Consider the following 125,834-nt stretch of genomic DNA (forward strand, 5'->3'; position numbering starts at 1 on the left):
AACCTGATTCCTTTTTAATCGTACCTTCTCGCTAAAATCCTTAATTGCCTTTTCACGAGTATACTTGTTAAAAATTTCTTCATCCATGGCTTATTGTTGCCCATTTCTTTTGACTCATCATGAAGTCATTAGTTCCCAATATAATCATGACCACCCAAGGGTCGTACCTTGTCCTAGAAACAAGACAGGATCAATTCACTCGATCCACCACTATAATTTTCCTTATAATTAATGCTTAACTCAAGCGTTCATAGTAGCAACCACTTGATTTCTCAATCGAGAATGCAACATCAACCTTCTGACCCGATTAGGTGAAACAACTGACAACTCAGATTTCTCCGCTTCCATATATCACTAGTACCACATCATGAACAACCGCTAAATCTACCACTAAAAGACATTAGATCTATTGAGAAGGTCGTACTCAAACAACCTGTTCATTTACACTCATTAAATAGTTGCAAAACATTACCAAAGCACTTCAGTCTTCGGCCGAAAATGATATGCACAATTTCATAAGCCCGATCGATGGCAGAAGCAACATAGCCCATAACCCTAACCAAGATAACACGAGTACCGTTGTAGTCGCCGTACAATGACCTTGTAATGATATACACCCACACTATAAAATCACCGTAGAACTTCTAATTTTGGTTGGTGCAACTTCATTATCATAACATACTACGCAATCCATTCCCTTATGACGAACTTCACAAACTGTAGTTTCCAAAGTCGCAGCACTCTCAACATAGTCATTCTCTTACTTACACCATTTTTCATTGTCTAGCCACTTTCGTCGTATAAGTCACATAAGCACTATTCTCGTTGTTGAATAAATGACCGGAGAAATAAGAAGTTTCTGAAGTCTCTTAATAAATGTTCATCTTTCAATACCATAAACTCAAAACACATCCCTTGGACACAACCTTACTCACTCGTATCGAAGAGAATTCCATGTCTGATCACACTTCCTTTCCACAAGCCTATCACATCCGCATCAAAACCAGATCTAACACTAAAATCACGCGATGACACCTAAACTCGCACCCATGCAGGACCAACCACGAGTCATTACAATGAGAGAGAGAACAGAGTGAAGTGATAAGAATTAGATCGGACCAAGGACGCACGATAGAGAATCAAGTAATAAAGATCTTTCCTAAAAGTCACCATAGCCTCTCGAAGATAAGTACAGACGTCTCCGCACCGATCCTCGAGACGCTACTTAGACTTGGCTTGTACACGTGAGACCTATGAACCTGGGGCTCTGATACCATTTTGTCACACCCCAAACCGGATGTGATGGCACGTGTCCAAACCCCACCGGACACGTCAGCCTAACACCCAAAAACCCGACGATACAGAATTAATAAAACAAGAATAAGATAGAAAGATAAGCGGAAGTCTTTAAATAAACTCAACATAACCCCAGAATTGGTTGTCACATGTACAAACCTCTAATACGGAATCTGAATAAGATATACAAGTCTCATAGTAAAGTTCTTGAATAGAACAAAACAATAAATATAGATAACTTGAGGGCACGTCTGGAATGAACCGCTACCTCTCAAGTAAGTCTGGAAGCTCTAATCTGAAGATGAGTAATAAGTCGGATCTGATAGAGCTGTCAACCTACACAACTGTGTAGAAACAATGGTGAGTACCAAAAGCAACAGGTACTCGCAAGTAACACTAAACTAAGCTAAACTAGCAGCTACAAACAACTCCTTTCAATCCCAACCGAACCACCGAAACTTCATTCTAACAGCGAACCAACAACCTATACTACACAATTCATAATCAACAGATATATCCAACAGTGTCTCAACATCAACCTCATATCCTTATGTAAGAGCAAATAGATCATATATCACATGAAGAGGGGCAAATAGGTAAAATCCACACACCACAGACAAAGATGAAGTCAAATGCAATGCAAATGCAATAATGATGTCATGTAGTCGTGATGCATGTCTGTCCTAAGATACACATCTGTTGACGTAATCAGACCGCGCTAAATACTCAAATCAGAACCCATGAGGGCCACACATGGACCATGTATCACCGCCGGAACCAGATCCCATCGGCATCCAAATCGCTAGCCGGAGCTAGTCTCAACTGTGTCTCATATCCATCCATCCTCATATCAGTGTCTCAGAACTCATGCAACAGATAGTTCACACATGGGATGAATAATGAATATGCATATGTCATCAATCACAATCATATCACGATCACATCATAGTATTACACATCATCTGTCTCAATCACAACCATATCACGATCACATCATAGTAAAACACATCATCTGTCTCAATCACAACCATATCACGACCACATCATAGTATTACACATCGTCTGTCTCAATCACAATGTATGTATCAATCATAGCCTACTCATGCTCTTCTATCCCCTCAATATCGGTTATCACATGACTTCTTCAACAAATTCAAGTCACATATAACATATTTAGCTCGTTTTATTCCCCATCTTTCAATTACAACAATTTCAATCAACAAATAAATCCCATCCTCAATCCCCATTACTCCCCAACACAATTAGGAAAGTAGTCATGTGTAGTCTAAGAGTTTAACAAAGTTTAGAAGTCACTTGCCTCAAAACACTTCAACTAGTAACTCAAATTTGAGTTTTACCCTTTCGAGCACGCTCCAAATTACCACAATCTATTCATAAATGGAATCTCACAATCAATACGAATCTAACAACACCAATATCGTGAAATTTGGAGAAAAGGGTAAAATGGTCAAAAAAATCTCGTTCCGAAAAATATTCTCAAAATCTGGAAATTTTTAGTGAAAAATGTTCCCCAAGAAATTTAGAATCCAATAGTGAAAACCGTTTCGAAAAAAGAGTTGAAATGAGTTCACAAACTCAAATTTTCTATTAAATTCGGATTAGGCAAAAACCCCCAAATTTTACAGTTGAGATCTCAAATTTTGATGTTAAAATCCATAAATAATCGATGGAAATCAAAGATATAAGTTGGAAATAACTTACCCAATGAATTCCTTGCGAAAAAACCACTTGAAATCGCCTATTTTCGAGCTCTCAAAGTGCACAAATGGAGAAATGGGTATTTTCAAGTTGGGGGAATTTAGCTACTGATTTTGGCTTTTAAAAAAAAGAAAAGAAACTGTTGTTGCAGCTAAAAAAACAGCAGCTGAAACACAATTATAACACCAAAGTTTAAGTCCTCGTTGGACCCTCGGGATTCGTTCGGAATCTCGTGCACACAAACTAAATATGTACCCCCACTAAATTCAACGTTCCGGACTCAATGGAACCGTTGGAATTTGAATTCGAGGACTCCTTGACCCGAAATTCAATAAGATGCCAAGAAACTAGTTTAACGCCAAAAAAATTCGAAACTCAAACGGAGCGTCTAAAAATTCAACCAAGACTCATTCTAGACTTAGAATCGCCCCCCGAAACCAACGGTACTCTCGGAATTTCAATCTGAGCCTCGGAACCTCATATGTTGACCAAAGTCAACTCTTTATCAAAATTTCACAACTTTAGCAACTTAGGACCTCAATTCTTCGTTTCAACTCCAAATTCGACTCCGTAACTTCACACAGACCCGTTTCGACATTCTAAAACTGCCGGAATCGACGGAAATCCGATCCGAGTCCCGAAACTCCAAATGACTCGAAAAAGCACTTTTTAACCATCTTTAACTCATAAAAACTCAACTTCTCAAAAACTCAACTTTTTACCAACTTTTCCTCAAACCAACTTTACAACCACAAAACATGGGACTCGGGGCAACTACCGAAAGGGCAAAATAGTCATTTCCACAAAAAATTACCAAAATGACCTTTCGGGTCATTACAGTGTTGTAGTAAAATAAATACCCAATCCCTCGCTCCACTGGCTGCATCAAGCAATCACTGACTTTCCCCACCAAAATAGATAACAATTCCATATTTCTTAGTTACAAGGAAGCAAAGGTATAATGAAAATAGGTTGAGAGTGAATGAGTACAAAAGAGGAAATTCAAAACTGATAATAGCACGACTTTCAGGTAGGTACACTATTAATTGTTACGACTCATTTGGTCATGCGATATGAAATCATGATTTGAAATTATGATATGATATCATAATATGAAATCATGAGATTAAATTGAAGTTTTGTTTGGACATGCGATATGAAATTTTAGTGTTGTATGTTTTCTCATTAAAATAAGTATGTCATAAGTTGTAAAACTATTAAAATAGCCTCAATTATTTATTCAAAAAATTATAAAATCACATAATAAATTATAACAAAGCTCTATTTAAGTAACTGTTTGATCTAACTTTAATTCAATAAAAAGAATTAAACATAAATTATAGTGTATTTAACTACCGGATATCAGGTGTCCAAAAAGAAAAAAAAAAGGCCTTTCAAAATGAGAGAATTATTAAAGTGGGAGTGTTTGATTAGATAACATTTCAAAAATCTCATTCCATATGGCAGACAAAGAAATGTTAAAAAGTAAAAGTATATGTTTGCTTTTGGAATTTTCTCTCCAATTGATTAAGTGAGTCATGATGAAGTCCTTGTTCTCTTCTATTGAAGTGAAAACAACTTTTTGTTATTTTTCAAATTCTTGGAAATTTAGGTATGTCTTGTAAGAAGTTAAATATTCATATACTGTAATCATAATATGTAAACGTTACATTTGGATTGTGAAACTACACGATTTTCACTGTTTGTGTACATAATCAAGAAAACATACATGACTCCATTAGGTTCCTTGGAGCTTTGATGATCCTAGAAGCCTTTGTTCTTTAAGTAGTGACAATTGGACAGAACAGAGACAAATGTTCTGAATTCTTGGCTGGTTTGTGTGGCCTTTGTTAACATGATGGACAGCTAAATAATTGTATATATTAATGTAATATTATAGTGTTATAAATTAGTATTATCATATAGATTTGTTGTAGAATTAAAGGAATAAATATTGTGATGGCTAAATTACTACCATTGTCAATCTGTATTTGTGATAGACCTCGATACTTGCGAACATTTACAAGTTTGTTGTTTACCTAACTTGTAAATTTTATATTCTCAACTACCTCTCTTGCTTGCTTTTATGCCACTAAAGCACTTTCCTTTTAAATTTACTTAATTTTCTCCACCAATGAGCACAAACCATGCGACTGCTTCAATAGATTGGCAATATATAAAGACTAAAGAGAGATTAAGGACCAGCTAAAAGTAATTAAAAAGTCTTAAAGTAGTGGTAATGGCAGACATAGAAAGAAGAAAAAAGGGGAAAGTAATGGTTAGCTTTTGGTATTTTCCATCCCAATGAATAACGCTCTCAAATTTATTGAAGTGAATTATCACTTGTTGGATTAGTTACAGTAATTTGATCCCCAAATCTCGCGAGATCCCTGTCCCTTTGAGGACATCCAATAAATTTGGAACGATTCAGAAATATATAGTTTATCATTTTTAGACATATATACTAGGACACTGCTTATATGCAAAAAATTGAATGTAAACACAAGGCAGACAGAAATATCATTAGATACACGATCAATTTAACAGAAAAGTGTATGGGAAAAGCAGTTAACCATTTATCGAACTGCTAGAAATTAATGTTATCCATTAAAACTTCAGCAGAGAATATTAGTAAGTCTACTACTATTGCGGAGTGAAGGAATGTTGTGAATCAAGTCGACTTTGTACGGGACGATGTGTTAGGAATTATGATTGAGACTGACTTATATGGAATTATTGGGCCGAGTAAAATATTAGAGAGTTTTATTTGCGATCCAGACCTAATTATCAATTGTGCTGATGTGACACTTTCAACTACCCAAGTTGGCTGTGTTTGTACACACTCGCCCGCCACGTGTATAAATGTTATTTTTTAATTAAAATTTATTTTTTTTAAAAAAATAATATTTTTTTCTTAATTTTTTTTGAATTAAATATTTCAATTTTTTTTAAAAATTATCTTATTTTTTTTAATCTTGTATTTAAATTAATTAATACACATTGTTTTTTACCTTGTATTGAAACTTTTTTTTTTACCTACATTCATTGTTTTTTCTCTTTTATTTTTCTATTGATTTTATTTTCTTTGTCTTTTGTTTTGATTTGATTTCAAATGTCTTATATTTAAAATAAGTTAATTTTGAACGGATATAAAAAAAAAGTGAAGAAAATCAAATAAACATAAAAAAATTTACACGCTAAAATTAAAGGACACTTTTAAATTATTTTTTTTTAAAAAATACACATAATTTTGTAAAAATAATTAAAAGTGAAAAGATAATAAATTAATTAGAAAAAAAGTTTAAAGTGAAAAGAAATTAAAATAAATATTTTACAAAGAAAGAAATAAAAATAATTAAATATATATAAGTTTTATTGTCAATGAATATGTGTACTATTTTTTTATTTTTTTTACCGTGGTTTCCGGGCGTCGCTTTGCGAACCCGACTAGCTATACCCACCGGGTCCCGCTGTTTCAAGGCGGGTCCACCACGGTTAGTTCCACGGGGCCCTGGAGACACGGCCGGTTTGTAATGCCTCCAGTGGCCCTGCTGGGGCTCGAACCAGCGACCTGAAGGACTTTGTCCCAGGCCTTTACCAGCTGAGCTACCCCTCAGGGTTAATATGTGTACTAACTAATTATAAAGTTCTCCAATTCCTTTAAAACTAGAAAAAAAAAATATTAATGAAATAGAGTGTGTGATTCTGTGACAACAGACTCTCTTTTATCCTTTTTTAACCAAATATAGTACAGTAGAATTTTAGTTTGTCTAAATAAAGCTATTTACTTCTAGTGAAAGAGACTAATTAAGTCTTTAGTGGCTTACATTTTCGAAAGAGTCTAAATTATGCACACTGATCATCGAGATATTACTATAATATGTAACTTTTCATTCAAAACAAAATAGAATTGAGAAAATACATCAACATATTACAATGAACTCAAGTTAATATACAAAGTCTCTGGGTAAAAACTATTGTGCTCATATAAACTCATAGGTTACAACATCATAGATCCGCCTCTGCCTGTTAACTCCATCAGAATAGGTATCAGGTGATGTTCAAGCAAACTTACACATTTGAACTATTTCATCGAGTACTTATTTATTACCTTCCTAGCTTCGGAGTCAGAGACATTAGCTTCTGCACTCACTAGATTCGGCTTCATTGCCATCACTAGTTTTTTGTTCCTGCAGGAAACAGAGAATGCAAAAGAACAAACATGATCACTAGCTTAGTAAGTACAATATTTACTTGAAAGAAAATGAGGAGTATCTCAGAAGTGAAGTACCATAAAAATATGCTTGCACTCAGAAGCAATATATATAGCCACGTCACAGATCACATCAGGCATTTTGACATAATTTCTGTTTGAACCTTGGGATAGCAAGAAACGATCTTTCAAAGTTTCTAACAGAAGACACATCCTATTTCTAACAGATGCCAAGCCCCATTCCTTTTCTTAGTAATTGTTCAGGCAAGATATCACTATCTTCCTTGAAGAAGGAACAAAGCAAAAAGAGGTACTTGGCTTCATCACTTTCTAAGTGATTATAGCATACCTTCAGAGGTTGATACACATTTTCAATCACTCCCGGAATATTTCTTGGTGCAGTTCTTTGTAATTCATCGATGGTACTTCAAGTTTGGACAAGCAACAATAGAAACAGCCTTTTTCAACCTCAACTCTACGTCGCAATGTAGTAGCCACATCTGCAGTAGTGGTATCAACGCTAGTTAACCAAGCCTCAACACTGGGAGAAATGACTTGTAGTAAATGAGATAGGAGCCTCTGCTTCTTGCTGCACCTCATTTCTGATTATCTCCAGCTTATCAGATTCTTTATCCAGAAATTTGATGTTTCTATTGTAGTAAATGAGATACCCAACATTATTGATCATGAAATTTGAGAATTTTTTCACAATTTTAGATAGGAAATCCATAGCTATGATCTCCTTTGTTACCTGTTGAGCACCTTTTTTCTACTCTGAACTCTGCTACTTGTTTTTATTAGTAACTGGGAAGTAAAGTGAAGGTTTAAAAAGGATATGTGTTGGTGAATTTGGTGTGAAAATGAAAGCTGAAAGAGCAGCAATGTAGATATTGATATGTATATTCACTTAGATTTATAAGCTGTGCATTTAGGGTTAAGAATGAGAAGAGTGGGGTCAAAATGATAGCATTTTAAAGTCTTAAAGTAGTGAAGCTCTCATAATTATATATACTACTATTCTTCTTTGACAGTGTAAAAAGGGAAAAGTAATTGTTGTTTTTTTTTCTTCCAATTTTTCATCTTTCCTATGAATGTATGAAGCAAATTCTAAATTCCACACATAATTTCAAATTTATGAGATATTGAACTTGCACATTTCCATATTTACTGGGGATCTTGATTTATTTGTATCTTTTCCGATACAAATTTCGATCAACACATATCTAATTCTCAATCATATGCTAAAATCCGGAGATTTGGAAGATACATTCCTACAAATTTTGGGTTGAAGGGGAATTTTTTCAGGTTATAATGTCTTCGACCTGGTTAGTGAAGATTTAGTTAGCCGACCCTAACTTGCTTGGGATTGAGGCGTTGTGGGAGTTAGTACGTTTACTATTTCTTGGAATTGTCTAGTTTTGTCAAAGGTATAAGAAAAATTATAGAGAAATCCTAGTGCTTTTTATATTTTATTTCGTGTAGTATTGGTCCGAGATGAACCTAAATGGAACGACATGGTTATTAGTTAGAATTCATATTGCTGATCCCAACTTGTTTGAGATATTTCAGACGACGTTCTTGTTTTTGTGATAAATCTTCTTAAAGAGTGGTTTATATCGCGATTTAGAATTCAATATGTATGTTTCTTCTTGACTTACAATTCATCTCTTTTGAATCGAGGGTCCGTTGGAAACAACCTCTCTACCCAGCAAAGGTAGGGGTATGGTCTGCATACATCTTATCCTCCCTATATCCCATTTTTATATGTAAACATTTACCTTCTGTTAAGCTATGTTGCTCGGACTCTTGGGAAAAATGTTGTTGGGATCCTCCAAAATGCTCTACTTTTGAAGGATCTGCTTTTGGAGAGTTACAGCAACATAGCCAATTTGATAATTGTTGTAACTCAATGAATCATCTCTCATTTCTCTCTCAGGTATAGAGCAGTAACAAGTGCATAATATCGAGGTGCAGTTGGCGCGATGCTAGTCTATGACTTAACAAAACGCCAATCATTCTATCATATGGCTACATGGCTGGAGGAACTAAGAGGTCACGCGGACAAGAACATAGTTATAATGCTCATCGCGAACTAATGTGATCTAGGAAGTCTTCGAGCTGTACCAGTTGAAGATGCTCAAGAATTTGCAGAAAGGGAAAATCTCTTATTTATGGAAACATCAGCTCTTCAATCCACAAACGTCGAGGGTGCATTCATGACAGTTTTAACAGAAATTTATAAAAGCATTAGCAAGAATACGCTTATTGCAGCTCCGGGAGCTGATTATGGGATGCCACAATCTTTAAAGGGAACCAGGATAATTGCTCCTGGATAGGACACAGATTCTGGTGGGAATAGTGGTGGCTGCTGCATATCGTCATGATTTTTTTATTGAATTCTGGAGGTCTTTTTATTTATCCGAAATCATAATATAACTGGGAATGAATTATGTTTTATGTAGAATGGGGAATTGTTGTTGATGATGAAGGCGATTTAGATAGTTTGTTTAGCTATTTGTGTATATAGTTCATTAAGTTGTTCACTGGGGCATCAGGGGCGGAGCTACAACCCTGTCTACGGGTTTTGTCATGTATTTGTATTTAAAAATTCACTTAATATGTATAAACAATTTATCCAGAAGCTACGCTTACTTTTCTAGAATTCAACACTGATAAACTTAAATCCTAACTCCGTTAAAGTTACAAACCCACTAGTATGGTGAACGGGAATAATTAAAAGAGCTTGCAACAGACTATTCGCCAGGGTCAAGGTCTTGGAAACTTGAGCACATTGATGGTTGATAATAAAATTAGATGGGGTGCGATTGTATGCCCTGGAAGTGAACAACATTGAAGGTAATTAGTTACTACGTTATATAATTCGAATACAGAAATTTATACAAGGTAAAAATCTATAAAATTATGCCTAACCAACAGAAGAAAGGCAACAAAGTTTTCATTTCAAGATTACTACACACACTGAACACCTTTTACAAACTACAATGTCAGTGCAGTTGACACGATAAGGATTTCAGATCCCTCGATGTGGAGTAACTACAATGTTCTACTCCCATGATATGTAGTTCCTCCAATCGAACTAATCTTGATAAGACCACTGGTGAAATCCTTTTAAGTACTCGATGCTTATTCAAAAACTCTTAGCAAAATTAGATTGGATCAATTTTCCTTTCTCCACTGGAACTTCCTCTAGGTTCATCTTCGTCACCATGACTAGCTTCTTGTTCCTGCAGGAAACAGAGAATGCAAAAGAAGAGAGAGAGATGACTAGCTTATTAAGTAAAAGAAAGTTGATGAAGTATCTAAAACGGAAAGAGAGCAGTAATAGAACCTTAGAATATCATGTAGCAATAAGTTATATAGCTAGCGGAACAAGACATACCTTGTTATTGAACCTCTGCTGTATCCATTTATTGAGATCATCTAGTTTCACCTCATCATCACATTTGAGAATCGGTGTACTCACAGATATTCCGTGTTGGACAAACGTCTTCATTTCAGGGCAGTCATTAATAATCACTATCTTGAGAAATGGAAATTCAAGAGCGTGCTCTGTCATAAAGAAATGCCCCAGCTTAGGCAGATTGGTAAGATTCAAATGTTCCAATCGGGGAAATAAGGTCATGATTCCTTCTCCTTTAGTTATCACTTCTTCCATTGATTGACAGTGTTGTATCCATAACAGTTGGAGATTCAGAAGACCTTTGGCCACTGATGGAGACATCAAGTTTCTCAATTTTCCACAATGCGATACATCCAATGATTGAAGTTTGGTGAAGTAGTCAGTTGGAAGTTGGTGAGAGCATAGAGCACTTATGCAGTTAGCCCCAATGCTATATAGCACTTTCAGATTGGGACAAGAAACCTGCAAATGTTCAAGTATCAAACTTTGTTGTAGATACATTGGAACAAAACACTAGGTCATAAGGTAAAATAGACTTTACGTAAGTAAATAGTAAAAGGTAAAATAGACTTTATGTAGGTCATAGGTCATAGAGCACTTATGCTGTCAGCCTCACTGATGTGTATCTCTTCTAGGTTGGGACAAGAAACCTACGAGCTTTGAAGTATCAAACATTGTTGCAGATAGAGCTATTTTTTTGAAAGCCGCATGACATTTTTGAATTTAAAGAAAGGAAACTTACATACATATACTATAAATAAAAAATATTTATCATTTATAGCAATAACATTTTTTTTCACTTGATCATTTTTAATACATTTATAATAAAGTTTTAATATATATTACAAAGAACAATTTATTATTCACATATAATACAAGTTTTATTGATGGACAATACATTTGTCACACATTTTAATACATAATACAATGTGTCAACTTCTTACCAAACAAACATAATATATTTTTAAAATCAATTATAATACACATATATTACATACTTAATTCACTTTTAATACATATTGCAGATTTAACATAGTATTTCTATAAATGGTAATAAATAAAAAGTATCGCTAAAATCAGTACTTATTATTAAAAAGGCACTCATTCAAGTAATTTTTCTATTAAATCACTATTATAATATATTTTAATTAAATAAATATAAATTTATTAACGAAAAAGAAAATTATGCACCATATATTAGACTCAGTTAGTAACAATAGGAACATTTCCAGAAGAAACTACCAACAAAAAGAACATTTTTAGACCAAAGTATTGAGGACAAGAATATTTTTGGACTAAACTATAAATTGAGGTCATTTTTTATCATTTCACGTAATTTAAGGCATTATCGACCTTTTGTCAAAAAATAAATAATATCTTTTAATTAGAATAAGATTTGTTAAAAAAGAAAAGAAATAATATATTTATGCGGAAGAAGTATTTTTGTTTCAAGTAGTAACAATAGGAACATTTTCAGAGCAAACTATCAACGGCAAGAACATTTTCTGACCAAAGTATTGAGGGGAAGAATATTTTTGGACTAAACTATAAATTAAGGGGATTTTTTTTATCATTTCATGTAACTTAAGGCATTATTGACCTATTTTCAAAAAATAAATTGCAATATAGCTACAAAAGAAATAGTCTAAAAATTTGTTCTTACTTTTTTCTTCTTCTCCATATCTATTTATTTTCACACTAAGAAAATGAAATAAGAATAATGATAAGTCAATAGATCTATAAGGGATATATTTAAAATTTAAATTAACAGTTGATTAAAAGAAGTCACAAATATTCACATCAAATATAGCCCTATATGGATTTTAAAAAAACAAATTAAAAAATTAATTTAAAATTATTTTTTCACTTGTTAGACAAAAAGGATATATCTAAGCAATAGACTTTGTTTAGGTAAACATCTTTAATGCTCAAGTAAAAGGTAACATTTTGGTGATAAGAAGCAAACCTTTTCATCAAAAAGAGGATTTGACCTCTGTTGTATCCATTTATTGAGATCATCTACTTTCACCTCATCATCACATTTGAGAATCGGTGTACTCACATATATTCCGTGTTGGACAAACGTCTTCATTTCAGGGCAGTCAGTAATAATCACTTCCTTGAGAAATGGAAATTCAAGAGCGTGCTCTGTCATAAAGAAATGCCCCAGCTTAGGCAGATTGGTAAGAGTCAAATGTTCCAATCGGGGAAATAAGGTCATGATTCCTTCTCCTTTAGTGATCACTTCTTCCATTGATTGACAGTATTGTATCCATAACAGTTGAAGATTCAGAAGACCTTTGGCCACTGATGGAGACATCAAGTTTCTCAATTTTCCACAATATGATACTTGCAATGCTTGAAGTTTGGTGAAGTAGTCAGTTGGAAGTTGGTGAGAGCATAGAACACTTATGTTGTTAAGCCCGCTGATGGATAGCTCTTCCAGGTTGGGACAAGAAACCTGCGAGCTTTGAAGTATCAAACTTTGTTGCAGATACAGTTGGAGCTATTGAGTGGAGAAGCCAAAAGTGCTTACACACATTTATTTATATATTTTTAGAAAGCCAAATAAATATAGATAGCACTTCCAGGTTGGGACAAGAAACTTGCAAACGTTGAAGACTTCAAACTTTGTTGCAGATATATTGGAAGAAAACACTAGGTCATAAGTTGATTAATATTTAACATGACCGTTTGATTAATAGTACATTATAAAGCAATTATTATAGTTTTAACACTTCATTTTTGAGAAACAACACCATCATTTTTCAAAATATGGAAGAAATTATTTAAGGTCAAATTACTCAAAAAAAAATGCATCTCCAAAATAGCATTCTTTAAAATGACATACTAAAATACAAGATGACCGGAGAAAATAAATCCACATAAATATTAGCTGTTAAATATAATGAAAGAAAGTTTTTTGGGCTAGTTTTTTTATATACATAATAAAAACGAAACTCAAAAGAAAAAGTACAAGAAAGGGGACTATTTCTTACCTTATTAATAGTGCCCTTGATTGTATATGATCTCGTTTCATATTTAAAAAAAGATTTTTAGTATCTCAAATAAATTAGTATTTTTTTTCCATTTGGGCCGAGTCTATAGCGGTAGAGATAATTTTTGAAAGGCATATGACATTTTTTAAATTAAAAAATTACAATTATATTTTATAAATAAATATAAATTTATTAACGAAAATTATAAATATGCCCATATATTAGACGGTAGATGTATATATGCACCAATTTTATTAACAAGAGGTATATTTGCTCAAAATTGCAAAGTTGAGCAGTAAGGCTAATATTGTTGCTGATTCTTTGAGCAGGTTGTCTATGGGTAGCACCGCCCATATTGAAGAAGGAAGGAGAGAGTTAGCAAAAGATGTGCACAGACTGGCATGCCTGGGAGTCAGATTTACAGATTCCGCAGAAGGAGGAATAGCGGTGACGAGCAGGGCCGAGTCATCATTAATGTCAGAAGTGAAAGAGAAGCAAGATCAAGATCCCATTTTGCTTGAGTTGAAGGCAAATGTTCAGAAGCAAAGAGTATTAGCTTTTGAACAAAGGGGAGATGGTGTATTGTGATATCAAGGTAGAATGTGTGTACCTATGGTAGATGGACTTCAAGAGAAGATTATGGAGGAAGCTCATAGCTCCAGATATTCCGTTCATCCAGGTTCCACCAAGATGTATCGTGATTTGCGTGAAGTTTATTGGTGGAATGGCATGAAGAAGGGCATTGCTGAGTTTGTTGCTAAGTGTCCAAATTGCCAACAAATGAAAGTTGAACACCAAAGGCCCGGTGGTTTGGCTCAGAGGATAGAACTTCCAGAGTGGAAGTGGGAGATGATCAATATGGATTTTATCACAGGATTGCCAAGATCTCCCAGACAACATGATTCTATTTGGGTAATTGTCGACCGAATGACAAAGTCAGCTCATTTTCTACCGGTAAAGACTACCAATACAACAGAAGATTATGCCAAGTTTTATGTTCAAGAGATAGTGAGACTTCATGGAGTCCCAATCTCCATTATTTCAAATAGAAGTGCACAGTTTACTGCACAGTTCTGGAAATCTTTTCAGAAAGGCTTGGGTTCAAAGGTGAACTTAAGTACTGCCTTTCACCCTCAAACTGATAGGCAAGCAGAGCGCACTATTCAGACCTTAGAGGATATGTTGAGGGCTTGTGTAATCGATTTCAAAGGGAGTTGGGATGATCACCTACCTCTCATTGAGTTTGCCTACAACAACAGTTATCACTCTAGCATCCAGATGGCTCCATATGAAGCTCTTTATGGGAGAAGATGTAGATCTCCTATTGGATGGTTTGAAGTTGGTGAAGCACAGTTGATAGGACCAGATTTAGTTCACCAAGCTATGGAGAAAGTGAAAGTGATTCAAGAGAGGTTGAAAACGGCATAGAGTCGTCAGAAATCCTACACTGATGTTAGAAGAAGGGCGTTAGGGTTTGAAGTAGATGATTGGGTATATTTGAAGGTTTCACCCATGAAAGGCGTTATGAGGTTTGGTAAGAAGGGGAAACTTAGTCGCCGGTATATTGGACCTTACCGCATAGCCAAGAGGATTGACAATGTTGCTTATGAGTTGGAGTTACCACAGGAACTAGCAGCGGTTCATCCGGTATTTCACATCTCCATGTTGAAGAAGTGCATAGGCGATCCTTCATTGATCCTACCGACTGAAAGTATAAGGATCAAGGATAACTTATCTTATGAGGAGATTCCTGTTCAAATTTTAGATCGGCAAGTTCGTAGGTTGAGAACGAAAGATGTAGCCTCAGTTAAGGTCCTTTGGAGGAACCAATTTGTTGAGGAAGCTACTTGGGAAGCCGAAGAAGACATGAAGAAGAGATATCCATATCTCTTTGAATCCGCAGATCAAGGTATTAATTTCCTTCTTAGTGCTATTTTAATTATAATGAGCATGTTGTTGTTGTTGTTGTTGTGTTTGCATAGTTGCTTGTTGGGTGGTTGAGTTGTTGTTGCACCCTTAGCCTTATAAGAATTACTGCATTCGAGGACGAATGTTCCCAAGGGGGAGATATTGTAACATCCGACAATTTGAAGTGGCTTTGAAGAAGCTTGAAATTTGGAAATAGTCATTTTTGGAAAAAAATGATGACAAAAGGAAATGATTTAAAAATCTAGAAATTTGGCTAAGTGTGGAAATCAGTGAGTTTTTGGCCAACTTTGAGCAGTCATAACTCCTAGCTCAGGATGATCCAGGAGTAGTTCCAATTATGTTTAGAAAGCCCTTGGAACGATCTTTCCAACGCCACCGAGTTTGCTCGATTCCGAGTTCGTATGAGGGAGTTATGCCCTTTAGAAGTTGGGCAGTTGGAAGGGAAATCCGTCCGGAAAATTAAGGGCATTTTGGTCTTTTCACAAATCATTTCTTTTGAGCTCATAATGTTGTATTAGGCTGATCTTTGGACCTTTTTTTCCCATTTTGAAAGAGAAAGAGTTAGGGTTCTTGAGATTGAAGAAGAGAAGAAGGAGAAGAAGGAGAAGAAGAAGAAGAGAAGAAAGAGGAGATCAACAAGATCATTGTGGATTTTCGTCGGGGGTGATCCCTATCAAGGTATGTGAGTTTTTGTGTGGGTTGATCCTTTCCCTCACACACACCAAGCTCATTCTATGATTTGAGAAAAGATTGGAATTTGTTGTTGAAGTTGTTAGTTGTTGTTGATGTTGTTGGTGGTGTTGTTGAAGTTATTGTTCATTGTGAGACATGATTGGGTTGTGTATTTAAGTTGAGACCTATTGTATGTTGAGGGAATTATGATTTTAAGAGTTATGACCCTTTTGAAGTTGATTCACCATCAATCTTCAGCAAATTTTGGCTATCGATTCCCATCTACGGACGTGACTTATGGACCGTAGATCGATTGACGGTCCGTACTGGTCAACTGTCAATCGGGACAGAAGTTGGGTTTTTGGGGCATCGATCTACGGGCATGACCTACGGTCCGTAACCTGACCTACGGACCGTAAGTCCGGACCGTAGGTCAACACTTAGTCATTCTTTTTAACTGAATTCCGGGGAAGTCTCTGACGCGATCTACGGACCTGCAGGACGGACCGTAAGTCCATCTACGGTTCGTCGATGGCGCCCGTAAGTGCCATCTGTGTCACTAGAAATCTGAAGTCTCAGCCAAGTTTCCCCATTTCTTTTCTCCCTTTCTCATGCATGTTCCAAAGTATTATACCTATGTTTTACAGTTGTTTCCGACACTCCAAAGTACGTCTAAGTGTTCAAGAATCCCTCCATAACATGTGATCGAACACATTGAATTCATAATTCCGATTCAAGGAAAGATAGTTCCAAGTCAAGTAAAGTTAGGAGTCAAGTAAAGGAGTAACGAGTTTCAAGCTAAGTAAGAGTCTCAAGTTTCAAGTCGAGTAAGAGTCTCAAGTTCAAGTTAAGTCATGAGTTTAAAGTTGAGTTCGTTTCTCAAAGTTATTAGGGAACTATGTATTCCCAAAGAAGTTTTAAAGAAATGTCTTTACATTTAAATAAGGTTGGAAATTGAGATTTCCAAAGGGGCCTTCGGGCTAGTTTTTGAGTAATTATCTCATATCAGCAGAAATAAATATGTTTTAAAAACATAAGAGCCAGTACATTTTTGGGAGTAGTATCGAGCACCGAATTGGGGGAGCGTTCAAAGAACCCACAGCCCCCATAGAACCATGTTAGCCACCATGGGTAGAAAAGGATCATGCTTTTTAGATGAATCCTTTTCAGATTAGACTAGTGGATCCATTAGGCAGTTCAGGTCTTATACCTTTGGCCGGGTATAAGATGCTCTGGCAGCGTGAGGTCGATCGCTGTATCATCACTATAGCTCTTATGTGATGGTTGTCGGTTAGAGAAACTCCCACAGCAGTTATTGTATTTTCATACACAGAGATTATTGTACTTTTATATATATCAGTTCATTGTATTTCTATATACATTTCAGCTTATTGTATCCTTGTATACACACAGAGTTTATAGCATGTTTTAAACAGTCTTTCTTTATATCGCACTTGTTTTAAATTGCCTTATATTGAAAGAAGTCAGTCAGGTTGAGTTGAGTTGAGCTAGGTAAGCTATTCAGTTTCTTCCAGATTTTACTTCTAGCCGTTGTTGCTTAGTTATTTCTAGCTCGCATACTCGTACATTCCACGTACTGATGCCAGTTGGCCTGCATCGTTTGATGATGCAGATTCAGGTACCCCAGATCAGCATCCGGCACGTCGTTGATCCAGCTGAGTACTCCAGAGTCAGTGGTGAGCCTCCTTGCATTCCGGAGGACTCAATTATTTCGTGTTCTTAGTTTTTTTTGGTTTTATTAGGATGTTGCGGGGTCTGTCCCAACATCCATCTCAGTATTTTAGAGGTTTCATAGACAGACAGTCAGTCAGCTAGTTTGAGTCTCTTATATATATATGTAAATATTCTATTTTGAGATTCGGGTTGCCTTTACGGCCATATTTTATAAGTTAAGTTGTTTTGTAATATTGCATTGCTTTGAGTTATTCTGTTGAGTTAGGTTTCCGCTGAGTTAAGAAAGCCAGGTCAAGGGTTCGCTTAGGGCCAGAAATGGTCTCCGGGTGCCGGTCCCGCCCAGGGTGTAGGCTCGGGGCGTGACAAAAATCACATAATAAATTATAACAAAGCTCCATTTAAGTAACTGTTTGATCTAACTTTAATTCAATAAAAAGAATTAAACATAAATTATAGTGTATTTAAATACCGGATATCAGATGTCCAAAAAGAAAAGAAAAAAAAGGCCTTTCAAAATGAGAGCATTATTAAAGTGGGAGTGTTTGATTAGATAACATTTCAAAAAATCTGATTCCATATGGCAGACAAAGAAATGTTAAAAAGTAAAAGTATATGTTTGCTTTTGGAATTTTCTCTCCAATTGATTAAGTGAGTCATGATGAAGTCCTTCTTCTCTTCTATTGAAGTGAAAATAACTTTTTGTTATTTTTCAAATTCTTGGAAATTTAGGCATGTCTTGTAAGAAGTTAAATATTCATATACTGTAATCATAATATGTAAACGTTACATTTGGATTGTGAAACTACACGATTTTCACTGTTTGTGTACATAATCAAGAAAACATACATGTTCGAGGTTTTACTTGCATTATTTCATTGAGTTTTTCCTACCAGCTTCCTAACTTCTGGCATGACTAGGTTCAGCTTCGTCGTCATCACTAGCTTCATAGTCATCACTAGCTTCGTCGTCATCACTAGCTTCTTGTTTCTGCGGGAAACAGAGAATGCAAAGAAGAGAGAGATGACTAGATTATTAAGTAAAAGAAAGTTGATGAACTATCTAAAACGGAAAGAGAGCAGTAGAGCCTAATTAGAATATCATGTAGCAATTACTTGTATAGCTAGCGGAATAAGACATACCTTGTTATTGAACTTCTGCTGTATCCATTTATTGAGATCATCTACTTTCACCTCATCACGACTTTTGAGAATCGGTGTACTCACAGATATTCCCTGTTGAACAAACGTCTTCATTTCAGGGCAGTCTTCAATTCCCACATATCTTAGAAATGGAAATTCAAGGGCATGGTTTGTCAGAAAGAAATGCCCCAGCCTAGGCAGATCGGCGAGACTCAGGTATTCCAAACGGGGAAATAAGATCATGATTCCTTCTCCTTGTTCTTCCTCTTCTGTGATCACTTCTTCAATTGATTCACAACGAAGTATATGTAGCTTTTGGAGATTCAAAAGACCTCTGGCCACTGATGGAGAAATCAAGTTTCTCAATTTTCCACAATCTAATACTTCCAATGTTTGAAGTTTGGTGAAGTAGTCAGTTGGAAGTTGGTGATAGCATAGAGCACTTATGTTAGCCCAATGCACGTATAGGTATTTCAGGTTGGGACAAGAAACCTGCAAATATTCAAGTATCAAACTTTGTTGCAGATACAGTTGGAGCTATTGAGTGGAGAAGCCAAAAGTGATTACACACATTTATTTATATATTTTTAAAAAGCCACACACACACACACACATATATATATATATATATATATATATATATATATATATATAAATTGTATATGATCTTGTTTCATATTTAAAAAAGTTTTTTTGTATATCAAATACATTAATATTTTTTTCCATTTGGGCTGAGTCTAGAGCGGTAGAGATAACTTTGAAAATCACGCGACATTTTTTAAATTAAAAAATTACTATTATATACTTTTTAATTAAATAAATATAAATGTTTTAACGAAAATGATAAATATGCACCATAAATTAGACGGTAGATGTATATATGCACCAATTTGATTAACAAATAAATATATTATTTATTTTCTTTTTGAACATACACATTCTTTTCCTAATGATATTTTTTTTATTAGCAAATGTTAATTCTACTTCAATTGGAAAAAAATAATACTAAAAGGATTTCTTATTTTATTATAAATATCAAAATAAAAATTAAAGGTTGATTTACTATGATCTTATATATAAGATATATATTATCAGTATAAAGGGTACATTTTTAATAGTTAAAGTAATTTTAAAATAAAGAAAACAATAATAGAGTACTTTAAAAGTAATATCTTTTAATAGGAATAAGATTTGTTCAAAAAGAAAAGAAATAATATATTTATGCGGAAAGAAATATTTTTGACTCAAGTAGTAACAATAGGAACATTTCCAGAACAAACTATCAATGGCAAGAACATTTTCTTACTAAAGTAGTGAGGGCAAGAACATTTTTGGACTAAACTATAAATTGAGGGCATTTTTTATCATTTTAGGTCAGTAAGGTATTATTGACCTTTTTTCAAAAAATAAATTACAATATAGCTGCAAAAAAAAAAAAAATAGTCTTAAAATTTGTTCTTCCTTTTTTCTCCTTTTCCATATCTATTTATTTTCACACTAAAAAGATGAAATGAGAATATGAAACTCAAATAATGATAAGTTAATATATTTATAAGGGAGATATTTAAAACTTAAATTAACCGTTGAATAAAAAAAGTCACAAAAATCATATCAAATATAGCCTTACATGGATTTTTTAAATAACAAATTAAAAAAATTAATTTAAAATTATTTTTTTACTAGTTAGACAAAAAGGATATATCTGAGCAATAGACTTTGTTTAAGTAAATATCTTTAATGCTCAAATAAAAGATAACATTTTGGTCATAAGAAGCAAACCTTTTCATCAAAAAGAGGATTTGAGTTGTTGGCTGTAGGCCTGAAATTCTGGAACGCAGGTAACTTCGATAAGTACATTTTCCGTAACTGAGGGAACTCAATGCGCTCAACATTGTCACTGCAAAAGTGAGTCAGGCAATGCATAAGCAGAATGCTCAACTCATATAAATTGGGGAACTTGATTACTTCATGTGTTGTCTTCAATAAATGTGTCATTGAATCACAATCATTGAGGCCGAGACATTTCACATTCTGAAATTCATTCAGCTGCAACTCCGTCAACACATTATTAGAGCCCTCTCCGTATGAATATACAAATTCGCTCTCCTTCAACAGTTGGCAGATCCAATCACCCAATGGGGCAGTCTCCGTGACATCTAAACGAATACTCTTGTCGTAGTCATAAATGCTTGAAATCCCAGGGTAAGCTACAACCATAACAAAAGTGTACCGTGTCAACTTGGAGGGAAGGCCAAGGTTACTGTAGATCACATCACTCAAATCTTTTACTCCCAGCATATGTAATTCCTCCAATTGAGCTATTTTTGATAAGACCCCTGCTGAAATCCTTTTAAGTGTTATACACTCATTCCAAAACTCTAACCTAATTAGCTTGGTCAATTTTCCTATCTCCTCTGGCAGCTCATCTAACTCACAATTTCTTATGCTGAGAATTTTTAATTCGACAAGTTCCCCAATGAAGGATATGTCATGCAACCTTAAATTACTCAGACACAGAGTCCTCAAACTTGACAAACTCCGAATGGATGCTGGAAAACGTATAATGGACTGCTCATAGCTGTGTCCCCTCAGGCTCAAGACATTGAGGTTACTCATTTCATCAAAAAATTTGTCCTGTAGTTTGAATGGATCTTTAAAACGGAGTTTCAACATTAAAAGCTTCAGTTTTGTGCAAATTATTGGTCTAGGATGCTCATCAAATTTATTTGCAACAATTGACATGTGACTGAAATGCTCATAAGAAGTTCTACTTGGGAACTGTTCCGAGTTAACATTGTGACTTACCATAAAGTTATGCTCTCCTTCAGACGCAATACTTATAGCCACATCACGGACCACATCATGCATTTTCACATGATTTTTGTCTGAACCTTGGGATAACAAGAAACCATCTTTCAATATTTCTAACAGAAGACACAACCTATTTCTTGCATCTTCTAAATTTTCAATTCCCGAAAAGATGCCAAGCCCCATTCCAAATAAATGCAATTCTTCGGTCCAAATATTACTATCTTCCTCGAATAAAGAACAAAGCAAAAAGAGGTACTTTGCTTCATTTTCTCCCAAGTGATCATAGCTTAGCCTCAGAGATTCATACACCTTTTCATGCACTCCAGGGATATTTCTTGCTTCTGCACGACGTAATTGTCTAAGGGCATCCTCCCACGAAGGCTTGGTTTTACGCTTAAGTGCTCCTGCAACTATAATAATTGCAAGCGGCAGCCCCTTGCATTCTTTGGCGACCTCTTTTGCTGTGCCATGAATAGAAGGAACGTCAACTGAATCACCAGCTTTCTCCTTGAAAAGGCACCATGCTTCCTCTTCAGATAATGTTCCAACTTCAATGATCTTCTTAGCTTCCATTACTTCACAAACATTTCGGGATCGCGTCGTCAATATCACTTTGCACCGATGGTTGTGGTTGCTACCGCTGGGAATTCCAAGTTTGTCTAGATCATGAAGGGCCTCCCAAACATCATCCAAGATTACAAGGGTGTGGCTGTTCTGATCCATTAACCTTGTACGCAGCCGATCTCCACGACTCCACAAATTATCCCCTTCTAATTTCAGCCCGAGTCCTTCTGCAATCTCACCCTGAACTTTTTTCAAATCTGGTTGTTGACTGACAGTTACCATGACGACATCTTTGAACAACCTTTCTTGTTTCACCTTTTGTCTGATTTTGTCAGCCAGTGTTGTCTTACCAACACCTCCCAAACCACATATCCCAATCATAGTGACCCCGTCATCTCTCAAAACTGCCATGACCTCTTCCTCTTTCAATTTTCTGGAGTCAAACACCTCACCATAGTTACTAGGTATAGCCTCACTTTGAACTGGGTGATCAAAGGAGATTACATCAGGCCTGTTGCTTTCATTTTGAAGTTGAATCAACTCCAGTGTAATTTTTTTAGCTTTCCTGCTCATCGAGTAACGTGACTTCAGGTTTGGACACCAACCATAAAAGCAACCCCTTTCAACCTCAGCTGTACCTTGCCTTACAGCTTCCACATGTTCAGTAGTGGTATCAACACTAGTTAACCAAGTCTCGCCATTGCGTGAAATGCGTTTTAAGTTTCTCCGGGCAACTTCCACTCTTTCCTCCACCTCACTTTTGATGTTCTTCAGCTTCTCAGATTCTTTATCCATACATCTGATGTTGCTCTTGTAGTAATATAAATACCCAATCCCTCGCACGACTGGCTGCATCAAGCAATCTGTGCCTTTTTCCACAAAAATAGATAAGAATTCCATCGCCAGTATAGTTTAGTAATAAGCCTTTTTTCAACACTCAAGTCTGAACTCTGCTATTGGTTTTTTTTTTTTGCTTTCAAATTCCCTCTTTTTGACTGGTTTTCTTAGTTACTGGAAGGTGTGAAAATGAAAGTTAAAAGAGCAACGATGTAGAATTTGGTATGAAAACGAAATATCAGAGAGCGGAAATGAAGAATTTGGAATGAAAATGAAATATGAGAGGAGAGGTAATGGAGAATTTGATTGTTCTATTCCAAGCAACAAATTCACAGAGATTTATAAGCTGTGCATTCATGTTGAGAGTGCGGTCAAACTAATATCTTTAGAGTGAGAGTGTTGATTAGCTAACATATTAAAGTAGTGAACATATCTGATTCTATATATTCCTTCACTCAAACTCATGTTACGACTTTCCCAAAATATATGCTTTCTTGTAATGGCAGACAATAAAGAAGAAAAAAAGGAAAAGTAATTGTTGCTTTTCGGAATTTTCCACTTGCTTGCCAGGTACTTAAAGATCAGTCCAGACATTCTCTCTAACTTTTAACAAAGTATTTCCCTTCCAGTTTCACACAAATGACTACTTGATGTTTTTTTAGAACTAGTCCTGGACACGTACGTTGCACGTGTGTCCCATGCTAAATTATGTGGAGTTGTTATGACGATATATATATATGCTTGAACATGTATGTTGCCCATGTATCTCATGCTTAATTAGTACAAGAACTTTGAAAACATTATAATTAGTGTGATAAGCTGCACAAAAATTAAAGATTTGCATGTATTTATAAGAAGTTTTTGTCAAATGAGAGTAGTGTTTTGCAAAAGTTATATAGAAATTAGATCAATCTATGTCTTCCTTAAGATGGTTAGAAGATGAACATTGTGCGATAACTTGCATAGTAATTGAAGAGAAAATCTACAAGCTCAAACCAATGAATGGTGAGCCTATTCAATCAATATTATTATCAATAGAAGGTACATAATGCTGAAATATTTCTATCAAGTGAATTTCAAAAGTAATATTCGAACACTTTTAATTATGTATTTTTTAATATATCAAGTATTCAACTTGATAAAAGTTTTGTTAATATGTCACAACACATAATTTAAGTATCTCTTATTGGTTCAAAATATTTCATGTTCTAAAAATTTTGCCTTCTTTCTAAGAAATTGTAGCCTCCACCTTATTACAATCACATACAGGTCAAGAAGTTGTTATCGAATGTGATTTGTGTTTTGTAAAAAGTGCACATAAATTCGATCAACACATACATTTCTTATGATAGCTAGTGGATCATTGTCAATTTTTTGGTGTACACCCACAAAAAAAAAATAGTTATTATTAGTGATAAAAATAATAATTGCTCAAATATCTAATCGATGTATATAAATCATAATTAGTATAGGTACGTGTACCCTTGCCTAATTCAAAATTATTAGTTCTATTTTCTATGAATTTAACAAAAAAAAATAGAATTTAAATTATGTAAATTGATTCCTAACCAAAATTACACAAATAAGAATATATAGTTTCATGATACTCCAAGGAGATAATTAAAAAAAAAGTAATCTTATCTGATTTGATATTACTATGATAAATTTCTATGTTGCAAGAGGTGAAATAACTATGATACAAACGTTTGCATACCCAAGTAAAATGAACTTTCAACTAATCAGAAAACATCTATGAATAAGTCGAATTAAAGACAATAACTTATAATATGAATAGAAAAAATAGAGCACATAAGCAGAAGTAGAAAAGAGAGACACAAACACAAAATGAATATGAAAAAATGTCGCTACACAAAGTAGGATTGATAATCTAATAATTTGATGAATTGAAATAATTGTCTTGTGTTTTTTCACTATATATACACAATATATAACATTTAGTCCATGAATATATTGTATTGAATTGATCAAATGAATTACTCCACATTGAATATACCAAGCAACTTTTTCAATTCTCCATATGTTTATTACTACAAAGAGATGTTTTACTTTTTGCATTAAGAATCGGAAGATAAAGCATTTACAGAAATTGAATACACATAACTCTATGTCTTTAATTTATCTAGGTCATTCATTTGCTATATTATTATTTATTTATATTTATTAGAAGATAGACTTACCTTCAAGAAAGAAAAAAACATAAATAGGAGTTAAATAAATGACAAAACATTAATGGGTTTTTTCGGGTATATATATTCAATAGCCTAATGCATTGAACTAAGTGTATATTTAAATTCATGTACAATATTATTATAGGAATAATATTTGATTGAAGGATATTGATGTCATTCAACATTTTATGGACATTTTGATAATTCAGTTTTTAAAATATTTTGGTTCCACTTATATATATACTTACTATATTTACTAATTTAATAAAAGTTTTATTTCTCTTTTTTTATGTGAAGGAAAAATGACAAATTAATTTATGATTATTATTTAATATTTAATTATTAAAATATTTTATAACTTTTTTATTTAGTATAAGAGTGAAATGGTAATCCAACTTTAAATTTTTGAGTTTTCTACTTTTAATAAATTTTTATTTTTATTCTTATTATTTATTATTTATTGTTTATTTATGATCATAAGATGATAAGTTAGGAAAATGAAGAGGTGTAGTTATGAAGTTGATTTTAAATGGAAAAATATTTTTTTAAAATGATCTTAGGAAAATAAATTAATAGTCAAAGGGTATTTTTGTAATTCAACTTCTGACTTAGATTGTTCCCACTTTTAGAAAATTACAAGTTCATTTTGTAGAATAGTCTAGGTGCTCTTATGATGCAAATGTGCTATATCTATATATAATATAATAGTGTTGTTCTGCCACAAAATCAAGGGAAAATGCTTAAATTACATCCCATCAGAGAGTTACTATTAATAAAGCACTAATCAACTGATTGCTATAGAAAGGTCAAATTTAAGTTCAATAGATAAAGATGTAGATGTAATAAAATTCAGAGTAATTTGCTTCAATCTAACGGATAAGTATTCAATACTCTTAAGATCTATATAATAACTTGGGAAATAGATCAAGAAAACACCAAGCTTTTCAAGAATAAATTTCATGGGTCATTAATATTTTACCTGGAAAAAAAAATTGATAACTAAATTGGCACATAAGATATAGTAGCATGGTGAAGAGTAGTAAACAAAAGAAAAAAAATAATAGCATATATATCTGATAACAATGTTTTGAGGCAAAGGAAGATAAATAGATTATGAGAAAAATTAATACATAGGAAGATGGAAAATAAAAATAATTAATAATAACCAAGGTAATTTACATTGTATTACAATAAATTTAAAGCGTATGTAATTAATTTATAATGGTAAAAATAAATTGCACACTCTAAAAATTAACCAAACATTATCACTAAAACTACAAATTAAATTACTATTTGTAGTTATTTTTATAAAATCATGAATTGACTATCACTTTTAAAAGAAGGCAAAGGAATAGTGATTACATTAGGAAAAAAAAAATCATTGTTATCTTTTTAAGAGTGAAAACGGAAATAAAAAAATGAGAAAGGAGGACTACAACAATCATATGCAACATTCAAATGTGCTTACAATATAAATCAACTCTAAATATGTCTTTTTCACGATATTTGGAATGTCTTTTACTAATATTTCTTTGAAGGAACTACCACTCCAATTATGAAACCCCATAAACAGTAAAACAAAATAATTCACCAAGAATGCATCTACATTATTAAAAAACAGGAATGAATGAGAATATAAACGCACATACCTTATATTTTACAAATAAGAATAATATGGAAGAAAAAGTATTCACCTAAATGACCTGTTATAAGCAAAGAAATACACTACATCAGACACGAAACAGAAAAAAATAAATTAAAGCAATGAAAAGAAAATGAGGCAAAAGAATATATCATAATATTATGTTGCAACTGAAGTGAAGCAACCCTATTATCTTATATGATAATATGCATTTATGTAAATTATATAAGTGCACAAAAAAGGAATATGAAACGGTATATTCAGGAAGTTCTTTCATCTTTCATTCAACATATATAATTATATAGAGTATTAACTTAAGATTTAATTGAGTAATAAATTGGGGAAGAGGAAAGATTTGATAATTTAGAGAGTTATTGGTCTATTTTTAAAAAAAATGTAAATGAAGAAAGGAAAGGGTTCTTTTCTCTAACATAAAAAAACCAAAAGTTTTAAAGTATCAAAAATTATTATCTGATCATCGTCTCTTTGGTTTTTTCATTTTCCATTTATTATTTTATTATATAATAAAACAATTAAAGCGTAATAAGTATAGAATTATATTACAACAATTTATTAAAAAATCTCTTTTTTTAGTTGAAGGGTATTTTTGTAATTCAACTTTTAACTTGGGTGCTTAATACATACAGAAATATATATATATCCAATAGTGAAAGTTATGCATATGCTAAATGTCCATTTATATAAGATAAATTTAACTAATTTACCAAGTATATAATTCATCATTAGTTTGTGCTAATTATAATAGAAGAAAATCAAAAGTTCAACGATTGCAAGTTTTCATAGTAAGTATTTATTGAAGCAATTACTTAGCATTTAATATAATTTTTTGAATATAACTCATCTGAAAATTTTTATACCTTTGCACGGTAGGAGTAACTGAGGTACACTTAAGGGTCATTTTAACTGTTCCTAAACTTTTGATTTTCTTTTGTCATTTAATAGGATATCATCCAATTGTACAAATATTCATTGTATCTATATTAATTCATGCCAAAGATTGTGAGTTCTCCATTTTTAGAATATAATATTATTATTATAAATATTTTATGATATTTATTATAATTAATGTGTATTTATATTTTTGTTCATAAATATGTAATAATAGTGTTTAAAAGAATACAATAGTTTTTATTTATATTTAATATATATTTACATTTTTGTCCATAAATATTATGATATTACAAGGACATTTTTGTAATTCAACTTTTGACATAGAGGCTTCCCACTTATAATATAATATGATGTTTTTAAAAATATATTATCAGTGTATTTTACTAGCAAGTATAAATCAATGCTACTAGATTTAGTTACAAGTTATTTTAAGGTGTAAAAGTTTTTTTTACATTGTCAATATAGAAAAGTTTATGGTTATTGAAGTGAGTTGAAAATACTGAAGTATTAGGTTAAAATTTCTTTGAACAAAAGAAATTAATTAGGTGATTTCTTTTCATATATTCAAACATTGATAGCCAAAGTTATCTGATACCTATGCTTGTGGAAGATAAAAAGTACCGTGTAGAATTAGTTGATCAAGTGTTGACTCACGGGGCAATACTATGACTTGGTTCCATCAACATAATTATTGTACTACTCTCCAGAACAAATGAAAGAAGAAGATGAAGGTACTAGTAGAAGGGGCCACTAGGCCTTATCACCAAAGGTAGTAGTTGAATGTTGAGTTCTCATTCTTTAACCAGATGTCTCGTGTTCGAGTAAGTTGTCTTTGGCAAAGAAGGGTAGATCTTATTCTTATCATCAAAGATTTTGATGAAATGATAAGTAGAAGTTCTCGCTTTCTTTAATCAGATGTGTCGAGTTCAAGTAAGTTCCCTTTAGTAGGAAGTATTTTACGCGCTCCAAATTGGAAGGCGCAAATTCAAATACATATTCTGGTGCACACATACATATATTGCTGCTACCAGCAATTAAAGGAATTAACAAAAACTTTAAACCTTAATGTTATCAAGTTTCTGCTATTCAACAGAGAAAACTGTAGAGCACATGATGTTCACAACTCCACAATAACCTAAACAAAGTTTAAGTCCTTGTTTTGATCAACAACTTGTTGTTTTATGGTGATTTAGTATCTACTATTGGTACTTGTGTTTATCCATCTTCTGCGTAGTAATCAAACTCACAAAAGCCAACAAATTCCAGAGTAAGAGAAGTCGTAAATTGAAGGAAATGATAGAATCTCACTGTAATGACCCTAAAGGTCATTTTTGGAAATTTTCATAAAATGACCGTTTTACCCCTCCTGATAGTTGCCCCGAGTCCTAATTGTTGTATTTTCGAAGTTGGTTTGAAGGAAAATTGATGAAAAGTTGAGTTTTTGGAAAGTTGAGTTTTTAAGAGTTAAAGTTTGGTTAAAAGTGCTATTTCGAGTCATTTGGAGTTTCGAGACTCGAATTGGATTTCCGTCGATTCCAACAGTTTTAGAATGTCGAAACGGGTCTATGAGAATTTACGGAGTCGAATTTGGAGTTAAAACAAAGATTTGAGGTTCTAAGTTGCTAAAATTGTGAAATTTTGATCAAGAGTTGACTTTGGTCAACAAACGAGGTTTCGGTGCTCGAAATGGAATTCCGAGGGCACCGTTGGATTCAGGGGGTGATTCTAAGTCTAGAATGAGTCATGGTTGAATTTTTAGAGGCCCCGAGTGCGTTTCGAGTTTTTGAGCCTAAAGTTAGTTTCTTGACGCCTTATCGGATACCGGGTCAAGGAGACCTCGAATTCAAATTCCGACGATTTCATTGAGTCCGAAATGTCATTTTCAAGCTAGTAGCATATTTGGTTTGTGTTCGGGAAGTACCAAATGAGTTTTGGGTGAGCTTTTAAGCTTCTTGGATGCTTTGACACTATTTCAGCAAATTGTGGCAACTAAAGGGTTCATTATTAGTTTTAAAGGTCGAAAAACTATTCCGAAGGTTCTGAAATTTTGATCATGAATTATAGGACTTATCTGCAAATTTTGGTGCATTTTCACTAACCCGAGATTGGACTTTTATCGCAAATAAGAAATAATTGTTTACCGAGTAGAAATGATATTTGACTGGGCAAACGAGCATGAAATTGAGCTCCGATTGAACAAGCAGGTCCGTATCATTATTTAAGACATTTACAAAAAAGAATCGGGTCATTTCACTATCGTATGAGGAAATTACGACCTTTTTAGTGAAAGATTAATTGTTGTTTTTCTGGTGCATAACAGCCATATACTGTTATAAAAATATCAGACTGTGTTCATTTAGTATTTTGAGCATATCGGGAGTTCTAGAGATCGGAATGGAGTGATTCTTACGGGTTTCTTATTGAATTAATATGAGGGTTAGTATTCAATCTTCAATTCGACATTTTCTCATAATTTCTTTATCTGGTTTTTTTCTTTTCCCTATCCGTAAATCTCTTGGGAAAAATTGGGATTTTATCGATTTGGACTCCCTTTTTGATGAAAAAGGTATATTTATGATCCTTATGTTATGGGTAAACTGATTTTAACATAAAATTATTGATTCATCAATTATTTTCATCATATTAACCGCGTACAATTTGGACTTTCCCGGTAAAGTTAAAGTTTGATAAATTGAGAATTTCAAGGTCGATCTTAACTCCGTTTTTGATGAAATTTCATATTTGAACTTATCTAAGCATGGGTAAGATGTTTTTCAAGAGATATTTCATTTTCGAGTCGGGGTATCGGATCCGAATATTTTAGGCTTCTTCAAGAACGTGGATTTTCCTTCAAATTGAGTTTGTGAATTGATTTCAACTCTGTTTTCAAATTGGTTTTCACCATTAGCTTCCAAATACTTTAAGGAGCATTTTACATCAAAAATTTCCAGATTTGGGTATCGTTTTCCGGTATGAGACTTTTGGACCGTTTTGCCCTTTTTCCCTAAATTTCTTGATTTTAGTGTCATTGGACTCAAATTGTGATTGTGAATAATTATTTGAATAGATTATCGTGATCCGGATTATACTCGGAAAGGAAAGGGCTCAAGTCAAGTAACTTTTGGAGTTCGTTTTAAGGCAAGTGGCTTCCAAACTTTGTAAAACTCTTAGACTACGCATGACTACTTTCCTAATTGTGTTGGGGAGTAATGGGGATTGAGGATGGGTTTTATTTGTTGATTGAAATTGTTGTAAATGAAAGATGGGCAATAAAACGAGCTAAATGTGTTATATGTGACTTGAATTTGTTGAATAAGTCATGTGATAACTAATATTGCGGGGATAGAAGAGCATGAGTAGGCTATGATTGATACAGACATTGATGTTGAGACAGATGATGTGTAATACTATGATGTGGTCGTGATATGGTTGTGATGTTGAGACAGATGATGTGTAATACTATGATGTGTAATACTATGATGTGGTCGTGATACGGTTGTGATTGAGACAGGTGATGTGTAATACTATGATGTGGCCGTGATATGGTTGTGATTGAGACAGGTGATGTGTAATACTATGATGTGGTTGTGATTGAGACATGTGATGTGTAATACTATGATGTGGTCGTGATATGGTCGTGATTGAGACAGATGATGTGTAATACTATTATGTGATCGTGATATGATTGTGATTGATGACATGTGCATATTCATTATTCATCCTATGTGTGAACTATCTGTTGCATGAGTTCTGAGACACTGATATGAGGATGGATGGATATGAGACACAGTTGAGACTAGCTCCGGCTAGAGATATATGAGATGGACTAGCTCCAGCTAGCGATTTGGATGCCGATAGGATCTGGTTCCAGCGGTGATACATGGTCCATGTGTGGCCCCCATGGGTTCTGATTTGAGTATTCAGCGCGGACTGATTACGTCAACAGATGTGTATCGTAGGACAGACATGCATCACGACTACATGACATCATTATTGCATTTTATATCGCATTTGCCTTATCTTTGTCTGTGATGTGTGGATTGTATCGATTTACCCTTCTTATGTGGAATTTGATCTACTTGCTCTTATTTGTTGATCTGAGGTTGATGAGGATATATTGTTGGTTCTGGCTGTTGAATATGATCTGTTTAGTATAGGTTGGTTGGTTTGCTGCTAGATTGAAGTTTCGGTGGTTCGGTTGGGATTGAAAGGAGTTGTTTGTAGCTGCTAGTTTTGCTTAGTTTAGAGTTACTTGCGAGTACCTGTGATTTTCGGTACTCACCCTTGCTTCTACACAATTGTGTAGGTTGACAGCTCTCTCAGATTCGGCTTAGTATTTTCTTTAGCAGATTGAGCTTCGGGACATACTCGAGAGGTAGCGGTTCATTCTAGACGTGCCCTTGAGTTATCTTTACTTTCAGTTTTGTTCTATTCGAGAACTATACTCTGAGACTTGTATATTTTTATTCGAATTCTGTATTTAGAGGTTTGTACATGTGAAACCAAATTTTGGGTAGTGTTGAGTCTTAATTAAAGTCTTCCGCTTATTTATTATCTTTTATTCTCGTATTTCTACTTCTCTATCGTTGTGGTTGGGTTAGGCTGACGTGTCCGGTGGGAAATGGACACGTGCCATCACATCCGGATTTGGGGTGTGACACTCACACATCTGTGTGGCATTTCAAATAAGAATTTAACTTGTATATACCGACAATGTAAACAACTCCTACATTATCAGTGTCTTTTATTGTCAAGTACAAATCAATGCTACTGATATAGTAATGTGGATGCTTAACACTCTCCGCACGCCAAAAGTTTGGTTTCTCAAGCATTGGTAACACAACATCGTATCCCTATTATGTTTTTATCTCAATAATATTAAAGAGCTTTCGGATCCAATACTGAGCCAAAATACAATATAACATTCGCATAACAAGCAATAAGATAACTTTTATAGGCTTTCTTCTGACGCTATGTATATGCTTCGATTAAATATGGATGAACAAGCTTCTCCAAAAAAGTGTTCATTAAAATCTTTCAGAATGACAAAGAATGCAAGACGTCATGAGAAAATAAAGCTACATATTAGCTATTAAATTTAATGAAAGAAGAATTCAGAACCACTTGTGGATTCAAAAAATTTAATGTTTATAGAATCCTACAGTGGCCGTAAGTCTATGTATAATTATCATAAGTGTGTTCAACTATTTTCTAGAAATTACTAATACATATACAAAGTCTCTTGGAAAAAATGTTATTACCTCCATCGCGAGCATCTTACTCTAAAGTGGCACTAGCGCTTGACTAATAAGATATTAAGAGGGGCCTGACAACATGAAGTCTATACTAATTAGAGTTAGTTAATATAGTGGGCAATGGATGCATTGTTTTGGCTCTTCTTGTAATAGAGTTATTACTTGTAGTGAAATTAAGAGGTTAAAATCCTGTGGGTGTAGTTGAAGTCTGTATTCACTCATTGCTTGATATTAGTGAAAACAATTGAAAATCTCATGTGACAGTTCGTGGTTTTATTCCCTTGAGCAATGAGGTTTCCACGTAAAAACTCCTTGTCGTTACTGTTCAAGTGAGTCTTATTTGCATTCTAGTTTATTGTTAACCTGGTACTATAGCACAGTGGACTAGCACATCTCAACAGAAAGAAATGCCCCAGCTTGGGCAGCTTGCGAATTAAGCTCCAGCTTTTCCAACAGAGGAAATACGGTCATGATTCCTTCTCCTTTTCTGATCACTTCTTCCATTGATTGGCAATCTGTTATCCATAGTCTCTCGAGATTCAGAGCACCTCTGGCCACTGATGGCCAAATCAAGATAGGCTAAGCAAATTGAAAAAAAAAAAAAACTAAATGTTTGATCACTAATTGATGCGTTCTAGGAGTTAAAATGTTTAGTTTAGGTCCTATGTGTTCTTTTGTTAAGCTATGTTGCTTGGACTCTCGAATATGGGTCCAAATATTTTAGGGGATAATTGATCCCTTTCCATTTTCATAAAAAATGTCACGTGGTAATTTAAAGTGACGTGACAATTCCATTTGGCATTTAAATAAAGGGAAAATGAGCTGGATATTTCCAACGTATCAACTAACGCCCATAAGGGCATATTTATGCAAAAAGTTGGACGGCGAAGGCACGAGTGAGACAAACTTTAAACTGGGGGTATATCTAGACCTTTTCGAATAGTTTAGGGGTATATTTGACCCTTTTTCCTTTAATATAAATGACACGTGATAATTAAAAATGACGTGGCAATTCCAACTGGCCAACTAACGCCCATAAGGGCATATCTAGACGAAAAGCTGGATGGGGAGGGCATGAGTGAGCCAAACTTTAAACTGGGGTTATATTTAGACCTTTTCGAATAGTTTAGGGGCATATTTGACCCTTTTAAAAAAGCCACTAGTCTCTGGGCACGTGTTTTGCACCTGAATCCCATATTATTCAATATAAACTTTTAAAAATAACATAAATAATAACAAAATGTGTGATGAATAACACAATTTTTTTAACAAAAAAAAACACAAGCTTGAAATAAATAAGAATTGATCTATTTATTGTATACTCACGTCCACAAACAACTAACAAACACAAATATAATGAGCGCATGAAATAAACGAAAAACTAAAATATAATATGGTGATGAAAACATTATGCATGGTGAGAGGAAGCAGAAACGAATACAAATTAAACTTGCTCAAAATAACTTGTTTCTCTACATTTATAAATAACTATTACAAATATTTATTCAACAAAAGTAAGGAAGGTAGTGATAAGAAAATGAGTACCGTCTATAAATATTTATATTTCTCTCTTCAATTAATTCATCACCTAAACAGTTTATGCCCCTTGCAAGATAAATTATTTGACAAATCAAACAAAATTTTAGTTTTAAAAGTCTGAAATTAAATGGACATATACCCAACCGATATCCAAAGAGAACTACTTAAGAGCTATATGTTTCCCGATATCCAAAGAGAACTACTTAAGAGCTATGAGTGAAGTACAAAGAAAGTCTTGCGTGAGGCAAACATCCACAAAATATGTTGATGACATTCTCATAATATAGTCTTTAATTTTATAATGAAGATAATTTTTATAAATTGTACTATCAAGATTTTTAAATAAATGCATAGTAGAGTTATGCTCAGACATGCATAAAACTCCTCTCTTATTGTGTATTATCGTTGATCAATTTAAACGATGTTGGCCTACATCCAATACAATGCTTTGATTTTTCCTTCAATACTACAAAATGATATAATATGATCACTATAAAGAGGACCAAAATAGTCTCACATTAAAAAAAATACGACTTATTAATAATCTTAGCTCAAATTAGTAGTTAAATTAAAAAGTCTCGATTAAGACGTGAGACTTGCAAGTTATAGCATATTGTGAATGCTAATTATGATTAAACTCATATGTACTTCAATTGTAATTTATGTGATATCGATTTGATTAAGGTTAAATTTTTTTCTAATTATAGACATATAAATCAACTTAAAAATAAAATGTCACATAAGTAGAATAAAGAAAATATTAAAATTACACATTTATTCCATAAATTCAACCCTTAAATAATAAACCGTCCGCAAGCAAAGTCTAAACTTATCCAAAAGAAAAAAAAGGAATAGTATTACTTTTGCCTGAGAAGATACGCCAAACAAGAAATAAATAGTAGTAGGTTCTTATGGAGTCAAAATGAAAAGAATAAAAAAGAATAAAATGATAAAATTTCTGATGGTGTGGTTTGGGCTTTTATAAAGAACTAGTTTTGACGCACGTGCGTGGCACGTGAAAATCAAACCATGTACCACACTATTTTTAAAAATAATATGAATATTGCTAAATAAAAAATTAGTCATTCTTTAAATCTCTTAGTTACACCTCTTAAATAAACTTTCTACTCCCTTCCCCATAGTGCATTACTTTTTTATTATTGTTTTGTAGGTGTTCTTACTTTTAATATAATATAATATTGATATCAAATATAGAAGATATACTAAATTGGATGTTTTAGTTGGAGTATTAGATTAATTTAACACTCATGTTATGGAGTGTTTTAATTTCACTGAACTTTGAGATTGTCAACATTTGTAAATCAAACATGAGGTTTTAAGAAGAGAAGAATAGAAAACATAAAAAACTGTAGTTTAAAAATGTGAGGAAACCCCTCCATTTATAGTTTAAAATGTGTAGTATTAGTATGTGCATATTGTTTCTTATCATAAAAATATAGAAGATATACTAAATTGTGTGTTTTAAGAATAATAATAATAATAAAAAATTTAAATGTAGTTTAAAAATTTGATGAAGGCCCTCTTTTTACAGCCAACAAAGGGTAGTGTATGAAAAATTGCTCGTGGTGCCTTATAAAAAAGAAGTCACAACCCTTCAGAAAGGTCAGAACTCATCGGAAAAGTCATAACTCTTTGTAAAAGTCGCAATCCTTCGAAAATGTCACAACTCTTCGGAAAAGTCGCAACCCTATAGAAAAGTCACAACTCATCAGAAAAGTTATAACTCTTCAAAAATGTCACAACCCTTCAATGTGAAAAGTTGTATGCCTTTAATATAATATAATACACATAAATAAATATAATACAATATAAAATATAGAAGATATACTTCATTTGGTGTTTTAAGTTGGGGGTATTATAATAATTTAACATATTAATTCATTCTTTTAAGGTAGTATAGATTAAAAAAAAAAGATAGATATAGATTGGTCTAATTTTAATTTTATATGAAAATTTTAAAAATAAAGAAGACTTTTAATTTAAGGATCATATGTAGAATATATAAAAATGTCTTTTAACTTTGTAGTCTTAAAGATGCGTCCTCACCCCCAAAGGATAAAAGAACATTCTATATAAAACTGAATAAAATAAAAGTACAACAAATAAATTGAAAATGAAAGAGTGCTTATTAAATGTAGTTTGGATTCTTCAAAAAAGTTATTGATCAAATACTCTTTCTCCAACAGTTCGAGACTTTTCAGATTCTGAACACCAAGTTGTAGTTTGTGCAACGAACAAGCATTGAACTTCTTGTCAAGGAAGAGTTGCTGCAAAAGTATATTTTATGGCTATGAAAATGAGTGTGTATATTAATTATCATGATACTCTTCTCGTTTGAAGTTGGGTTATTTCATTCTCCTTTTTTCATCATTTTTTATTGATCTATCTAATTTACCCACAAAAATATATATTGTAATTGCATAATCGAACAACTCTCACAATCTTTCTTGTTTAAGTAGAAGAATAGAAAACTTACAAAATTCGTAGTTTAAAAGTGTGAGAAACCTTCTCTATTTATAGACAACAAAGGATAGTATGAAAAAGGTGCTTATCACGTCTTTTCAAATAAGTCACAATCCTTCAGAAAAATCACAACTTTTCGAAAATGTCATAACTCATCAAAAAAGTCACAACTCTATAAAAAAAAAGACACAACCTTTCGGAAAAGTCATTACCCATCAATGTGAAAATGTGTCTGCATTTAATATAATATAGTGTATATAAATATAATATTAAATATAGAATATATAATGAGTTGGGTGTCTTAAGTTGGGGCTATTATAGTAATTTAACATTAAAGTTAGGGAGTTCGTGCTTTTAAGGTAGTATAGATATAGATTAGAATAGAATATGAAAAGGCTATACAAAATATATCTTATGGAACCTCAAAAGACTAAACAAATAAATATTGAAATAAGAAGAGGTACTAAATTAAAGAGGTGGCATCTGAATAGCTTACAATAACTACTGCAAATAAATAATTGTTACTATTTTTGTATAGATGAATTTGGTCTAAAATGCAGTATAATTAATTGTTACTCCTTAAATTCTACCTATTTTGATTAGAGTTAGGAAGAGATAATTCTTGTAATTGGTTAATAAAAAACTCTTATTACTAATGGTAATATTTAATAGAGCATATGTTAACAATTTTGTACAGAATATTGTATTAGTAGAGTTTTAGTGAAAGGGTAAAATAGTCAATTTAATATAATTAATAGGATATTGATTTGATGTAGGGGTAAAATGGTAATTCAACTAAGATTGATTTGATGTAGGGGTAAAATTGATGATTGATGTGTATTCCTTCATTTAATATTAAGAAAATATCATAAACCCAATAAATCATTACAGAAAAAATTATAAAAAAATTATTATTTATTTAACTATATATTTTATTAATGATATTATTGTAGTAACTCAACTTTATAGGGTTATTTTGGTATTTCAACTTTTAACTTTTTTTTGTTCCCACTTATATTAATACTAGTTCTGAGAACGTGCCTTGCACGTTTGACCTTTATTATTATATAAAATTTATATAGGCCTAACTTATGTATAGAAACGTGTGTAATATCAACCCAATTAACTTAAATAAAGTAATAATAATTTATACATGTCATCATATGCATACAAAATGAAAAAGGTTAAACAAAGCAATTTATTAATCTGAATAAGAAAGACTATCCGATAAATTAAAAATATCATAAGAAAGTCTAGTGGACTAATATTTTATGTCCAATTTATAAAGGAAGAAACTATGTATGCCGTGATAGAATTATTAGCATCCCAAGAATAATTCATAATCAAGCATAATAATAAGTTAATAGATGGTTAAGAGAGGCGACATATGAGAAATATCATTGGAATCCTTACAAGTCACATTGAAGATGAGTTTAGAAGTAGAAGAGGAGGGGGAGAACATCAATGGATCTAGTCTTGCATGATACACTGATCTGGCTATTTATAAAATTCTAAAATCTTATTGTTGGAAGTTAAAAAGAACTTTAAAACATTGAATTGGTATAGAAAAATGACAAGTCATTCTAGAATATTGAAATAAGTGGCAGTACCAAGGAAATTAATTCATCCGTATGTATACTCAAATACATATTAATTATATTACTGCAAAACTTAATATGATAATCTTAATTAATGATAGAGTATTTAATAAATTAGATATTTTATAACATTTTAATTTAATGTAGGGGAAAAATAACAATTTAACTTTTTCCTAAATTTCTTCCCACTTTTAATAATATATATGATGATATTATTATTATTATTAATGAAAAATTGGCTTTTCAAATTCCTCAGGCATTTTACTATTTCATTAAAAAAAAAGTAGATTTCTAGCATCCCATAATATTTATATTTAATGTATAAACTAATTTTTCAAATTCTTCAGGCATTTTACTATTTCATTAAAAAAGAAAGTAGATGTTTAGCATCCATAATATTTATATTTAATATATAATAAACTAATAATATATGATTAAAAAAGAAAGTAGATTTTTAGCATCCCATAATATTTATATTAAATATATAATAACTAATAATAAATGATTTAAAAAAAAAGTTTTAATATAGAAATAAAATGGTATTTCAACTTTACACTTTGGAGCTTCCACTTTTAGTAATATATGAATATGAATGAATATATGAATGATGATGATATGATATTTTTAATTAGCCAAACATATATAAAAAAAATGTATATGATCTCGTTTCATATCTAAAATAAGTTTTTTAGTATCTCAAATACATTAGTATTATTTTTCCATTTGGACTGAGTCTAGAGCAGTAGAGATAATTTTTGAAAGGCACATCACATTTTTTAAATTAAAAAATTACAATTATATATTTTTTTAATAAAATAGATATAAATTTATTAATGAAAATGATAAATATGCACCATATAGTAGACGGTAAATGTATATATGCACCAATATTATTAACAAGAGGTATATTTGCTCAAAATCGTAAAGTTGAGCAGTATATTTGTCTATTTTCCCTTAATTCAATGAATAATTTGGGTTTCACTCGTCTGCTTGTAAAATTCATCATAGATGTCCCATTTTTCTGCAAATATAAAAAATAAACGAAAATGGTCTAAAATGCCGTTATTGTTACTTAATAAGTCAAAAATGTCATTTTTCAAATAAATATATCATTTATATTCTTTTTGAACACATTATTTTCTGAATGATATTTTTTTATTAGCAAATGTTTATCCTACTTCAATTCGAAAAAAATAATATTAAAAATATTTCTTATTTTATTATAAATATCAAAATAAAAATCAATGGTTGATTTACTATGATCTTATATATAAGACATATAAGAAATAAAGAAATAATAAAATACTTTAAAAATGGTGACTGGTTTTCTTAGTTACTGGGAAGTAGAAGTGTAAAAATGGTGGAAATGGAGAGTTTGGTATGAATGAAATATCAGAGAGTGGAAATGGAGAATTTGGTATGTAAATGAAATATGAGAGAGCGGAAATGGAGAATTTGGTATGAAGATGAAATATGAGAGTGGAAAGGGGGAATTTGGTATGTAAATGAAATATGAGAGCGGAAGTGGAGAATTGGTATGTAAATGAAATATGAGAGCGGAAGTGGAGAATTGGTATGAAAATCAAAGAGTAGCAATGTTGGAGAATTTGGTTGGTTTCTTCCAAGTAATATATTCACTGAAATTTAGGTTTTCAGAATAAGCAGAGTGGGGTCAAAATGATAACATTACTTACATTTTAAAGTCTAATAATTCCATATAGTATACTTGTTCAGATAAATTAAGAACAAGTTTGTTGTTCACCTAACTTGTAAATTTTATATTCTCAACTACCTCTCTTGCTTGCTTTTATGACCATTAAAGCACTTTCCTTTTAAATTAACTTAATTTTCTCCTCCAATGAAATCGTTGCAGTTTGAACACTACCCATGTGACTGCTTCAATAGATTGGCAATATATAAAGACTAAAGTGAGATTAGGGACCAGCTAAAAGTAATTAACAAGTCTTAAAGTAGTAGTAATGGCAGACATAGAAAGAAGAAAAAAGGGGAAAGTAATGGTTAGCATTTGGTATTTTCCATCCCAATGAATAACGCTCTCAAATTTATTGAAGTGAATTATCACTTGCTGGATTAGTACAGTAATTTGATCCCCAAATCTCGCGAGATCCCTGTCCCTTTGAGGACATCCAATAAATTTGGAACGATTCAGAAATATAGTTTATCATTTTTAGACATATATACTAGGACACTGCTTATATGCAAAACAATTGAATGAAAACACAGAGGCAGACAAAAAGATACACAATCAATTTAACAGAAAGCGTATGGGAAAAATAGTTAACCATTTATCGAACTGCTAGAAATTAATATTATCCATTAAAACTTCAGCACAGAATATTAGTAAGTCTACTACTATTGCGGAGTGAAGGAATGTTGTGAATCAAGTCGACTTTGTACGGGACGATGTGTTAGGAATTATGATTGAGACTGACTTATATGGAATTATTGGGCCGAGTAAAATATTAGAGAGTTTTATTTGCGATCCAGGCCTAATTATCAATTGTGCTGATGTGACACTTCAACTACCCAAGTTGGTTGTGTTTGTACACACTCGCCCACCACGTGTATAAACGTTATTTTTTAATTAAAATTTATTTTTTTTTTTAAAATAATATTTTTTTCTTAATTTTTTTAAAAAATTAAATAATTCAATTTTTTTTTAAATTATCTTATTTTTTTTTAATCTTGTATTTAAATTAATTAATACACATTGTTTTTTACCTTGTATCGAAACTTTTTTTTTACCTACATTCATTGTTTTTTCTCTTTTATTTTTCTATTGATTTTATTTTCTTTGTCTTTTGTTTTGATTTGATTTCAAATGTCTTATATTTAAAATAAGTTAATTTTGAACGGATATAAAAAAAAAGTGAAGAAAATCAAATAAACATAAAAAAATTTAAACGCTAAAATTAAAGGACACTTTTAAATTATTTTTTTTAAAAAAAAAATACACATAATTTTTTAAAAATAATTAAAAGAAAAAAGATAATAAATTAATTAGAAAAAAAGTTTAATGTGAAAAGAAATTAAAATAAATATTTTATAAAGAAAGAAATAAAAATAATTAAATATATATAAGTTTTATTGTCAATGAATATGTGTACTAACTAATTATAAAGTTCTCCAATTCCTTTAAAACTAGAAAAAAAAATATTAATGAAATAGAGTGTGTGATTCTGTGACAACACTCTCTTTTATCCTTTTTTAACCAAATATAGTACAGTAGAATTTTAGTTTGGCTAAATAAAGCTATTTACTTCTAGTGAAAAGACTAATTAAGTCTTTAGTGGCTTACATTTTCGAATGAGTCTAAATTATGCACACTGATCATCGAGATATTACTATAATATGTAACTTTTCATTCAAAACAAAATAGAATTGAGAAAATACATCAACATATTGCAATGAACTCAAGTTAATATACAAAGTCTCTGGGTAAAAACTATTGCGCTCACATAAACTCATAGGTTACAATATCATAGATCCGCCTCTGTCTGTTACCTCCATCAGAATAGGTATCAGATGATGTTCAAGCAAACTTACACATTTGAACTATTTCATCGAGTACTTATTTATTACCTTCCTAGGTTTGGAGTCACAGACATTAGCTTCTGTACTCACTAGATTCGGCTTCATTGCCATCACTAGTTTTTTGTTCCTACAGGAAACAGAGAATGCAAAAGAACAAACATGACTAGCTTAGTAAGTACAATATTTACTTGAAAGAAAATGAGGAGTATCTCAGAAGTGAATTACCATAAAAATATGCTTGCACTCAGAAGCAATATATAAATAGCCACATCACGGACCACATCAGGCATTTTAACATAATTTCTGTTTGAACCTTGGGATAACAAGAAACGATCTTTCAAAGTTTCTAACAGAAGACACATCCTATTTCTTGCATGTTCAAAATTTTCAATTTCTGAAAAGATGCCAAGCCCCATTCCTTTTCTTAGTAATTGTTCAGGCAAGATATCACTATCTTCCTCGAAGAAGGAACAAAGCAAAAAGAGGTACTTGGCTTCATCACTTTCTAAGTGATTATAGCATACCTTCAGAGGTTGATGCACATTTTCAATCACTCCCGGAATATTTCTTGGTGCAGATCTTTGTAATTCTACAAGGGTTCCCTCCCATGAAGGCCTGTTGTTAAACTTTAGTGCTCTTGCAACTGTAACAATTGCAATCGGCAGCCCTTTGCATTCTTTCGCAACCTCTTTTGTTATGTCATGAAGAGAAGGATCATCAACTGAATTACCGACTTTCTGCCTGAAAAGGATCCATGCTTCCTCTTTAGATAAGTTTCCAGCTTCCATGATCTTATGAGCCTCCATAGCCTGACAAACATCTCGGCGACGCGTTGTGAATGTCACTTTCATCGATGGTACTTCAAGTTTGGACTTGCAACGATAGAAACAGCCTCTTTCAACCTCAGCTCTACGTCGCAATGTAGTAAATGAGATGCCCAACATTATTGATCATGAAATTTGAGCATTTTTCCACAACTTTAGATAGGAAATCCATAGCTATGATCTCCTTTGTTACCAGTTGAGTACCTTTTCTCTACTCTGAATTCTAAACTCTGCTACTTGTTTTTATTAGTAACTGGGAAGTATAATCCTTTTTTTTATTGACAAAAATTCCTTATAGCTAGTTGATCTCAACTACCAATTCAGATATTGAATCAAAAGATTATACACTTTTTCATCAATACTGATGGAAAAAAAGAAGGTAAGAGAATTCTGAGTAGCACAAATTCGAGGTGTAGTTGTTGCAAAAATAATAGGAAGTATAAATTGAAGAAGAAGATGACTTTGAGGCGTGTAATCACTTTGTTTAAAGAGATATTGCGCATATACATATTGGGATAAATACAAACAATTCTCTTCAAGGATACAACAAAGCCCTTGGATATACTTGTAGAATTTTCTTAGGCTACTTCTAGAGAGTCTTTATATTTATAGAACTTAAAAGAGAGTCATGTTCTTTCATGAACATATGACTTTTCATAACAGTCATGTATTTTTATGAACAAATGTGTTTGTTAAATATAAGACCTTTATATATTACAAAGTATCCAACAGTAGTCTCCCATTAGTATTCGCACTTTAGACTTCTACCTTATAAAAGGCCATTTTTCTGTCTGTGTGATGAGTATGATGATGAGAAATCTGAAACTGCGAAACATGTACAAATATAAGAAGAGAGATGGCGCTTAGTTCATGCGCTCATGCAAGTGTGTTTAGCATTTAAATGGCGAATTCTACATAGGACATTTACGACTATGTAATGATTATGTCAAACGGAATATCTCATCTATCTTATGATGTATCTTGAAACTCGCCTCTTACTTTTGGAGACAATACACATGTGATCGATTATATGCAACTCTTGCTGAATTTCAGTTTCAAGTATGCAAAGATGCACACTTTCAACCGGACATTTACCTTCTGTTAAGCTATGTTGCTCGGATTCTTGAGAAAAATGTTGCCAGTATCCTCCAAAATGCTCTACTTTCAAAGGATCCTCTTTTGAAGAGTCAGAGCAACAGAGCCAATTTGGTAATTGTTGTAACTCAATGAATCATCTCTCATTTCTCTCTCAGGTATAGAGCAGTAACAAGTGCATATTATCGAGCTGCAGTTGGCGCAATGCTAGTCTACGACTTAACAAAACGCCAATCATTCGATCATATGGCTAGATGGCTGGAGGAACTAAGAGGTCACGCGGACAAGAACATAGTTATAATGCTCATCGCGAACAAATGTGATCTAGGAAGCCTTCGATCTGTACCAGTTGAAGATGCTCAAGAATTCGCAGAAAGGGAGAATCTTTTCTTTATGGAAACATCAGCTCTTCAATCCACAAACATCTAGGTGCATTCATGACAGTTTTAACAGAAATTTATAAAATCATTAACAAGAATACGCTCATTGCAGCTCCGGGAGTTGATTATGGGAAGTCGCAATCTTTGAAGGGAACCAGGATTATTGTTCCTGGCCAGGATTCGGATTCTGGTGGGAATAGTGGTGGTTGCTGCATGTCGTCATGATTTTTTATTGAATTCTGGAGGTCTTTTTATTTATCCGAAATCATAATATTACTGGGAATGTTTATGTTTTATGTAGAATAGGGAATTATTGTTGATGATGAAGTTGATTTAGATAGTTTGATTAGCTATTTGTGTATACAGTTCATTAAGTTGTTCACTGGGGCATCAGGGGCGGAGCTACAACCCTGTCTATGGGTTCTGACATGTATTTGTGTTCAAGAATTCACTTAATACGTATAAACAATTTATCCATAATCTACTATGCTTGCTTTACTAGAATACATCACTGATAGACTCAAAATCCTAGCTTCGTTAAAGTTACAAACACACTAGTCTGGTGAACGAGAATGATAAAAAGAGCTTGTAAGCAGAGGCGGAGCCAGAATTTGATGTTTGTGGGTTCGAAATTTTAAAACAGAACAACGTATTAATCTAACAGAACAACCATTAAATTACAAACATATAACCACTATCATTATAATTGCACTCGACAAGTTGTTATGTTTTGAAAACGGTAAATGATGTATCATTAGCTGCATTTTCAAATACTTCATTTGTTAATATAAAAATTTAAGTTATTTAATTCAAAGCACTAAAATATTATTCCGTAAAAGGTAGATAAGTGTTATTTTGAACATTTTTTTCAATAATCTCAATATTATTTTAAGTTAAATTAAAACTATTAAATTCACCATTAATATTTTTGGGACCTAAAGCAAAGGTATGTATTACCTGCTTCCGTTTGAGCCTCTCTTGCGTTGAAAGTTGAAGTTTTGGGAAGCAAACAATAATTTAATTATTATAATCAATTATTAATATGTGAAACAACCCTAAAGTCAAAGATTAAAAATAAAATTTTTGAATAAATTGTTATACAATGTAAAGACAAATAAAAAATAAAAGAGAAAAGGGAGAGCCGAGGAGGAACTAAGAAGAGTACATAGTACTTACCAGGCAGAGGTCCGAATTCCGACAACAAGTAGTAGCAATGAAATTGACAATAAAAGTTAGAGACCTAACATTTTTGCAAATTAGGGTTTAAGGATCTATTGAATGTTTGAAAAGAAATTAATAGTGAGATGTTTTAGAGTATGACACTACTTTTTTACAATTATTTTCAATCATCAATTTTCTATTTTATTGAATCAAAGAATTTAGAAGAAAAAAAAAGAATTTAACCAGGAGCATATTCTTAAGCAAATTAAAAAAATCAGGAAAAATTGAATTAAAGGAAGGTAAAAATAGGCATAAGACATATTATTAAGCCAAAATAGAATAATTTGTTTTTCATTTAATTGAAAAAAAGCCAAAATAGAAAAAATTCAGTTGTTCAAGTGGGGCTCGAACCCAGAATCAAAGCCTTTGCTGACTATGTGTCTACCACTGCGTCATTCACGTTTCTTTGATATGGGTTATCACGCAGCATCAAATTATATTTGTACTTGATTTTTTAGTATGAATATAGGGTCTACGCAAAAGCTAGTGGGTTCGTCCGAACCCCCCCAATAACACTGTAGCTCTGCCCCTGCTTGTAAGAGACATTATCCGCAAGGATCTAGGTCTAGGGAGCTCAAGCACATCTAGGGTTGATAATAAAATTAGATGGGCCACGATTGTACGCCTGGAAGAAAGCAACATTGAAGGTTACAAGGTAAAATCGATACAATTATGCCTAACCAACAGAAATGAAAGGCAACAGAGTTTTCATTTCAAGATTAAACACAGTGAACACCTTTTACAAACTTCAATCTTGTTGAACAGTTAATGTTAGTGTAGTCAACCACGATAAGGATTCCAGATCCCTCGAGGTGGAGTAACTACAATGTTCTACTCTCACGATATGTAGTTCCTCCAATCGAACTAGTCTTGATAAGACCACTGGTGAAATAGTACTCAATGCTTATTCAAAAACTCGAACATAATTAGATTGGTTCAATTTTCCTTTCTCCACTAGCACCTCCTTTAACTGAGAATCTCTGATGCTGAAAATTACCAAATTGAGAAGTTTGCCAATAATAGATATGTCATCCAACCATAAATTACTTAGACATAGCGTCCTCAGATTTGTCAACCTCTGAATGAATGCTGGAAAAGGCGGAATGGTTTATTCATTCCAACAAAAAAATCATCCTGTAATGTGATCAATCTTACAAAACAACGTAGAATGCAAGATGACATGAGAAAATAAATCTACATATTAGCTGGTAAATATAATGAAAGAAGAATATAGAACCACAGGCGTATTCCAAATTTAAAGTTTACAGAATCCTACGGCGACCTCAAGTTTAAATCACAATCAACTATTTTGTAGATATTACTAATACATATACAAGATCTATGGGCAATAGTTAGTGGGTTGACATGAACCGATAGGTTACAATAATGTAGATCCGCCTCTGCTTGTTACCTCCATCACAAGCATATGTAATAGGTGATTCGAGGTTTTACTTGCATTATTTCATTGAGTACTCACTACCTTCCTAGTTTTGGCCATGACTAGGTTCAGCTTTGTTGCCATCACTATCTTTTTGTTTCTGCAGGAAACAGAGAATGCAAAAGAAGAGAGAGATGACTAGCTTATTAAGTAAAAGAAAGTTGATGAACTATGTAAAATGGAAAGAGAGAAGTAGAACCTAATTAGAATATCATGTAGCAATTACTTATATAGCTAGCGGAATAACACATACCTTGTTATTAAACCTCTGCTGAATCGATTTATTCAAATCAACTACTTTCACCTCCTCAAAATCAATTTTCACCCTTATGAGAATCGGTGTACTCACAGATATTCCCTGTTGGATAAACGTCTTCATTTCAGGGCAGTGCCTAATCCTCACTACTCTGAGCGTTGGAAATTCAAGAGCATGTTCTGTCAGAAAGAAATGCCCCAGCTTAGGCAGATCGGTAAGATCCAGCTGTTCCAATCGGGGAAATAAGGTCATGATTCTCTCTCCTTGTTGTTCCTCTTTTGTGATCACTTCCTCCATTGATTCACAAGAAATTATATCTAGTTTTTTGAGATTCAGAAGACCTTTGGCCACTGATGGAAACATCAAGTTTCTCAATTTTCCACAATTCTGTACAATCAATGTTTTAAGTTTGGTGAAGTAGTCAGTTGGAAGTTGGTGAGAGCATAGAGCACTTATGCTGTTAACCCCCCGATGTGTAGCCTTTCCAAGTTGGGACAAGAAACCTGCGAGCTTTGAAGTATCAAACTTTGTTGCAGATACAGTTGGAGCTATTGGAACAAAACACTAGGCTAAAAGTGCTTACACACATTTTCAAATAAATATATTATTTATTTTCTTTTTGAACACATTCTTTTCCTAATGATATTTTTTTATTAGCAAATGTTTATCGTACTTCAATTGAAAAAAAATAACACTAAAAATATTTCTTATTTTATTATAAATATCAAAATAAAAATTAATGGTTGATTTACTAGTTCTGCAAAATGTTCATTGCACGTTTATTCTTTACTGTCATACAAATTTGTAGAGGTCTAATTTAACGTTGATTGATCAATTACATTATTCTTTTGTATATGTTGTTATGTGCAAATATAACAATGTCAATTAATTCTTTTTCATTTAATTTTGGTTATTTGTCGGCAAAATAAAAAATGTTAAAAAATATAAAACTAATTAAGATAATATAGCATATAGTATGTGATATAGTGATGAACTCTTGCTCTAAATTTAAGAAATGGACGAGACATATATAACAAAATTAATAAAGACAAAGAATAGATATATATTTACCATGTTAATTAGGGAAAAAATGACCAATAAATTGATTTTACATAAATGTATAAGAATTATAAGATGATGAAACACAAAAGTGAAGTGGACTAATATTTTCTGTTCACTTTATATAAGAGATCATCACCAAAAATCTATTAAAAGACGAAAATAATTACAACCCAAAAAACTTATCATAAAATACAAAACCAGTAAATAAAGTGCAAATATATACACATAAAAAGAAGGATATTTTAAGGAACATTAGTAAAAAAAACACAAATAATGATACAATCCACCTTGAAAGAAGTTTCATCATATAAATCAAAAAATAATTAACAATAGTTAAACATAAATTATGTAATTGTTTTCGGCATGTTCCTCATACTCAAATAAAGGTATTTTCAAAATCGAAAGAAGGACCATAATATGTTTTGCCTCCAACATTCTCACGATGAAGCAATATAATTCTTAAACCCAAAATTCAATATTGTTTTGTAAATGAAATCCAAAAGTAGGAAATGGGGCATGATTACATGATGATGAAAAGCTTGTAGAAGTTGCATAAGTTGTGAATACAAAACTAATAGGATGATTGTTACTTTGAGTTTTATAGATCATTTGACTATGTGATTGAATGGTATAAATTTTTCTGTCCAAATTATAGAATCCTATAAAGTATATGAGAAGGCATGATATTAATTCCATGGAAGATGAGAGGAATTAAACATTTTAATTGAACTAATTGTAGGTAGTAATTAAGAAATTGAAATTTTCAATAAAAGTGGGAATATGGAATAACTTTCTACAATCAGATTCAATGTATATTGTTTAGAAGTCTATTAATTTAATTTTAAAAGTTAATGAATTAAATTATATGCTCTATCTTTTTTATATTTATTTTAATAGTAATTGACCTTTCAAATTTCCATGTGACTTTTCATATATATATAAACTTTTGAACTTTTAAATTAAGAGTAATTAAGACTATATAATAAATTAGAAATTTATTTACTAATATTTAATTAATTAGATTATGATTTAGTGCAGGGGCAAAATAGTAATCTAACTTTTGCCTAAAATTCTTCCCACTTATAGTATAATATATATGATGATACTATCCATTTAAAGGGTGCATTTTTAATAGTTAAAGTAATTTTAAAATAAAGAAAACATGAATAGAGTACTTAAAAGTAATATCTTTTAATAGGAATAAGATTTGTTTAAAAAGAAAAGAAATAATATGTTTATACTGAAAAAAATATTTTTGACTCAGTTAGTAACAAGAGAAACATTTCCAGAACAAACTACCAACAGAAAGAACATTTTTGGACCAAAGTATTGAGGACAAAATCATTTTGGACTAAACTATAAATTGAGGTCATTTTTTTTATCATTTCACGTAATTTAAGGCATTATCGACCTTTTTTCAAAAAATAAATTACAATATAGCTGCCAAAAAAAAAAAAAGGTCTTAAAACTTGTTCTTACTTTTTTCTTCTTTTCCATATCTATTTATTTTCACACTAAAAAAATGAAATAAGAATATGAAACTCAAATAATGATAAGTTAATAGATCTATAAGGGAGATATTTAAAACTTAAATTAACCGTTGAATTAAAAAAGTCGCAAAAATTCACATCAAATATAGCCTTATATGGATTTTTTAAATAACAAATTAAAAAATTAAGTTTTCACTTGTTAGACAAAAAGGATAGATCTAAGCAATAGAGTTTGTTTAAGTAAATATCTTTAATGCTCAAGTAAAAGATAGTAACATTTTGGTGATAAGAAGCAAACCTTTTCATCAAAAAGAGGATTTGAGTCATTGATGGTAGTAGGCCTGAAATTCTGGAACTCAGGTAGTACATTCAAGATCATTCTTTGTAACAGAGGGAACTCAATGCGCTCAACATTGTCACTGCAAATGTGAGTCAGGCAATCCAGAGATTGAAGGCTGAACTTATATAAATTGGGGAACTTGATTACTTCATGTGTTGTCTTCAATAAATGTGTCACTAAATCACAATCAAAGAGGCGGAGAAATTTAACGTTCTGAAATTCATTCAGCTGCAACTCAATCAGCACATTATTAGAGCCATTTCCCCTTGAATAAACGAATTCGCTCTCCTTCACTAGGTGGCAGATCCAATCACCCAATGGGGCAGTCTCCGTGACCTCTAAAGCAATAATCTTGTCGTAATCATCAATGGTTGAAATTCCCAAGTAAGGTCCACCCATTTTAAGAGTGAACCGTGTCAACTTGGAGGGAAGGCCAAGGTTACTATAGATCACATCACTCAAATCTTTTACTTCCGCAATATGTAGTTCCTCCAATTGAGCTAGTTTTGATAAGACCCCTGCTGAAATCCTTTTAAGTGCTCTTTTCTCATTCCAAAACTCTAACCTAATTAGCTTGGTCAACTTTCCTATCTCCTTTGGTAGCTCATCTAACTCACAATCTCTTATGCTCAGAATTTCTAATTCGACAAGTTCCCCAATAAAGGATATGTCATCCAACCTTAAATCACTCAGACACAGAGTCCTCAGACTTGACAACCTCTTAATGGATGTTGGAAAACGCAGAATGGACTCCACAAATCTGTATCCCCTCAGGCTCAAGACATTGAGGTTACTCATTTCATCAAAAAAATCGTCCTGTAGTTTGAATGGATCTTCAAAACAGAGTTGCAACATTAAAAGCTTCAAGTTTGGGCAAATTATTGGGCTAGGAAGCTCCTCAAATTTATTTGCAACAATTGACATGTGACTGTATTGCTTGTAAGAGTCTTTTCTTGGGAATTCTTCTGAGTTCACATCATGACTTACCATAAATATATGCTCTCTCTCGGACGCAATATATTTAGCCACATCACGGACCACATCATGCATTTTGACATGGTTTTTTTTTAAACCTTGGGACAACAAAAAACCATCTTCCAATGTTTCTAACAGAGAATACACCTTATCTCTTGCTTGTTGTAAATTTTTGATTCCTGGAAAGATGTGAAGCCCCATTCCATATTTAACCAATACTTCAATCCAAATATCACTATCTTCCTCGAACAAGGAACAAAGCAAAAAGAGGTATTTGACTTCATTACTTCCCAAGTAATCATAGCTTAGCCTCAGAGGTTTATACAACTCTTTGGGCACTTCAGGGATACTTACTGTTATTGCACCACGTAATTCTTCAAGGGCACAGTCCCACGAACGCTTATTTTTATGCTTTTTTAGTGCTCCTGCAACTGTAATAATTGCAAGCGGCAGCCCCTTGCATTCATTGGCAACCTCTTTTGCTATGCCTTGAAGAGATGAATCATCGACAAAATCACCGACTTTCTGCCTGAAAAGGAACCATGCTTCCTCTTCAGATAACATTCCAACTTCCATGATCTTCTGAGCTCCCATTGCTTCACAAACAGATCGGAAACGCGTTGTGAATGTCACTTTGCACTGATGGTTGGGGTTGCTACCGCTGGGAATTCCAAGTTTCTCTATACCCCGAAGAGCCTCCCAAACATCATCCAAGATTATAAGGGTGTGGCTGTTCTGATCCATTAACCTTGTACGCAGCCGATCTCCATGACTCCACAAATCATCCCCTTCTAATGTCAGCCCGAGTCCTCCTGCAATTTGATCCTGAAGTGTTTTCAAGTCTGGTTGTTGACTGACAGTTACCATGACGACATCTTTGAACAACCCTTGTTGTTTCGCCTTTTGTCTGATTTTCTCAGCGAGTGTTGTTTTACCAACACCACCCAGACCACATATCCCAATCATAGTGACCTCTTCATCTCTCAAAGCTGCCATGACCTCTTCCTCTTTCAATTTTCTGGAGGCCAACTCCTCACTATTGTTACTATATATAGCCTCACTTTGAACTGGACGATCAAAGGAGATTACATCGCCTTCAGTTTGAAGTTTAGTCAACTCCAGTGTAATTTTCTTAGCTCTCCTGCTGAGGGAGTAACGTGACTTCAAGTTTGGACACCAACCATAAAAGCAACCCCTTTCAACCTCAGCTGTACGTCCCATTACACCTTCCACTCGTGCAATAGTGTTATCAACACTTGTAGTTAACCAAACCTCGCCATTGAGTGAAATGCGTTGTAAGTTTCTCCGGGCAATTTCCTCTTTTTTCTGCACCTCAATTTTGATGTTCTTCAGGTTCTCAGATTCTTTTCCCATAGATGTGATGTTAGTGTTGTAGTAATATAAATACCCAATCCCTTGCTCCATTGGCTGCATCAACCAACCAGTGACATTCCCCACCAAAGTAGATAACAATTCCATATTTTTTTGTTTACAAGGAAGCAAAGGTAGAATGAAAATGGGTTGAGAGTGAATGAATGCAAGAGAGGAAATTCAAAACTTATAATAGCACCATTTTCAAGTAGGTACACTATTAACTCTACTATTTTGGAAGTGACTAATAATTGTACTATTCCATTATAGCTCTCACCCACCCCAAAAACTTATATATATATTGGGTCTTTAATTTCTATTATTAATAAAAAAATAAAAAAAATTTGACATTCTTCTAATCATAAAATGATATATATATTTTTAATATTTTAAGTATTTTTCTCATTACTATTTAATTTATTTATGCACAAAGAATAATTACTCATCACTTACACCTCTTTAATTTTTACTTTTAATAATATTCATAACATATTTTAATTTCATGAAGATTCACATTCAAAAATATTCTTTCTCTTATTCATCATGTTAGTTTGTAAATTAACTCACATGTAACAAATTGAAAAAGAAGCACACGGGGTAAGAAACATTTCATTCTTAAGTCTTTATTTTCATTTCCTCTATTTTACCTATATAAATTCATATTTAGTTTCATGAAGATTCTCATTCAAGATTATATTCTCTTCTTTATTACATTGATTTGTGAATTAACTAACCTGCAACAAAAAAGAAGTATATGAAAGTAAGAAGTATTTCATTCTCAAGTTTCTTTTCATTTTTATGTATTTTAGACGTGCTTTTTCAATATTTTATTTATGTATGTATTGCCATTCTCCAAGCAAATATGATAAATAATATTTTTATAATAATGATTAATCTGTCATCAGTATGTGATTGTTCTCTCAAACAGTCAGTTTGTGATTGACACTAACTTTATAATTATATAATATAGTTTGATTACAATATTTGAATAGATTTAAAGAGATGATTATTATTATTATTATTATTATTATTATTATTATTATTATTATTATTATTATTATTATTATTATTATTATTACTATTATTATTATTATTATTATTATTATTATTATTATTTATTTGTATAATTGAAAAATGATTTGCGCGCACACACACACATATTATAGTTTTAGATTTCTTTTTTTTAAAATCACAATTTTTTAATTGGTAGGATATTTAGTATATTCATAATTATTCAATTGGTAGCGCATATGATGAAGAGTTTGACATATGGAGCAAAATATGGTGGTGGATCTACTTGCAAAAAAAGATAGTAGAAGAAAATCTTTCGAAGCATAATTATTAATTAGGAATTACTTTTGCTAGATTTTTTTTTTTTACTTTGACTTATATTAGTAACTTAGCTATTTTTGCTAGAGTTTTTTTAATTATATGAAGTCATTCTTTTTCCCTGATGCATGTATAACAATCTATTTTCGTCACTAATTTTTTTGTTTGAAATATATTTATATTTTTATGCGGTCACCTATCATTTGTTTTTTCGTTCATTTTTTTTATTTCTCCTCCCCATTATTTTCACATTTATTTATTTATTTTTACAAATAAAATCAACGCATATTTATTAATGTCTAATAACATTACATATTCAAATTATTTATTACTCATATCTTTGGTAGGAAATAGTTTACTCACTAAAAGTTGTGGTAGAATGGTAATTATTATTTCTTCTTTAAATAAATGTTTCGAGTTTGAGTAACATGTCTTTGATAGAAAATATTTTACCCCTAAAGTGAAACGTGTGAATTCAAATATCAAATCTCAGGCGTAAAACCCAAATATATTTGCACATCTTTGAGGTACTACTATTAACTCTCGTCACATGGACATGTACTATTTTGAAAGCGACTAAATAACAAACACATGTTTGCCTTTTAAGACCAACGGCTAATTTACATGTTAAAAATTGAAGCACTTGAATTTGTAGTTTCTACATAAAATAAGCAATTTTTTGGAAACATTTTCACTAGAATTTTTAGTTACAAGGAAGCAAATATAGAATGAAAATAGGTTGAGAGTAAATGAATACAAGAGAGAAAGTTGAAAGTTGATAATTGCACGGCTTTGAGGTAGGTACTACTAGTAATTCTACCTCACATGGACTAAACAATTTACACATAATAGTACTATTCCATAATAACTCTCACCCACCCCAAATATTTTTTTCGATGAAAAAATAAAGGTATAATATATAAATATATTATTTTATTTGATTTCAGTAGATATTTATGCCATTTAATTTTGGATGTGCATAAGTAGATATTTAAATTTGTATAAAACTGAACAAATAGACGTACACGTTCTACTTGGCATAATGTGTTTATTTGTTCAGTTATATAAATTTAAATGTCTACTTGTACATACTAAAAATTGGACAATATATATGTTAGTTGAAATCAAGTTGAAATTAAAGACATGTTTAGGTATTAAAAGGTACTAGTAAACTGGGAGGCACTAAAGGTTGTGGTAGAATGGTAATTAGTCTTCTTCTTTAACCAAATATTTCGAGTTCAAGTAACATGCCTTTGGTAGGATATATTTTACCCGTGTGAATTCAGATACCGAATATCAGGTGTGAAATCCAAAAGATATTTGCACAGCTTTAAGGTACTACTATTAACTTTCCCTCACATGGACATGTACTATTTTGAAAACGACTAAACACGAAACCCATGTTTGCCTTTTAACACCAACGGCTAAATTAGTTACATGTTAAAAATTGAGGCATTTGTAATTTTGTCTTAAAAGTATGTGATTTCTGTAATTTGCTTTTTTTTAAAAATAAACTTCAAACTTAATAAATTGTGAAATAGCTAATTAAAAAGTTGATACAACGCTACATAAGTTTAGTTTTTAAAATTTTGCAAACTTGCATGGGTTAAAAATAAGTTGGCAAAGGCTAGTGTGGAAACCTGGGAGATAAAATTAAGTTGACAATAGTTAGTTTTAAAATTATAATTTTTAGCTAACAACTCACGTCTCTAAAGAAGAACACCTAATTTATATAGCCACCAACTTGTGATAAGAAATATTTTACCTCCAAAGTGAAACGTGTGAATTCAAATATTGAATATCAGGTGTGAAACCTAAAAAATAATTGCACAACAACTAATATTTCGAGTTCAAATAACATGTCTTTGATAAGAAATATTTTACCTCCAAAGTGAAACCTGTGAATTCAAATATCGAATATTAGGTTTGAAACCTAAAAAATAATTGCAGAACAACTTTGAGGTACTACTATTTTGACATGTACTATTTTGAAAGACTAAACAACAAATACATGTTTGCCTTTTAACAACCATGGTGAATTTACATGTTAAAAATTGAGGCACTTGAATTTTTGATCTCTTCATAAAATTAATTATTTATTGGATATATTTTTAAAAAAAATTAGAAGACTAAATGATGTATTTGATTGGATGTTGAATTATTTAACTAGAAGACTAGGGATTAATTTCCACTCAGTATACTTTTTGTTTATTTTTATTTTAGTGGTGTACTCATGTTTTAAAATGAAACGTCTGGAACATGTCTGTCATCAATATTGATTGTTATTACAATCATCCACCTCCACAAATAACAATTGATTGTTGACTTGATTCCATCCACCCAATACTACTCCATTATTACAATCATCCACCTCCACAAATAACAATTAATTGTTGACTTGATTCCATCCACCTAATACTACATTATTACAATCATCCACCTCCACAAATAACAATTAGTTGTTGACTTGATTCCATCCACCAAATACTACTCCATTATTACAATCATCCACCTCCAAAAATTTTTTAAAACATTTGAAAAAAAAAATTAAAAAAATGTACTAGTAGAAGAGGAGGCCTTATCACTAAAAGTTGTGGTCGAATGACAATTACTTTGTTTTTTAATCAAATGTCTCGAGTTCAAATAAGTTACAATTTAAATATTGGACATCATGTGTGAAAACCAAAACAAAATGATGGAGCTAAACTGGTTGCTGTATCAATCTCTAAGTTGTTGCAACAATCTTTGAACAAAATTATAACTATGTAAATTAACACCAGTTAGTTTTTAAATTATAATTTTTTACCTAACAACGTATAGTTCTTGTTAAAGTAAGATAATTTTAATAATTAAGTTGGCAACTATGTAAGACAAATCTCTAAAGATGAATACCTAATATATACAACGACAAAATTATATAATATATGTTTTTAAAAATATATTATCAGTGTATTTTACTAGCAAGTATAAATCAATGCTACTAGATTTAGTTACAAGTTATTTTAAGGTGCAAAAGTTTTTCTTACAGTGTCAATGTAGAAAAGTTTATGGTTATTTTTAATATTTTATTTATATATGTATTATCATTCTCCAAGAAAATAAATAATATTTTTGTAATAATGAATAATTTGTCGACAGTATGTGATTGTGCTCTCAACAGTCAGTTTGTGATTGACACTAACTTTATAATTATATAATATAGTTTGATTACAATATTTGAATAAATTTCAAGAGATGATGATTATTTATTATTATTATTATTGTTATTATTATTATTATTATTATTATTATTATTTATTTTGTATAATTGAAAAACGATTTGCACATATATATTTTATAGTTTTAGATTATTTTTTTTAAATCACAAATTTATAATTGGTAGGATATTTACTTTATTCGTAATTATTCAATTGGTAGCGCATATGATGAAGAGTTTGACATATGGAGTAAAATATGGTGGTGGATCTACTTGCAAAGAAAGATAGTTGAAGAAATTTTTTGTGAAGCATAATTATTAATTAGGAATTATTTTTGCTAGATTTATTTTTTTTTACTTTGACTTATATTAGTAACTTAGCTATTTTTGCTAGAGTTTTTTAAATTTATATGAAGTCATTCTTTTTTCCTGATGCATGTATAACAATTTATTTTCGTCACTAATTTTTTTTGTTTGAAATATATTTATATTTTTATGTGGTCACCGGTCATTTGGTTTTTTGTTCATTTTTTTTATTTCCCTTCCCCCTTATTTTCACATTTATTTATTTATTTATTTTTACAAATAAAATCAACGCATAATTATTAATGTCTAATAACATTTTATATTCAAATTATTTATAATAACTAATATCTTTGGTAGGAAATAGTTTACTCACTAAAAGTTGTGGTAGTATGGTAATTACTGTTTCTTCTTTAACCAACTATTTCGAGAGTTCGTGTAACATGCCTTTGGTAAGAAATATTTTACCCTCAAAATAAAACGTGTGAATTCAAATATCGAATAACAAGCGTGAAACCCAAAATATATTTGCACATCTATGAGGTACTACTATTAACTCTCGTCACATGGACATGTACTATTTTGAAAGCCACTAAGCAACAAACACATGTTTGCCTTTTAACACCAACAACTAATTTACATGTTAAAAAATGAGGCACTTGAATTTATAGTTTCCACATAAAATAAGTTATTTTTTGGAAACATTTTTAAAAAAAATTAGTATAATATTATAATATACTAACACTTATACTATAAGAAGACTAAATGATACATTTAATTTGATTGGATGTTGAGTTATTTAATTAGAACACTAAATGATACATTTAATTGGATGTTGAGTTATTTAACTAGAAAACTATTTCCTTATTCTTTTTAATAGTGTACTCGTGTTTTAAAAATCATATGGTGCTTAGTGCAATATTAACCGTAACTTCCTTGAGTTCTTAGAACAGATGTCTTTACAAAAATTATTAAGCAATCTTTGACTTTTTCTACAAAAATAGATAAGAATTCCATATCTGAATTTATTAATTTTTGACTAGATTTTTCCACAAAAATAGGTAAGAAACATTTCATTCTCAAGTCTTTATTTTCATTTCCTCTATCTTACCTATATAAATTCATATTTGGTTTCATGAGATTCTTATTCAACATTATATTCATAAATATACTGTTTGAATAAAATCTATTGAGCTTGGCCAAACCCGTATGCAAACTTCTAACTCCTCCCTTAGTTGGATATACAATATATCGTCTACCTTTTCCACAAAAATAGATAAGAATACCATATCTGATTAATTAATTAATTTTTAACTAGATTTTTTCAGTTACAAGGAAGCAAAGGTAGAATGAAAATAGGTTGAGAGTAAATGAATAGAAGAGAGGAAGTTGAAAGTTGATAATTGCAGTACGGCTTTGAGCTAGGTACTACTGTTTACCTCACATGGACCTCTACTATTTTGGAAGTGACTAAACTACTTACACATAATAGTACTATTCCGTAATAACTCTCACCCATGACCCCCCCCAAATATTTTTTTCAATGAAAAAATAAAGGTATAATACATAAATATATCATTTAATTTGATTTCAGTAGATATTTATGTCTTTTAATTTTGGATTTGCATGAGTAGATACTTAAATTTGTATAAAATTGAACATATAGACACACATGTTCTACTTGCCATAATATACGTAGGACGACACATTAGACACAAAATTGTCATGTAGGATGTCACATAAGAGGAATGTGTTTATTTGTTCAATTTTATACAAATTTAAATGTTCTCTTGTATACACTCAAAGTTGGACGACATATATATTAACTGAAACCAAGTTGAAAGACATGTTTGGGTATTAAAAGATACTAGTAAACGGGGAGACATTATCACTAAAAGTTGTGGTAGAATGGTAAGTAGTCTTCTTCTTTAACCAAATATTTTGAGTTCAAGTAACATGCCTTTGGTAGGATATATTTTACCCGTGTGAATTCCGATACCGAATATCGGTTGTGAAACCCAAAAGATATTTCCACAGCTTTGAGGTACTACTATTAACTCTCCCTCACATGGACCTCTACTATTTTGAAAACGACTAAACAACAAACCCATGTTTGCCTTTTAACACAAACAACTAATTTAATTGCATGTTAAAAATTGAGGCACTTGAATTTATAGTTTCTACATAAAATTACTTATTTTTTTGATACATTTTTTTAAAAATTGGTATAATATTATATACTAACGATATTGTTATAAGAAGACTAAATAATATATTTGGTTGGATGTTGAATTATTTTACTAAAAGATTAGGGATTAATTTCCACTTACTATACTTTTTTTCCTTATTTTTTATTTTAGTGGTGTACTCGTGTTTTAAAATGAAACATCCATCAATTGTTGACTTGATTTTTTTCAGAATAGATGATAAAAATGTAAGTTGTAATAAAACGATGTTACTTTTTTTCTTTAATAAAATGTCTCGAGTTCAAGTAAATTACCTTTGATAGGAAGTGTTTTACCCCTTAAGTGGGACACACTATTTGAATATCGAACATCATGTGTGAAAACCCAAAAAAATATGATGGAGCTTATAAACTGGTTGATGTATCAATCTCTAAGTTGTTGCTACAATCTTTGAACAAAATTATGACTATGTAAATTAACAACAGTTAGTTTTTAAATTATAATTTTTTAGCTAACAACGTATAGTTCTTTTAAAGTAAGATAATTTTAATAATTAAGTTGGCAACTATGTAAGACAAATCTCTAAAGATGAATACCTAATATATACAACCACAAACTTATATAATATATGTTTTTAAAAATATATTATTAGTGTATTTTATGAAATATTTTATTATGATAGAGGCCCAACCAACCATGTGTGAGGCTCCACCCATTTTTTGACATGTGGATCGTGGAATCCAAGCTATCAGTTAAGACTGTAAAATGAAATCAAAAGGAGAGAGAATGTAAAGTTTAAGTGGGAATTGCAAGACAATTGTGGGATCCACATCAATTTCAATTAAATAAATTAAAATATTATATTGAAAATGGAAAAGTGCACAGAAAAAAAGGTAAGGAAGGTAATAAAAAGTCATATTATTAGCTGATCAATATTTTTATTTTCTATTTTATATCCATATTTATTTAATGTGTTGAATTGAATATCTATTAAAAAATATTATTCTTATATTGAAATTTGTTTACACTCTATTTTCTTTAAACTCGCGTTACTTTTAAAAATAATTTTATATTACAAGATTTGTGTATATTTTATAGTCTTCAATATTTTATTGTCTTCATATAAGATAAGAGTGTATATATATGGTTGGACATTAGTAAAAGCATGTTATGTATACGTTGTTGTTCTCGAAAACCTAAGCGGAATCTTTTTTGTGTTTTCAAAAACTCAAAAAGAGAGACTTCTCCTTAAAATATACATCATCTTCAATGCTTCCAAATCCAACAACCATATTTAGCCATTAAACACCCCACCCCCACCACAACACACACACACAAAAAAATAAAAAAATTAAGTTTTTTAAAAAAAAATTAAAGAGAAAAAAAAAACTCTAATAATTTCATTCATTCAGACAGAGACACAGTAGTACTTGATCCTCGTAACATGGCAAAAGGTTATAATATTAAAAATAGTGATGCAATAAATAAGTTAAAAGCATTAAAGCTGATCACGCATTTGGATCAACTTCTATCCATTTATTACCAACGCAACGCTCTCCATTTCTTCAGTCAATTCACAAACGCTCCTTTTCCCAACAATATTCAATACTCTCTCCTATTCGTTCCAAAATAAGTGTCAGTTTATCAAAGGAAATACTACTCTAGTCTCTATACGAGTACAAAAATCCAACTAAAGTTAGACTACAAATTTATTCAACTTATTATACAATTCATGTTGACGTATACTACATCCATCCACTTTAATTGTCCTAGTCTCTTTTTTAGAGTCAAACTATAAAAACTTTGATTAACATTTTATAGTTTTACTATAAAAACTTTGACTAACAATAAAATAAGATAAGATTTGTGTATATTGAAGACAATAAAATATACACAAATCTTATCTTATCTTGTAATATAGAACTATTTTTAAAAGTAACGCGAGTTTAAAGAAAATAGAGTGTAAACAAATTTCAATATAAGAATAATATTTTTTAATAGATATTCAATTGAACACGTTAAATAAATGTGGTTATAAAATAGAAAATAAAAATATTGATCAGCTAATAATATGACTTTTTATTACCTTCTTTACATTTTTTACTGTGCACTTTTCCACTTTCAATATAATATTTTAATTTATTTAATTGAAGGTGACATGAACCCCACAATTGTCTAGCAATTCCCACTTAAACTTTACATTCTCTCTCCATTTGGTTTCGTTTTCCAACCTTAACCGATAGTTTGGACCCCATGATCCACATGTCAAAAAATGGGTGAAGTCTCACACAACTTTAGTTGATTGGGCCTCTACCATAATAAATTTTTTCGTATTTTACTAGCAAGTATAAATCAATGCTACTAGATTTAGTTACAAGTTATTTTAAGGTGTAAAAGTTTTTTTTTACATTGTCAATGTAGAAAAGTTTATGGTTATTGAAGTGCGTTGAAAATACTGAAGTATTAGGTTTAAATTTTTTTGAACAAAAGAAATTAATTAGGTGATTTCTTTTCATATATTCAAACATTGATAGTCAAAGTTATTTGATACCTATGCTTGTGGAAGATAAAAAGTACCGTGTAGAATTAGTTGATCAAGTGTTGACTCACGGGGCAATACTATGACTAGGTTCCATCAACATAATTATTGTACTTCCATTTATTACTCTCAACCACACCCACAACTGTTTTTCAGAACAAATGAAAGAAGAAGATGAAGGTACTAGTAGAAGGGGCCAGTAGGCCTTATCACCGAAGGTAGTAGTTGAATGTTAAGTTCTCGCTCTTTAACCAGATGTCTCGTGTTCGAGTAAGTTGTCTTTGGCAAAGAAGGGGAGATCCTATCACCAAAGATTTTGATGAAATGATAAGTAGAAGTTCTCGCTTTATTTAATCAGATGTTTCGAGTTCAATTAAATTCCCTTTAGTAGGAAGTGTTTTACGCGCCCCAAATTGGAAGGCACAAATTCAAATACATATTCTGGTGCACACATACATATATTGCTACCAGCAATTAAAGGAATTAATAAAAACTTTAAACCTTAATGTTATCAAGTTTCTGCTATTAAACAGAGAAAACTGTAGAGCACATGATGTTCACAACAACCTAAACAAAGTTTATGTCCTTGTTTTGATCAATTACTATGTTGTTTTATGGTGATTTAGTATCTACTATTGGCACTTGTGTTTATGCATCTTCTGCATATTAATCAAACACACAAAAGCCAACAAATTCCAGAGTAAGTGAAGTCGTAAATTGAAGGAAATGATAGAATATCACACGTCTGTGTGGCATTTCAAATAAGAATTTAACTTGTATATATCGACAGTGTAAACAACTCCTACATTATCAGTGTCTTTTATTGTGAAGTTCAAACAATGCTATTGATATAGTAATGTGGATGCTTAACACTCTCCACACGCCAAAAGTTTGTGTCACGACCCAAATTCACAAGTCGTGATGACACTTATGTTCCCAACCAATAGGTAAGCCAACCGAACATATTTACCAATTATGATTAACTAACTAAGAGGTAAAAGGTAAACACTAAGTAAAAATCTCCAACATTGAGTTCTTTACAAATATGAAATGCGGAAAGCTAAAATACCACCCCAAGTTTAGTGTCATAAGTACAAGAGCCTCTAAATATGATGCAAGTCTGAAACTAAATGACAAATCCAAACATAAGAGATATTCTGTCTGAATACTAAAATAACAAAATAAATAAAAGGTAGAAGGAGGTGTGGGCCACAGAACAGCCAAGTAGCTCACCACAACTCCAAGATACTCCAAGCTCGGACTCAAAAAGCTCCACGAGATGTGCTCGTACTCGGAATCGAATCTGCACCACAAAAGAGTGCAACAAGTGTAGTATGAGTACGAAACCATGTGTACCCAGTATATCTCATAGACCGACAACGAAGAAATAGTGACAAGAGTTTAAATATAAAAATAAGTCTTTTACTTATACAAGTCTATAGTACGCTTACCAGTCGAGTTTCATTAAAATAAGGATAAACAGACTTCACATAATGTACAACCACCAATAAAGCACGTAATCAACAATAATGAAGGATGTAATGAGATGCAGTGCAATGTGACACCATGAAATGATATGCCTCAGAATGCCAAGTACTCTCTCAGCTGTACTTGATACTCCTCGTAAATACATCGAGAGTTCATGACCCATGGGGGACTCGCGAGGTCCATATACCGACACGGACGATCTCCACGTGTCTGTGCGGACGATCTCAACGCACTATCATAAATCAAACAAATTCCGCACGGACGATCTCCACGTGCCCAAATTGTAATCTTAACATCTCACCATCCCCAGCACGGACGATCTCCACGTGCCCAACTTATACTCAATCTCATGTCAATGCATATGCACAATATAATTTCAAATAAAGGGGATGATAGTGCATCTCAATCAATCAAGTATCAACATAATACATAACCACCTCAACCATCAAAAGTATACGGGTTCAAATAAGAACACAATCACACAAATAATCAGTCAATAATATATCAGCTAATGCCCATATGCTTTGGCATTCTCGAATTAAAATCCGCATTCTATAGTAATAGACTTTCCCTTTATAACACCGGTACTCGTACCAATGCCCGTCACATCATTGGTACGAGACCCCCATCTTTCGCCCTTACCCATTGTCTATTCCATTTTTTAAATCTTAAGTTAGGAAAACGTCGTCCAACGAAGTCTAAAAGTCTTAACATACCTTGAATGCCGAACACGTGCCACAAATCCTCAAGATTTTTCCTTCCCTTTTCGCAAAGCTTCAGAACGTTCCCAATCTACCAATCATGCATTATTTGTAAACACGCGAGTTCATAGACACCCAAATTATTATATGCCTATCCTAGACCCAAAACTCACTCATATCTCTAACCAAGCTCCTAGATTAAGCCTAGGATTAAGTCTCATTTTAACAAACAATTTCATAAATCTAGCAGGATAATAAGAAAAAAAAAAAAAGGTTGACACAACCGGTTCCACCAAATTGAAAAAAATTCCTAAGTAATCGTCATCTTATCCCAAGGAAAACTTACGTTCCAGTGGCAACAACAAGAGGAAACATCCAAACCTTGACACCCTTTTTATTCCCTTTTCTTTTTAACCCTAAGTCACATAATCAATATCATTAGCCAACATTAGCACACCCTACTGCCCACAAATTTCAGCACTCACCCACTCTAATTAAATATTAATTTCATAAAAAAATCATATTGTGATATGCTTTATCCTACCAAACAAGGAGTTACAATTATAGTCTAAAGCTAGTATAAAAACCCAAAAACAGTGGCAAGAAATTCAAAGTTCTCACTCAACTATAACCTGCACCTTAATTATGAAACCAACAATTGAACCCAACCCCCAACGTGTCTTGATTTTCCATTTAATAACCTTCCAATCATTATCTAATCATTAGCTAATAATTATCACTCATTAACTAACCATCAATTCAACATTCTCCGCTAATTTGACTCTAACGCTAAACTACAAATAGCAAGCAATTAATAATTCGCTAATGTATTCATTCTCACCTAACAAATTAAATATCCCATTGTTGGAAGAAGAAAAAAAAGGAGTTACTTGAAGCGATCCTCAACTAAATTCGTAGGTTTCTTTGTTTCCGTCTCTGACAGTTCTCTTCTCTTTGGTTCTCCCTTTTTTTTCTCTAAACTGACTCCACTAACATATTTTAATTACATGGGTCAAGGGTAAATGGTATTAAAAGAAGTGGTTATGGACTTGGCCCACTAACTATGAACTGTATTAATTATTTGCTAAATATTCATCAACTAAATACTCGTAGTTACTGAATAATTTAAAATTTCCCATTCAAAAGTTTCGGGAAAAGTCAAAATAGTCCTAGTTCTCAAAACGACCTAGCGGGTCGTTACAGTTTGGCTTCTCAAGCATTGGTAACACAACATCGTATCCCTATTATGTTTTTATCTCAATATTAAAGAGCTTTCGGATCCAATATTGAGCCAAAATACAATATAACATTCGCATCACAAGCAATAAGATAGCTTTTATAGGCTTTCTTCTGATGCTCTGTATATGCTTCGATTAAATATGGATGAACAAGCTTCTCCAAAAAAGTGTTCATTAAAATCTTTGAGAACTACAAAGAATGCAAGACGTCATGAGAAAATAAAGCTACATATTAGCTATTCCATATAATGAAAGAAGAATTCAGAACCACTTGTGGATTCAATAAATTTAATGTTTATAGAATCCTACAGTGGCCTTACGTCTATGTATAATTATCATTAGTGTGTTCACAATCAACTATTTTCTAGAAATTACTAATACATATACAAAGTCTCTTGGAAAAAACTGTTATTACCTCCATCGCGAGCATCTTACTCTAAAGTGGCACTAGCGCTTGACTAATAAGATATTAAGAGGGGCCTGACAACATGAAGTCTATACTAATTAGAGTTAGTTAATATAGTGGGCAATGGGCTTTGGCTCTTCTTGTAATAGAGTTATTACTTGTAGTGAAATTAAGAGGTTAATCTCCTGTGGGTGTAGTTGAAGTCTGTATTCACTCATTGCTTGATATTAGTGAAAACAATTGAAAATTCCGTGTGAAAGGTCGTGGTTTTACTCCCTTGAGCAAGGAGGTTTCCACGTAAAAACTCGTTGTCGTTACTGTTCAAGTAAGTCTTGTTTGCATTCTAGTATATTGTTAACCTGGTACTATAGCACAGTGGACTAGCACATCTCAACAGAAAGAAATGCCCCAGCTTAGGCAGCTTGCGAAGCTCCAGCTTTTCCAACAGGGGAAATAAGGTCATGATTCCTTCTCCTTTTCTAATCACTTCTTCCATTGATTGGCAATCTGTTATCCATAGTCTCTTGAGATTCAAAGCACCTCTGGCCACTGATGGCCAAATCAAAATAGGCTAAGCAAATTGAAAAAAAAAAAAAAACTAAATGTCTGATCACTAATTGATGCGTTCTAGGAGTTAAAAATGTTTACTTTAGGTCCTATGTGTTCTTGGAGTCGTCTAGTTCCGTCAGAGGTATAAAAACTATAGAGAAATCCTAGTACCTTTTTTAATTTTATCTTGTGTAATATTGGTTTGAGATGAGCCTAAATTCAGCGACATGGTTATTAGTTAGAATTCATATTGCTGATCCCAACTTGTTTGAGATATTTGAGACGTTCTTGTTTTTGTGATAAATCTCCTTAAAGAGTGTTTTAATTTATATCGCGATTCAGACTTTCATGTGTATGTTTCTTCTCGAGTTTTTGTTTCTATCATTGTACAAGGTATCTACCTGTCTTACAATTCATATCTTTTGAGTCGAGGGCCTATCGAAACAACCTCTCTATGACTCTACCCCGCAAAGGTAGAGGTAAGATCTGCATATTTATTACCTCCCCAGATCCCAGTTTTGTATGTCATATTAACATTTTCCTTTTGTTAAGCTATGTTGCTTGGACTCTCGAGAAAAATATTGCCGCACCCGTGTCGGCTTCTCCAAAATGCTCTACTTTCAAAGGATCATCTTTCGAAGAGTCAGAGCAGCATAGCCAATTTGGTAATTGTTGTAACTCAATGAATCATCTCTCATATATCTCTCAGGTATAGAGCAGTAACAAGTGCATATTATCGAGGTGCAGCTGGCACGATGCTAGTCTATGACTTAACAAAACGCCAATCATTCCAGTCATATGGCTAGATGGCTGGAGGAACTAAGAGGTCATGCGGACAAGAACATAGTTATTATGCTCATCACGAACAAATGTGATCTAGGAAGTCTTGAAGCTGTACCAGTTGAAGAATCTCAAGAATTTGCAGAAAGGGAGAATCTTTTCTTTATGGAAACATCAGCTCTTCAATCCACAAACGTAGAGGATGCATTCATGACAGTTTTAACCGAAATTTATAAAATCATTAGCAAGAATACGCTTATTGCAGCTCCGGGAGCTGATTATGGGAAGTCACAATCTTTAAAGGGAACCAGGATCATTGTTCCTGGCCAGGACTCGGATTCTGGTGGGAATAGTGGTGGTTGCTGCATGTCGTCATGATTTTTTATCGAGTTCTGGAGATCTTTTTATTTATCCGAAATCATAATATAACTGGGAATGATTTATGTTTTATGTAGAATAGGAAATTGTTGTTGATGATGAAGTTGATTTAGATAGTTTGTTTAGCTATTTGTTTATACAGTTCATTAAGTTGTTCACTGGGCATCAGGGGCGGAGCTACTGTTGACACCTAATTTTGACCCTCCCCGATAATAATTAATTTCGAGCTTCTTAATTTTCAAATGATTTAAAGTAATTAATTTTAGAAATTTCGAAAAAAATAAAATATAATAGAATAGTTTGCAAGTTATTTCAAATAGTTTGTCACTTGTCATAATTTTTAAATAATAATGTCTTTTATATAATTATGTATATAATTAGTGTATTTTATAAATACTAGAAAATCGTCTCAAAAAGATTTTGTTTAATTAAAGATTTGGTTAGTTTGTTTAGTTATCTAATAGTTTACGATTTTGAGTTAATTAGTTAGTTTATAATTAAGTTAATTATGTGTCTAATTAGTATATTTTACGAATATTCGAAAATAGTCTCAAAAGATATTAGTTCTGGTTATATAATAGTTTATATTTCAAATTAATTAGTTTATAACTAAGTCGATTATTTTATTTTATTTTTAGATTTAAAAAGCTCGTTAATTAATTTACATTAATTCATTTAGCTATTAGTCAAATCCCCTAAACCCATTTGTGATAAACTAAAATTGGGCCCTATTTATAAATTTCAGCAGCCCATTCCCAAACAATTCCATTCCTATTTTCTCCAAATTCCAGGCCCACCCTTTAAATTCTCCTAACCCAACAAAAACAATAACAACATACAACAACACCAGCCGCCCCAACCCGTTTCTTTTCCCCTGGCCCGACCCCACTCCCTTTTTCCCTTCTAATTTCAACATAACACAACGCGTCAGCTCCCTGAAAAACCAGCATCTTTCAGCGACAAAACGGAGGCAAATTCACGGCTTCTTCACGGTCTCAAAGTTCCGTCAATACACACGGAAAAGCAGCAACAGAGGTGCAGCGCTGCGAAATTTTGTCTTCTTCTCCAACGTACCTATCCGCATTAATATCGCAACAGCAGAAGAGGCACGCGTTTCTCCCCTTCCCTCTTTCAGAATGGGGCGAAAATTTCAGAAAAGTATGTCTTCCTTAATGGGTGAAAGAGTTTTTGGGAGATTTGAATTTCGAATGAGTCCTTGAACCCGAATTTCCATCCCTTTTCCCCCCAAAATATGCCATAGTTTTTCTTCTATATATTCTGTCGTCTTTGCTGTTGGGAAGGGGAGAGGATTTTTATTTTATTTTTTAAAAAGAATTAAAGAAGAAGATAGAGTTGGAAAAGAAGGGCCAATACAGAGAGTTGGTTCCTTTTGCACAAAGATATATACTTGAGAGTTCTCGAACTGTTATGAAATCGGGAGAAAATAAATTATTTTACTTGAAGTCGGTTCGAATTTCTGGGTCGGTTGTTCGAATCGAAGGTCGGATTTAAGGTTGTGTGGAAGAAGTTGCTGATCCCTGGCTCGTTGGTCCCGTTTGCTGCCCGAAAACAGGTAATATCTACTCCTTTGTTTACTTTTCATTTCGATTCCGAATATTATTTGATGAGTCTGTCTTTGTTGGGATTTCCTTGGCCTCGTTCTGATTTGGTTTGAACATGAATATTCATTGTCTTTATCGTTAAAATTTTTGGCCAACTATTGTGTCATTCAGGTCCCGTTTTAATTAAAAGCTCAAGTCGGGTTATCGTTGTTACGTTCTAGTCTCGTGTTATTTTGAATCATGTGCTCTTCTCGCCTCGATTTTCTTTTATGCCTTTCATATGTTGATATTTAGAGCACTGATACATTTTGTTTTCTCTAAAAGTCGGTTGACGCCTTGTCTCTCTTGTCGAAATAGTTTGGATGTCCATGTGGTTCATACTTGAAATGTGTTGATCATGATATTCTTTATTCCTTACTACTTCATTGTGCCCTTGTTCATCTTGTTGTTGTCTCTATTCATGGTTGTAGATTTCTAGCAAGTTTAGCATGATCTTGTATGGTTCATCCCTGTTTTCTTGAATACTTTGAGTAGTATCTATATCGCTTTGGTTTCTATTCATGATATTATATTCCTAGCTCATGCCATCGTAATGCGCCAGTTTAGCTAAGATTATTTTTATCTTCTAAATAAAAATGACCTCCTATCTTTTGCTGAAATCTAAAAATATTTATTCCAATTTTGGCTCACTAATATCTTAGCCGTGCACTTGATGTCACTGCCTTTATTGTCTTTATTCACTAAAACTGTTGAAAATTTCCTTAAAGCAGGGTGTCTCATTTATGACTTGGTGTTCTGTTTAGTATTTAGAAGCTAATTCCCTCGTGTCAAAATATTAAAATGCGAACTGTATGAAAGTTGAATTTATTTTAGTGTTGCCTGCCAGTTAGGATCCAAAAATTGCAAAATATTGCATTTTTCCTTCATTTTTTGGGGCATGTGTTTTTGTTTAGTTCAGCATAGTATTTCAAAATTTCCTTTTCTAACCCTTTATATTCTAATGTTCACAAGTATATGTACGTGTTGTTGTTAGTTTTCTAAGCTTGTTTTTGGTTGATCCTTGTCACCTGTTAATTTAGTTCATTATGTCTTTCCCGAAGTGGGTTTGTTATTTTGGTCTAATAATTGGGTTTCCGTTGCATTTTTGTTATGAAGTGCATGAATAATTTTTAATTTTGATTAAGTCATGTTTTAATCGTCTTCCTCATCTCAAGTGCTAATTTTATTTTCTTTGGTTTGTTGTGAGAATCGCCCAATTTCGAGCCTTCAAAGGCTCCTTCCTTTGCATCTCATGGATTGGGCCTTACAGGCCCAATTGCATATTTTCTATCGAGTCCAAAACAGCCGACGAACAGGGCAGAAAAATGATAAATATGGGCCGGAAAATTAAATTCAGATTCCGAAAGATTGAAAATAGGCTGAGATGCAGCCTGTATACACAGATATACAACGGGATATACTGATATACAGGTTAAAACGCAGCAGCCACAGGTCGAAAAATAAAGGATGGGTCGGGAGCTGAAATACAGGTTCTAGAATCTCGGAAAAATGGGCTGTATACGTCCGATATACACGGATATATACAAACACGGGTTTAGGATTAAACCCCAAAATTTCAGCGAATTTGGCCCAAAAGGAGGCCCAAATTCAATTTCTCCCTACTCTTTAATTATTTAATTATGATTATTTATTGTTTATTGTGTGTTGGCTCTAACTTTTAAATTGTTAACTAACCTAATTAAATTCCCCAAATGATAAGTTATTTTCTTTGTATTGGCTTACTTTTAATACATTCGTTTATTTGTTTTTGTATTCATTTATCTTACTAATCAAATATATTGGCCATATTTTATCTTAATTAAATCTTTTGTTCTTTAAAAGATATGTTTTGAATGCCTCTTCCTTTAATCATCTTGCTTATTTAAATGGTTTTAAGTTAACACTTTTCTCAAATGAACCAAAAATAAAAATTGTGTGTGTTCTCTTTTACCAATTGATTTAAAATGGTCTCATGCTTTAATTTATTAAATTGGTTCAAATTATTATTTTAAAAAATGAATTAAATAAATTTTAATTAATCTAACTTTATTAAAATTCTAATCACTTGTATCACAAGCCAAATGTGTCATTATTGAATTCTTTTCTCTAAAAAAGAAAATGTGTCATTTATCTAATTATTTTTTCAAAATTAATTAAATATTGTAATTTATTTAAATATTCCTATGTTAAATTTCTCAAAATTAGTCAAATCAATTTAAGTCAAATTGCCGGTCAACCGCAAGTTAGCGGACATTCCGAGGGCCTAACACCTTCTCGGAATGTACATTGTACTTCGAACCCTTTTATTTTCAATTGATTTTATCTGTTTAAATCTTTTTGAAAACCTTGTATTTTTTCTTGATCTTTTACTAAAAAAATTAAGTGGCGACTCTGTTATTTTGGAAATTCGATTTCTCTTAAACCATAAGTTTAATCGATTTTTCAAAAACTAAGTCATTTTCCTTTTATATGTCTTTTTAAATAAAACAGCTACAACCCTGTCTACGGGTTTTGTCATGTATTTGTGTTTATGACTTCACTTAATATGTAGAAACAATTTATCCAGAATCTACTATGCTTGCTTTTCTAGAATACAACACTGATAAACTCAAAATCCTAACTCCGTTAAAGTTACAAACACACTAGTATGGTGACCAGGAATAATAAAAAGAGCTTGTAACAGACTATCTGCCAGGGTCAAGGTCTTGGGAACTCGGGCACATCTATGGTTGATAATAAAATTAGATGGGGTGCGATTGTACGCCCTGGAAGTAAACAACATTGAAGGTAATTAGTTAGTACGTTATATAATTCGAATACAGAAATTTATATGAGGTAAAAATCTATACAATTATGCCTAACCAACAGAAGAAAGGCAACAAAGTTTTCATTTCAAGATTACTACACACACTGAACACCTTTTACAAACTACAATTTCAGTGCAGTCGACCATGATAAGGATTTCAGATCCCTCGATGTGGAGTAACTACAATGTTCTACTCCCATGATATGTAGTCCCTCCAATCGAACTAATCTTGATAAGACCACTGGTGAAATCCTTTTAAGTACTCTATGCTTATTCAAAAACTCTTAACAAAATTAGATTGGATCAATTTTCCTTTCTCCACTGGAACCTCCTCTAGGTTCAACTTCGTCGCCATGACTAGCTTCTTGTTGCTGCAGGAAACAGAGAATGCAAAAGAAGAGAGAGAGATGACTAGCTTATTAAGTAAAAGAAAGTTGATGAAGTATCTAAAACTTAAAGAGAGCAGTAATAGAACCTTAGAATATCATGTAGCAATAATTTGTGCAGGTTACATTAATTAGTTTGAAATTATGTGTTAGGCATGTTAGGACGTTTACTTTAGGTCCTATGTTTTTCTGGAAGTCGTTTGGTTATAAAAATATAGAGAATTTCTGGTACTTTTTATTTTTGTGTAATATTGGTTTGAGATGAGCCTAAATGGAATGACCTGGTTAGTGAAGATTTAGATAGCCGACCCTAACTTGCTTGGGATTGAGGCGTTCTGGGAGTTAGTACGTTTACTATTTCTTGGAATTGTCTAGTTTTGTCAAAGGTATAAAAAAATATAGAGAAATCCTAGTGCTTTTTATATTTTATTTTGTGTAGTATTGGTCCAAGATTAGCCTAAATGGAACGACATGGTTATTAGTTAGACTTCATATTGCTGATCCCAACTTGTTCGAGATATTTGAGACGTTCTTGTTTTTGTGATAAATCTTCTTAAAGAGTGGTTTATATTGCGATTTAGACTTCAATATGTATGTTTCTTCTTGACTTACAATTCATCTCTTTTGAGTCGAGGGTCTATTGGAAACAACCTCTCTACCCCGCAAAGGTAGAGGTAAGGTTTGCATACATCTTACCCTCCCTAGATCCCATTTTTGTCTGTAAACATTTACCTTCTCAAGCTATGTTGCTCGGACTCTTGGGAAAAATGTTGCTGGGATCCTCAAAAATGCTCTACTTTTGAAGGATCTTCTTTTGAAGAGTTACAGCCACATAGCCAATTTGATAATTGTTGTAACTCAATGAATCATCTCTCATTTCTCTCTCAGGTATAGAGCAGAAACAAGTGCATATTATCGAGGTGCAGTTGGCGCGATGCTAGTCTACGACTTAACAAAATGCCAATCATTCGATCATATGGCTAGATGGCTGGAGGAACTAAGAGGTCACGCGGACAAGAACATACTTATAATGCTCATCGCGAACAAATGTGATCTAGGAAGTCTTCAAGCTGTACCAGTTGAAGATGCTCAAAAATTTGCAGAAAGGGGAAATCTCTTCTTTATGGAAACATCAGCTCTTCAATCCACAAACGTCGAGGGTGCATTCATGACAGTTTTAACAGAAATTTATAAAATCATTAGCAAGAATATGCTTATTGCAGCTCCGGGAGCTGATTATGGGAAGTCACAATCTTTAAAGGGAACCAGGATCATTGTTCCTGGCCAGGACTCGGATTCTGGTGGGAATAGTGGTGGTTGCTGCATGTCGTCATGATTTTTTATCAAGTTCTGGAGGTCTTTTTATTTATCCGAAATCATAATATAACTGGGAATGATTTATGTTTTATGTAGAATAGGAAATTGTTGTTGATGATGAAGTTGATTTAGCTAGTTTGTTTAGCTATTTGTGTATACAGTTCATTAAGTTGTTCACTGGGCATCAGGGGCGGAGCTACAACCCTGTCTACGGGTTTTGTCATGTATTTGTGTTTAAAAATTCACTTAATATGTATAAACAATTTATCCAGAATCTACTATGCATGCTTTTCTAGAATACAACACTGATAAACTCAAAATCCTAACTCCATTAAAGTTACAAACACACTAGTATGGTGAACGGGAATAATAAAAAGAGCTTGTAACAGACTATCTGCCAGGGTCAAGGTCTTGGGAACTCGGGCACATCTATGGTTGATAATAAAATTAGATGGGGTGCGATTGTACGCCCTGGAAGTAAACAACATTGAAGGTAATTAGTTAGTACGTTATATAATTCGAATACAGAAATTTATACGAGGTAAAAATCTATACAATTATGCCTAACCAACAGAAGAAAGGCAACAGAGTTTTCATTTCAAGATTACACACACTGAACACCTTTTACAAACTACAATGTCAGTGCAGTCGACCACGATAAGGATTTCAGATCCCTCGATGTGGAGTAGCTACAATGTTCTACTCCCATGATATGTAGTTCCTCCAATCGAACTAATCTTGATAAGACCACTGGTGAAATCCTTTTAAGTACTCTATGCTTATTCAAAAACTCTTAACAAAATTAGATTGGATCAATTTTCCTTTCTCCACTGGAACCTCCTCTAGGTTCAACTTCGTCGCCATGACTAGCTTCTTGTTGCTGCAGGAAACAGAGAATGCAAAAGAAGAGAGAGAGATGACTAGCTTATTAAGTAAAAGAAAGTTGATGAAGTATCTAAAACTTAAAGAGAGCAGTAATAGAACCTTAGAATATCATGTAGCAATAAGTTACATAGCTAGCGGAACAAGACATACCTTGTTATTGAACCTCTGCTGTATCCATTTATTTAGATCATCTACTTTCACCGTATCATCAAAGTTCACATTTTTGAGACTCGGTGTACTCACAGATATTCCCAGTTGAACAAACGTCTTCATTCCAGGGCAGTCACGAATAGACACAATTCTGAGTAATGGAAATTCAAGAGCATGCTCTGTCAGAAAGAAATGCCCTAGCTTAGGCAGGTTGAAAAGGTACAACTCTTGCAATCGGGGAAATAAGGTCATGATTCCTTCTCCTTTTGTGATCACTTCTTCCATTGATAGACAATCTTGTATCTCTAGCACTTGGAGATTCAGAAGACCTTTGGCCACTGATGGAGACATCAAGTTTCTCAATTTTCCACAATCTGATACTTTCAATCTTTGAAGTTTGGTGAAGTAGTCAGTTGGAAGTTGGTGAGAGCATAGAGCACTTATACTGTTAGGCCCCCGGATAGATAGAAGTTCCAGGTTGGGACAAGAAACCTGCGAGCTTTGAAGTATCAAATTTTGTTGCAGATACAGTTGGAGTTATTGAGTGGAGAAGCCAAAAGTGCTTACACACATTTATTTATATATTTTTAAAAAAGCCAAATATATATATATATATATATATATATACACATATATATATATACATGGAGAGAGAGAGATAAATTGTGTATGATCTTGTTTCATATTTAAAAAAGTTTTTTAGTATGTAAATACATTAGTTTTTTCTTCCATTTGGGCTGAGTCTAGAGCGGTAGAGATAACTTTTGAAAATAACACGACATTGTTTAAATTAAAAAATTACTATTATATACTTTTTAATTAAATAAATATAATTTTTTTAACGAAAATGATAAATATGCACCATATATTAGACGGTAGAGTATAAATGCACCAATTTTATTAACAAATAAATATATTATTTATTTTCTTTTTGAACATACACATTCTTTTCCTAATGATATTTTTTTTATTAGCAAATGTTAATCCTACTTCAATTGGAAAAAAATAATACTAAAAACATTTCTTATTTTATTATAAATATCAAAATAAAAATTAATGGTTGATTTACTATGATCTTATATATATATATTATCAGTATAAACGGTACATTTTTTAATAGTTAAAGTAATTCTAAAATAAAGAAAACAATAATAGAGTACTTTAAAAGTAATATCTTTTAATAGGAATAAGATTTGTTCAGAAAGAAAAGAAATAATATATTTTTGACTCAAGTAGTAACAATAGAAACATTTCCAGAACAAACTATCAATGGCAAGAACATTTTCTTACTAAAGTAGTGAGGGCAAGAACATTTTTGGACTAAATTATAAATTGAGGGCATTTTTGATCATTTTAGGTAAGTAAGGCATTATCGACCTTTTCTCAAAAAATAAATTACATTATAGCTGCCAAAATTTGTTCTTACTTTTTTCTTCTTTTCTATATCTATTTATTTTCACACTAAAAAAATGAAATAAGAATATGAAACTCAAATAATGATAACTTAATAGATCTATAAGGGAATAAAACTTAAATTAACCGTTGAATAAAAAAAGTCACAAAAATTCACATCAAATATAGCCTTATATGGATTTTTTAAATAACAAATTAAAATTATTTTTTCACTTGTTAGACAAAAAGGATATATCTAAGCAATAGACTTTGTTTAAGTAAATATGTTTAATGCTCAAGTAAAAGGTAACATTTTTGTGATAAGAAGCAAACCTTTTCATCAAAAAGAGGATTTGAGTTGTTGGCTGTAGGCATGAAATTCTGGAACTCAGGTAGTTCATACAAGATCATTGTTTGTAACTGAGGGAACTCAATGCGCTCGACATTGTCACTGCAAATGTGAGTCAGGCATTTCAGATTTACAAGCTTCAACTCATATAAATTGGGGAACTTGATTACTTCATGTGTTGTCTTCAATAAATGTGTCACTAAATCACATTGAGAGAGGCGGAGAAATTTAACGTTCTGAAATTCATTCAGCTGCAACTCAGTCAACACATTATTAGAGCCCTTTCCCCTTGACTCTACAAATTCACTCTCCTTCAACAGGTGGCAGATCCAATCACCCAATGGGGCAGTCTCCTTGACATCTAAAGCAATACACTTGTCGTAATCATCCATGTTTGAAATCCAAATACCCATTTCAAGAGTGTACCGTGTCAACTTGGAGGGAAGCCCAAGGTTACTGTACATCACATCACTCCAATCTTCTACTCCCACCATATGTAGTTCCTCCAATTGAGCTAGTTTTGATAACGCCCCTCCTGCAATCCTTACAGGTACTGAAAGACTACTATTTTTCCAAACATCTAACTTAATTAGCTTGGTCAACTTTCGTATCTCCTTTGGTAGCTCATCTAAATCACAAACATTTATGCGGAGAATTTCTAATTCGACAAGTTCCCCAATAAAGGATATGTCATACAACATTAACTTACTCAGACACAGAGTCCTCAGACTTGACAACCTCCTAATGGATGCTGGAAAACGCAGAATGCGCTCCTCAAATCTGTATCCACTCAGGCTCAAAACAACGAGGCTACTCATTTCATCAAAAAAATCGTCCTGTAGTTCGAATGGATCTTCAAAACGTTGTTTCAACATTAAAAGCTTCAGTTTTGGGCAAATTATTGGTCTAGGGTGCTCATCAAATTTATTTGCAACAATTGACATGTGAATGAAATGCTCATAAGAAGTTCTTGGGAACTCTTCCGAGTTAACATTGTGTCTTACCATAAAGTTATGCTCTCCCTCAGACGCAATACTTATAGCCACATCACGGACCACATCATGCATTTTCACATAATTTTTGTGTAAACCTTGGGATAACAAGAAACAATCTTTCAATATTTTTAATAGAAAACACACCTTATTTCTTGCATCTTCTAAATTTTCGATTCCCGAAAAGATGCGAAGCCCCATTCCATATTCAAGCAATTTTTCAATCCAAATATCACTATCTTCCTCAAACAAAGAACAAAGTAAAAACAGATACTTGACTTCATCACTTCCCAAGTAATCATAGCTTAGCCTCAGAGGTTTATACACCTTTGCGTCCACTCCAGGGATATTTCTTGTTTCTGCACGACGTAATTGTTTAAGGGCATACTCCCATGAAGGCTTGTCTTTACCCTTTAGTGCTCCTGCAACTGTAATAATTGCAAGTGGCAACCCCTTGATTTCTTCGACAACCTTTTTTGCTGTACCATGAATAGAAGGGTCGTCAACTGAATCACCGACTTTCTCTTTGAAAAGGCTCCATGCTTCCTCTTCAGATAATGTTCCAACTTCAATGATCTTCTTAGCTTCCATTACTTCACAAACATTTCGGGATCGCGTCGTCAATATCACTTTGCAGCGATGGTTGTGGTTGCTACCACTGGGAATTCCAAGTTTGTCTAGATCATGAAGAGCCTCCCAAACATCATCCAAGATTATAAGGTTGCGGCTGTTCTGATCCATTAACCTTGTATGCAGCTGATCTCCACGACTCCACAAATCATCCCCTTGTAATGTCAGCCCGAGTCCTGCTGCGATCTGACCCTGAAGTTTTATCCAGTCTGGATGTTGACTGACAGTTACCATGACGACATATTTGAAGAACCCTTGTTGTTTCTCCTTTAGTCTGATTTTCTCAGCGAGTGTTGTTTTACCAACACCACCCAAACCACATATCCCAATCATAGTGACCCCTTCATCTCTCACAGCTGCGATGACCTCTTCCTCTTTCAATTTTCTGGAGTCCAACTCCTCACCATTGTTACTATATATAGCCTCACTTTGACGATCAAAGGAGATTACAGTATTTTGAAGTGTAGTCAACTCCTCTGTAATTTTCTTAGCTCTCTTGCTGAGGGAGTAACGTGACTTCAAGTTTGGACACCAACCATTAAAGTAACCCCTTTCAACCTCAGCTCTACCTCCCATTACACCTTCCACTTGTGCAATAGTGGAATCAACACTTTCTAACCAAACCTCGCCACTGGGTGAAATGAGTCGTAAGTTTCTCCGGGCAATTTTCTCTTCTTGCTGCACCTCCCTTTTTCTTTTCTTCAGGTTCTCAGATTCATTTCCCATAGATGTGATGTTAGTGTTGTAGTAATATAAATACCCAATCCCTTGCTCCATTGGCTGCATCAACCAACCAGTGACATTCCCCACCAAAGTATATAAAGTTTCCATAATTTTTGGTTACAAGGAAGCAAAGCAAAGGTAGAATGAAAATAGGCTGAGAGTGAATGAATGCAAGAGACGAAATTCAAAACTGATAATAGCACCACTTTCAGGTATTAACTCTACTATTTTGGAAGTGACTAATAATTGTACTATTCCATTACAACTCTCACCCACCCCAAAAGCTTTTATTCAGAACAGATGAAAAAATAGACACAAACCATAAATACATACTCCTTTGAATTTGGCTTCAACAGATATTTATGTCATCTAACTTTGGATGTACACAAGTAAATATTATTTAAATTTATATAAAATTAAATAAGTAGACACACACGTCCTATGTGATATAATACCTTAAGACACAAAATTGCTATTTAGAATGTCATGTAAGACGAATGTTTTATATGTTCAATTTAATATAAATTTAAATTTTTATTTGTACACACCAAAAGAGTTCCAGAACATATATATTAGCGAAAACCAAGTTAAAGTAACATGCCTTTGGTAGGAAATATTTTACCCCCAAAGTGAAACGAGTGAATTTAAATATCGAAAGTAAAACCCAAAATATATTTGCACATCTTTCCGGTACTACTATTAACTCTCACCCACCCCAAAATCTTATATATATTGATCTTTAATTTATAATATTAATAAAAAAAAAGTTAATATACTTTTTGACATTCTTCTAATCATAAAATGATATATTTTTTTTAATATTTTAAGTATTTTTCTCTTTACTATTTAATTTATTTAAGTACAAAGAATAATTACCCATCACTTATACCTCTTTAATTTTTACTTTTAATAATATTCAAAACATATTTTAATTTCATGAAGATTCACATTCAAAAATATTCTTTCTCTTATTCATCATACTAGTTTGTAAATTAACTAACATGTAACAAATTGAAAAAGAAGCACACGGGATAAGAAACATTTCATTCTCAAGTCTTAATTATTATTTCCTCTATTTTACCTATATAAATTCATATTTAGTTTCATGAAGATTCTCATTCAAGATTATATTCTCTTCTTTAATATATTGGTTTGTGAATTAACTAACATGCAACCAAAAAGAAGTATATGAAGGTAAGAAGTATTTCATTCTCAAGTTTCTTTTCATTTTTATGTATTTTGGACGTGTTTTTTTAATATTTTATTTATGTATGTATTACCATTCTTCAAGCAAATATGATAAATAATATTTTTATAATAATGATTAATCTGTCGTCAGTATGTGATTGTGCTCTCAATTTAATATAAATTTATGTGTTTATTTGTGCACACCAAAAAGAATTGCAGAACATATATATTAGAGAAAACCAAGTTGAAGTAACATGCCTTTGGTAGGAAATATTTTACCTCCAAAGTGAAACGAGTGAATTTAAATATCGAAAGTAAAACCCAAAATATATTTGCACATCTTTGCGGTACTACTATTAACTCTCCTCGCATGGACATGTACTATTTTGAAAGCGACTAAACAACAAACACATGTTTGCCTTTCAACACCAATGACTAATTTACACGTTAAAAATTAAGGCATTTGAATTTATAGTTTCAACATAAAATTAGTTATTTTTTGGAAACATTTTTTTTAAAAAAAATAGTATAATATTACTAACGCTAAATGATGCATTTGTTGGATGTTGAGTTATTTAACTAGAAGGCTAGGGATCAATTCTCACATGGTATTCTATTTCCATATTCTTTTTAATGTTATCGTGTTTTAAAAATCATATGGTGCTTAGTGCAATATTAACCTTAACTTCCTTAAATTCTTAGAATGGATGTCTTACAAAAATTATAAAGCATTCTTTGACTTTTTCTACAAAATAGATAACAATTCCATATCTGATTAATTAATTAATTTTTCACTAAATTTCTTAGTTACTACACGGAAGCAAAGGTAGAATGAAAATAGGTTGAAAGTTGAAAATAGGTAGGTACAATATTAACTCTCATATTGGTCTTTTTGATTAATAATTGTACTATTCCATTATAACTCTCACCCACCCCAAAAACTTATATATATTGGTCTTTCATTTATATTATTAATAAAAAAAAAAGTTAATATACTTTTTGACATTCTTCTAATCATAAAATGATATATTTTTTTAATATTTTAAGTATTTTTCTCTTTACTATTTAATTTATTTAAGTACAAAGAATAATTACCCATCACTTATACCTCTTTAATTTGTACTTTTAATAATATTCATAACATATTTTAATTTCATGAAGATTCACATTCAAAAATATTCTTTCTCTTATTCATCATACTAGTTTGTAAATTAACTAACATGTAGCAAATTGAAAAAGTAGCACACGGGGCAAGAAACATTTCATTCTCAAGTCTTTATTATCATTTCCTCTATTTTACCTATATAAATTCATATTTAGTTTCATGAAGATTCTCATTCAAGATTATATTCTTTTCTTTATTATATTGGTTTGTGAATTAACTAACATGCAACAAAAAAGAAGTATATGAAGGTAAGAAGTATTTCATTCTCAAGTTTCTTTTCATTTTTATGTATTTTGGACGTGTTTTTTTAATATTTTATTTATGTATGTATTACCATTCTTCAAGCAAATATGATAAATAATATTTTTATAATAATGATTAATCTGTCGTCAGTATGTGATTGTGCTCTCAATTTAATATAAATTTATGTGTTTATTTGTGCACACCAAAAAGAATTGCAGAACATATATATTAGAGAAAACCAAGTTGAAGTAACATGCCTTTGGTAGGAAATATTTTACCTCCAAAGTGAAACGAGTGAATTTAAATATCGAAAGTAAAACCCAAAATATATTTGCACATCTTTGCGGTACTACTATTAACTCTCCTCGCATGGACATGTACTATTTTGAAAGCGACTAAACAACAAACACATGTTTGCCTTTCAACACCAATGACTAATTTACACGTTAAAAATTAAGGCATTTGAATTTATAGTTTCAACATAAAATTAGTTATTTTTTGGAAACATTTTTTTTAAAAAAAATAGTATAATATTACTAACGCTAAATGATGCATTTGTTGGATGTTGAGTTATTTAACTAGAAGGCTAGGGATCAATTCTCACATGGTATTCTATTTCCATATTCTTTTTAATGTTATCGTGTTTTAAAAATCATATGGTGCTTAGTGCAATATTAACCTTAACTTCCTTAAATTCTTAGAATGGATGTCTTACAAAAATTATAAAGCATTCTTTGACTTTTTCTACAAAATAGATAACAATTCCATATCTGATTAATTAATTAATTTTTCACTAAATTTCTTAGTTACTACACGGAAGCAAAGGTAGAATGAAAATAGGTTGAAAGTTGAAAATAGGTAGGTACAATATTAACTCTCATATTGGTCTTTTTGATTAATAATTGTACTATTCCATTATAACTCTCACCCACCCCAAAAACTTATATATATTGGTCTTTCATTTATATTATTAATAAAAAAAAAAGTTAATATACTTTTTGACATTCTTCTAATCATAAAATGATATATTTTTTTAATATTTTAAGTATTTTTCTCTTTACTATTTAATTTATTTAAGTACAAAGAATAATTACCCATCACTTATACCTCTTTAATTTGTACTTTTAATAATATTCATAACATATTTTAATTTCATGAAGATTCACATTCAAAAATATTCTTTCTCTTATTCATCATACTAGTTTGTAAATTAACTAACATGTAGCAAATTGAAAAAGTAGCACACGGGGCAAGAAACATTTCATTCTCAAGTCTTTATTATCATTTCCTCTATTTTACCTATATAAATTCATATTTAGTTTCATGAAGATTCTCATTCAAGATTATATTCTTTTCTTTATTATATTGGTTTGTGAATTAACTAACATGCAACAAAAAAGAAGTATATGAAGGTAAGAAGTATTTCATTCTCAAGTTTCTTTTCATTTTTATGTATTTTGGACGTGTTTTTTTAATATTTTATTTATGTATGTATTACCATTCTTCAAGCAAATATGATAAATAATATTTTTATAATAATGATTAATCTGTCGTCAGTATGTGATTGTGCTCTCAATTTAATATAAATTTATGTGTTTATTTGTGCACACCAAAAAGAATTGCAGAACATATATATTAGAGAAAACCAAGTTGAAGTAACATGCCTTTGGTAGGAAATATTTTACCTCCAAAGTGAAACGAGTGAATTTAAATATCGAAAGTAAAACCCAAAATATATTTGCACATCTTTGCGGTACTACTATTAACTCTCCTCGCATGGACATGTACTATTTTGAAAGCGACTAAACAACAAACACATGTTTGCCTTTCAACACCAATGACTAATTTACACGTTAAAAATTAAGGCATTTGAATTTATAGTTTCAACATAAAATTAGTTATTTTTTGGAAACATTTTTTTTAAAAAAAATAGTATAATATTACTAACGCTAAATGATGCATTTGTTGGATGTTGAGTTATTTAACTAGAAGGCTAGGGATCAATTCTCACATGGTATTCTATTTCCATATTCTTTTTAATGTTATCGTGTTTTAAAAATCATATGGTGCTTAGTGCAATATTAACCTTAACTTCCTTAAATTCTTAGAATGGATGTCTTACAAAAATTATAAAGCATTCTTTGACTTTTTCTACAAAATAGATAACAATTCCATATCTGATTAATTAATTAATTTTTCACTAAATTTCTTAGTTACTACACGGAAGCAAAGGTAGAATGAAAATAGGTTGAAAGTTGAAAATAGGTAGGTACAATATTAACTCTCATATTGGTCTTTTTGATTAATAATTGTACTATTCCATTATAACTCTCACCCACCCCAAAAACTTATATATATTGGTCTTTCATTTATATTATTAATAAAAAAAAAAGTTAATATACTTTTTGACATTCTTCTAATCATAAAATGATATATTTTTTTAATATTTTAAGTATTTTTCTCTTTACTATTTAATTTATTTAAGTACAAAGAATAATTACCCATCACTTATACCTCTTTAATTTGTACTTTTAATAATATTCATAACATATTTTAATTTCATGAAGATTCACATTCAAAAATATTCTTTCTCTTATTCATCATACTAGTTTGTAAATTAACTAACATGTAGCAAATTGAAAAAGTAGCACACGGGGCAAGAAACATTTCATTCTCAAGTCTTTATTATCATTTCCTCTATTTTACCTATATAAATTCATATTTAGTTTCATGAAGATTCTCATTCAAGATTATATTCTTTTCTTTATTATATTGGTTTGTGAATTAACTAACATGCAACAAAAAAGAAGTATATGAAGGTAAGAAGTATTTCATTCTCAAGTTTCTTTTCATTTTTATGTATTTTGGACGTGTTTTTTTTAATATTTTATTTATGTATGTATTACCATTCTTCAAGCAAATATGATAAATAATATTTTTATAATAATGATTAATCTGTCGTCAGTATGTGATTGTGCTCTCAAACAGTCACTTTGTGATTGACACTAACTTTATAATTATATAATATAGTTTGATTACAATATTTGAATAGATTTAAAGAGATGATGATTATTTATTTGTATAATTGAAGAATGATTTGCGCACACACACATATATTATAGTTTTAGATTTCTTTTTTTAAAATCACAATTTTTTAATTGGTAGGATATTTAGTTTATTCATTATTATTCAATTGGTAGCGCATATGATGAAGAGTTTGACATATGAAGCAAAATATGGTGATGGATCTACTTGCAAAGAAAAATAGTAGAAGAAAATCATTTGAACCATAATTATTAATTAGGAATTACTTTTGCTAGATTTTTTTAGTTACAAGGAAGCAAATATAGAATGAAAATAGGTTGAGAGTAAATGAATAGAAGAGAGAAAGTTGAAAGTTGATAATTGCACGGCTTTGAGTTAGGTACTACTATTAATTCTACCTCACAATGGCGGACCCAGGATTTTCGTTCAGGGGGTTCGAAAAATAAAAGTATAAGCGTGTATATATAAGCCAACAAAACAAAATTTCAAGAAAGTAGTAGTATTTAGTTTTAGTGGCGGACCCTTGAATTTTTTGGGTTTAAAACCACACTTTTAGCATGTTTTATAAAATAAAAAACTAAAAAAAAACGTGAAAACGGAACTGAAACCTTAAAAAAAAAAAAAATTGAAACTGAAAAAGAAAAAAATAAAACGCTAATGCAGGGATTCAAACCCTCAACATGAGACTTAATTTTCAAGGAAAATGCCATTGGGCCATCTCTTTCTCCTTGTCATTGAGGGGGTTCAAAATATATATATCCACATAAATACATAAAATTACCTTATATATACAGTGTAATTTTTTGCCGAGGGGGTTCAGGTGAACCCCTGGAACCAACGTGGGTCCGCCCTTGCTCACATGGACTAACCAATTTACACATAATAGTACTATTCCATAATAACTCTCACCCACCCAAATATTTTTTTCGATGAAAAAATAAAGGTATAATATATAAATATATTATTTTATTGATTTCAATAGACATTTATGTCATTTAATTTTGGATGTGTATAAGTAGATATTTAAATTTGTATAAAATTGAACAAGTAGACGTACACATTCTACTTGGCATAATGTGTTTATTTGTTCAGTTTTACACGTAATAGTACTATTCCATAATAACTCTCACCCACCCCAAATATTTTTTTCGATGAAAAAATAAAGGTATAATATATAAATATATTATTTTATTGATTTCAATAGACATTTATGTCATTTAATTTTGGATGTGTATAAGTAGATATTTAAATTTGTATAAAATTGAACAAGTAGACGTACACATTCTACTTGGCATAATGTGTTTATTTGTTCATTTTTATATAAATTTAAATATCTACTTGTACACACTAAAAATTGAACAATATATATGTTAGTTGAAACCAAGTCGAAAGACATGTTTAGGTGTTAAAAGGTACTAGTAAACAGGGAGGCACTAAAAGTTGTGGTAGAATGGAAATTAGGGCCTGTTTGGATTGGCTTTTGGCTTATGACTTATAAGCCAAAAGCCATAAGTTAGAATTTCTAATTTATGACTTTTGGCTTATTTTTGTTATTTTGACTTTAAAATAAGTGTTTATAAGCACTTTTTAACTTTATTCACACACTTCAAAACTGTTTAAAAGTTATTTTGACTTAAAAGCACCTAAAATTAAGTCAATCCAAATGGGCACTTAGTCTTCTCCTTTGACCAAATATTTCGAGTTCAAGTAACATGCCTTTGATAGGATATTTTTACCCGTGTGAATTCAGATATCGAATATCAGGTGTGAAACCCAAAAGATATTTCCACAGCTTTGAGGTACTACTATTAACTCTCCCTCACATGGACCTGTACTATTTTGAAAACGACTAAACACCAAACCCATGTTTTCCTTTTAACACCAACGGCTAAATTAGTTACATGTTAAAAATTGAGGCATTTGAATTTGTAGTTTCTACATAAAATTAGTTATTTTTCTGATACATTTTAAATAAAAATTGGTATAATATTATATACTAACGATATTGTTATAAGAAGACTAAATAGTATATTTGGTTGGATGTTGAATTATTTAACTAAAAGATTAGGGATTAATTTCCACTTATTATACTTTCTTTCTTATTTTTTATTTTAGTGGTGTATAATTCCTTTCTTACTTTTTATTTTAGTGGTGTACTCGTGTTTTAAAATGAAATATCTAGGAATAGGTCCGTCATCAATTGTTGACTTGATTCCATCCCCCTAATACTATTCCATTACTCTCATCCACCTCCAATTTTTTTTTTTTCAGAATACGTGATAAAAACAAAAAAGGTACTAGTAGAAGAGGAGGCCTTATCAATAAAAGTTGTAGTAAAATGATATTACTACTTTTTTTTCTTTAATAAAATGTCTCGAATTCAAGTAAATTACCTTTTATAGGAAGTGTTTTATCTCTGAAGTGGGACACACGATTTAAATATCATACATCAATGTGTGAAAACCAAAAAAATAAAATGATGGAGCTAAACTGGTTGTTGTATCAATCTCTAAGTTGTTGCAACAATCTTTGAACAAAATTATTACTATGTAATTAACAACAGTAGATAAAATAAAATTCTTTTATTTGTTAATTTTAATTTTTTTTAGCTACTATTACTTAATTTGTCTTGTAAAAAATAGCATAATACATAAATATGTTATTTAACTTGACCTCAACTGACATCTTTTATCCATTCAATTTTGGGTGTGCACAAATAGATATACTTAAACTTGTATAAAATCTAACGGTAGACACACTTGCCCTATGTGACATATACAAATCTGTTAGAATATTCTCACATGAATTGTCAAGTAGGACATCACATAAGGCGTAATATACGCATACATATACTTATAGACGATCTAACGGGATAGGAAATTAAGGAGACTAGAGGGATCGGGACATTAGCTGGCCTGGGGGGTGGGTGGGGGTGGGGTGGGGGTGGGGTGGGGGGGCGATCCCATGGACGATAGACCCGTCCTATCCCACTAACTAAGGGAATGGGTTGGGGACCTTAGTGGGATTTTAAAATGAAATAAAATTATTATTTAGAAATGGTAATGACTATTTTAAAAAAAATAAACTTCAAACTTAATAAATTGTGAAATAGCTAAGTAAAAAGTTGATACAACGCTACATAAGTTTAGTTTTTAAAATTTTGCAAACTTGCATGGGTTAAAAATAAGTTGGCAAAGGCTAGTGTGGAAACCTGGGAGATAAAATTAAGTTGACAATAGTTAGTTTTAAAATTATAATTTTTAGCTAACAACTCACGTCTCTAAAGAAGAACACCTAATTTATATTGTCACCAACTTGTGATAAAGAAATATTTTACCTCCAAAGTGGAACGTGTGAATTCAAATATCGAATATCAAGTGTGAAACCTAAAAAATAATTGCACAACAACTAATATTTCGAGTTTAAATAACATGTCTTTGATAAGAAATATTTTACCTTCAAAGTGAAACGTGTGAATTCAAATATCGAATATCAGGTGTGAAACCTAAAAAATAATTGCAGAACAACTTTGAGGTACTACTATTTTGAAAGACTAAATAACAAATACATGTTTGTCTTTTAACAACCATGGTGAATTTGAAGTTTAGTTAGCTCCTCTGTAATTTTCTTAGCTCTCCTTCTGAGGGAGTAACGTGACTTCAAGTTCGGACACCAACCATAAAAGCAACAGTGGCATCAACACTAGTTAATTGTTACGGCTCATTTGGTCATGCGATATGGAATCATGATTTGAAATTATGATATGATATCATAATATGAAATCATGAGATTAAATTGAAGTTTTGTTTGGACATGCGATATGAAATTTTTGTGTTGTATATTTTCTTATAAAAATAAGAATGCCATAAGTTGTAAAACTATTAAAATAACCTCAATTATTTATTCAAAAAATTATAAAATCACATAATAAATTATAACAAAGCTCCATTTAAGTAACTGTTTGATCTAACTTTAATTCAATAAAAAGAATTAAGCATAAATTATAGTGTATTTAATTACCGGATATCAGGTGTCCAAAAAGAAAAAAAAAGGCCTTTCAAAATGAGAGCATTATTAAAGTGGGAGTGTTTGATTAGATAACATTTCAAAAAATCTGATTCCATATGGCAGACAAAGAAATGTTAAAAAGTAAAAGTATATGTTTGCTTTTGGAATTTTCTCTCCAATTGACTAAGTGGAATAATAGAGAATATGGTATATGAAAATGAAAACTAAAAAAGTAGTGGGGTCATTATTAAAGTGGGAGTGTTTGATTAGATAACATTTCAAAAAATTTGATTCAGATGGCAGACAAAGAAATGTAGATAAAAAGTAAAAGTATATGTATGCTTTTGGAATTTTCTCTCCAATTGATTAAGTGAGTCATGATGAAGTCCTTGTTCTCTTCTATTGAAGTGAAAACAACTTTTTGTTATTTTTCAAACTCTTGGAAATTTAGGCATGTCTTGTAAGAAGTTAAATATTCATATACTGTAATCATAATATGTAAACGTTACATTTGGATTGTGAAACTACACGACTTTCACTGTTTGTGTACATAATGAAGAAAACATAGATGACTCCATTAGGTTGCTTGGAGCTTTGATGATCCTAGATGTCTTTGTTCTTTAAGTAGTGACAATTGGACAGAACAGAGACAAGTGTTCTGAATTCTTGGCTGGTTTGTGTGGCCTTTTTTAACATGATGGACAGCTAAATAATTGTATATATTAATGTAATTATATAGTGCTATGAATTAGTATTATCATATAGATTTGTTGTAGAATCAAAGGAATAAATATTGTAATGGCTAAATTACTACCATTGGCAATTTGTATTTGTGATAGACCTTGATACTTGCGAACATTTTTTAGGATGCTCGTTGAGTTGGTCATATGATTGAAAGCACTTGAATCAACAGTCCAAAAATTAGATGTAACATCATTAACTTGTAATTCCAATGCTGGAAAAGGCTGACACGATCATTTGTTGTACCATTTAAGGAGTAAGAACTTGTCCTGAAGATGAGTTATCAATAGTGGAATCATTTATCCCAGCTTGAAAAGCATTGACCCTACGATTTTGAGGGAGCGTGGGACACTCTTTGATAATGTGTCCTTGTTGTTTACAATAATTACAGAACTTCTTGCTACAATTGCTAGCAATATGGCCATATTCTTTGCAACTGTAGCATTGAGTTCTAGTCATATCTATGCCCTTTCCTTTAACTTGAGCAGCAAATGCAACAGTAACATGATGGATTTTCTTAATTTAAAATGCTCTACTTTCAAAGGATCCTCTTTTGAAGAGTCAGAGCAACATAGCCAATTTGGTAATGAATCATCTCTCATTTCTCTCTCAGGTATAGAGCAGTAACAAGTGCATATTATCGAAGTGCAGTTGGCGCAATGCTAGACTATGACTTAACAGAACGCCAATCATTCAATCATTGGCGTTCTTACTGTTACCTCAAGTTAATATCACAATCAACTATTTTCTAGATATTACTAATATATATTCAAGATCATTTTCTAGAAAGGAATGAAATTGTCGTTATATATAGCAAAGAATATGCTAGGAAGAACATAGTTATAATGCTCATCGCAAACAAATGTGATCTAGGAAGTCTTCAAGCTGTACCAGTTGAAGATGCTCAAGAATTCGCAGAAAGGGAAAATCTCTAACAAGAAACGATCTTTCAAAGTTTCTAACAGAAGACACATTCTATTTCTTGCATGTTCAAAATTTTCAATTTCTGAAAAGATGCCAAGTCCCATTCCTTTTCTAAGTAATTGTTCAGGCAAGATATCGCTATCTTCCTCGAAGAAGGATCAAAGCAAAAAGAGGTACTTGGCTTCATCACTTTCTAAGTGATTATAGCATACCTTCAGAGGTTGATACACATTTTCAATCACTCCTGGAATATTTCTTGGTGCAGATCTTTGTAATTCTACAAGGGCACCCTTCCATGAAGGCCTGCTGTTAAACTTTAGTGCTCTTGCAACTGTAACATTATTGCAATTGGCAGCCCCTTGCATTCTTTGGCAACTTCTTTTGTTATGTCATGAAGAGAAGGATCATCAACTGAATTACCGACTTTCTGCCTGAAAAGGATCCATGCTTCCTCTTTAGATAAGTTTCCAACTTCCATGATCTTATGAGCCTCCATAGCTTGACAAACATCTCGGCCACGCGTTGTGAATGTCACTTTGAATCGATGGTTGTGGTTGCTACCTCTGGGAATTCCAAGTTTCTCAAGATCATGAAGAGCCTCCCAAATATCATCCAGGATTATAAGAACACTTTCCTGACCCATTAACCTTGAACACAGAAGATCTCCACGCTGCCACAATTCGTCCCCTTCTAACGTCAGACCGACTCTTCTCGCAATCTCACCCTGAATTTTTTTCAAGTTTGGTTGTTGGCTGACAGTTACCATGACAATATCATCAAACAACCTTTCTTGTTTTGCCCTTTCTCTGATTTTCTCAGCCAGTGTTGTCTTACAAACACCAGGCATACCACATATCCCAATAACAGTGACCCCCTCATCTCTCAAAGCTTCCATGACCTCTTCCTCCTTCAAGGATACAACAAAGCCCTTGGATATACTTGCAGAATTTTCTTAGGTTACTTCTAGAGAGTCTTTATATTTATAGAACTTAAAAGAGAGTCATGTTCTTTCATGAACATATGACTTTTCATAACAGTCATGTATTTTCATGAACAAATGTGTCTGTTCAATAGCAGACCTTTATATATTACAAAGTATCCAACAGTAGTCTCCCATTAGTATTCGCGCTTTAGACTTCTACCTTATAAAAGGCCATTTTTCTGTCTGTGTGATGAGTATGATGATGAGAAGTCTGAAATTGTGAAACATGTACAAATAGAAGAAGAGAGATGGTGCTTAGTTCATGTGGTCATGCAAGTGTATTTAGCATTTAAATAGCGAATTCTACATAGGACTTTTACTACTATGTAGTGATTATGTCAAACGGAATATCTCGTCTATCTTATGATGTATCTTGAAACTCGCCTCTTACTTTTGGAGACAATACACATGTGATCGATTATATGCAACTCTTGCTGAATTACAGTTTCAAGTATGCAAAGATGCACACTTCCAACCGGACATTTACCTTCTGTTAAGCTATGTTGCTCGGACTCTTGAGAAAAATGTTGCCAGTATCCTCCAAAAGGCTCTACTTCTGAAGGGTCCGCTTTTGAAGAGTTAGAGCAACATAGCCAATTTGATAATTGTTGTAACTCAATGAATCATCTCTCATTTCTCTCTCAGGTATAGAGCAGTAACAAGTGCATATTATCGAGGTGCAGTTGGCGCAATGCTAGTCTATGACTTAACAAAACTCCAATCATTCGATCATATGGCTAGATGGCTGGAGTAACTAAGAGGTCATGCAGACAAGAACATAGTTATAATGCTCATCGCGAACAAATGTGATCTAGGAAGTTTTCGAGCTGTACCAGTTGAAGATGCTCAAGAATTTGCAGAAAGGGAGAACCTTTTCTTTATGGAAACATCAGCTCTTCAATCCACAAACGTCGATGGTGCATTCATGACAGCTTTAACAGAAATTTATAAAATCGTTAGCAAGAATACGCTTATTGCAGCTCCGGGAGCTGATTATGGGAAGCCACAATCTTTAAAGGGAACCAGGATAATTGCTCCTGGACAGGACAGAGATTCTAGTGGGAATAGTGATGGCTTCTGCATATCCTTTTAAGTACTCGATGCTTATTCAAAAGCTCGAACAGATATTAGATTGGTTCAATTTTCCTTTCTCCACTGGCACCTCCTCTAACTGAGAATCTCTGATGTGGAGAATTTCCAAATTGACAAGTTTGCCAATAATGGATATGTCATCCAACCATAAATTACTCAGACATAGCGTCTTTGGATTTGACAACCTCTGAATGGATGCTGGAAAAGGCGGAATGGTTTACTCATTCCAACAAAAAAATCATCATGTGATGTGATCAATCTTTCAAAACAATGTAGAATGCAAGATGACATGAGAAAATAAATCTACATATTAGTTGTTAAATATAATGAAAGATGAATTTAGAATCACAGGCGGATCCAAATTTATAGTTTACAGAATTCTGCAGTGACCTCAAGTTTATATCACAATCATCTATTTTTTAGATATTACTAATACATAGACAAGATCTATAGCCAATAGCTAGTAGGTTGACATGAACCAATAGGTTACAATAATGTAGATCCGCCTCTGCTTGTTAATTACCTCCATCACGAGCATAGGTATCAGGTGATGTTCGAGGTTTTACTTGCATTATTTCATTGAGTTTTTCCTACCCGCTTCCTAACTTCTGGCATGACTAGGTTCAGATTCGTCGGCATCATTATTACATAGCCACTACTAGCTTCGTCGTCATCACTAGCTTCTTGTTTCTGCAGGAAACAGAGAATGCAAAGAAGAGAGAGATGACTAGATTATTAAGTAAAAGAAAGTTGATGAACTTAAATAAGTATCGAAAACGGAAAGAGAGCAGTAGAACCTAATTAGAATATGTAGCTAGCGGAATAAGACATACCTTGTTAAACATCTGCTGTATCGACTTATTCAGATCATCTACTTTCCGCCTCCTATAATTGAAGATCATCAATTTGAGACTGGGTGTACTCACAGATATTCCCTGTTGGACAAACGTCTTCATTTCAGGGCAGACATCAATATACACGTCAGTGAGAAATGGAAATTCAAGAGCATGCTCTGTCAGAAAGAAATGCCTCAACTTAGGCAGAAAACTAAGTTTCAGCTGTTCTAAGAGTGGAAATAAGGTCATGATTCCTGCTCCTTCTTGTTCCTCTTTTGTGATCACTTCTTCCATTGAATCACAATTTTGTATTCTTAATTTTCGGAGATTCAAAAGACCTGTGGCCACTGATGGAGACATCAAGTTTCTCAATTTTCCACAAAATGATACAAACAATGTTTGAAGTTTGGTGAAGTAGTCAGTTGGAAGTTGGTGAGACCATAGAGCACTTATGCTTTTAAGGCCGTTGATGTATAGGTCTTCCAGGTTGGGACAAAAAACCTGCAAACATTGTTGCAGATAGAGTTGGAGCCATTGGAACAAAACACTAGGTCATAAGTGGACAAGCTAAAAGTGCTTACATACATTTATTTATATATTTTTAAAAAGCCAAATATATATATATATGTATAATTGTATATGATCTCGTTTCATATTTATTTTTTCCATTTGGGTTGGGTCTAGAGGGGTAAAAAAAGGGGTGAGATAATTTTTGAAACCCATATGACATTTTGAAATTAAAAGATCACTATTATATATTTTTTAATTAAATAGATATAAATTTATTAACAAAAATGATAATTATGCACCATATATTAGACGATAGAGGTATATATGCATCTAATTGTATTAACAAGAGGTATATTTGCTCAAAATCGCAAAGTTGAGCATTATATTTGCCCATTTTCCCTTAATTCAATAAAATAATTTGGATTTCACTCATCTGCATGTAAAATTTATCATAAATGCCCCCTTTTTTTCTATAAATATAAAAAATAGATGAAAAATGGTCTAAAGTGCCTTTATTGTTACTTAATAAATCAAAAATGTCATTTTTCAAATAAATATATCATTTATTTTCTTTTTGAACACATTATTTTCTGAATGATATTTTTTTATTAGCAAATGTTTATCCTACTTCAATTCAAAAAAAATAATATTAAAAATATTTCTTATTTATTTATAAATATCAAAATAAATATTAATGGTTGATTTACTATGATCTTATATATATAAGACATATAAGAAATAAAGAAATAATAGAGTACTTTAAAAGTAATATCTTTTAATAGGAATAAGATTTGTTCAAAAAGAAAAGAAATAATATATTTATGCGGAAAGAAATATTTTTGTTTCAAGTAGTAACAATAGGAACATTTCCAGAACAAACTATCAATGGCAAGAACATTTTCTGACCAAAGTATTGAGGGGAAGAACATTTTTGGACTAAACTATAAATTAAGGCATTTTTTTTATCATTTCATGTAATTTAAGGCATTATTAACCTTTTTTCAAAAATAAATTACAATATAGTTGCAAAAGAAATAGTCTTAAAACTTGTTCTTACTTTTTTCTTCTTTTCCATATTTATTTATTTTCACACTAAGAAAATGAAATAAGAATATAAAACTCAAATAATGATAAGTTAATATATCTATAAGGGATATATTTAAAATTTAAATTAACAGTTGAATAAAAGAAGTTACAAATATTCACATCAAATATAGCCCTATATGAATTTTTTAATTAACAAATTAAAAAATTAATTTAAAATTATTTTTTCACTTGTTAGACAAAAAGGATATATCTAAGCAATAGACTTTGTTGAAGTAAACATCTTTAATGCTCAAGTAAAAGGTAACATTTTGGTGATAAGAAGCAAACCTTTTCATCAAAAAGAGGATTTGACCTCTCTTGTATCCATTTATTTAGATCATCTACTTTCACCTCATCATCACATTTGAGAATCGGTGTACTCATAGATATTCCCTGTTGGACAAATGTCTTCATTTCAGGGCAGCAATGAATAGTCATATTTCTGAGTAATGGAAATTCAAGAGCATGCTCTGTGAGAAAGAAATGCCCCAGCTTAGGCAGGCCCCAAAGCTTCAACTCTTGCAATCGGGGAAATAAGGTGATTATTCCTTCTCCTTTTGTGATCACTTCTTCCATTGATTGACAGTTTTCTATGTATAACACTTGGAGATTCAGAAGACCTCTGGCCACTGATGGAGACATCAAGTTTCGCAATTCTCCACAATATGATACTCTCAATGTTTGAAGTTTGGTGAAGTAGTCAGTTGGAAGTTGGTGAGAGCATAGAGCACTTATGTTGTTAGCTCTATTGATAGATATCTCTTCTAGGTTGGGACAAGAAACCTGCGAACTTTGAAGTATCAAACTTTGTTGCAGATACAGTTGGAGCTATTGAGTGGAGAAACCAAAAGTGCTTACACACATTTATTTATATATTTTTAAAAATGCTATATATATATATATATATATATATATATATATATATATATATAAATTGTATATGATCTTGTTTCATATTTAAAAAAGTTTTTTAGTATGTCAAATACATTAGTATTTTTTTCCATTTGGGCTGAGTCTAGAGCGGTAGAGATAACTTTGAAAATTACACGACATTTTTTAAATTAAAAAATTACTATTATATACTTTTTAATTAAATAAATATAAAAATTTTAACGAAAATGATAAATATGCACCATAAATTAGACGGTGGATGTATATATGCACCAATTTTATTAACAAATAAATATATTATTTATTTTCTTTTTGAACATACACATTCTTTTCCTAATGATATTTTTTTTATTAGCAAATGTTAATCCTACTTCAATTGGAAAAAAATAATACTAAAAACATTTCTTATTTTATTATAAATATCAAAATAAAAATTAATGGTTGATTTACTATGAACTTATATGTAAGACATATATTATTAGTATAAAGGGTACATTTTTTAATAGTTAAAGTAATTTTAAAATAAAGAAAACAATAATAGAGTACTTTAAAAGTAATATCTTTTAATAGGAATAAGATTTGTTCAGAAAGAAAAGAAATAATATATTTTTGACTCAAGTAGTAACAATAGAAACATTTCCAGAACAAACTATCAACGGCAAGAACATTTTCTTACTAAAGTAGTGAGGGCAAGAACATTTTCTTACCTAAGTAGTGAGAGCAAGAACATTTTTGGACTAAACTATAAATTTAGGGCATTTTTGATCATTTTAGGTAAGTAAGGCATTATCGACCTTTTCTCAAAAAATAAATTACATTATAGCTGCCAAAATTTGTTCTTACTTTTTTCTTCTTTTCTATATCTATTTATTTTCACACTAAAAAAATGAAATAAGAATATGAAACTCAAATAATGATAAGTTAATAGATCTATAAGGGAATAAAACTTAAATTAACCGTTGAATAAAAAAAGTCACAAAAATTCACATCAAATATAGCCTTATATGGATTTTTAAATAACAAATTAAAATTATTTTTTCACTTGTCAGACAAAAAGGATATATCTAAGCAATAGACTTTGTTTAAGTAAATATCTTTAATGCTCAAGTAAAAGGTAACATTTTTGTGATAAGAAGCAAACCTTTTCATCAAAAAGAGGATTTGAGTTGTTGGCTGTAGGCCTGAAATTCTGGAACTCAGGTAAGCCATTGAAGATCATTATTTGTAACAGAGGGAACTCAATGCGCTCAACATTGTCACTGCAAATGTGAGTCAGGCATTTCAGTTTTTCAAGCTTCAACTCATATAAATTGGGGAACTTGATTACTTTATGTGTCCTCTTCAATAAATGTCTCACTAAATCACATTGATAGAGGCAGAGACATTTCACGTTCTGAAATTCATTCAGCTGCAACTCAGTCAACACATTATTAAAGTCCTTTCCGGTTGACTCTACAAGTTCACTCTCCTTCAACAGGTGGCAGATCCAATCACCCAATGGGGCAGTCTTCGTGACCTCTAAAGCAATAATCTTGTCTTTATCATCAATGTTTGAAATCCCCAAGTAAAATCCATCCATTCTAAGAGTGTACCGTCTCAACTTGGAGGGAAGCCCAAGGTTACTGTACATCACATCACTCCAATCTTCTACTCCCACCATATGTAGTTCCTCCAATTGAGCTAGTAATTTTGATAACACCCCTCCTGAAATCCTTTTAAGTGTTCTATTCTCATTCCAAAACTCTAACATAATTAGCTTGGTCAATTTTTCTGTCTCCTCTGGCAGCTCATCTAATTCACAATCTCTTAGGCTGAGAATTTCTAATTCGACAAGTTCCCCAATAAAGGATATGTCATCCAATATTAAATCACTCAGACACAGAGTCCTCAGACTTGACAACCTCCTAATGGATGCTGGAAAACGCAGAATGGACTCCTTAAATCTGAGTCCCCTCAGGCTCAAGACATTGAGGTTTCTCATTTCATCAAAAAAATTGTCCTGTAGCTTGAATGGATCTTCAAAATGGAGTTTCAACATTAAAAGCTTTAGTTTTGTGCAAATTATTGGTCTAGGATGCTCACCAAATTTATTTGCAACAATTGACATGTGACTGAAATGATCATACGAAGTTTTTCTTGGAAACTCTTCCGAGTTAACATCGTGACTTACCATAAAGTTATGCTCTCCCTCAGACGCAATACTTATAGCTACATCACGGACCACATCATGCATTTTCACATGATTTTTGTCTGGACCTTGGGATAAGAAGAAACCATCTTTCAATATTTCTAATAGAAGACACATCCTATTTCTTGCTCCTTGTATATTTTTAATTCTCGAAAAGATTCCAAGCCTCATTCCAAATCCAAGCAATTCTTCAGTCCGAATATAACTATCTTCCTCGAACAAAGAACAAAGCAAAAAGAGATACTTTGCCTCATTCTCGCTCAAGTGGTCATAGCTTAGCCTCAGAGATTTATACACCTTTTCGTGCACTCCAGGGATATTTTTTGGTTCTGCATCACGTAATTGTATAAGAGCATCCTCCCACGAAGGCTTGGTTTTACTCTTTAGTGCTCCTGCAAGTATAATAATTGCAAGCGGCAACCCCTTGCATTCTTTGGCAACCTCTTTTGCTATGTCAATCAGAGAAGGATCGTTGCCAAAATCACCGACTTTCTCTTTGAAAAGTCTCCATGCTTCCTCTTCAGATAATGTTCCTACTTCAATGATCGGCTGAGCTTCCATTTCTACACAAACATTTCGGAATCGCGTCGTCAATATCACTTTGCACCGATGGTTGTGGTTGTTACCGCTGGGAATTCCAAGTTTGTCTAGATCATGAAGAGCCTCCCAAACATCATCCAAGATTATAAGGTTACGGCTGTTCTGAAGCATTAGCCTTGTACGCAGCCGATCTCCACGAATCAACAAATTATCCCCTTCTAATGTCAGCCCGAGTCCTTCTGCAATCTGACCCTGAAGTTTTTTCAAGTCAGGTTGTTGACTGACAGTAACCATGACAACATCTTTGAAGAGCCCTTGTTGCTTCTCCTCTAGTCTGATTTTCTCAGCGAGTGTTGTTTTACCAACACCACCCAGACCACATATCCCAATCATAGTGACCCCTTCATCTCTCACAGCTGCCATGACCTCTTCCTCTTTTAATTTTCTGGAGTGCAGATCCTCACCATTGTTACTATATATAGCCTCACTTTGAACTGGACGATCAAAGGAGATTACTTCGCCTTCAGTTTGAAGTTTAGTCAAGTCCTCTGTAATTTTCTTGGCTCTCCTGCTGAGGGAGTAACGTGACTTCAAGTTTGGACACCAACCATAAAAGCAACCCCTTTCAACCTCAGCTGTACCTCCCATTACATCATCCACTTGTGCAATAGTGGTATCAACACTTTCTAACCAAGCCTCGCCATTGAGTGAAATGAGTTGTAAGTTTCCCCTGGCAACTTCCTCTTTTTCCTGCACCGCACTTTTGATGATCTTCAGCTTCTCAGATTCTTTTCCCATAGATGTGATGTTACTGTTGTAGTTAAATAAGTACCCAATCCCTCGCTCCACTGGCAGCATCAAGCAATCTGTGACTTTCCCCACCAAAACAGATAACAGTTCCATATTTTTTTGTTACAAGGTGTGAAAATGATGGAAATGGATAATTTGGTTTGAAAATTAAATATCAGATATTGGAAATGGAGAATTTGGTATGTAAATGAAATATGAGAGAACGGAATTAGAGAATTTGGTATGAAAAATGAAAGGTAGAAGAGCAGCAACGTAGAATTTGGTATGAAAATCAAAGAGTAGCAATGTTGGAGAATTTGGTATGAAAATGAATGCTTAAGAGAGGCAATGGAAAGTTTGATTGTGTTATTCGAAGAAACAAATTCACAGAGATTTATAAGCTATCAAAATAATATCTTTAAAGTGAGTATTGATTGCCTAACTTATTAAAGTAGTGAGCATCTGATTCCTTATCTTCCTTCACTCAAATTCCTGTTAGGATTCAAGTATTGATTACCTAACAAATTAAAGTAGTGAGCATCTGATTCCACGACTTTCCCAAAAATATATGCTTTCTTGCAATGGCAGACACTATAAAGAAGAATAAAATGGAAAAGTATATGCTTCTTTTTGGAATTTTCACCTTGCTTGCCAAGTGCTCAAAGATCAGTCCAGACATTCTCTCCAACTTTTAACAAAGTATTTCCCTTCCAGTTTCACATAAATGACTACTTGATGATTTTTTAGAATAATAATCTACTACAACCAAATGGCACCATAGAGAAATGGAAAGATAAAAAGGCTAATCTCTCAAATTACTTTTTAGAGAAACACTCCTGACCAAACAGGCTATAAGTCAGAAATGAATGCCCCAGCTTTGGCAGCCGTAAAGCTCCAGCTCTTCCAACCTGGGAAAAAGGGCTCTAGTCATTTCTTCTCCTTGTTGTTCCTCTTCTGTGATCACTTCGATATCAGCTTATCCAGCCATAAGTGTTTTTTAAAATACTCCTAATGCATGTTGTTTAATTTTTAACATGCTGAAGATAAATTTAATAAATTGAAGGTTTGATTAAAACTATTGTAAAGCCATAGTTATAGTTTTAACTTTTCGCTTTTGGGAAACATCCCATACAAACACCATTATATATAAAGACATATATAGAAAGCAAGATTACATGAGAAAATACATCTACAGATTAGATGTCAAATATGACAAGTATGTGCACAGCGTGTGTGAAGATGCCTATATTCTTTCTATTGGGGCTAGAGTAGTCGTATTTCTTATATTAGTATGTTGTTTGTAAGTAAAATTCTGGATCCTTCCTCCCTTCTAATTCCTCCTTCAGAATCTTCTTGTCTTGATAATATTTATGAACCTACACTTTATATATTATGAAGGAAAGTATGATCTTGGTTATTATTCTCCTAGTTCGAAATGTTCAAACACATTTTTACAAAAGCAACTTGCATTATTCTGGAGTCGAACGCCTCACCGCTGTTACTAAGCTGGTATAGCTTCAAATTCAACTGCAGGATAGGAAAAAACAGCATAATATTTCAAAGTTCAATCACATCCGGTACAATTTTCTTATATTCGCTGCTCAGAAAGTAATGTGACCTCGAGTTTGGACACCAAGTCACCAACCATAGAAGCAACCTCAATTCTACCTCACCGCGTTGCACCTGCGACATCTATAGTAGGGGTATAAACACTAGTTAACCATGCCTCAACAGTGAGTGGAAATGAGTAGTAAGTTTCTCCGGGCAGCCTCCACTCCTAGCTGCACCCCGCTTCTGAGATTCATTATCCAACGCATAACTTGTGGGATGTTATGATACGAAAAATATAACCTTATATCTTTTTCTACTCACAAAACTTCTAACATTTTCCTAGTGAAATGCTACGACTTGTTGATGTTCTCCAAAGAGTACATCTCTGTATAGACTTTCACTGCTCAATGATTTGCAGAATACATAAAACGTCCCTGAGATAGTTGTACAATGACCAAACTTAATCCTAAACAAATGAAAGAGTGGTCAGATTCCAAGCAAACAAGTAATAACCAATCTAGGCAATCTTTCATAAGAACTGAATAACATGATCCATGGTTTTGTGATTCCAAATACAAGGGATATCTTGTTCTTGCCAACCAAGAACCACAATAGTCTGTAAAGACAAATACTCGTTGCATCAAGAAAACTTGAAATATATGACATCCTCTCAACTCAACTTTTACTCTCCTTGCATCAGGAAAAAAAAAGACAATTTAAAATCTCAAAGCAAATCAAACCATATAAAGGAAGTCTTGACAAGGTAAAAAAAATAAAAAATCCTGAGGTGGGATTATTGTGCACCAAAATTACAAGTTCTCAAACTTCCATCACTCAGCAGAGGATGAAACTGAAATCTCAGGCAGGCAGGCATCCACCTTCTCTATCTAACTATATCGGAAAAGGGAAACTCAATTCGATTTGCAAATGGATTGTACTCTTCAATGGGTTCTTTCTTATTGCAGCCACTTTCATCCGCAATGTGATTGGTTGTCAAATTTGAAGATAAGTTCCTCACCATCCCTTCTTTTAAAGAAAAAGGATCGGGTGTGAAAGAGAAAAGAGAGAAGCCTGAATTTCTGGACTCCTCCTTTTCACCGGATCCAGCAGTCGTTGACTTCTCCATTGTGTCCAGTCCTACTGGAGCCATCCTTTGCGCATTAGCTTCCTGATGGGGATCTTTTAACCTACCAACTGTTGAAACCCTGGCATTTTCCTTGATGCATCTGTCACTGGTTGGAGCAACTGACTGAAAAACAGGTAAGTGACCATGGTTAATGGGTGGAGGGATCAGATGCTGCAGGGCACCATGCTGCATGAAATGGGCATTCGCATTTAAACCATATGAAAATGGAGTAGCAAATACATAATGGTTTGGATGAGGAAATGGCATGAACCCATTTACAGGAGCAGTCGCCCAAGAAGGTGGAGTTTGATAATAATAGTCCATTGCAGGAACTTGAAACCTTGGGAAGTGTGTGCCTTGACTGTGAACTGGTGGACGCAAGGATTGAGGTCGCATGCCAAGAGTCCCATTCACATTTGCATTTGTTGAAGCAGCTGTGTTCGGGAAACTTCCCACAGGAGTTCCTACAGAATTTGGTGTCAGGGAACTGACATCCTCACCTCTAGCAGTAGCAGTTCTTTTTTCTTGTGCAACTTCGTAGCATTCAGCAAAAGCATTCTGCATAACTTCAGAAGTTTCTCTTCCTTCAGAGTTTTTGCTGCAATCTTCTGAATCTGACGTCGATGATGATTCTGAATTATGTGGATTTGAAAAGGATGTAGCACTGTCTCCCTCACTAAGGCAGGATGAGCAATTATCAGAATTAGAAGAGCTGCTTTGTGATAAACCCAAAGTCCTCTGAGAGGAAGACCTCGGCATCAGACAAGAATCAACTTTATCTTCAGCCACTTCTTTCACATAACAAAGTGATTTATCTTCCAAGTGACAACCACTTGCACAGTTGCTTTTAGTTTCAGAACTAGACTTTCTTAATTCTTGTATGCCCTTTTCTTCATTTAACTGAAGAGAACTGGATACTCCCAAATTATTAGAAATAGAAGGCTCGGGATGCTTATCAATTCCAGTGCTCTCAATCTGGAAAGTTGAAGATCTCAAGGTAACATCAGAGTCAGAGCTGCTCCTTGGATATTTCTTTCGCAATTCCATTGGTTCCCATACCTTCTTAATAACAGATGAATCTCTGCTAGACAGATTATTACGTATAGCCATTTTGCTTTTGGGTCTTGCACAATTTTCACGCGCATATTCAACCTGATTATATTTGGTTCCATAGTAGGGCTTGGAGATATCTGATTCGCATCCTAACTTACTCACAGGTTTGTTGTTCCCGATTCCTCTGGCCATGTTTGGGTACAACTTAGCTCTGTCGTCACTGTGTTGGTTACAGCTGCAATCTGAGGATTCATATCGGTCATACTTCCTGATATTGGAACAATTCAACTTTTCAGCAAACTTAGAGGCACCATCTTTCATGCTGGATTTTGCAGCATTACTTCTTAATGGCTTATTTAACCTGTTGGTACTCCTTGAAGCTTCAACGTTATCACAGCGATGTCTTGGCTCATACTTACTTGCCGCACCTCCACTGCCTGAAACAGCAAATCGACGTCCATCAAACCATTTCAGGCTTGAATCTGGTTCAAATTCTTTTCGAAATTTCAACCTCCCAGAATGTCTCATATGGTCAGCTGGAAATGAGCCATTCCCCTCGTTCATATTGAATTCCTCAAAATAATCATCGGAGTTGATTTGCATACTTGGGTGATTATATCCATCCAAAAGTAGATCATCTTCATCATTCGGCGATAAAGGGCAGGATAAATTAACTTCCCCAGCTTCACTTACTGAGTCTGTATAGCCCATCAGATTAGATTCCTCATCAACGTTAGGTGATAATTCCTCCTTTGAAACATCATCAGGGGTAAAATTACTTTGGTTTGAGTCGCAACTTTTCTTCTCTCTATCCTTTTCTTTTTCTCTTAATCTCTCCTTCCTCCGCAGCTTCTTTTCCTTTTCTTTTATCCTCCTCCTCTCCTTGCGTTCTTCTTCTTCACGTTTTTCCTTCTCTTCTTCCTCGAGAAGTTTCATCTGCACAGAAATATGCCTCTGAAAATTGGAAATGGCATAATAATCTCACAAGTAGAACTTCCTACACCAGAATTATAACTACTAATACCTGCTTTTCTAAAGTTACAATCTCCTTGCAGGCAACATGAATGCGCTCCTCCAGCAACTTCAATGCAAGACATACAAATATGCTATGTGCATTTTGCCGCGCAGTTCCTTCTCTAAAAGCTTTTTCAACCTGCAAATAATTTCAGTGTCAAAACACTTCCAAGCACTACAATAACCAAAAGATGAAATCAATTGTCTAAGAAAGTCTTGGTTCAAGAAATGGAGACCTCAACTTTTCAAGGCAGATTCATGTAATTTTAGAGTGTATCAGAGCAAATCCCCATCACAGAAGGAATGAAGAACCAGACTTGCAACGACTAAGCATAGGACATTAAAAAGATAAAGCTACTACGTTACATTGTTTTAGGTCTCCCAACTTTTAGAAATACCACGGAAAAACAAAGATTGTCAGGAAGGAAGTAGCTAGAAATACTACTTACAGAGTCATGTAGTTATATGATTAAAGTTATTTCTGTTACTTAACTAGGCAGCATACAGGCAAAAACGATTGTCAGGAAGGAAGTAGCTAGAATCCCAAGCAAAGCAGACTATAAACCTCTCTATTGCTTAAGAGGCATTTAACAAAGCAAATCAGTATTTTATTAATAATTATAACCAAGTAAATAAACTGAAGAGTTAAAAGGATCAAAGTAGAGCCGCTCTAAGAGCAGCTTGACAGTTGACTAAGGCACTTGATTAATGACAAAAGAAGCAAAGGAGAGACTTGCCTGCTCCTTAAAAATTACAGTTGCAGCATCTAGAAGAAATTCCCGAGCAAGTTCAGGACTCTTGGCATGTTTTTGAGGACGAGAGCATTCACCATCTAGTTCATTTCCATCCTTGTCCATGGAATCCTCATCCTGAAAAGAGAACATCAAGCAAAATCCATAAGGTGAGAAGTTCTGACATAAAGAATACCATACCATCTAAATAAGCAACTATAGACACAATCATAGTGGAAACAGAGGCATAGTTAATAAGGCTAACAAATTTGACTACCTCTTCTTCTTCAGCCTCTTCAGCATGCTCAAAGAACCTCCTAATGCTTTCCCCTCTTGTTATTGTAACAAAACCATCCCCAACCACAAGCCTGCAATGTACACATTGTTGCCCCTTCAATGCATGTGCTTTGACAGAAAGTTCACTACATCTGCCATCCAGTTTCCATGCCCGTAGAGTGATATAGCAGGCATTGAAACCGCTCAAGTCTAGACCACTGACTTGCACTCTTCCACTCAAGCCAACATTTTCATAGTCCAATATATCACATTTTCCTTCTCCAGTTCCAACTGCCCATTCAAAGTGATGATATGTCCCAAAGGTATCAATGAACGCCTGATGCCAGTCAGCTACAATTGTGTCGTGAGAAACCTGAACACAAGAGAGTAAAATGGCATTAATCTTGCTGCAATTAACAGCCTCTTTCACTTTATCTGCACTAAGTTCTAGGAGTGGTAGCATTTTTTATCAGTAGCATTAGTATCTTAGGTCTCCATGTTTGCTCTCCTTTAATTCCACATTTGGTGGGTAGTTGGGATGGTGTAGTGGAAGGGGGAAGTTGGGGCCACTGATTCACTCTCAAGTCCTTTTAACACAACTAAAATGCCATCAATGAAATGATATGCAGAAAAGACCATTGACCAAAATGGGAACAATTTACTAATAATCCATGAAACTAAAAACTAGAAGGGTAGAAGAAAGGGATAAATTTTGTAAAATCCAAAAATTAAAATGGTATTTAAAAAAAGGAAAATATCAGTTCCCTATAAGATATCCATGGAAAAATGAAATTAGGCACAAACTAGCTTGCTTCCACTTCATACTTTGCACACCACATGAACAATGAAAGAGATGAACATGAAGAATTGATCACACCTCATACTGGAATGCTGCATCAGCAACACAAAACCAAATACTGCAATGAGGTTCTCTGCGCATGCGTTTCAACTCCTTCAGCTCCTTGAATTCACGGATAACATTCCTTCTACAATCTCTACAAAATCTCTTGCTATCAAATCTGTGGCAAGCAACAAACTCACAGTAAGTTAGTCATCTGATGGAATTGCCTTTAACTACATTAGAGATATTAGAACAGATTTCATTCATACAACAGGGATATTAACTTTGCTAACATAGAGCAGGCAAATATAAAGATTTCTAGTTTAGATTTTTCCTAACATCATAACCTGAACTTCAACTTCCAGTATGGTAAAAGGTAGAACCAAATGCTCATAGCATTGCTGATATTAAGTTCCTTAAAGAAAACGTTGTCTATTATTTATTTATTTTTATGACAAGGGAAACCCACAGCCGCTATCCTTTGGGTGCGCACAGGGTAAAACCCCCGCTCCTATGCAATAGCTCACAAACCACATAGGAGATGTAACCCGCACTAGGCAAGCCCGGTGCGACGAGCTCGAACCAGAAGGCAAACCCCTTGCTTTCGCTGGCAAGGGGTTTCGAACTTGAGACCTCCAACATGGAAGACCCAAGCCCAAACCACTGGGCCACCCCGAAGGGTAAAACGTTGTCTATTATTAAAAAGGCCAACATTGATTAGATGATGCTTCAGGTCAGAAACAGAAACAGTTTAGCTTTTGCATATTACACCATTAGCCTAGCGGCTTCTAGACCATGTCAATCTAACTTTTTGAACCATGACGATTAAGTCCAAAGAAACTTATTTTCCAACAATGGTACCACGATATATATCTACAAACTTTTTCCACCACTCTTCATTGTCACCAATAAGACGTAGTTCTATCACAGCGTAAATTAATCTTATCCATTCCTGAAACCCAATTGCAAAGAACATACGCTACCAAACACCTACAGTAACAAAAAGATCAACTGGCAATGACACAACACTCGCGAATTGGCAGATTCCTGAACCTTCCCATGACCTCATGTATGATGTCATTATTTCTCCAAACCAAAATAACACAGACAGAGCGAAGGCAAGGTATCTGGTACCACTGAACTTTATAATAAAATTGAACCCATGGCAAATTAATATAAATTGAAGATCCGGACATTTACCCACAGGCACCAAGTAAATGAAAGCATATTTAGCTGCCAAATGCATTTATCCTTTAACTTGGGAAGCTAATAAAACACTACTATATACACCCAGGCCTCAACAATTAAAAGGGAGGGGTCTGGTGTCATCCTTTTATTTTATCTGGTTATATTCCCAAATTATGGACAGAAAATAAACAAGCTCCAAGAAAAACAAGATGTAGTGCACATAAGAAACTTGATGGAACGCTAATTATTGTGCCAGAGGTCCTTCACCATATGTAATTGGAACAAACTATCATTAAGTTAGTCACTAGAAGTGCTTCCTGTGCCAAGAAGAAAGTCCTTAATAAGCATAAACTTGGACAGCTTTACAGCTGATTTTTCTAATTTATAACTCCAAAAATAGCGGTACAAAATTCAAAATATGCAGACAGCATTCACTTTGATAAGGAAATGATTAGAAAAGGCGGAGCCTTACATTTCAGACACTCAAGGCGGCAGAACTGCAAATATCACCCTGAACATACTCGAAATGGAGTGCATTCTTTAACCTAGGTAGCCTATGCTGAAAATATCCCACAACCTGAATTTTATTGGAGCTACCTTATCCCAGCTTTGAAATTCTCTAATCTGGTACACATTATCAGGAGAAAAGACTCCACGTGCTATTGATGACTGGAGTGCGATATCTATCCCTTTCAAGCAAGTGAAATTGATCTTTTTAATAAACTTGTCTACGTTTAATACCTCCACCCCCCAATTTGTAGCATTTCACTAGCGATGTTGTTGTCTCTACGTTTAATGTAAGTCATTCACCTTTTAAGATAACTTATAACTCAAGGGAAACTCCACTATATCTAGATTTCAATTTGGACATGGTCTTCCAGTCAGTCCATATGGTGTATTAACTTAAAGAAGACAAGTGCTAAGATCAGATTTTGAACAGTACAAATCCGGAAGCCATCTGATCTACAGAGCATTGTTTTTCATAGGATGAGACTACAAAATAATTGAACCCCTCAATTAACCTTGCAATTCCAGAGTTAATAACAATTGCCAATTCAGAACATTTAATGTTGGAAAAATATTAATGGATAAGACAAACAGAGAGGATAATAGTAAGTTATTGAAGGACAGCAAGCTGAAGAAAGGGCCTTATACGCACCGGTACATGAGCCTTTCGATAAAGTCCTCTTCCTTCATTTTCAGAAGAGACTGTCGTGTCTCTTCCCCCAGGGCAGTCCAGAAGTCTACCAATGTGTCTACAGAAAGCCTGGTAGTATGAAGAGCACATGTTTCTCTTGTTCCATGCCCTCTGCCATAAGTTGCCATCCCTTGGCTTATCCAACCCCTAGCACCTCCACCACAAGCATCAGGATAAAGCAGTTCTCTCTCTCGTTCCCTTCCACGTGAACTGTCAAACACCTGATTCAAAGGGGAAGGTCAGAAAACAAATGATGAAAACAAGGAAAAGATATTTATGAGATAAAATAAATTTACATTTTGAAGTCCCTTCAGGGATTTGGTATATAGATAACAATCCAACAAGGTAAGCATCCCATCTCGTGTTGTGGTTAGACCTCCCCAAGGATGGACAGATGGATCTTGAACATCATACTCAGACCCTGTTGTTGCACGCAACTCTCCATCACATTGATCCTTCAATGCCCCTACTCTGCTGCAAGGACGGTGAGCACCTGCATCCTCATGCTGCAATGACTTCCCATACATGACAATTTGGAAAAAACCTTCAAGCAGTAATCCATTGCATCTAGAACAGTACATGTTCTTACGAGCTTGCTCAAAGAGAGTTTGTTTGTCAATCTTTAGAAGATTCTGCCGAGCTTGAGGTGATAGTTCATTCCAGAACTACAATATAACCAAGAGACCTTTAACATATAACAGATATTATAACCAAACGATATTCCCGTTTGATATTAAAGCAACTAAAACTGAAGTAAAATAAAAATCAAGATATGTCCCAATAAAAGGATGAAGTTTAAGGTAACCAAGTTGTTTTCCTTTAATAACCGATAATTCCCCTGTGAGTCATGAATTAACTGACCCAACTCCAATTGTTCTCACATGTTTGGAACTCGGGGAAGTATAGACCCTCCCCTCTACTCTGCTCCACTTAAATACCAACTTTGTGTCAACAGCAAGGCTTAAACTCGTGATGCGCGCTCAATCCACACATCTCATGCTGCATCCTCACCACTAAACCAAAACCCTAGGGACTTAAGGTAATCAACCTATCCCAACAAAATACTACATAGCACTTGATTCATAGATGGGCATCTCTATAAATGTCCCAGGGTTGCATCCTGACTAATCACACTTAGAATTATAACGATTGTTGGAGCGCACATCAACCAGAACTAATCAAGTAAGAGGGGAAAGAGAAACAAGGAAGTTTCGCAAGAAGTTATTAGGGCGGCTCATAGTTAATCAATGTTAAAAAATATTTTCAAGTGAGAACTACACCTATTGCAGATTGGTATGTAATAAACAGCACTTTCATGAAAGCCTATCTGATACAGAATCAGTGTAATATACTAATGGTATCCAAAACTATAGAAAGTAATTAATTCGAAGAACCCCCTATCTTTTTATTGCATCCAGCTTATATAACGGTGACATTCTTTCCATTTTGGAACATTTGACAGTTGATCGAAGCTGTTTCATTTTTACACAACTTTCACATTTCATTAAACAATTCAAAATTTACACACTGATGTAATCCTTCTCTACCAAAATAACCTTTTACCTACTACTACTACTTTAATATATTCTTCAACTACACCAAATACACTATATAAATAAAATTAACATCCTAACTCCATTCGCAACAAACAGTAATTCATTAAGATGTAAAACCTACTAACAAACAAGCAGATACCTAACCAGTTCAACCCCATTTACTGACAATTGCATTGTTCAATCAAAAAACCATCTGCATATCACTTAGAATTCCAGAAAACACATCAAAACTCAGCAAAAAAAATAAATACAGCAAAAATATTCACAAGTTACCAATTAAAATTCAATCACTACCTTCTGAAGCTGGTTGTAGCTTATATCCTCGCGATGCTTTGACCAAAACCCATTACTCGAAATCGATTTACTAGAAGCATTAAACACCGCCGTTTCATTATCATTTTGCTCATCATTTCTCTGCGCTAACCCTGGCATTTTCGCTTATCAATCTCTTAAACCGATTCAACTTTCACCTATCTATCTACCCATCCCTCTCCTCAAATCTCCGCCGTCCGATTCGATTCAGAAAATTTTCACCGAAATCCAATTAAATCAATTCACTGAATTTCAACCTAACAATCAATCGATTCTTCCCCCAATAATCATAGATCGAAATTCGATACGTTCTTACCAATAAATACAAATATTAATCATATGAATCCGATTAAAACCGTATAAACATGGGATTAAAGGTCTACTGAGAATCTAACAGTGACAATCGAAGACGAAGGATCGAAGAAAATCGAGAATTTAGATAGAAAAAAGGGGGAAAAAGGGGGGCGAAATGGAGGATAGAGGTTTTCGCTGATGAGATTTGGTGCAATGTGTATCTGTATTTATGTACGTACAAATTTTACAGAGAAAGAAGATTTTAGGGAGAAACCAACACCTTGGCTTTTTTGCAAGGGTTAACATTGCAAATTTCCATGGATTTATTGTTTGATAGGAAAATGTCCAAAAATTTAATTATATCTCATCATAACAAATTTAATTTTCATGTGTATATGAGAAAAAAAGTTAATTTTATCTTCCGTTATATTTTAATTAATGTAATTGATGTGTATATATATAGTGTTTTTTTATATAATTATGATGTTCAGACAGTTTCTAACAATGAAATCCGCCATGGTTAGAATTGATGGAAAGAAATAGTGTTTTTCTCGATTAGGTTTTGAATTTGAGATTTCACAGTGCTCAACCTACTCTGTTGGTCACTAGGTCACAATCTGGAATGTTTTTCTGATGCAGTTTTTTTTTTTTTTTTTTTTTTTACCGTGGTTTCCGGGCGTCGCTTTGCGAACCCGACTAGCTGTACCCACCGGGTCCCGCTGTTTCAAGGCGGGTCCACCACGGTTAGTTCCACGGGGCCCAGGAGACGCGGCCGGTTTGTAATGCCTCCAGTGGCCCTTCTGGGGCTCGAACCTTCTGATGCAGTTAATATATGAGTTTTTGATGTAACTGTACAAGTGATGGAAAAAAACTCAGTAAAAATGGCGACATGTATATGTGATGTATTGATATTGTGTATATAGTGTAGAACTGTGTATGTATGTTGTATGACTATGTATCAGAAATGTATATGCTTTCATATTCTTCGATCAGAGATAGCTGAATAAAATGATTATTGTTGTGAATCAACCAAAAAAAAAAAACCTCAATCTGCTTCAAAACTCCATGTATGAGCTCCTCCAATGTTCCCAAATTTTTTAATTAATATTAACTCAAAATGAAGCTTGTTTATGTCGACCCAAAATCTGAAACTTGACTGAAAAGACTCAACAATGATTGTCGAGGTATACTTCAACCATGTGTTGCTCTGAACTAGTAACATGCTCAAATCCATTCGATCTCCCAAAATGCACGGTAAAAGAGAACACATCTATTATTTATTTAAAAGGAAAATAAAAAAAATGATCTGCAAAACCTTTTCAATTTAAAATGAATCTGCAAAAATAGATACAAAAGTTGAATCGAACACTAATGAAGACGAGCAAAGAAATTCGACAAAAATTGATAATTGAAGCATCAATGAAATTCTTGACTGAAAACCAGACGAAGAAGCAGGAAAGAAGGGAAGGAGAGGCCCTTTAATAGCCGGAAGAACGAAAACGAAAAAAATTACATTTCGCTAAAAATGAAAAGTGACCAAATGGCTATTTGTGTAATAAATGATAATTGAGTTATTTTAGGTAAGACATTTTGACCTAGTGAATATTTTGTCTAATTTTCGCTCATTGTATTATCTTATATTTTTCTTTCATGTTAACGAAATTCTATAATGAGTTAGGTAAATACCGGACATCTAAATATTTCAGAAAAATAAAATTAAAAAGCCCATTTATATTAGATTGTGTTTGAGGAGAAGATTTGGTGTAGGCATTTTTTATAAGTCTTTAATTAATCAAAAGATCTTCGTTTTCTTTGTTCTTTTTCAACCTATAATTTTGAAATTAAGGTAATGAATTTGTAAAAATAAAAAAAGATTGATCATAACTCATAAGCTAATGTTCCCGCTATTTAGCCTTTCGCACAAATAATTTTTCCATCAAAAATGAGGTTGATAAATGATCAAAAAATTAATTAATAATTATGAATTAATAAACGATCACAAAAGAGATTGACTATATGTATGGCTAACTCAATAATAATATTTATGTTGTCCTAATATCTAATAGTTTGCTACTATAAAATATAATAATAAAAAATAAAAATAAAAAGTAATTTTATGCGAGGGTAACTTGAGTAAATATCTTCTATTATGTTTTTAATTGAAAAAAAATAATTATTTTAGGTGAATGGCCTTTTATAGTAACACCCACTTAGGTATAAGAATAAATATAAAACTTTTTTTAATGGCAAAAGTATAAATGTCATGTAACAGACAAATGATAGATTAAAATACTTGATATAGTAAATAAATTATTTGGCAATTTTTCCTTGATTTATTAGATTTCTATTTTAACTATTTCCTCTAGGAAAAAAGGAAAAAAAATAAGAAGGTGGTAATATCTATTGAGGCTTCGATCACCAACTTTTTTGTGATTCACTAACTATAATCACACAATATTTAATTGTAATATTAATTAATTATTTTAAAATTTTGTCAATTTAAAATATATGTATTTAAAATTATATAAAAATATTATAAATCACTAAATTTATGATTGAAAATATCTAAAAGCTTTCAAAATAAAATTTATTTGACTATAAATACAATGATACTTATGTTCTTTAAAAGTTAAAATAATCATAATTTACTTATCATGTACTTGCAACCATTTGATAATTGTGAGAAAAAAATTAGCAAAATAATCATTTGTTTTTTATTTTTGAATTCAAAATTATTACTCTTGTTTTACATAAAGTGCAAATTATTTAAAGCTAGATCTTGAAATTCACATCTCCAAAATCTACAGTATCATTGTTTGACTTATTTATTTATTATATTATTATGTTCTTTCTTCATTATTTATTATTTTTAACATTGACTAATAATTCAAATGGAAAATTCATAAATGTGTTACCTATTTTTCACAACATTGACTAGATTTTTCTCTTATTTAAATGTTCCATAAGATACTCTATGATTTATATAGTTGAAAATAGACAAAACATAAAAACATGGAGGGTAAATAGTATGTCTTTTAAGACTAAAACATGTGTTTAAAGACTAAATATATTGTCATAATTTGGAAAAATAGAAAATTCTTCAAATAAGATAAATGATAGTCCTTTTTTGTGAATATTATTATAAATAATGGTTGATTTTAATTTTTAGTCAAAAAATTTAAAAAGGAAAATATATTAAACAAGAGCATGAATATTTTTTTCAAAAAAAACTTGGAAGGTTAATAAAGAGATGAACAAATGTGCCTGGACGAGGCAGATGATATTTTCAAGTTACAATATTTAAACGTTAATTAAATAATAAATAAATGTTAAAAAAAAATGAATTAAAAGTGCTCTATAAGTTGTGCTAGATAATTATCCATCACACAATTTTTAAATTCAATTTATGATAAATTCCGAAAGACAAAATTTTAATATGCCATCAAGTTGGACTAATAGTGTTGTCATAGTGACCAAATGTGAAGAACATATAATGCAAATGTAATTTTAAAAAATATCACAATTACAATATTTCATATCTTTAGATCATAAATGGTTTTGATTTTATTTTTTACCGAGTCAATTTTGTAATGGTTTAAAAATTTTCTTGATAACCTCATAATAGTTGAAGATAAATCTTCTAGGTTCATTATATTTTATTTCTCAAGTAATTCAAATAATACAAAATTAGTTCATTTCTTTTAGGGATAATGGTTTGGAAATACCCCAACTTTGGTCGGATTTGTTGTTGCGATACTAAACTTTCATAAAGACCTATTACCTCCCTAAACTATTTAATACCATATTTTAAACATATATATTTGTCCACGTGGACATAAAAAATAATACAAAATTATAAATAGTAATGTGTCCACGGCACATATATACATTTAAAATACACTATTAAATAATTTAGGGAGTAAAAAATATGGTATTAAATAGTCTAGGGAGGTAATAGGTCCTTATGAAAATTTAGTATCGCAACAGCAAATCCAACCAAAGTTGAAGTATTTTTCAAACCCTTATCCCTTTCTTTTATATCAAATGTTATGCTTTTTCTACTTGCAATTAATCTTCCTAATATTATGTACATTGTATTGTTAATACTTATTCTATGTTGAGAATATAATTAAATAATAAAAGTGTGTTTTGTCTAACAACTTAAGCTTTTAGGTAAGATAGTCATGCACTTCATCATGTTATCAGAGCCAGGTTCATCCCAATTTGTTGTTCACCGATGTTGGACCCCATTTAGAAGTGTTCACACTCAAATTGAGGTCTAGGGGCATGCGGGGGAGTGTTAAGAAGTCTCACATCGGTAGATGGATGAGAAATTGGTCTTTTTATATGGATTTGGACAAACCTCTCCTCATGAGTTAACTTTTGGGGTTGAGTTAGGCTTGTGTGTGATATCTTTACATTATACACTAGTAAATCATAGAGTAAATTTTAGGTTTAGCAAGCATAAAAATCATATTTGTATGTTATAGCTATAGTTTGCATAATTGTGCTCCATGACAAATTTTGTATTTGCTATGGAGCATCAGGGCGTCCGTGTCTATAAAAATGCATTTGTAAATGTATATGTTCTTTATGTTTGTATATCTGCATAAAATTGAATTTGTATACAATTGATTCGAAATAAAACATTTGTATATCAAATCTCTCTCTTTATACAACACAAATTATACATTGTAATTTGTATAATTTGTGTTTGTATGAAGTGAGAAAAAGAGAAAGACAAAAGAGAACTGGTAGGGGAAGATCTATATTTGTATAATTATTACGTGTATAGGACAAAAATATATGTATTTGCATTTGTATATACAGTTTTCTCTCGCTTTATACAAGCACAAACGCAATTATACATTTATGTTTGTATAAAGTGAGAGAGGCGAGGGAAGTGGCGAGCGAGATTTCTGGGGAGAGAGGCGAATGACAAGTGTTTGCTACGGATTGAAATTAAATAAAACTATGGTTATATCATTTAATTTGAATTAGTAGTTTGCTATTTTATACAATTTTTCCTAAATCATATTCAACTTAATGAAATTTGATTTTTAAACGCAAATTACCCAATAATTATTGGACCACTCTATTTAAATTCCTTTTTATCACTTTGTCTATTAGTAATTTTCGTTACATAATTATTTTGTGTGTAATCTTAATGGTTAACTTGATATAGATAAATAATCGATTAACTAATAGTCAATTAATCGACATGTTACACCTTGTTTGGATGATTGTTATCCATTGTATTGTATTATATTGTTAGTTTAAATACAATGTTTGTTTTTATGGTTACTTAAATTCTATTATGTCATATTGTTTAAATCAATCGTTAGGTAATGACGAAAAGACCCATTTTATGTAATCGATTTGGTGTGATCGCATTGTTACTTCAATATTTTCTTCTCATTTTGTCCTTATTTATTATTTAATAATCATATTTCATCTTTTATCCTATCTATTCATAGTAGTTCTACTATGTACCCTACTTTTCTTATAGGTTTATCATTTAAATTATGCAACGATAGAGAACGATACAGTCTATCCAAACATTGTATTCATTAAAACAATACAATACGACACGATACAAAGAATTATGTACAAGCCATGTGGGTTGACCCAAAGTGCACCCACCAAAATACGATACGATACAATATAATACAATACAATTAGTGGCGAAGCCATAATTTTTAATAGGGGTTCAAAATGTAAAGAAATAGACACACGAAGTAATCGAAGGGGATTCAACATCTACTATATATATCTAAAAAATTATTTTAACTATGTATATATAATATAATGGGTAATGCTAAATGACCAGAAAATTTGGCCAAAAAATTTAAAAAGTCTATAGTATTCTTTTTATTTAAAGTTAAACTGATTTGTTTTTCATTTTTTAATTAAAATATATTAAAGTTAAAAAAGTAAAAATGTTTAAAAAGGTAAAATAACATTTTTTTTTTAATTTTCTGGCCAAAAGGATTTTTCCTAATATAATTTTCCGCCGAAGGGGGTTCAGATGAACCCCAAACTATAAGATGGCTCTGCCACGAAATACAATACAATACATTATGAAATAATACATAATAACCATTCAAACAAAGTATTAATTATTTTTTAACAAAATGTAATATGTTTATACTCGATAATCGAATGGATAATCTTTAAAATCAAGTTGAACGGATCGATATACAGTTCTAGTGAGAGGTAAACACTGGACAAATAAAAATAGACGGAAGGAGGTAAGGGTAAACAAAAAAGAAAAAAACATAATCCTTTCTCTTCTCGTTAAGACTTGAGAGATCCTTTTTCTTCTCTGAAAATCATCATTCACAGATCAGCTCTCTCTCCTATCAACAATGGCGGCGGCGGGATTTTTCTCCAATACCAAATACTCCGACAGCTTAACACTCGTCGGAATTTCAATCTGCACAGCTATAGTATGTGAAGCAATTTCATATCTCCTCATATACCGCACTACTTCATACAAATCCCTCAAATCTACAATCGATAAAGCTTCAAAAAAGCTCGAAACTATGAAGACTCAGGAACCGGTTCCGTCTGTACTCACTAAGAAGTCGAAAACGAAGAAAATTGATCGGGTCGAAACTTCCTTGAAGGAGTCAACCCGGGATCTCTCCCTTTTCAAATTCAAATCCGGATTCGTCGTCGCCGTTGTGTTGTTTATGGTTTTCGGATTTCTTAACAGTCTTTTTGAAGGGAAAGTTGTTGCTAAATTGCCGTTTATACCCTTTCGTCTTGTTCAGAAGATGAGTCATAGAGGGTTACCGGGTGATGACATGACGGATTGTTCAATGGCGTTTTTGTACTTCCTTTGTTCGATTAGTATCAGGACGAATCTTCAGAAGTTCTTAGGGTTTTCGCCTCCTCGTGGATCTGCTGGAGCTGGGTTATTCCCAATGCCTGATCCAAAGACCAATTGATAGATCCAGCAGAACTGGGTATTTGCCTTTTTTTGGTTATTGTTTAGAGTAATAATCTTTTTTTCTACGTAAAGTTTTGAACTTGATTGATTTTTCTGCTCCTAGATTTGGAATTCATAATAAGAACTTTGATTAATTTGAGTTGTAACTGAATTCTGTAGAATTAGTTTTACTTAATCTTTTGCTTATATATTTTGACTCCCTTTTCTACGTATTGAGCTTTGGTTAACTGTTTCATTGCCTTACTTGAGGTTGATAGTTAATGTGAAAATAGTCCTAATATGATGAATCTTCTTTGAGAATCGGACGGATTGGATAACGAGAATTCATATAGCTGAACCCAACTAGTTCTGGATTGAGATGTTGTCGTTGATTTAGTTAATCGAAATCTTTATAGATGATGGGTAGATCTCACCGGTATTGTTTTAATCTTTTGCTATGATGTTGCTCTACTTTTTAAAAAAGAGGATCTTTGCTATGATGAAACTCTATCGTGTGTGTTTGTGTGCTTTACTTTTGGAGGATAAGTAAATACAATCTACTGATCTAGTATTCGATGATTCTTCTATAAGCCAAACCTCCCAACTAATGAGGCTTCTATCTGGATATGCGTATAAGAACTTTGTTGTTCTTTTTTGTCATTCAGATTGGAATTGTATCCAAGGTTTGGTTAATTCAGTTTTTTAATGAAGTAAGTTGTTGCATTGATGGCATCAAGAGAATGCAATGGTTACAAAAGAGATGTAGTGAGCTCCAGTACATTTGTCTATGTTAGAACTGGGAACTGACTACCAAACAATCTCCATAAAGGCCAGTGTATGGGAAAAAAGAAGAGGGAAGACATGCAAACGTAATGAGATAACTTCTATGGGATGTATATTTATTTGAGATGCTTCACGGCATATCATTTTTCCATTCCAATTCCTATGATTTCTCTTCCTAGTTTATGCCTTTTAGACTAAATTATAGCATCAGAAAACCAAATTCCCTATAGATGAATCGAGAATCTCATTTACCATAGGAAATCTATGATCTTTCTAGTTTCAGGAGCTTTACCTGAATGAATAAACACCAATCACCATTTAACTAGTTGTTACAAAACTAGTTTCAACTTGCCTTCCCTTTTTTGCTCCATTCTCATTTGCTACCCTGTCTCTCTATAGTGGTGTGTTCAAGTCCCAAGTCTCTTTGGGGTAAGCTTCTTATGTTCAATATCCGAAACCTTTCCTAGGACCTCTATCTGTTCATATATAAGAATCCATGTGGTGAATAGTTTCAATAGTGGATCCCTTCGACTTTCACTAGTTTACATTTGCTTGATCAGACATTCAAGAAAATTTCTGGACACACTAGTTACATGCATCATGATATTCAGCGGATTGCAGTTGAAAAGTTGGCAGCTTTGATGCTAAAGATATTCTCATGTATCTAGGAATATCCAAATTCAAGTGGTCTTTTACTTGTTACACATCCTCGTCATTCTAACTGATTTCATGGATTGTTAATAGTCTGCGTCCTAGTTCTCTGCGATGTACACTCCAACAGTCTGAATGTTAACAGTTACTCATCAGTTCATTCAGACAAACGTTGGAAAGAATTTGGTCTTTCTGGAAAGGAACTCTTTTCTTTTCAATTATCAACTGGTAGATTTTGAGAGCTTGGTGTAAAGATGTTACTCTTTGATTTTGAGAGCTTGGTGTAAAGATGTTGCTCCTTTTACAACAAGTATATCGAACTGTTCTTACTTGGGGCACACTTACAGATGGAGTAGTAGGAAACCTTCATCCCATAAACTCGTGTATGCTTTCTTGAACTCTCATTACTTCGAACAAACTTAGGATGCAATGATAGGGAACCTTGATTCATTACCATTTACCATAGTTTTTCAACAGTAGAATTTGGGTCATGCATATGGAGAACACTACTCCAGAAGTACCCTTCTTGTTAGTATTGTTGCCATGAGTGGTCTTATTGGATTTTTCTGCTTTGTACACATGCTCGACGTTAGTATGAGAAAAGAAAAAGAAAAGAGCAGAAAGGGAAGAACCCATTCTAACTGATCCAAGGTCATATAGTCTATTAGCAGATAGAATGAAAGATGAGTAGACTTGGGCCAGGCTGAATGTATTATGAAGCTTACACTCATTCACACTGGTTCATCCCGCTATATCTTGGTCTCTTTGCTTTTCTAATGTAAAAGGTTCTTGGCCATTTGTCAAGATCCAGGAATCCGTTGGACATTTCAGCAACATCATGTTGCTGAAATGTGCTTTTACCATAAAGTTGAGCTTTTTCTAAGTGGGTTGCTTCACGCAAGACATTGCTTAAGGACTAGCGAGTCACATAACATGTTACTGATAATACATAATACATCCTCTCACCTTATAAAAAAAAATAAAAAATACATAATACATGCTCTCAAGAACTTGGTCTTTCAGAATGGTGTTTATACTAAATCATATAAGGTGAAAATGTGTATTAACTAACTATGGTTTAACGATAGCAGTATATGTGAATGTTTGTGTCATGTATTTATTTTGATTTAATATAAATACGAGTGTGTACAAAAGTTCTTATCTATTGCATTCTCAACCAATTCAAGAAAAGGTGAATCTTGATACTTCATGTAATAGTCAGAAGTGGGCTGGAATAGGAATACTGATGGCCCAATTATTAAAAGATACTAATGGCCCAATTAAATAATTCAACAAGAAATTTCATAGGGGGTCCTTCTTAAGGGATGTTACAGTATTTAACTTTTGGCCACGTTAAAGAAAGCTTAACAGCGTCATTGGGTGCACTCTTCCTTCCTCCTCCATCGTCATATGTACGATAGAAAATTAAAGACTCGTTACTTATTTATCGTTGATTTGTTTGAAGAAACTTAAAAATTATGCCATTAATCAGTTTTTTTTAGCTTGATTGCTTTTGAATATTTGGGTCGAATACAATAATTGTGAAAATTATTGAGATTAGTCTATTAGAATGTTGGTTATCAAATTTGGAGTTGATTAGGGCCTATTTTGAAGCAAAAATGTATCGGTGAAATTTCTCAGTAATTTCTAGTGATATGTCAAGATTGTGAATAATTTGTTTTCAATTTACCACACAAGTTATACTTTAAGTCTCGACGATCAACTAGAATTTGTGAAAAATTTAATTTAAAGTTGCAATACAATTTGTACTAAATTATTACTAGTGATTCATCACAATTTAAAAGAAAAAAAATCCTATTTATGTATATCTCCTATAGTTTAATGGTTTCTTTCTTGCTTCTTAGGAAAAAAGTATGCCAGCAACAATGCTTTTGTAACAAAGACTAAAGTAGTTGTCTTCATTTATAATTTTTTAGCTTTGAACTATGTATACTCATACCGTACGTGTCAATTTATATGAGGTAGTTTGATTGGAATTTTTTTTAAAAAAATGTGAGAAAACTATGTAAAATTTCAAAACTACCCTTAAAAGGAGTACATTTTAATAGACGTTTTACCAAATAAGTGGGACTTAACATGGGTATAATATTGATAGTGTTAGTGGTACTCAACATGAGTATAATATTGATAGTGTCATTTGATATTTATTAAATAAGAAAATTCGTCATTCTTTTTGAGATTGATTAAAAAAAAAAAGTCATATAAATTGAGACAGGGAGTAGTCAAGAACTCTATGAGGAGGAAGTGAATCCAAAGATATCAGTAAAAGAAGAGAAAATGAACACATAAAGAGTAGGACAATAACTGTGTTTTTTTTTTTTTTTTGGTTTCCCACCCGGTGTTTGGAGCCCATATTGGAGCTCCGACAAAATCGATCCGGATCACGCTCTGCAGGGCCCATTCAAGGGTGGTGCTCCCAACAGGATTTTCTCCATACCCAGGGCTCGAACCCGAGACCTCTGGTTAAGGGTGAAACACACCACAACCCATGTTGGTAACTATGTGTTAATGTTCATGTAAGTTTTCAATACTAAAAATTGAAAAAGATCAAGTAGATCGGTGCACAGAGCATTCCATGTTCAGGCAAGGTTCGAAGAAGGATTGTACTCCGAGAAGTGTGATGTAGGCAATTTATAATCCCAATTATGCGACTAGCTAGTGGGCAGTGCTTTCACAGATCGAACTTGTAACCATTTATCATTACTTCAATGCTCCCGTTCAAAACATTGAAATTAAAGAGAATAAATATATTTAGTTAAAGTAGTTTAAATAGTGCAAGAACTCTCATAATATTTCCTACCACGTGAAGAAATAAAAGCATTGAAGCACCAAATCCTCTCTGAATCTATGGACAGTGATATTTCGACAGCTTTATTTAATATTTAACGACTTAGTTATTTTTTTAAAATATAAAAATAAAAATTATTAGCTTTAAAAATTTTCAATGAATTTATTTGATGAAATCTTAAATAAGATGACCTGGCCAGAAAAAGAATCAGTTTGAAATAATTAATATTTGCATGTATCTCAGGTAATATGTAATTAATGTACTCATCTCACTTAAATAGTTGTATAATTTTTGTTATAATTATAACTAAGCACATGATAACATAAGTTACATATTAAAAGGGTAGGCTAGCGTACTAATTTCCGTTATGTGTGAGGTCCAGTAAATTAATAGTTGAATTATATCGGATCTTACGTTATCTTTTTATGTCAAAAAAAATTAATTGTTTTTACGATTTGAACTCGTGATCTCTCAATCAATCAGGCTATGATAACTTTTAACTAAACGTTGCATATATATCTCTTCATAATATTATATGATATGATCAAAATGATAAAGGGAAAAAAAAACTTACTTGCTCTAGGTTAAGTGACTTATCTAGAGTACAATCTATATGTTCACGAAGATCAACAGCTTTTACCTAGGGGTGTTCATGGTTTGGATAAAAATCGATCCAAACCGAAAAACCAAACCAAATCGATAAAATAAAACCGATTTTATTTGGGTTGGTTTGGTTTGGTTTTAGATTTTGGAAAACCGGTAGTATTTGGTTTGGTTATGGACTTATGGTTTTATTTGAAAAAAACCGAAGAAATAACCGAACCGATGAATTATATACATATATTTTATTAATATACATACTTAATATATTGTTTTTATAAACAATTTTAAAGATCTTATATATGTTTTCATTAAAATTTGGGAAAAGGGTCAAATGCCCCCTCAACCTTTAGCCATATTTCCAACTACACACTTAACCTTTTCGGGGGTCCTATTACCCCCCTGAACCTTTTTATTTTTATATTATTTCACCCTCAAAAGCTAATGTGTCCACCTAAACCAGATTTATAAAAAATGTTTGTATACACGCGCTGTCCACGTATATATTAGTGGACCCCTATGACTTTACACGACTCACATATTGACACGTGTCATAAAACTTTACCTTTACCTTTGAACCAAATTAACCCTCATTCTTCTACCTTACCTTGAACCAAATTAACCCTCATTCTTCTTCCTTAGATTAATTCTACGATCTTCTTCCTAAATCTCTAGTTCTTCTTCCTTTTCTCTACGATCTTCCATTATTGACGTTGCTCGGAAAGCTTACTTACTATTTCTTCTGAGAAAAGGTTAGATCTTTACTAGCTAAATACTATTTTGATTTAGTGTTTGATTAGGGTTTTATTTTTACTGCGTATTCAAATGCTATTTTGACTGGTGTGTTGTAGTGTGGAGGTTTTTAGGGCCTTTTAATGTTTATTAGGGTTAGTTCTAATTGAACGTTATTCTTTACCAACTGAATGTTATGTTGATATTTGATTTTAGTTTTGATGGTAGTGTTGATTTTTAGGGCATTTGTTGCACTGGCATTCAAATGCTATTTTGATATGTGTGTCGTAGTATGTAGTTTATTAGGGATTTTAATAGTTATTTACTTGTTTTCGTGAATTTATATAGTCTTGTAGTTTACTGGTAAAGTACAACCTCAAAAAGTAGAGTTTCTCATTCCTTACTAGTGTTACCTCTGTTCAGGTAGGAGATGAGTGGATTTACTTTGGTTACTTTAAGATGGTATCATGGTGGAGTATTAGATTTGAGTAGTGGACAACTAGTTTACAGTGGTGGGCAAGTTACAGAGTTTTTGGATGTTGATGTGGATAGACTGTCCTATTTTGAATTAAGAGGCTACATTAAAGAATTAGGATACACAACAACTTGCACATTTAGTATTAAACCTCCTAACAGTGGTATTTTGGAAGATATTCATAATGATATGGATATTTTAGACTTAAGTTGTTCTTTGGAAGATGGAGATATTGTGGAGGTATATGTAAAGCACTTGATTGATGATGCAGTTGTGGACCCCACCCTTATTTTATTAGAAAATGTTCCTCATGGGGATATGGAGGAATCTGGTTCAACTTTTAATAAAGTAAATGAACAAAGTGGGGTAGGTGAAGACCCTTTTACTACCTTTGATACTAGATCTGCTTCTACCCCAACTCCTCCCACCACAACTTCTGCTCCTAGATCTCCTTCCACTACCACAACTCATTCCACTACAACTGCTGCTCCTAGATCTCCTTCCACTAAAACTCCACCCACTACAACTGCTGCTCCTAGATCTCCTTCCACTACAACTCCTGTCACTGCTGCAAATCCTAGTATTGAAGATGTTGATGATCTAGTTTCAGGCCCTGTTGAATCTGATTTCTTAGAAGAAGAGGGTTCTGATTACTCAACTGAAGATAGTGTTGAGTCTGAATGTGGATTGGTGGGAGATGATGATGAGGACTATGGTAGTGATGTACATGAAGAGGTTAGGGAGTTGAGGGTTGAAAAAAGATCTTTTCAAAGAAGAAAAAGAAAAGAGAGAGTACCAGCTGATACTGAAGAGGTACCAGTAGGTGAAGCTGGAGCAGATTTAGGTTTTGATGAAACTCAAACAGGTAAAATAAGTGTTGAAGGAAGATTAGGAGGTGATGAGCCTTATTTTGCAAGTTCTGATGATGGAAGTTTTGAAATAGATGAAGATGAATTTAGTGATGAATGTGTTGAATCTGAAAGAGTAAATTTACCAAGAACTGTAAAAAGAAGGAGAGACCAAATAATCAGAAAATTATACATGATCCTACTGCCAAGAAAGTTGTATGGCAGTTGGGTATGGTCTTTGCAGATGTGAATGAATTTAGAAGAGCAGTTAGTAAATATGCTGTCCAGAAAAGAGTTCAAATAGAGAAGTGTGTGAATGAGCCAAAAAGAGTTAGATGTAGGTGCAAGGAAGGTTGCCCATGGCTTTTGTTTGCATGTCTTGACAAAACAACAAATGATTTCATGATAAAGACTTACAATCCAAAGCATAGTTGTAACAGCACAACTAGAAATTATTTGTGTAATGCAAAGTTCATATCTACACACTTTAGAAAAAGGATTAATGAGCAGCCAAATATAAGAGTTTTCAAGTTGCAAGAGTTGATAAGGAAAAAATTTAAAATTCATGTTGGCAAGACTACTGTTAGGAGGGCAAGAGCTAAAGTGTTGAAAGATATCATGGGTGATCATATTGTGGAATTTGGCAAAATTCTTGACTATAAAGATGAATTGTTGAGGACCAATCCAGGGAGCACTTGTGTTGTTAAACTTGGTGAACCTGATGCTCTTGGTAGGCCAATATTTCAGAGCTTTTACATATGCTTTGATCCATTGAAGAAGGCATTCCAAAATTGTAGAAAGTGCATAGGTTTAGATGGTTGTTTTCTTAAAGGAGTTTGTAGAGGACAATTGTTAGTTGCTGTGGCCAAAGATGGTAATAACCAGATGCTGCCACTTGCTTGGGCAGTAGTTGAGTATGAAAAGAAAGAGACATGGACATGGTTTATCAAACTGTTGAAGGAAGATCTAGGACTAGGAGATGGTGAAGATCTCACCCTGATTACAGATATGCAAAAGGTATGTGTACTATTTTATTTTGTATTTATCTTTATCAATTTTCATATATTTGTTATTATAACATATCTAGAACTATTACAGGGATTAATAGGAGCAATTTTAAATATTTTACCTCTTGCTGAACATAGAATGTGTGCTAGACACATCTTAGCTAACTGGGCTAAGGACTGGAGAGGTCTCCAAAGAAGACAACAGTTTTGGTCTATTGCAAAGAGTACCTTTGAATCTCAATTGAGGAAAAATGTTGCAAAGATGAAGTTGCTTGGTCCAGAAAAATGATGGATGATCTTATGTACTACAACATAGAGTACTGGTGTAAGGTTTACTTTAATACTCAAGTAAAATGTGATTCTGTAGACAACAATATGTCTG

The 125,834-nt window shown here is 32.6% G+C and overlaps 4 protein-coding genes across 4 annotated transcripts; 2 read left to right on the forward strand and 2 right to left on the reverse strand.

Annotated features, from left to right (window-relative positions):
* The first annotated feature begins 9,252 nt into the window (after nucleotides 1-9,252).
* On the forward strand, nucleotides 9,253-9,564 carry LOC125833851 (ras-related protein RABA4d-like). The gene is made up of 2 exons (XM_049513014.1): nucleotides 9,253-9,280; nucleotides 9,335-9,564. Exons 1-2 carry the CDS (start codon nucleotides 9,253-9,255, stop codon nucleotides 9,562-9,564), a joined length of 258 nt encoding a protein of 85 aa, XP_049368971.1.
* Nucleotides 9,565-10,395: 831 nt separating this feature from the next.
* On the reverse strand, nucleotides 10,396-99,587 carry LOC125833860 (uncharacterized). Its single transcript, XM_049513022.1, is given in 10 exon segments — nucleotides 10,396-10,473; nucleotides 10,629-11,111; nucleotides 12,616-13,110; nucleotides 19,084-19,575; nucleotides 47,681-48,153; nucleotides 48,156-48,186; nucleotides 75,160-75,651; nucleotides 93,467-93,970; nucleotides 95,354-95,848; nucleotides 97,098-99,587. Coding segments are annotated over 10 exon segments (6,033 nt in total).
* A 2,181-nt stretch (nucleotides 99,588-101,768) lies between these two features.
* LOC125833303 (uncharacterized) lies at nucleotides 101,769-110,882 on the reverse strand. The gene is made up of 8 exons (XM_049512447.1): nucleotides 110,302-110,882; nucleotides 108,748-109,116; nucleotides 108,413-108,672; nucleotides 106,102-106,243; nucleotides 105,226-105,597; nucleotides 104,955-105,086; nucleotides 104,228-104,356; nucleotides 101,769-104,139 (listed from the first exon to the last, which is right to left on the reverse strand). The coding sequence occupies exons 1-8, from the start codon at nucleotides 110,437-110,439 to the stop codon at nucleotides 101,908-101,910; spliced, it is 3,774 nt and encodes a 1,257-aa protein (XP_049368404.1). The 5' UTR covers nucleotides 110,440-110,882; the 3' UTR covers nucleotides 101,769-101,907.
* A 5,990-nt stretch (nucleotides 110,883-116,872) lies between these two features.
* LOC125833579 (uncharacterized) lies at nucleotides 116,873-117,756 on the forward strand. The gene has a single exon (XM_049512737.1). It carries the CDS (start codon nucleotides 116,982-116,984, stop codon nucleotides 117,564-117,566), a length of 585 nt encoding a protein of 194 aa, XP_049368694.1. The 5' UTR covers nucleotides 116,873-116,981; the 3' UTR covers nucleotides 117,567-117,756.
* The last annotated feature ends 8,078 nt before the right edge of the window (nucleotides 117,757-125,834 follow it).

The sequence above is a fragment of the Solanum verrucosum genome, unplaced genomic scaffold (assembly GCF_900185275.1).
Source record: "Solanum verrucosum unplaced genomic scaffold, falcon-dt-bn FXZP01000285.1, whole genome shotgun sequence".
NCBI classification, from domain to species: domain Eukaryota; kingdom Viridiplantae; phylum Streptophyta; class Magnoliopsida; order Solanales; family Solanaceae; genus Solanum; species Solanum verrucosum.

Bases quoted from the DNA above. Each gene is read 5' to 3' on its own strand.
- LOC125833851 (XM_049513014.1), top strand. From the start codon at position 9,253: ATGGCTACATGGCTGGAGGAACTAAGAG. The intron at 9,281-9,334 runs GTCACGCGGACA...AATGTGATCTAG, and splicing joins ATGGCTGGAGGAACTAAGAG to GAAGTCTTCGAGCTGTACCA.
- LOC125833303 (XM_049512447.1), bottom strand. From the start codon at position 110,439: ATGCCAGGGTTAGCGCAGAGAAATGATGAGCAAAATGATAATGAAACG. The intron at 109,117-110,301 runs GTAGTGATTGAA...GTTATATTGTAG, and splicing joins GCTACAACCAGCTTCAGAAG to TTCTGGAATGAACTATCACC. The intron at 106,244-108,412 runs GTGCGTATAAGG...TGCTTGCCACAG, and splicing joins ATCGAAAGGCTCATGTACCG to ATTTGATAGCAAGAGATTTT.
- LOC125833579 (XM_049512737.1), top strand. From the start codon at position 116,982: ATGGCGGCGGCGGGATTTTTCTCCAATACCAAATACTCCGACAGCTTA.